The sequence below is a fragment of the Symsagittifera roscoffensis genome, chromosome 9 (genome assembly GCF_963678635.1).
Source record: "Symsagittifera roscoffensis chromosome 9, txSymRosc1.1, whole genome shotgun sequence".
In the NCBI taxonomy this organism is placed as follows: Eukaryota; Metazoa; Xenacoelomorpha; order Acoela; family Convolutidae; genus Symsagittifera; species Symsagittifera roscoffensis.
Genome location: NC_087070.1, coordinates 53,566,559 through 53,710,737, shown reverse-complemented (window position 1 = coordinate 53,710,737; position 144,179 = coordinate 53,566,559). Strand labels below are relative to the sequence as shown.

Genomic DNA, 144,179 nt, shown 5'->3' with positions numbered 1-144,179 from the left:
TAAGCTTTTGTAAAGCTTTCTTAGGCTCACCTTTTTGGTTTGAAATTAGACCAAAAATCAAAAATTTCAAACTGGTTTTTCTCGACGCTGAGAAAAGTTTTTCTCGACGCATCAATTTTGGGCCTTATAACCGTAACCCTTCTTCTTCGTAACTCAACCGTACTCTCTTTTATACTGCGTCGATAGATTTTCTCGAAAAAAACTGTCTTGGGACGTCATAATGAGCTAAAGATGGTCTTTTAATTTTAGTCCGGTGGTTTAGTTTGTGAAATGATGAAAATTTTTCAGGTGAATATTGTGTACTTACATCAAAAACATAAAATGAAAAAAGTCAAATAAAGCGAACATCCTTGCATACATTTGTCGCAATTGGCATATGTTCATTTTGAGGAAACCACAAAAATAACGACAGTTGCCAATGTTGAATTGGCATCGAAAGCAAATTTACACAGTTTTAACTAAGACTGCATTTCTTGAACAGCTAGACATCAATTCGGCCGAAAATTCTGTTGTAAAGGTAGAAGGCCAGCCATCAAACCTTTTGAAACTCTAAGTTCTCAGTTACCCAAACACAAGCGTATAGGAAACTGAATTCAGCATCCGACTACGCAATTGAAATCGTGTATCCCGATATAATATAATTTGAAACGTTTTAAGCCAAGTAAACAAAACACTTGAGAAAAATGTTTGAAAAAGACCAAATCAAAATTGGTAATCTTACAGCAATATTTAAAATCAATTTTGAATATAGAGGTGCTTCAACATGCCTGCATGCTCAAAAGTATCAGTTAGGGAAGAGGATAAAAAAGATTAAGTGATTCAAAGTTACTGTAAAAAGCTAACTTGCAAATGTTTACGTGTCATAATGATAACGAGGACAAAATAAGTTGATGTCTGTTTTGCATATGTCGCGCTAACATTTAACTCTTTTCCGACTTTCGAAGACACTGACGTAATCACTGTCGAAGGCTTTTTTTTTCTCCAGAGGAATTTCAATTTTTAGTTGTTTATTTTTGCGTTATTTAATTTACCATCTGGGATAATCAAAACTCGAAATGATTAAGTTAAAATGGATTAAATTTGGGACTGGTTGGCCGCAAAAATTTGAATGGGGATTAATTATCGCGCCATACATTTATTATCAGGCCGGGTTTAGGATAATAAGCCGAAGGGACTTCAAGCCAAAATTAAAACTTTCCAAGCACCTCAAAACACTTTTTTATCATCTGTAAAACGTTGTTTTTCAAAAATTTTGGCAAGTTTAGTCCATAATAAACGTTATTCATGACAATGCACCACTTGCGATTGGCATCCGTAACTAACATCAGCAGGTTTTTGAAATGCATAAATTATAAACATGAAAAATGCCTTCAACCATGTTTTACTTTTCAACTTTCCGAAACATCATTTGGAGGCTTAAATTTTATGAAAACGCCAAGTACTTGTGAAGAAAGATCATGAAATTCAGAAATTTTTCAAAAAAGTTTTCAAGTTAATCATATTTCACGAGTTTACGAGGAACTATTCGGCTTGAAGTCCCTAATTATACGATTCGGCTTGATGTCCGGCACCCATTTCGTCCTATCAAAGTTGAAGCGGCAAATCTCAGTCATTGTTCCGACTTTCGATACGAAAGTAACGGAATATTTGTGCTCGGGGTGATTTTTTTTTTCTTCAGACTTTTTAACTAGTCATTTTTGACGGAATTTTTTTATATCATTCAAAAGGTATTGTTGTCCTGAGCTGAAATTTGAAAAGATATTTCACCTGTGATCATTTTTCGTAAAGTTATGGGGGTTTAAAGATTGCCATTTTGGCCAACTTGGGACAATTAACGCGCGATATATTTCGCGCTATTAACGCGTAAGCGGAGAGTTAATCCGTCTTAAAATCGTTCCAAATTGGTTAAAAGAAGCTGATTTGCCATAATTGATTGGTTACAAGGAGCTAAATCTATCTTTTTGTACTTTAAATGGCGTGTGGGGGGATGATTTTCAAAAAAAAATTCAAATTAAAAAAAAAAATTTATAAAATTTTATTACATTTAATTTTTTAATGTTATTACTGCTCCATAAAACCTTAAAAGGCAGTCGGAACATTCAGGGCTTGTTGATAAAAAAAAACTGTTTCGTGCGTTAGCCTCAACACTTAAGCTCAAAAACAATTAAGCTCTTTTTTCATACAACTAAATAATTTTTAAAATGAAACGAAAACTAATATACATGCCATATACCAGACCAACCGCCATTTTTTTGCAAAAAATGAGCTAGAAAACTGATTTGAACAAAACATAAATGAACAAAAAAAACACTGCACTGTCCTCCTCAATTATATTCTAACATGTTCATTACATACAATTAAGGCAACACCGATATAACTTACAAAAACTCTGATTTCGCTTTTTGTTCCGACTTTCGATACGAAAGTAACGGAATATTTGTGCTCGGGATGGGTTTTTTTTTCTTCAGACAAATTTCGACTTTTTAACTAGCCATTTTTTACGGAATTTTTTTATATCATTCGAAAGCCATTGTTGTTCTGAGCTTAAATTTGAAAAGATATTTCACCTGTGATCATTTTTCGTAAAGTTATGAGGGTTTAAAGATTGCCATTTTGGCCAATTTGGGACAATTAACGCGCGATATAACTCGCGCTATTAACGCGTAAGCGGAGATTTAATCCGTCTTATAAATCGTTCCAAATTGGTTGAACGAAGCTTATTCGCCATAATTGATTTGTTACAAGGAACGAAATCCATCTTTTTGTACTTTATATGGCGTGTGGGGGGATGATTTTCATTAAAAAAAAATTCAAATTTTAGAAGAAAAAAATTTTCATTTTATTTTATTTCATTAAATTTTTTATGTTTTTACTGCTGCTCCATAAACCTTAAAAGGCAGTCGGAACTTTCAGGGCTTCGCCCTGATACGAGAAGTCTTGTTCTCTTTTGTCTTCCAAGCGCAATCTCCATATATATATTTTTTTCATGTATTTGTTAGTAAAAGAAGCGTATTAATGTTCATTCCGCAACCTTCAATACTCCAGATAGATGTGGGAGCATTTGTCAGTTGAACTGAACTGAATATAGCTATAATTTTAAATGAAGCCAACAGACAGTCGAAAAAGAGTCATAAACGTAAAGAAACAAAAAAAGGGACTTTTTATTGAAAAAACCTAATTATCGAACTACAAAGTCTTTAATGTTAAATTTTTAAAAACTTTAAAAATACATGGCTGTAAGGCTCTTTTGATTTTCAAGACGAAATTTTTTGTGATACTTTTTGATAAAATTAAGCAATTTTGAGAAAAATGTATCAATAGAAAAGATTTCTATACTGCTGGGAAATCCACTTTTGAGGCTTTTACACTTTTTTCGTGGTTTTCACATTTTTTTCTGTTCAATAGCAGAGTTTGCAAGGAAAAAAATAAAGTGATTTTTATAAAAAAAAATCAAACTTCAAACCGGGAAAAAGTGTATTTTAGTGTGAACAAACTTTTAAATAAATTTCTGACAAAAAAAAAACAAACAAAAAAAGATTAATCGGACCAAAATAACATCCTCCTACCCTCCCCCCAAAGCCGTTTGGGGGGAAGATGTTAACAAGTTCTAAGATAGAAGTTTTCAGTCAATCAGAATTGAGCGTTTCACATGCAGCGCTTACCACTTGGCAAAATGATTGCGAATTAAATGCTGGGTGGAAGATCTTAACTTGGTCTCTGAAAGTAACCTCGTTGTTACATATTAAAGAATGATAAGATGTAAGAAAATCAACTTGAGTTTAACTAAACACCGTCGCCAATGGCAGAACGTCATGGTTACGCTAACTTTAGCAATGATCTTGGCAATGAAATTTAATTACCTGATAACATAATATAAGTACATCATACATAGTCTCCACTACACTCCCCCTTTCGATAAATTTAACGCAATTTACTATGTTAAACATTTTTTTGCATCAAACTTATCGAATTCTAAAGTTCCGTTAGATTTTGTATCATTAGTGCCCGTGGTACTATAAGGCAAACCTAATTCCCGTTATCTTCTCCCTTCTGAGGAAAACTTTACAAATTTTCGTGCTCCTCAAGAATTTGCCGTTGGTTTTCTTCCGTCATGTTGATAGCAGACAGTTCGCCGGCGATGACGAGCTCATCATTTGCTTTTGGGTCACTAGAATTGCCACTGATATTGGCCCATTCCGATGTTCCAAAAACAACATCCCCTGGTTCCTCCGGTTGGGCCTTCTTGATAGCTTCGCTTTCAATCGCCTCTAGCTGCTGGATTTTAACAAATGGTTGTATTAATACTGATCGGAATATATGTTTGGACTTGCAACTCGAGCTCACCGCAAAATCGGCGTGAAGACACCTGAACTCGAAGCTATACGGTTCAATAGCTTGTGGCCTGTTTTGTCTATTGCCTCGAGCGTTCTTCGAATTTCCGATTGTACTGTATCCAATAGTTTTCCCACCGCCGGATTGTTGCGATTATTTCGAACTCGACCCTCTAGTCCTTGGTACAAATCATGCACTCGAAATCCATCAATTGTATTTTTTTGCATGTCCAGTACAAGCTTGTCCAGTACAACGGCAAAATGGCCACAGATTTGTTTGTCCAACCCTAACCGTCTTGTTTGGCCGACTTGAATGAAGTCCTCTCCCTAATAGAAACTGCAATATGTATCTTCTGCGTTCCGTTTCTTTGGGCTGAGAGTTTTCTTCTGGGTAACATCTTGACCCCCTGGCACCTGCTGCTCAAACTCTCATTTTTGCGACCCTCCTCTGGGTTCATTGAACGTTTTTGTATCCAAAGGTGCGGGTGCTGCCTCTGGCAGCTCGTTTTGCTCATCGTCCCAATCGTTTTGCGTGAATACTACACTTAATGTTTATTAACAAACCGCTGTTAGGCTGATATCGCACTTGCGGAGAATCGTTTGCCAAGGAATTTAGGTAGATAACGATCTCTTAACGGCCGAGTGTTTTGTCGAAGTATCGGTTTTACTGTCCTAATTGGATTGCTTGCGTTAGGAACATCGGACTCTTGGGCCTTTGGCGGAATAAAAGACGATTCAACTTTGACAACCTTCGACATTTTCGTTGTTGTCTCCATCTGATTTTCCCTCAGGATACGAATCAACTTTTCCATTAATTCAGTGTCCCTGTGTTGACCGACGGGAGCTCTAATAACTTTTATTTTTTACTTCTAATACACATTTCAGCGATGGGTTAAGCTACAAATCCCGACCTTTGGTCGACTCTAATTGCCCTCGTTATTGCATCTAAGGCAATACAATTTTCCAGAAACTCTTGGATCATTTTAGTGGTAGTTCATGTCGTTATCTGAACGGACAAAACTCTCGAGAACTCATGATACAAGTTAATAGACACTTATTCGCGCCCACATCGCGGGCAGTGGGGCGAGAAAATCGAGTTGTTTTTCTTGATTGGGTTCATCCAATATAACTAATCTTGTTTTATCGTTATCAGGAAGGATTGGTTTTTATTTCTTACCGGACTTGATATATTCGGCGCAATTGGCTGCCGTAACTGTATCTGACTATTCATGTGTGGCCACCAGAAAAAATCGCTTGACACGCCTCGCAGTTTAAATATTCCCAAATGTTCTTTGTGAAGTCGCATCATAATGGGAGCTCGGAACTTTCGAGAAATAATGTGCCAATAAAAGTATGTAAATTATCTACATGTGCAAAGAAAAGACCTACGTTTTTATTATCAGCAAAAATGTTGCAATTAAAAATCTCATGCGCCTTAGTAAGTACTGCAATAAACTCGTCATCAAAAAATTCGGGCCAATCAAACAAAAGAGAAATTTCAGCCATGGGCTGTTCAAATGAATTAAGGCCATGCACGTTAATTAAAGGAATTTCAAGGGCCTACCGCTCTTCACTAGGAACTGAATTCGTATTTACCTCTGAAGATTTTTCTGCCATCTTTAAGGGATTTAATAACTGACAATTGCGGCAGAGTTCAGTTCTCTTGTGATTTGCAACACTAACTCTGATCAAATGACAGTTTCGAAACATGAGATTTAGTTTCATTGCAGCACAATCATTCCGACGACGTTATTCTTGTTCTGGTTTTGTTCTGGCTCATAAAGACAGTTAACCGCGTTAATTTGCGCTAACAGGAATGTTTTGTCCAAGTCTGACATTTTCGGAGCTGTAACCGATCGGATGCCGAGACAAGTAATCTACGGGTCACATATTCTTCCCTTGAATGAGATGTCTTTCATATTCAAATGGCAATAAACGATCGACCCATCTTACTAATCGAGTTTGTGTAGTTTTTGAAATTTTCTCCTCTGACAAACACAAAAACAATGCGTTATTGTCGATTATGATTTTAAATGGGGCACCGAACAAATAATTTGGATAGTGAGTTTTTGCCCAAACGACAGCTAACAATTCCCAATTTAGCAGCTATTAGAGAAACTTTTCTGGATCTCATCAAAAAATCAGGTTTTGAATGGCGGGATACACAGAGTACAGCGTTTGTTAAATTGAAGGAAATTGTTATCGATTTTGTTCGCAATCATCGTTTTGATTTGAATAAAATTACTAGAGTGAAAGGTGGCTCATCAAAACAGCACCTGGGGCGTCCCTGTGGGAAAACAGTGTCCTAAACATCGAGATTTTTAAATTTGAGTTTTCTCATTTTGTATTTAAATGCGAAAAAAAATTGATTTTGTCGTCCAGGTACAGGTCCACCCGGCAAATGGCCTAGCATTGAATCCATAAACCTTTGTAAATCAATAGTCATCTCACATAAAACATAAAGCCCCGTGTTCAAGCGATGTGTCCTTGTTTTTGTACCACCGAAAATGCTGAAAATGCACTGCCAACTACTTTTCTCACTCAACGGCATTTGCGAAGGTGCGTATTTCAAATCAATGTTCGAGAACCAAATTGGGTCAGACGTATTACCACTATTCACTAGTCCGACGTTGTCCACTCGTTCATTCACGTTTGGCATTTGATACCGATTCCGGTATATCCAATTTTAGCGTTCCGTCGCAGTTAGCTGTAACAACCTGTGGTAAGATAAAGCAATCCTCGGTACATTTTCCCAATTTTTCAATATTTCCTTATTTCAACAAATTTTCGGTTGTTGCTTCAACCTTCGGAACCCGTTTTCTTTTTATGTGGACCGGCCGTAACGGTTTATGGAAGTTTCTCCTGACTTCGCAATTTTTGAATTTCGAATTTTTGTTTGTCAAAACACGTTTGGTGTACTTACGTTGTACTGGGGAATTTTTAACGTCTGCAGTACTCTCCGACCCACTAGCGTCGTTTACTGCTCGCCTCACTGACATCTGTCCAACTTCAAAGCCAACTTCAATGTAAGATACTGTTTCTTCTTTGTCCGCCCTCGGTAATATATAGTTCTGCACCCTTGGTGATCCAACCTTCAGATTCGAAATCCAGAAAAATTTTTCCAATGATCTTTATAACGTCAATCGTCGCACTATAAAATTTGTTTGGTACAGTGTGGGATAAAGCAGCGAATAAAAACAGGAAATTATCAGATGTCAAAAAGGGGAATAGCCAAGGGCGCACAGAGTTTCAGATAGATTGTGCCATCCAAGTTTCCTTCATCTCATAAAAGAAGTTACACGAGCTAAAGATAAGAGATATATTTTAAGCAATAAAATCAGGACCAGGTGAGGGTCCTGATTTTACTGCTGAAAAAATATCTCTTATCTTTAGCTCGTGTAACTTCTTTTGTGAGATGAAGCAAACTTGGATGGCAAAATCTATCTGAAACTCTGTGCGCCCTTGGCTATTCCCCTTTTTGACATCCAATGACTTCCTGTTTTTATTCGCTGCTTTATCCCACACTGACATTTGTACCATCGACATGGTTCACTGAAGTGTGTTTCAAGAAGTGTCCTCGACCTCCGCAACTGTTACAAATAATGTTTCGAGCTGGACAATTTTTTCGATGATTGGGGTTCAGTCATGTCCCACAATTAAGACATTTAACTCCACGTTGACCCTTCATTTCGTTCACTGGCTCTCTTTTAACTTAACCAGTTTGTTGACCATTTGTCGAGTTTTGCCAACTTTGATTGAGCCTGTTCCTGTTTTTGTTTTTGGTAGGGTTCGACTAATTCGTTTGTATAACACCAAGCCTCTATCCCTCACCACTGAAAAGTGTTAAGTGTCCGCTGGTGTGGGTGTTTCCATATACAATTGTTTGCGGATATCCTCGTTTCTCATATAAATTATTAATACATCTCGCAAAATGGATTCATCCTTCGCACCAAAATCACACCCTCGGGTAAAATCGCTCAACGCTCCAAATAATTGTTAATTTTTTTCTGCTTTTCTTGTCTCTACTAAACAGTATGAATTGCCGGTTTGTAACATTTGGCTCTCTATAGAATGTATCTACTATTTGCTTCCACAATTCAGTGAAGTCGTTGTTCAAAATCTTCTGTCACGGATGTTTCTGATAGAAATACCTTTGCCAGTGTTTTCCCAGGGACAGGAACAGTTTTGATTTCAGACTCTTATCGGCTTCATCCCGGGTTCTTAGTTTGAGAAGACGTTTTTCCTCCTCTGTTCGACGGTTTTCTTCGTCTCTCCACGCTGCAATAGCTGCGTTTTTCCAGCCTTCCCTTTCATTACGTGCCACGTTATCTTCATTTCCAGCTGGCTCTTCCAGCGTCGGGTAGACATTTTCTGGGAGAATATTTTTTGCCATTAGAGTCTCTACATCTATCTCATCTTTTACGATTACTTCCAATTGGAACCGTTGGACCCAATCTTACCACGGTACTAGGGGTTCCTGCGATAAATTGTGCCAAAAAAAATCTAAGCCGCGGTAGCTCGATTCCGTTTGCGACTGCGCCATGTGGAAGTAACCTTGTTGTTACATGTTAAAGTATGATAAGACGCAAGAGAGTCAACTTGAATTTAACTAAACACCATCTCCAATGGTGGTACGTGATTGTTACACTAACTATAGCGATGACCTTGGCATTATTAATTTATTACGTAATAACATAATATAAGTACGTCTATCATACTCTCCACTGCATGGTCTATCTGGGGAGGAAGGGAGGAGGAGGAAGGAAGTTAACTTGATCTGAACCATCTTTATGCTCACTACGTTAAAACTGTAATTTGGTACTGTTTTGCACAGAGAAGTTTTTTCTCAAGTTTCGAAGAGCCGGGGAAGCCCTAAAAAACCTAATAATTTTTGTTCCGATTCTTGACATTGGGGTCGTATTCGCTAAACAGCCCAAAATCAACATTTCGGATCTACACAACAATCTCAACCCATTCCAAGAATGGGGGGATTTTTATGTAGATCAAAATGGTCGATTTTTCGACCAATCAGAATACAGCAAACTTATGATTTTCAATAGAAAACTCAGTGCTTAATTACTGTATTTATATATAGGTTTCAGAAGTGGATTTAGAGAGGGGAGCGAACGCTCCCCCTTAGGTTTTCGACCCCCTGCCAACCCAAAGGGTCCCCTTTGGATAGTTAACTTTTCAAGAAATCCATTTTTGGCCGACCGACCTTAAAATGTTTCCTAAGGAGACTTCGGCGACAATATATACAGTCTATGGGGGGGGGCAAAAAAAACGTTTTTTTGTCAAAATTTTCCAAGAAGTGTCCAAAAACGGCTTTTTTTGACCGGTTTTTTTTTCAAAAAATTGCCTGAGAGGCAGAAAATTTGGCTAAAACAGCATCTGGATCTACTTAACAATCCCCCTCCCCTTTTTTAAGAAAGGGGGCAATTATTAAGTAGATTATTATAACGCATTTTCGACCAATCAGATTGCAGCAAAATTAGAAGTCTCAATACAAAGCTCTAGCGCTAATTTACTGCTTTGACTAATAGGGGTGGCAATTCTGAAGTAGGTACCAAAGGGAGGGCAATGGTTAAATAGATCCCAGCGTCTTTTTAGTGCTTTAGTAAAGCTTGGAAAATCAGTTTGTTCGACCTAAAAGTCATCAAAGCTCGAGAAAATCCGCCCCTGATAGGGTGGAGATTCTTGAGTAGGTGCCATAGGTAGGGGGGGGGGAGGGAGGGAGAGATCCAATATTTCTATATCTTGAGCTAAATTAAAGTGATTGATTTGGTTAGTTAGCCAATCGAACTGAAACAACACGGTTAGGCATTTCAATAATACAGTGCTGATTTAAATTAACCGGACAAAACGCGTTAATTTTGAAATTTAAAACGCATTTTTCTCAAATTGGGTTGATTTTAGGTGAAAACTTATCGAGACAAAACTTGTTTAGAATTTAAGCTGAATTAATATGGTGTAATTTGTTTTGTAAAATTCGGGTCCAAACTTTTACCCCAAAAATGGGTCATTTTGGCTTTTCTTAGTTAATCAAAAATTACGCCAAAAACACCCAGTCGATCACAGACATAATTATATCAAAGTGAGCCCCTTACGTTGCCCACAAACGTTAAGAAGGGTAGATTCTCCAAAACATTCTATAAGTTAATTTGTTTTTGTTTGATAGACAAAAAAGGTAACTTTTACTATATAAAATACCAGCTTTTTATTTACTAACAATTTTTAAACAATATGCAAATTTTTTTGGAGAAAATACCCTTCTTAAAGTTTGTTGGGCTACGTAAGGGGCTCACTTTGATATAATTATGTCTGTGATCGACTGGGTATTTTTGGCGTAATTTTTGATTAACTAAGAAAAGCCAAAATGACCCATTTTTGGTGTTAAATTTCGGAACCGAATTTCGCAAAACAAACTACACCATATTAATTCAGCTAAAATTCTAAGCAAGTTTTGTCTTGATAAGTTTTTACCTAAACTCAACTCAATTTGAGAAAAATGCGTTTTAAATTTCAAGTTTAACGCGTTTTGTCCCGGTTAATTTAAATCAGCACTGTAACTTCCAACAGTTACAAATATTAGGAGTGCGGTCTGTATTTAGACAACCGCGTATTCAGAACTGTATTAACCAATCAGAATCGAGACAAGGAAGAAATAGGAGTGCGGCCTGTATTTAGACAACCGCGTATCCATACTCGTCAGTAAGCAGACAAATGCCATATTAACCAATCAGAATCGAGGTGAGAAAACAAATTTACGAAATAAATAATTATTAATTATTCATTTCTTCCGTGTCTCAATTCTGATTGGTTAATACAGTATTTGTTTGTTATTGACGTGTCTGAATACGCGGTTGTCTAAATACTGCTATGTAACCGAAGAATTGAATGCCTGAATACGCATTGGCCCAAATACAGCTACGTAACCGAGCGGAACCGTATGGGAATTGATCGTTTAGCAGACCAATCTTTTAGCATAAAAAGTGAAAAATGAGTCTTTTAGCAGACCAACGTAATAAAGTGATGGATGATTGATTGACAGTCTCAAAAAGACGTTTAGTCTGGGGCCAAGCTTCCCCAATTAGGACAATTATCTCATAATTTGCCAACAAAACTATCAAATTTAGAGGGGGCTATTCTCATGCGCGAAGGATCGAGTGGGCGAAAAAACTTAGGGCCAAGGACCGAAGATAAATAAAGCCGACAATCAATTTTTAAACAAAAGCAATCGCCATTCAATTAAAATGAAAATAAATGAAGTAAAAGTTTGCTTCCTTCGTTACGAAACCCTTGATATACCAAATTTTGTCCTAATTTTGCGGCGGTCAAGGATAATTTAAAAATTTTACATTCTTCTGCCGTTTTTATAATCGGCCAATATCAATACTCCAGTCCCCCGAAATGTTAACTTTCTTTCCAAATTTTAGATTATTGAAATCTGTTTGGCTGATTTTCATTTTCGCGCATTCGGACTTTCGCGTATGAGGGATTCCACCAACCTTAGAAACCCAACAGTCTAAATTAGCGGCAAAACAAAGATTTACGCGCACAATAGCACTCGTGTTGAATTGAAGCGCAGCGGAGCAAGCGGTTGCTAATCGCCAATGCCGCGTTTGAAGTTAGCTATCACACTTTATAATTGTTCTGAGTCTGCTAAAAAAAACCGGTCCGCTAAAATCCCTAGCACCCCCAAATGGGTGCCGGACATCAAGCCGACGGGACTTCAAGCCGAATCGTAAAATTAGGGACTTCAAGCCGAATAGTTCCTTATAAACTCGTGAAATATGATTAATTTGAAAACTTTTGTGAAGACTTTCTGAATTTCATGATCTTTCTTCACAAGTTATTGGCATTTTCGTAAAATTTAAGCCTCCAAATGATGTTTCGGAAAGTTGAAAAGTAAAACATGGTTGAAGGCATTTTTCATGTTTATAATTTATGCATTTCAATAACCGGCTGATGTTATTAACGGATGCCAATCACAAGTGGTGCATTGTCATGAATAACCTTTATTATGTACTAAGCTTGCCAAAATTTTTGAAAAATAACGTTTTACAGATGATAAAATAGTGTTTTGAGGTACTTGTAAAGTTTTAATTTCGGCTTGAAGTCCCGTCGGCTTGATGTCCTAGACCCCCCCCCCCCCCCCCACCCCCAAATATTAGAAGAAGCAACACTGGAACTTTGTCAAATAGCTAATTTTAATTCACGTGACGCGTGAATTTTCATGTGGGCAAGAAAACTTTAGTAAAATGGTTCCAATAACCAACGTTCTAGATTTTCGGTCATCTTGGCTGGTAATTTTGTCTGCTCCGTCTCGTTTTGGTTGGGATTAAATAAAATTAAAATACACAACGCATCAATAATGTTGAACGGCTGGTTTATATCTGGACAGTTCTGCAACTATAAGCGGCAATTTATGCCTAAGCGACAATTTTGTGTGACGATTAGCATGGAATAATGTCTATAATTAAATGCTGTTTCGAACGAATAAAATTCACCTTAATTTTCAACTTCGGTTTAAAATTCAAATATAAATTTTCAATTTCGCTTGGTTAAGCAAACGGGAAACTCGTGCACGCTTTTCAAAATTGTAAGTTTGATGCAACAAACTAGCAGTAGCAAGCAATTTGTTTTTACATGGAATCTTTTAATCAGAACAATTTCTGAAATAATTTTTGCTGAGCGTGTGAAGTGATCCCGTGATCTTCCTAGTACCAGCCAGGGTGGCCTCTAAAGTGTTTCGAGTTGATAAAAAAAACATAAAAAAGTTTTAAACGCTGAAAACTCTTCTTAAGTATGCATAAAATCAAAATGTTGAAAATTTCTGGCTATTCGTCCAATGCTCTAAATATAAGGCAAGTTTTGATATGTTTTTGTCCCTGTCAATGTGAACGAATCTCATCAACGGAAAAACTCGAGACAAGGGCCTTGTAAGTTTAAAGGAAAGGTCAGCCAATTCGATAAGATAACCACTCTGGAGAGCACACCACTACTTTGATTTTAGTTTACCTGAACTCAAAAATGTGAGTGTCAAAACTTCTTGTTCAATACTTAGTATTACAAAACCTAAGTATTGATTAAAACCTAAGTATTGTTCTCTACTGAATTTACAAAGAAGAAAAACAAAATTTTGACTCTTTTTATTTGATATTATCAACCGAAAAATCATTGTTTTTGTCAAACAATCAATTACTAGAAAATATTTAAGACCAATTAAAGAGTAGTCACAACATTCAGTGCTTCGGCCTAATTTTCGAGCATTCTTGTAATTTTTTTATATCAAAACTTAAGCATAAAAACACGTAGAACAACTGTTCAGGATAATTTGACCCACGTGTCGAAAAGTCTTCAAAACATTACTGAGGCAGCAATGAAATTTTCAGTCGATAACGTAACAGAACGAAAAACTTTTGGGCGGAAAATGTTGAAATACTTGATTGGTCATATTCTAGACATGGTTGTTTGGAACCGAAATAATCGAATTAGAATTAAAAATGTTTTTTCGAGAAGAAAACGAAACAATATTGACTTATTTTTTAAACTTTTCAGTTGACATCTGAATTACACGGTTTTACAAAATATGGTGATTTTGACTTATCATACTTACATGGAAAATATATGATAAGCGTTTTTTTTGTTTTCAAACATCAACACCTACAGTGTTAAAAATTGGTGCCCAAATGAAGCTTCCGAGCAAAAACATCCTATTGGATTCTGGACACCCAAAACTGCTCTTTTTCAACGGAAAACCCAAAGTTTTAATTTTAGAGTGTGGATGAATATAGCCTATATTGAATATGAAAATCTAAATAATTAATCTTAAAAAATTCGCGCAAAATGCAGGGAAGCTGTTCTGCTGTTCAGAGGAAGTTCTATCAGGAAAACATTTGCAACTCAATGATGCTACTTTGCAGATGATAATTGCTCAGAATAACAGGAATGTTTTCGAAATATGGATATGCTTACAAAAAACATATGTGAGACTCGGACAACTCAAAGTATTTCGCTTCGACAAAAATTTCTAGAAGTCAGAAAAAACGGTGTATTCGTGATAGAATTAATAAAAAAAGAAGGACAACATTGTGTTTAACTCAAATCTGCGGACAAAAAGATTAGCGCCAACCTGAGAAATGCCATTTTCCTTTGAAATTTTGTGCCATGATTTCGACTCATTTATAGCTGCAATTCAGTTCCAGAAGATATTGCACCTACAACTGAAGGAGCGACTTATCGACGGATCATTTGGTTGGAGCTCAAACGGAAAATGTAAGAGTTCTGCTTCGATTGAGATTCCATAGATTCCTTGACATGGCAGAGGACGATACACAGGGGGAACTGGATAGGGAAACAAAAACTTTTGTACAATACGAAATGTGGCCGTACAAATTACGCAGCATACAGGTGCTATGAAAAGTAGCATGTTAAGAAGCCAAATACGAGCAACAATCAAGGCGGTATCTCCTCCGGATTTGCTTGAACAGAAATTCTAAGTTTCAGTCGATGAATAAGGCAACAGACTGTGGATGCATAAACCTTATCTTTCCCAACAAATTGATGTTCAGGGCGCATTCTGTGCTGGAAGGGGACTTAAGTGCGATGGATATTACTTACGAAGACGATACACAACAGAGTGTACCTGGAATAAAGAAAACTTCGAATCATGCAGTGAAAATATGGTTATTTCCGCTTAAATGTCAACCCAGAAAATTAGGTAGGATTCAGAATGTAAGATGTCTACGTCAAATTTAATTATAACCCTTTATTGGGGAAACAACTAAATTTGAACTAATTCAGTGTTTTTCTGGAATCCTTGCATAGAAACAAATATGCACTATCTTTTTTGATGATTATTTAAGATACGCTGCGGTATTTCTTGTGGCATCTAATTGCAATTCGCTTCAAAAATTTCAAGATATTTTTTTTTGAAAATCGTGGTCCAATTATGATACATTTTTGGATTTACCTTGAGGTTTAATAATCGCATGGAGTATAATTCAGAAAAATTTCAAAGCATTTGCAAGAAAAAAGTTTTGCACGGTAATTTACTTTTCCTTGTTCTGCTCATCAAAATGTTATAACCGAGCGTTATTGGCAAACAATTTTTGAAATTCAGGGATTCTTGTTTACGTAAGAGCTTAAAGTTACCAGATTCTTTATGGGTAATGGCAGTTTATACTGTTGTATGCCCAAGGAATTATGTATTCAAATCTGTTTTTATGGTCAATATTTTCGGGAAGCAACCCAGCATTCATCATCTAAAAGTTTTTGCATGCCTATTTTATCAAATTGTGAAACCTACCAGCGCACAATTTTTGGTTATGACGGTTCAAGTTCCGACAGCTCGAAAGAGTTTTTACCCTAATATTCTAATCATCCAAAATCAGAAAGCAAGCTGAAATAGGGAAAATGAGGAAACTTGAACTACTTTGATATTTTACATTTCTCTGACTATTAGGACCAATAGAGTTATTCAAAAACCAGCATGGGGCTGGGATTACGATATTTCTGTTGCTGAAAACTATAACTTTGCAATTGCTGCAAGCGTCAATGGCGATGTTCATATCAATCTTGATGAAGCAGTTTTGTCAACTCATGTTGAAAAATGGCAGGCTGCTTAACAAAATGAAGTTCCAAATCTTGTAGAAAAAAAGAAAGGAATTTATTGTTTTCAACTCATGGAAAACCAATAGAAGATGTCAAAAAAATTTGAAAAAAAAGGAAAAGTAATGATTGAAATGAACGCTTTAATACGTTTTCGGGCTAAAAGATTTATCCAACTTTATGGTCAAATTTATACTGATAATATTTCATCTACACTTAGTATGACAGTTATTTGCTCATTGGTTGCAGTTGCAGCACAACATGTTCTAAGAACGCGACAAACTGTTGCCAAAACAGTTTTTTGAAATCTACTCCAAATGAAGAAAGTTTTACTTAGCAACGTCGTGGTTTTGTGTCCGGTAAATGTTTTGTATGCAAGCTGAAAAACGTATTAACGTTTTAAAACAAGTGAATTGAGCTTGGAAATAGTTTTTAACAGAAATTTCATTGGAAGCTTCAAGAATGAGTTTCAATTCTGTGTATGATGATGATAAGATAATTTTTTGATGTTGACTAAAAATCTGTACAACCATTGCTTACCAATCTTGTTAAATGGATTTGCATTGAGGATGAAAACGTTCCTGAATGTTTTATGTATGAGAATTAGCGTAAAGGACAAACGTCTAAAAAGTTTTCAAAAAAGTTATGTCAAAAGTTTAGTCAAAAGTTTGCAAACCGGATGATGAGCCTGCGGTTACACCTGAAAAAGCAAAAGCCTAACTGATCATTCTTTTTGCAGCAGTTAGTGGGGTCAACTGATAAACAAATTTCAGTATCATCATTTACATTAGAATCAGAAATCATGGCTCCATCGGCCATGGCTCAGGAGGTTTTGATATCGAAATATGCATTGGAGAGGCTAAGCTATATTACTACTATCCCTATATTGAAGCAATCTGTGAAAATCTTGGAGCAATCTGGGTGGCTCACAAAACAGCTTTGCTATGGACATCAAAGTAAACGTTTTCGTTATCGAATTCACGCAGGTAAGATGACCTACAGTATCTTTCTGCTGCGGTTATGGTTGCGAATATTTTGGCAAAAGGACTTCCACAAGCTTGTTTGGCGCAGATATGCAAATCTTTCTTTAAAAATGTTCTTTGAGGGGGATTGTTGAAATTTTCTTATGTCATTGGTCTACTTCTAGAGATGGTTGTTCAGAGCCGAAAAATCTAATCGAAATTATAAACAGAATATTTGCGAAAAGAGTGAAACAAAAAATATTTATGAACTTTAACATTTAAAATTACATATAACAAAACGCTGTTAAGCAAAGATATTGATTTTGGCTTTATGCACTTATATCGAAAATGAAGGATAAGACATGTTTCGGATTTTAAAACATCGAGACCTACTATTATATTTAAAGAAAGTAAAATTTTTTGATTCGTTTGATGCTAATCGAAGCTAATATGATGATCTCCTCAATCTCATCACTCTAATTGACTAAAAATTTGATTTTCGATATGAAAAGTGTAAGTTCCTATAAGTGTTTATAACACCTATACTATAATTTACTTATAAACACCTATAATATAAATTACTTAAAATTGACGCACATGCTAATATGCTGGTCTCCTAATTCTTATCACTTGAAAGGACTAAAAATTTTGGTTTTCGATATCAAAAGTGTAAAATCTTATAGGTACAAGTGTTCTTAACACCAATAAAGTAATTTACTTTCTTAAGCCTTAATATTATTCTGATTAGTTAAGCCAACATCATTATTATAAATAGTCGAATCGATTTCTATCTTTACTGTCTCTAATGGCCATGATTCAGCGACTCAATGTCCATACTTGAATGTGTGAGACCAGGGACAGATATAAGATTTTCTCTAGGAGGGGTGGGTTTTCAAATTTTTTTCCAAATTTTGTTGATGTTTTTTGGGTCGATCGAATTGGTTTTCCGAGCTCTCTCAAAGCACTAAAAAGTCCCTGTTCGCAGGCAAAATGTAAAAAAAAACAGGCCAATTAGGCGTTTTTATGCATTTTTTGGAAAATTTCGACCAAAAAAATTGCGTTTTTTCGGCGCGCGCTTCCCCCTTAAAATGAGTACATATTGGCGCCGAAGGCGACTTTAGACATTTTTATGTTCCGTCAGTCAAAATTGGATATCTGAAAATAGTTCAAAGGAGGGACCTTTTGGGTTGGTAAGGGGTGGATTCTGAAGGCAGGAAGCGTCCGCCCCCGCCCCCTCCCCCCTAAATCCACCCCTGTGTGAGACTCTCTATGGAATGTTTCGCGGAGCTAAAGAGCAGTTGAACGACTTCAAACTTGCTTTAAAATAGTTAGCTAAGAAGTCTTGGACCAATTGAACATACGTAACCGTTTGTTTAACTTTTGTAATGGACATTGATTTTGACTTTATTACATCTATGAAGCACCACCGTTAAATTTAGTAGTTCTAGGTAAACATAAAAAATCGAAAAAGTCAATGTCAACATTTTGGCATTTTTTTCCGACTTTCGAAGAAAGTGACTGAATATTTGCGCTCAGGTGTTTTTTTTTCGCGGAAGCGTTGATTTAATTGCTCTTAGAAATCGTTCAAAATTGGTTGAAGCAGGCTATTTGCCATAATTGGTACGTTACTATATAGGAGCGAAATCTATCACTGTGTATTCAACTTTTTTTTTTTGAAAAATTCATCCTGTATTTAAAGAAGCACTGCTTCATAGAATTTAAAAGGCAGTCGGAACTTTCAGGGCTTCGCCTTGTACGGGCGGTTTTTTTGTATTTAAAACCAACTATAGAAAAAAATGTAAAAACTCAGACACACAGATTTAACTTTGAAAAGCGATCTTTCAATTTCGACAAATTTTGCTTAAGAGTCCAATGTTTTGGAGAATCCTTTATGTTGAGATATGAATTCTGCCTGAATAAAGCGAAATTTTCTGTCGGAAAAAGCGCAAATTTTCGAAATGTTCCAATTGCTCTCTTTAGATAATTTCGTCTGTGGGATCTTTTGGTGCCTATTGTAAGTTGTGCATTCAGGCAAAACGTGGCCTGTTAAAATAACTGCCAAGCAATCTCCGCCACCAAGAAGTCTCCTCCTCTTGGCTTCCATTTCCGTTGTTGCAAATCCAGAGCTGATCAGCACAAATAACATTTTTCTTGAACCACTTGAAGCTCAAGTAGTCGCCAGGGTTCTCGTATGGTATCGGGGGGCTCCAATGATTTCCAACCTCGAAACAATTTCAAATAGACATCGAGAAATTATCCAATTCATTCCTTGTCTTTTTAAAGAAAAAGGAAAAAGTGAGTGTTTTTTGTTTCATTATTTTACTGCACAATCTCGTGGAAAAGGTGGCGGAGGAGGGAGGATTTACGGTATTAGGGGAGAATAATTTCATCAACCATTTATTTTAGGTCCAACAATCATAAATTATTCGCTTTCTTGAAACGCCAAAAGACCAAATTAGACAATGATTTCTGCTCTCAGGCAAATTTTGCAAACTTGAGCTAAGCGTGCCATTTTTGTGCACTTTCTGGAAGCTTTACACCAACAAATTACGTTTTAATACCGCGCGCTCCTCTCTCAAAATGAGTAGTATAAATCAACGCCCAAGGCAGTTTTTGAAAAATTATAGAATTGGTTGACCAAAAATATATTTTACTTAATGGGGGAAGTGGGTGTTCTAATATATTCTAAAGCACTAAAAAGACCATGTTTTGGTCAAATTTTCTGCGCCGCAGGCACAATTTAAAAAAAAACAGGCCAAAAAACGCGTTTCTAGGCACTTTTTACAATTTTTTTGAAAAAAAAAGCGTTTTATTGGCGCGCGCTCCCCTCTTAAGCTTAGTATATATTGGCGTCAAATTATAATTTAGAAAAATTTGTGTCAGTTAGCCAAAAATGGATATCTCAAAATAGTAGAAAGGGGGAATATTTGGGTCGGCAGGGGTCGAATTCATGAAAGACCGTCCGCCATCCCCCCCTTAAATCCGCCCCTGAATATATTACTAAGCGCCTTTCCCAAACCCTCCTCCCCATCTCTACACTAACCTCCTGTCTCTGCTTTAACTTCAACTAACACAAATATTGCTCCATTTTTCTTTTTTTTCGCCTTAATGTGAGAAAACATCCATGTCTACTTGAAACACATTCACTTTGAGTTGATAAGGAGCTCCAACTCGTTCATTTTGTAATAAGCCATATCTCTCATTTGTTCGTTTTAAACTACCAACACCAAAACCAAGTTTGACTATTATGTTGACTTCACATTGCGGCAAGTAATAAGCTATCAAATAATTCAGATGCTTATTTTCTTCACTGTAATCGGTTAATTTATCAAAATACTCTTGTGGTGTCAATAATGCATTTTTGAAACCCAGCGTGAAATAACTGCAGTACTGGCTGATTGCACCAACTTCTACTGAATAGAAGTTGTGTCGTTCACAGTTGGGTTCAAATATTGTCATACATTCTTGACGAGCGAATCTTTTAATCCGGGTTTATTTCATCCCAGAAAGACCAAATTCGCGACAATTTTTTTTCCAATTAACCTCTTTTAAGCTGCGCAAATTGACTGGTTTTCACGCTTCTTTCTGAATCAAATTGAAAACCTAAAAATTTTCCTGAGTTTTGTACATTTAAATGTTTTCTTTCAGATAGATCTATATTGAATTTCTGATTAGCTCACATAATTTTTGGGCATTTGGTCTTTCTGGAATGAGAGATGACTCCCTTTTAATCGTGTATAGTTGTGTAATGGCAGGGTCGTTCCTTCTCCATACATCGTGTATTGGTATTGCAAACCCTGGATTCGAGGGTTCCTCTTCACCCAAAACAAACGAATGCAGGCAGTAGTAGGGACTATATCCGGTTAAATTCAAACAAGCAAACTTTATTTTTCAGACATTCAAAGGAAAGAGGGTTATTTATCTTTTAGAGGGCTTCTAATTCTGCGTTTTATTTGTCTCCTTATATCAAAACATGGCTACAAGAGCCAGTTTTTTTAGTCCTGGTTTGTTTCACGATTGATTGTTGTAAAGAAATTACAAAGTTTTGATTACAGTGACTTTTGATTAACAAATGTTCGGAAAGGTGGTTGTTATGACAACATACTCCCGAGGCGCCGAACTCTCCGAAAAAGTTGCGAAAGTTCATCGCGTGGAAGAAAAACTTCAATAAGCCCAGTGTTGGGGCAGTTGTACCAAACGTTCCCTAAAGCGTTCAAACTATGTTGTTCGATCTCTTCCTGGATATTCTTTCACCACACGTTTAATCGATTGAACTATTCAAGGCGAGAAGTTTTTTTTGAAAACCCACACTATGTCTCCGACCTTCAGTGACAACTTTATTTCATTCCTTTTGAGATAGAGGTGGTGCTTCATGAGTGAAGGTAGCTACTCCATCTTTAACCGTTTCAGCAGGTTACATATCATCGATTGAATTTGAACGTCATTATTTAGTGTACGTTATCTGTCATTTTCTTGATAGTCGCATACATTGTCAAAGCTGCCAAACGTTGCGAACTCAGTATCATTGCTGCTTTGGTAAGTATTGCCTGAAAAATATCAAAAACTAGCTTTCATGATCTAAGAATGTTGAGGATTGTTCTCTAGCTAGTCAGAATCAAGCGTTGTCAAATTCCACCGAACTGAGGGTTGTGTGGGTGATAGGATTTTTTTGGTCATAGCTCGATTGAGCATCCTCCTTTATCAACCATTCAAAGGGCGTCTTTTAAATTTCCATGAAACCTTTTTCGGTTACATTAATAATTGTTTTAGAGTCAAAGGCCTAGCTGTAAGACAATTTTTTGCAATGATCGGCAAATAAGTGGCCAGATCTGCATCGTTTTGAACTGAACGGTTCGCGTTGGAATGGTAAAAAAACCACATGATAAAACCAAATAAGAAAAAAATATATTTTTGTTGGAGTCTTGCTCGAGTGGCAAGGGTGCCGTGATTGGCTGGATGTTGCCCGCTTTATATCGTCAAGGCTTACAGTAGTGATGTCTAACTGAGCAAAGAGCTGATTGTGTCTCAATGATGAGGTAGCGCTGTTTCATAAAGGATTTGCAAGTTCCTATCCTTGATGCATGCAAACTAGTTGTGCAAGGTGTAGTTGCCATGTCGCAGTGTCGTTTTTGGATGAGCTGCTCTAGATACAGTGTCGTTTTTTGGATCAGCTAACGTGATTCAGTTTCCAGTGCTGGTTCAACTTCAAATTTTTTGCTGAGCCTAACTTTTCGATCCGTTCTAGATATGGATTGAGTTGAACTAAAGTGTTCGATTTTGCGCTATCGCTTCTGTTGCAGATGTTTGATAGTTCCTCTGAGCGTTTTTTGCTGCGATTTTATGTATAAGAAATTCTGTGCAGATACTGTAACTTCTACGGTAGATAAATGTGGTTTTTCAGTTCTTTCTTTGTCGCTGAAAGCGCTGATATCCAGATAAGCAAAGAGTTGTTCGTATGCCAATGATGTGGTATCACTGTTGAAAACTGATTTGACAATTCCTTATCCTGGATGCATGCAAAATGGGTGTGCATGGTGTAGATACAGTGTCGTTTTTGGATGAGTTGCTCTAGATACAGTGTCGTTTTTTGGATGAACTGATGTGATTCATTTTGCCTTGTTGGTGCCACTTTAAAATAAGGGCGGGACCTAAATTTTTCTATCCGTCTAAATACGGATTGAGCTGAAATAATGTGTTTGATTTTGAGCCATCGTCTCTGACTCAGATGTTTGATAGTTCCACTGAACAATGTTTGCTGCGCTATTATGATTAAGATTTTCTGTGCAGGTTCTATGTCTCCTACGGTAGTTAAATATGTCTTTCAGTTCTCTGTTTGTTGTTTTAATCTGTGTCATATGTCCGCGATTACTTTGTTTTTGACATTATCAGCAGTTCTCATTTTAGTCGGTATGTGGTATCAAGTATGTGGTGTCAACTGGTGTCAAGCCATCTACACACTTTGAATTTTTTCTTGCTTGTTTTGAGTTAAGTCAAGCAATTACAATTTGACTGTAGATTTGTATGTCTGGGCAAAGTTAAGCTGACGTGGTGATTTAGCAAAACTGGCTATTCAAACTTCATTCGTTGCTGCTTCAAGCTAAAAGTTAGAAACCTTCAGCTGCTTGATTGTAGTCAGTTTGCTCCTGTTCAGAAGAAAATGAATTATCAATTAGTTTTCCGGGTAATGTTTGACCCTTATGCAAGCAAAGCAAATGACGACAATCTTTTCAAAAAATATCCCAAAATGTATCAATTGTAACGTTACCAGTATAATATGTTGGTAAGATTCAGCGGATATGGGTGGAGATCCTTTGTATTATTAAAAAAATACTCTGTCCGGTCTCCACCCTATTTATCATTATATGCAATAGATTTTACCGATACAGCAAAGTTTGAGATTGTAATTATTTCTGTGTATTTTTTCAAAAAACATTACAATTTGAGTTGTTAACTTAATCCCACTACTGCAGCGTCTACACTTTTACTTCAAAGTTTTCCACAAAATTAGATGTTTTTTATGTTTTCTATCTCATTCAATTTCTTGCTTAAGGTAAAAATAACTTTTTGGTTAGTTTGTTATTAAATTTTAACTTCACGCTTACTGGTCTTAAATCCTCTACTAATTATTTTTCGATTTCATTGTCTCATCCAATAGCTTTTGACGTTGTGTCATGGGTCCATATCCATAGTCATTCAAAGTTTGTTTGCTCAGTCGTTTACTGCTAAACTTGTACTTTTAAGTTTCACTATCGTAACAGCATTAATTTACAGCAGATGCACAACAATTTGGTGCATCTGATTTTCTCCTTGAACTACTTTGGTTCTCCCGTCATGTTTTTTGTTGTTTTTTGTACTTGGAGCAGCAAGAAAAAGAAAAAAGGGGTTTATCAGATCTGCTCTGAAACTGCCTTAGCAATCCCTGATCTTGTTTTCGGTTCAGTTTGCTCGCCTTCTGGGAATGTTTAATTTTTCTCCTCTTAAAGCCGAACTAAAAGAATTTGTGACGTTTCGAGCTCTTTGATTCTGCTAAACTCGCAAAGTTTATCGAAAAAACTATACTGTAGTTTCAATATTCTCAACTTGGCGTACTGTAGTATAAGGAATCCTACTATTATCAATTATCAAAATTCTACTGTAGATTTAACAAGCTCTACTTCATTTAAGTCTGTAGCTATGTTTTTGAGTCTTTTGCAGAACTGGCTAATGATAGCTTTAAGTGTTGTTTCGTCATCAAAACACCGTGTCATTGTATGTTTTGATTTGTTGTTTATTAGATAACCATTAGACTTGTTGCTTAGAAATTCATCATTTCAGCTACCAAACTAGATACCAGATTCTCATCACCAGTTCAATTAGCATCAGCAACAGACTGGAGAAAACTGTGAAGTAATTCACGTCAAATGTTCTGTACAAATCGATTGTTTTTTACACTTCAGTATCCTACAATCAAATAAGACCCGAGGAGTGGCATTCAGTTGGTTAAATTAAAACTCGATATAATCATTCACCGGGGTTGTTTAAAAAACTCTTCTCTAAAGCTAAATTTTTTTCCGCACATCCTTTGTGGTGACATAAGTTTTTAAAATTGAATGGCAAAATAGAGGAATCTGCTTCTAGTTTGTCTGGAACACTAAGATCGCATTGAACGTAACTACATTTTGTTTCTTCTCTAATGTTTTGCGAAGTGAATTGAGAGAAACAAGTGAATTATGCCTACGTTGTTTTAAATTGATCCCACTAACTTCACTCCAACAATTTTTCAATAGAATGGGTTTTTTGCATGCATTTTTTTGAACGTAATCCAATTTTCTTGTTTGATTCCTCAGTTGATATCTTCATCAGGAACGCTAGATCTGCATACATGAAAACGACTGAAAAGGAAAGTTTAGCCCATGGCTGCAAAATTCTACAGTGGTTGCAATAATCATCAAGATTGACGCAACAAAAGAGGTCATGTTGTTTAGTAGCGTTCATTTTCGCATTCAAGTTTGGTTGCTTGAAAATATGACATGATAGTTTTTTCAAAAAGTACGAACTCAATTTTGACTTTCCTTGATTTTCTGTGTTGCTTCATTGTAGTCCAACCTTGTATACAATCCTGTGGGCATATCCTGATGCATTGAATAAGGATAAAGTTGTCTGGCATCAACTCCCATCAACTGATTTTCACAAATTGTTTTGTTTTTCGATTACGAGTCTGGTTTGCTACTGTTTTCCTGGTGAGAACAATTTTTGCAAGTTACTATCACTCGAGAAGAAGGGTTAATTTTTGTAATCAGTTGATGCGTGCAGAGAAATATTTGATAGATTTGATAGTGAGCAGCCAAGTCTTAACATGTTTGAGCAGCCAAGTTTGTTCAATTTTGTTCATCCTGACAAAATTCAGTCATTTTCTGCTTGGCTTCAAGGGTAGGAGCGACACTTTTCATTGAATTGGTTTTTCATGAAACGTTTGTTACGAACAGATGTGAGTTTCAGATCGAAGAAAAGGTTTTTTAGCTCAAAAAATTTTACTACAAAATTGGATTTTTTATCAAAAGGCTGATCGTTTAATTTTCTAAGGATGATAAAAATTGTTCGAGGAGCATTTTGTATTCAAAAAATGATTTTTTTTGTGGTGATTAGAAACTTCAAAATATTCGAGCAGGCAAAAAACTTATTCGAAAACTTTTTAAGTATTTTTTAAATTTCACTCGAAAACTGACTAACAACTATTTTTCATTTTCTCAAATTACGAAATTTTAGAACAAGCAGCTTTTTACGAGAGGTCAACCATTTCAGATTGAAGAACAAGAAATTGGATGAGTGCGCTCTCTTACCACGGTACTTTTCAGGTTTTCTCATTCCACATCATCCAACTCGGATTTATAACAGAGCCCACAAAGGCGCTCGCTCTGTTCTCAATTCCACAGACACCTTTTCTACAATTGTTCAAGGCTTTTTTTACAAGAATCCAAGGACAAGATATGCCTATACAAAACGCAGGCATTATTTTCACTGTGTATGGAACCCAATGACAAATAGAAACCATTTAAGAACATTATTTAAAGTTTATACTTAGTTGTCATCCGATTCCAATTTTTTGATATTTCGTGGAATTATTTTAAATTTTGGTGGATCTCAATGACAATGTCGGGGGAAGCTAAGCCTTTACCAAAGTGCTCGAGCTCGGCGACGCAAAACAATCATTTTTCTACGCTGCTATTTTAGAGGCCAAAAAACTAAAAATGATATCTCTTCCGGCGGAATATAGGAAAAAGTCAACAAAAATTTCTGAAATTTTGTTTTGCGCTGTTATAGTTATTGCTGGATGCTTTCTAATAAACCTGAATGTAGCGCATTCTGATTAGGCGAGTAACTTTCTAGACCATGTCCACCCCCTTGTACTTGTCAGTATATTCTGTTGTTTTGTCAAAAGAAAGCATTTATCCTTCAGAAAGTTTGTCTGAAATATGACCTGGACAGCTTGCAACTCGACCATAGAACATTGTAGGGCGTCTCAACTGGTATAATAAACATAGTCGCAGACCAAGGTGAACTGATTGTGTTGTTGAAAACTGTATCTTCTAAACCAGACGTTACATTGCTAATAAAAATCTGGTGGAATAAAAAAACTCGAATCAAGAAAGATCTGGCAGTGTCAAATCTACAGGATAAAATGAACTTCATAATTGCTATTGATTTGAACAAATAAACTCTAAGCAAACTGAACCAATAGATCAAGGCGATGAATATTGTTCAGTTAAAAAAACAAAGACTGCTCGTATATCAACTCAAAGCACTGAATGTTCTGACTTCAATTTAAAATTGTGGTTGAAAACTTGACCAAAAAATCTTTCTTTTTTTTCTACAATTTATCACTTCAGATGCTAATGGAAACTACAAAACAATCTACTAAGCATCCCGTTTTCTAATATTAAAAACAAAGGACAATTTTTCCGACTTTCGCCTTAATTGTTCCGACTTTCGTAAAGAAAAAAACGGAATATTTGTGCTCGGGGTGGTTTTTTCTTCAGACAAATTTCGACTTTTTACCTAGCCATTTATGACGGAATTTTTAAATATCAATCGAAAGCTATTGTTGTCCTGAGCTTAAATTTGAAAACATTTTTCGTAAATTTATGGAGGTTTAAAGATAGCCATTCTGGCCAATTTGGGACAATTAACGCGCGATATATTTCGCGCTATTAACGTGTGAGCGAAGATTTAATCCGTCTGAAAAATTGGTCCAAATTGGTTGAAAGAAGCTTATTTCCCATAATTGATTTGTTAAAAGGAGCGAAACCTAGCTGTTTGTACTTTAAATGGCGTGTAGGGTGATGATTTTCACAAAAAACCTCCAGTTTTATTTTAAAAATTTCAATTTTATTTTCTTACATTTAATAATAAATGTAAATGCATTTTATAACATTTACATTTACATTTACATTTAAAAACTGCTCTTAATGTTATTTAGACCTCCATTAGACCTTAAAAGGCACACAGATTATTCAGTGCTTCACCTTGGTACAAGCAGTCTTGTTTTCAATATGGAATGCCTTCATCCGCCGCTAACGCGTGCTGTAGGAACGCAAAGTATCACGTGTTAATTATACCAAACTAGCCATTTTCGAACCCTCATAATTCGTCAAGACACGATCACAGGAAAGCTATTTTTTAAGTTTGAGCTCTTGACGCTAATATTTTTCCTATGGCATAGAAAAGGTTTTCGTCAAAAATGTTCAGTTATAAAGTCGATGACTGATTGCACACTAAAAAGAACCACCCCAAGCATAAATATTCCACACTTTCTTCGAAAAAAGGAAAAATAACGTTTTGAATAATGTAAAAATTCATTCACATTTGAATTTCCTAATGAATCAGTTTTTTGTTGTTGTGGCAGCTTGATGAACGTTGGCTTTTTTGGCTTTTCATAGAAGCTTACCTAAATGACGACGGTCCCTATGAGAATTTCCTAGCTGCATTCAATGTTTTGAAGAAAAAGCAAGCGGAAAACTTAATATCGGTGTCTTTAAGAATTCAGAGTTTTGCTCAAGTTTTTGAAATAAAAGGGTAAATAGGATGATTGCATTTTTAAGAGTATGCGTTTTCAATCCTTTTTTCTAAGCAAACAAAAGCGGTTAAAAGAGAACGGCATTTTGTAAGCATCCAGGGTAGAGATCATTTTTTCCAAAAAAAATGAGAATAAAAATTATGAGGTTGGCATAATGAGTATTTTTCAGAAACCAGGTTTGCATTCATAATTTCCGAAAAAAATGAGGAACTACATTTTTCAAGAGTCTATACAATCAGTTACATACAATTTTCCATGAAGAAAAAAGATAGAAAAAGAGGCCTGAATCTTTCAAAAAATCAGGGTGGAATTAAGTTTTTGACGGTAGAAAAAAAAATCACTTAAAATAACAAAGTCCGTGGCTTGCCGACCAGAACTGAGAGATCCACCATTACTTCACCTCGTAGCCCAATAAACTAATAAAAAATTATCTTTTGTATATATCACAAGACCATGAATTTTTTAGCCTACGGCTTTTAATGAAACTCTGTCAAAAGTTCTGGGAGTTTCAAAAGCCCATTTGAAGTTAAACAATAATCTGCTGTTGAAGTTTTCATTACCGTAAAGAACTCGCTTCAGAATGAAAAATTTAGGCTGAATAATTAGGACAGGGGCGGGTCTAGGATTTTCTCGAAAAAATAGGACAAAAAAAGCGTTTTTAGCATTTTTTGGAAAATTTTGACCAAAAACTGTTCATTTTTTTGGCGCGCGCTCCCTTCTTAAAATAAGTATATTTGGCTCCAAAGTAGTCTTTAGAAAATTTTAAATGTCAGTTAGCCAAAAATGGATTTCTCAAAATAGTATATAGGGGGGACTATTTGGGTCGGCAGTGGTCGAATTCATGAAAGGGCCGTACCCCCCCCCGTTGATCCGCTACTAAATAAGGCTGTTGTTTTCTAACATTTAGTGCATTAAACATTTTTTCAGTAAAGAGGACTCGCTTCGAACGCAAAAAGTTTTATTTTCAGTTTTTTTTGCCAGGAATTTTTTGAAAGAAATTTCATTTCAAAATAATGGTTTTTATGAAAATTTGTAATAATTATTTTTCATTTTTTGCGCTTCTGTTATGAGCTTTGGATTCTTGGTTCATCTTGTCCGCACACTATAAGCAGTGACGTAAGGTAAAAACTGTAGCTATATTTGAGTTAGAACCGAGGAAGACTTTACTTGGATAAATCTATTCAACTCTCCCTTTATTGTTCCGCCTTTCGAAGAAAACGGAATATTCATGCTGGGTGTGCTTTTTTATTCTGTCAATTTTCGCCGATCTAAATAATAGTTTCAACTAATATTTTCAAAAGTTCAATTTTCAAATTTAAAAAGATATTTTACCTCCGATTATTTTCTGTAAAGATCTGGGGGTTTGAAAATTGCTTTGAAGAGTTTATTCTTAAAAAATGGAGCATAACGCAAATTATTTATGCGTGACAAGTTATCCGGCATGAAAAATTTTTTCCAAATTGAATTGAGGCTAGCTAATTGGTCGTATTATTTTCGCATGACTCAAAACTTCAAGTTTTAATATTGTCCAAAATGTATAGATTTTCAAGATTTTCTTTTCCCAAAATTTATTCGATATAAAATAAGGGACAGTTGGAACATTTTGGGCTTTGGCCTGATTTAAGAGCAGCCTTGTTCAGTAAAAACATAAAGTTTGTACGTTATAGCTCCCAGTAAAGATCCAAAACTGGTAATTTGATAATTGATAGTTGATGAATTGGTACGTTTTTTTTGTTAGACATTGATTCTTGTAGATTGCTCGTATCATGGCAAAGCCCTCAATGATCCTACTCGACTGCTTTTTAGGGTCTATTGAGCAGTAACAACATGAAAAAGTTAAAGATTATAAAATTAAACGAAAAAAAATTTACAACTTGACAAATGTGAGAATCATGCCCCCACATGCCATATAAAGTACACAGATAGATAAATCAATTATAGAAATTAAGTTTCCTTCAACCAATTTGGAACAATTTCTCAGACGGATTGAATTTCCGCTTACACCTTAATAGCGCTAAATATATCGCGCGTTAGTTGTCAGACATTGGTCAAATTGGCAATCCTTAAACCCCCGCAACCCACGAAAAATGATCACAGGTAAAATATCTTTTCAAGTTTAAGCTCAAGACAGCAAAAGCTTTGGAATGATATAAAAATTTTTGTCAAAAATGGCTAGTTAAAAAGCCGAAATTTGTCTGAAGAAGAAAATCTAACTCGAGCACATATATTACGTTACTTTCGTTATGTAAGTCGGAACAATAACGATGAAAACTATCAAAAGAGATCCACTGCTACTATTTTACAGTTAAACCATTATTTTAGTGACAAGTCATGGTTTTAAAATTTTTCAGCAATATACTAGCTATCAAAACGAAACGAGATGCACCGATAACGCTTGATTCACTAGCTTCCATTTTTCCCATCTCTTGCTCTTTTCTTGCACAACGGTTCCACAAGGTAAAAACTATACAACATCTCTTCTACACGATAGATTTTTTACTAATAATTTGGTGCATTTGCTCCAAAAAGTTAAATAGGTTTTTCATTAGTTCTAATCTGTGTTAAAAATTTCAGTTAGTTTCCAACCGAAATTTAATTTTAGCACTCATTGTTTTTTTGCTCAATAATGACAAGACGATGCCTGAGAATATGCGTTTCAATATGAGCATTTCAAGGCTGGAATCCCCCTTACATGTTAGCTGTTATAGACCCACTCAATAAAAAATGTCTACTACAATGGCTAGGATTTGAGTATTAGGGATTTATTGATAAGGAGCTTTTTTCATTAATTTTTCACGTTTTCTTTGAGTATGAATGCGTCAATTGATTTTGAGTACTTTTTAAATTAGGTGAAAATATCTGTGTCCTATTTTTGCTGAACCAATTAGGAGGAGTAGAGTAGCAATAGGGATAAATTAATAGTGGTACTAGCAGTTGGGAGTTCTCATTTTGCTTGCAAAAACAGTTTTCCAAACTGAAAATTTTATCAATAATGTGAAAGAGGTACAGATTTAGGGGGGGGGGGGAAGGGGATTTTTCTAAAGGCGCCTTTGGCGCCTATATATACTAATTTTGAGGGAGGAGCGCGCGCCGAAAAAACGCGATTTTTCGGTCAAGATTTTCCAAAATTTGGCCAAAACAGGGACTAAACCGTGGTTAGGGAGAGCTCGAAAAATCAATTCGGTCGACCTAAAAAAGGTCGACAAAATTTTCGAAAACTAGTTGCAGAGGAAACGTAGAAATCATTTGATCCATTTTTTGGTCTTTTGTCCGTAATTATAACTTCAAACTGAAATAACTTTGATATCATGTTATGCACAGGATGGATATCTATCAAAATGCAATCAAATAAACCATTGTGGTTCAGTTGCTGAGAACTGGTTTCTCTATTTATTTGTTTTTGCTCGGGCGTTTCGAGAGGTCAGCAAGATACGCTATCAATTTAGGAAATCTAGTTCAATTTCCTATTTCTGTTGTTCTTACATGTGAACTTCCGAAACATTTTGATATGATGGAATTATTTTATTTGGATGAATCAGAATTCGCACCTACAACACTGAAAACTTACTTGCGAATGATTAAACTTGAATTGTTAGTAGACTTTAGGTTTTTTTGGAGAATATGTGGATGTAAATTTTGAAAAAAAAAAATATTTTTGTTTTTTTTTTTTCACTAAAAAACTCTGACTCAAGTGGATCTTTCTTTAACACAAAATTAGATGCCACAAAAAATTTAAGTTGGGCTGTGCAATACTCACACCCAAAAAGTCGCATCCATGCGGATAGTAATTCAGAACAAGCATTTAAAACTTGCCTTTAAAACGTGCCTCACAGCATTGAAAATTGTATTTTTTTGTGTATCACCTACACAGGGCAAATAATATAAATGTTCATATCACGTCAAACTTTTGAAGGTTACGACTGTCTTTTAACGTGTCTTGATCTCTTCAATGATTTTAATTTTTTCTCAAACCATGATTTGGATAAATTTGCGTACCCCAGCTCCGTTTGGAATAATTTCTGAGTTTGATTATATTGCGACTTCTGAAAAGAAAAAGTAAACATTACATTGCCGCATATAAAATTAGTGTGCTATGCTAAAATGTAATTCCGCATCATCAGTATTTTTTGAAAAAAAAAAACAATTGGAATAGTTATCAATTTAATCCTCAGGATAGCATAACTAACAAAACTGCTCGTATCAGGGCAAAGCCCTGAATGTTCCGACTGCTTTTTAAGGTCTATTAAGCAGTAGTAGCATGAAACAATTGAAATGTAATAAAAAATAATTTAAAAAAAACAAGAGATATTTTTTTATGAAAATAATCATGTTTTCATCAGCACGTCACATAAAGTACAAAAGATTAGTTTTCGCTCCTTGTAACAAATCAATTATGGCGTACAAGCTTCTTTCAATCAATTTGGAACAGTTTCAGCATACGCGTTAATAGCCCCAAATTGGCCAAAATGGCAATCTTTAAACCCCGGTATTGTTTAGAAAAACGATCACAGGTGAAATATCTTTTCAACTTTAAGCTCAGGACAACAATACCCTTAGACAAAAACTTCTTCAAAATGACTGAAGTTAAAAATTCGAAATTTGTCAGAAGAAAAAAACCCACACCGAGCACAAATATTCCGTTACTTTCGGATCGAAAGTCGGAACAATAACCTCTCACAAATGCTTAAATTATGGGTAGAAAAACTCATATAACTGCCAATCTGATATGATTCGTCTATTATTGAAAATCTGAATATAACAAAACTGCTTGCATATCAGGTCAAAACTCGGATTGTTCCGACTGCATTTCAAAGCTTTTTAAAAAACTTGCTTGAAAATTGATAAAATAGTCGGGGAAAAAAAGAAAATTTTTCTTTCCGTTTTTCATCAATTCATCCCGCGCACATTATGTAAAATACAAAGATATGTACTCAGCGACTCGTTTATTGAAAAAATGAGCAAGTGATCTGCCTCAATTCAAATTGGAACAATCTATGCCGCTGCTGACGCGTCGAGTGATATAGGAACCGAACGCATTATATCCCGTGTTAATTATCCATAATTGGCCAAACAGGCAAATTTCAAGATCCCATAACTTTTATAAAAAATCAGCATTTTTGAGCAATTCATCATCTGTTCCCTGATTGATAATCCTATTTTTGATAGAAAACAATTGAGGGCTACGCGTATAATTTAAATTGACAAAATGCCTTAAAAACTAACTTATTGAAATTAATCTTATCCGTTTTTCACATAATTTCTCAAACACCAATTGAAAAATATGGTTTTCTGGAGCTCAAATGTAAATAGATATTTTATTATTTTGAGAATTATACTTCAAATTGGGATGACTAACTTAAATTCGTTCTATAAAAATTTAAGCAGCAAAAAATGCTCTTTAAAAATAGATCAATTTTGGTGTTTTGCATAAATTGTGGGGGAATTGAATTAAGAAATGAGAAGTATGAAGAAATATTCAAAACTGTCTTAATATTTTGAACAATTTAAATATTTTGAAGTCAAAAAGCGTGTGATTGAAGATAGAAGAACATTCAAGGCTTTGCCCTAATTTTCAAGCAGTCTTGTTTTTGATACTTTCGTTCTTTATATGAAAATGCTGAAACAAAAATCAAGACCGATTTTTTTTTAATTTATGGTATAGAAATTGTTTTTTTTTAAATATAAAAGGTATCAAAGTTAGTTAAAAGATGGATTTGTGTTGTCTCCCCACAGCAGATTCCACCACCATGAAAAGTATCCTGCATTAACTTTTGGGCTCTCTCCGCAAATCCACGGATTCTCAGCACACATGACGTTTTTCTTGAACCATTTGAATGTAATGTAGTCTCCAGGATTAGTGTAGGGTATTTTGGGGGTCCAATGACGCCCAACCTTAGACACGCAAATCGAACAGACTTCTTTTGTCAATTCATCACTGCATATTCATTGGCTCGTCGAAAAAAAATCAGTGAAACTATTCAAGAGTAAAAAGTCAAAATGTGTTGCATAATGTTGCAATCATTGATAGCTTTTATTTTTAAAGGGGCGTATTTGGACAATATGGAAAATGGAAACATTTTTAGCAATTATCTCAAAAATTCGTAAGCATTAAATCTACTGGATTTTAAAACAAGGACAACTCGAAACATTTACAGTTTTGTTCAATAAAAACCTAAAATTTGCTTCAAAATCAAACCCCTCAAGCCTTCCACCTTCCCTTAATCTATTGACTGATAGCAAAAACATATCCACATTTATCAATGAAGTCTGCTTGAATTATGTTGTTGACCTGCAATTGGTATGGTGCACCAATCAGTTGAGCAGTTGACGCTACTTGATTGGTGTCCCGTTTCAAATCGCCAACGCCAAACCCAACTTTGATAATAATATTGACATGGCATGCTGATGAGAAATAGGCCGAAATGTAGTTTAGAGTTTTGTTTTCTTCGCTGTAATCGGTTAATTTATCCAGATATTCTTTCGGAGTTAGTAGTGCGTTTTTGAACCCGAGAATGAAGTAGTTGTTATATTGGTCGATTAAATCTTCTTCATCATAAGTAAAAAGTGAATGCGTTTGATAAATAGGAGAGAAAAGTTTGACGCATTCTAAATGAACAAAATGTTGCATTGCGTATAGTTTATATACACTAGAATCTGCAAAATCCCATCCGCCTTGGCTGTTAAAAAAGAATGCAGGGTTTGAACTCTCAGTGTGCCCGGAAATAAATGAATGCAAGCAGTAATAAGAACTTGTAATAAAAATAGTTAGTTAAGGCCAAACAGATAGTGATAGTTTTTTTAAAACCCCAGAACTCCCAAAAAGTTTTCAACAATAATTTTTTTAAGTAATAGAGGTAATTTTTATAAATTGATGCATTGTGGCAGACACAGATAGTAGGTTTTTACGAAGAAACGTCAAAATTGTTTCGAACTTCCATTGAATATCTTGTAAACTTGAATAAACTCGACAGATTCATATATATGCTTAACTGTTAAATTAATTCTTTACAGGGATGGCGGGTGTTTACTAGGTACTATAGGATGGGCATGGGAAGCTTGTTTAAAAATACTCTTTTTTGAAGTAGTTTTTTTTCTGGGAATATCACTATGTCTGTTTTTGATTTAACCTTATTGTTTTACAGTTAGACCATAAGAAGTTGTGCGGAGACTCCACTGGAATCACAAATATAGTGGACGACCATGAAGTTTCGACGGTCGTATTGAACACAATATCTTCGGAATTAATTGCCTTTACATCTTCACAAAAAAGCTGAAATAAAAAGAAGAATTGAAATATATAATTCGAAAGTTTTAGAGGTAGCTTCATAGTTCAATAACTAAAAACAAAGTTATTTTTAATTTCAAGAGAAACCATTCAACAAACAATCAATCTCAGTTTGTTTACTTATTCAGAAATTCAGTAAGCTCATTACGATTTGTTCATTAGGTAAATTTGCTTAGAAGTTTCTGACGGCCGCCCTTGAAAACAGATATCTTTTCATGTTCATAAAGTAACACTAAATCTTGATTTTTGCTGATATTGTTTTTCACAGTAAAGGAATAACTTTTAACACAAACCGTTATATAGCGAAAAAACCTTTGTGCAAAAAGCCTTTACATACCCGCAACGAGCGCCCATGGATCATAATCGATTATATTGTCATAATATTGTCAGCATCTATAAGATGACAAAATAATCGATTATAATCCATTAAAAATGGATTATAAAACTAATTTTTTTTTGTCAATATAATCCATTATAATCGATTATAATCCATTAAAAATGAATTATAATCCTAATAATTTTTATGCCAAAAAAATCTATTATAAACGATTATAATCAATTATAATGGATTTTTTTGAGGGGTTATTCATGAAATTTACAATTTTGTTCAAAATTATCTCATTTCCTGTTTCGTATTGCCCGTTTACCCCCCGCCCTCCCCCTTCCCCCCCTCCCCCCACCCTCAACGCTTTTTTTGACTGTTTTTTTTTTCAAAAATTTGCCTGCGGCGCAGAAAATTTTGCCGAAATAGGGGCAAAACAATGCTTTGGGAGAGCTCAAAAAATCAATTTGTTCGACCTAAAAAAAAGGTCGTCAAAATTTTCGATTTCTTTTTGAAAACCCGCCCCCCCCCCCCCTCGAGAAAATCCTAGATCCGCCCCTGATTATAATCAATTATAATGGATTATAATGGATTTTCATTTCAAAATAATCAATTATAATGCATTATATTGGCAAAAATAATCGATTTCAGTGACAAAAATAATGGATTTTAATGGATTAGAATGGATTATATTTGTTCAAAAATAATCGATTATGATGGCAATATAATCGATTTTGTGGTTTGAATTTTACATCTGTAGTGGATTATATTGGATTATTTTTGTCTCGGGAATCCATTATAATCGATTAGAATCCATGGGCGCTCGGTGCGGGTAGCGAGTTAGTAACACGAGTGATTGTATTTAAAAGAAAAAAAATAAGGATCTCCTAAACTATCCCCCTTTTTGCAGAAAGGGAGAAATTCGTTATTTTGTACAAAATCCCCATTTCTTAACCGTTGAGCTAGTTAAGGCTTTCTTTATAGGTACCAAAGGGGGGGAAATAGTTGAATAGATCCAAAGTTTATAGTTTTGCGATAATTTGCACACTGGCTCAGAGCTTTGATTTGTTTTTTTTTCTTTCTCGAAACAGCGTCACATCTCTACTTTAGAGAGCGGTGGTGAAGTTTCTGGACTCTCAGTTTTCATCTTTCAGTCGTAAGGTCGGTGGTTCGAGGCTCACCAAGATCCGTGATTGGTACCTTAAGGTAAGAAAACAACTCGCCGTCCAGAAAATTCACCAAAACTGCTGGTAGTTTTTAAGCCGCTGTTATCCATTGAGAGATGAGCTGGTCATTTTTGGTCCTTGCCGGCTCGGAAAAACATCTTAGGCAGGAACAATAGGCAGGAACAATTCAAAAATAGGCAGGAACAATTCATAAAATAGCAAAACACCTTATTAGTGTTCTGGAAGAAATTATTCAGTTTTAAAACACCCGGAATCTTCCGCTGCTGCTTCCACAGCATAATACCTAATTAGTGTTTTGGGAAAAACTTTCCAGTTGTTAAATGCCCGGAATCTTCCGCTGCTTCGATTTTCACCGAAGAGAGCGCAGATGGAGAAGTTGTGATGAGAACTAAACTTGTCTTCTGGTTTATCTTAAGAATATAATTTAAAACTTATCATTTGGTCTCGGAATCAGTTTAAAACAAGTATTTTATATCCAACTATATTCCATGATAATAATCACTGTGTAATATTTAGAATTAGCCAATCATGATCCATTTCTAAAACGTATGACAATTTGTAAAGTTGAAACTATTTATAGTTTCAGCCAGAGAAGAAACAATTCAACTTAGAAAGCAGTTGCTCTTCCTATCGTCTAACTTTGCAAGAATACCAGTATATTCTGGATCTATTGAGACTAGGACATTTAAGAGTAAGTTTAGAACTTATCCGGCCAAAAAAGTAGACAGCGTGACGAACAGACGGTGTACCTTAACCACAATTCTTTTATGGTAAGGCCATCCCGGATCTAAACACATCTGATGTGACCAAACAAGTCTCGAGCAGACCTACACTAACTTGGGTTTAGAAAAAATGTAGATTTAGCGAAAGGCAAAAACAAAACCTAGACCAAGATAAATCAACCGTAATTAGAATTAGCTTATATAAGTCTCAATAAGTCTAATCGAGCCGAGCCAATTCAAAAGACGAAAGCAGGTCACAAAAACGACAAAAGCCAAATACCTGCATCGCAAGGTAAAAAAAGCAGACCACGACAACTAAAAAAAATAGTTGAAACTATTTGTGCAGTATCTTTTCATAATATTATAAAGTTGTCACAAATTGAGCCGTAAAATTGACTTAATAAGCCGTATAATTTTAGTACTACCAAAACTTAATCTTATACTATAACAACTTGTTGAAGAGCAAAACTATATCTACCTCAAAACTATAAATCCACAATAACTTTCATAAATGTTTTTCTTCAAAATATAATCTCAAAAAAACAAAAGTATGATTAGTAAAGGAATTTATTGATTAGTTCATAAAAACTTGATGAAATCTTGAATCTCGAGAATTATCTCTCTTTTTGTGTTTCTTCGCCTAAAGCAATCAAAACTTTTAAACAACTAACTTATTTTCAAAACAAAGTCATCAAGACCTTCCTTGGATCTTAACCATTTGTTACCCGTTAATTTATGTTTAAAATTTTTCATCAAAGCTTGTCCTTGTTTGGAAATTTTAATTAAAAATTTTATTTAATCAGATCGCCAAGGTTTCCCTTGGATCTATAAATCCTAAATTTTAGAACTTTGATTCTAAAATGTTTATTCTTTAAATAATTTTATTTTAGTTTTCGATCCTCAAGGTTTTCCTAGGAATAATTCCAAAAATCAAACCCACCTCCTAATCTGAAGTGTCAAACGACCTCAACATCGATTCACTCTCCAGCTTTTACGAACCATCCAGTACTAACTGCATTGTATCTTACAACACTAACCCTCAAAATTAGGCTAAGCAGTGCAGAATTCGGTTACTCATCCTTCACTTGAATCCTACCTCTCAAATTAACCCAGGACTGGAACAGATCTTAGAACTAGCAGGTACTAAATTAGTATCTAACTATCTACTTGTGTTTTCAGTATACCCGAACCTTGTGGATTGATTTACTATTCTCCAACCCTCGATCTCAAGTGGATCCCCATTTAAGTAAGGTTGAGAATATTGAAAAGTAAAAACGTCAAATTCGTTTGAGAGCAGAGATAAACCATTCTTTTGAGTTGTTACGCTCTCTCCTCAACCCGTCTTGCCAGGAAAAAAAAACGACCCGAGGATTAGGATAACTTTGCAGAAAGAGGAAGAACTAAAAGTTTACGAAATAAAAAATAACAACTGGTTTTGCATCAATCATTCTTACACTTATGTCAAGAGATAATTTGGAAAAAAAAGAAGTTTTTGTTTTACAAAGTTGCTTAATTCAAGATATTAGACAAGAATTTATTATAAAACAAACAGAGGATAGGATACATCAGGTAATAAAAATTTTAACAAACCCAATTTTCAAGAACCGAAACCCAGTTTCTAAATCCGACGCAACAACTATACTCACCTCGAAAACCTCCGAGATTTGCAAAAGGATAAAAAGAAATTAATAATTTAAACTGAAATTAACGGATAACAAATGGTTAAGATCCAAGGAAGGTCTTGATGACTTTGTTTTGAAAATATGTTAGTTGTTTAATGAAATCTTCGCATAAATAAAAAGTTAAATCTACGAAAATAAATATAAAAGTCTTAGAGAAAAAAAACATTATTCTGACACTTCAACAAATTCAATAAGACACCAATAAAAGAAAATACAGATATCAAAACAGAAAATATACTATCCTGTTTCCCATTAAGCATAATTCTAGTAGCATTTTACATAGGACCTTTAAACTATTAGAGGACGTATTGGATCAAAAAAACCTTTGACAGTTGTACAAAAAACTACTAATTCCCATATGCGCCAATATGGATAAAAAACTTTTAAATGACTGTCTCACCTGTCAATTCAAAGAACTTTTTTCACAGCAAAGACAAATTTTTTAAAAAAACAAGACTTTAAAATACAAAGTTAAAATTTATTCAATCATTCGATACAAAAGGCTCTATTACTCCCTCTTCTGAAGGAAATTCATACATCATGGTATTAATGGACGCATTTACACTTTATGTAGCACGAAAAAACGAGTACCACATTTTAGCGCAATAGTTGTCTTTATTAACGAAATTTTCACATTAAGTCAATGATATAACATTAAAGATAAACACAGAACCTGACCAATGGACTAATGGACTAGTCGGAGGCATAGACCGCTCTCAAAATTTTTACGAGTTATAATTAACAAAATGATAAAAAATACTCTGAAAGGGCAAAAGATCTGAAATCATTCCCACTCGCATATAGTTCTTAAAAAATCACACCTTTTGCATTGTCTTCCTATGAAATGGTTTTTAATCAAAAGCTGCGAAAACCAATATTGTTTACAGGCATTGAAAATTAAACAAGGACAATGCCAACATTCAAAGACTTTATTTGTTATAGTTTACCTCTTTCATCATCAACAAATTTTGAACTGAGCTTCCGGTACCCACATAATGGATTCTAAATAGCAATAAAAACTCAACCAAGTCAACCAAAAAATAGCAAAAAGGATGTTACAAAGACAAAATTTTAAATTTCAAATCAATTCATGTTTTACACCCGCTTCAGATCTAAAAAAAGAACCTTTGTTTCTCTCCCAAATTTCACAAAACACAAAGTCATATCGAAAAATCGAAAAAATTACAATCTTCAAAATCAGGACATTATTGATTTATTATCAAACCGACAGACTTAACAAATTGACCTAAATAAAAAAGAACTTGCAACAAAGAAATAGCCTTTTACCTTATCACCCCATACGCACTCCGAGAACTTACACAGTTATATTCTTTGACTGGACTCCAAATTGTCAAAACAACATCAAAAAAATCAATGATCACAAAATACCTGAAAACTCAAAAAATTTTGATTATGTACATTTCTGTCTACTCTAAATACAGCTGGTTTCTCTCACTTTTGAATAGCCATTGTTTTTATGGATAATTTTCGTTTCCAGACAAAAATTTAAGTGAACTTTGATAAACACATTTCCCAATTTCATACAAGGTTTTGATTTTTCCATGTTCGGGCTTGGTTTTTATTTTTACAGGATTAAAAGGTTCGAGGTGGTTAAGATATAGTTTTTTGTCAATAATTGCCTGATCAATTGGATCCAAATGATTTAGAGTCTCCGAAATTAGCCTTCGTTGGAGGTCGCAGTTCTCATGTTAAAAATGAATAGGTCTCTTATCCCATCATGATCTATGTTTTTTCCGATTTCGCACTCTTGCTAAATCCGATAATGCCCCACCAAATTGGTCGTAAGACTCTCCATCTTTTTGTTTCCTACTCGTCAGTTTGTTTTGTTCGAAGGTGATATTAGCTGGTTTCACGAATGCCGATTCTAGTAGACCGAAAAATTCTATAAAAGAGACCGATAAGTCTTTCACCCCAGAGTGTTTATGTGAGACGACTCTTTTTCCCTCAGCTCTTCAGGCTAAATATAAAATTTATCACACTTCTTTGTCTGTTTCAATTTTTGTCATGCCAATTCTTGGTTTCTGGCCTCCCTCTCTTTTCTCTGTGTTTTATTTTCTGAATCTTCGGCGCCTTCTAGACTTGGTATTTCTGAATTGTTATTTCTGTTTCAAATTGTCAATATCTACGTTCTCTTTGGCAAAAACTGCCCCCTGGAAATGATCTATCTAATTCGCCCATTAAGTGGGGGAGGAGGAGGGGGTTTCTACTGCATGATTTGGCCGAAAGGCAGTTTTCCCGCAGTTTTGAATCAGTTGACTGCGTCATAATAAATAGAGTTCAAATGCCACTGGTATACTTAAGATTAACTAAATTGAAGTTAAAAGAATGAAATAGAATAAATTGAATTGAAGCTGTCTTTTCTCAATAGAAAAAGAAAAGTGCCGCGAAGTCCAATGGACTTCGAATAGACACGAACTAACAAGTATCTAATTAAGAGATAATGGTCAAATTAAGAGAAATAAAACACAAATCACAACAGTTTTTATGGAGTACAATTTTTTTGGTTTCGTGTGATTTGCAAAAAATTTCTATATGCAGGTTTAGCTAGACTGCATAGACCTCTATGAACCCCCAAAAAATTCGCCCCGCCCCAAAAAAATATGCACTTGAGGAGAGCATGGAAGTGCTAATTTTAATCTTCTCTCAAATAAAATGTATGACAAGTTGTTTTCAATGCACTTGTAAAGTAAAATAAAGGATCAACATTAAGCTACATCAAATTAAATTAACCTATAAAAATAAACTTTCTCGAAAACAAAACTGGACTTGTGATCGAATGAAATTTCCCCAGTGTTCTCATGCGTAATAATGCTCAACTAAACATATAAACCATCATTCGACACAGAAAATAAATACTTTAAGAAATTGTTCTCAGGCTAGTATACCAGTAGTGCTCGTTTTAAAACCGCTTTTACAACCACTAAACATTAGCCTGAGAGATAGTCATGAAACCTTCTGGTCCGTTTTCAGACTTTCCATTAGAACAGAAGCTGATCTACGGACCATAAATTGTTTTTTTTTTGGCACACCCCAATTAAAATTACTATACATAGTGGCGCTAAAACAGGCACTCTTAGAAAACTTTTAGGGCTTGTCTACCAAAAATGATGTCGTGTGCTAATACCAGAAGGGGAGCTTGGGTGGGCAAGGGGTCGAGCCCTTGAGAAGGGAGGTAGGCGTCCGCCTCAATCCGCTTCTGATTAGACATCATTTCTAAATCAGAGAAACAAGCAGCTGCAACCAATGAAAAAATTGTGAGAATAGTTAAACCAAAACTTATACTAAACTGCTCATCAAATGGGCACACTGCATTTTAAAACATATTCAAACTATCTTTTTGATTTACTTAAATGTTTCCACAGAGCCGTTTTGCTGAGAATTAAAGATTAAAATTTTTGATAATAATTGCTATTGAAATGTTGAAATGTTCATCTTAATCTCCATTACAGAGGATCCTCTCTTATCTCTGGCTCATCATCAATTTCGGCATCCGTGGAACCCGGAATTCTGAAGGAAGAGTGACCACCGTACTCGGCCAAAATCAATTTTCGAAGCTGAATCTGAACTTTTTCCGCCTGCAAATTTTCGGCATTTCCAGTGGGCATTCGATTTATGTTTATCCGTTCGACATTCAAGTTTTTCGAAGCTACAGTTGCAAAGATTCGATTTTGATGAGTTGATGCTACGGGCTAAATTTAAGCAGATATACTCTGCCGTACTTTTTGTTATTTTCAGCTTGCTATTTTATGATGAAATTCTTGTCAGTAAATCATTTTCCCTAATTTTTAAGACCAACTTGGTTTCTAATTTCTTAAAAAAGTTATATGCTGCACCCGAATTGTGAGCTACATTGAGGAAGTAACAAATTTTTCATTCAATATTTCCTTAAACTTTTACACTTTTCGAATCTTACTCCTACCTAAGGTTTGTACTTGTTTTGTAGGCATTTTTTGTAATAGATTATTTTGAGTATTTTGTATCTAGTATATCGCTTTTCCTCAATGTCACCCTTGGATGATTGTCTGTTCGGTTGCTGTCTGCTATTCGCACTATTGCCCATTGCAGCATTATTTCGGTAAATTCTTCTTGGGTGCTAAGAAGTCGAGACAACAGGCACTTGAGTATACGGGAATATGAAAAAAAAATCACATTTTTTAACTCTTTAAAAAAGCAATTAAATGGATGTCATAAATAAGTACTGAATAAAAAGTAAGATTCCTCCGCCCCCCCCCCCCCCACCCCTCAAATCCGCTACAGTGGAACTGGCTATCCTTTGGCACAAGCAGGGGTAAAATGCACACCGATTAGTGTTTTCCACTTCAACAGATTTTTTTCGTAACAATTAAATTAAAAATTTCAAATAACTGTTTTACTCTATTCTTTTTTTAACTTTACACTCAATTACCTGTCTTCTCAAATCCTGTCTTCTCAAATATTTTGCTCTGATGCTTCTGAACAGCAATAAAAACAGTTCTTTCAGTGCTCCTCGGAACTCAGAACTTTGACAGACGAACAACGCAAACACTATAATCATATTGAAACTAGTCGACACAAGAAACAAGTCCGTAAGCAAAGTTTGCATCAGAATCAGAATTTCAGGCTCTACTCTCAAATCAGATAGTGAAGTTTGTGAAGTTTTATGGTAATGTTTTTAATTTTCGCGGACTCTCAGAAAATGTGAAAAAATTAAGGAAAAAACATGTTAAAGAAGCTTTATGGTTGAAAAGTGTACAGTTTGAAAAAATATTCTACTTCAAAAAAAGGAAAACTCTCTGCCGCCCTCTTTATTGGGGGCATCTCAGTAACTTGATATTCAAAACTAGCCTGATAAGATAAGTCTCACAACTTGTAAAGACCCTCCAAGTAGACAGAGGTTTTCCCTCTTTGGTTTTTATCCTTGTGTGCAAAATTTTGTATTTATCCTTGTATTTTAAAATTGCTAGCATATTTTGAATTTTTGCACAATAAGTTTAAATTTTTCAAAAAAAAATCATTGAAATAGGTTTCGAAATTGTTTTGAAATGGTCTTGATTACAACTTTTTCGTAGGTTTCAAGTTATTGGAAGTTTTCACTATCAGATAATTGATCAGTTTTTACCCAAAGCCTCGGCCCAAATCAGTCCAAGACCAGCAAAAAATCTGGTACCCAGTATGATATAAGATATGAAGGAAACAGCGATGAAGCTGACATTGCAAATCAGAACGCCAGATGTCAAGTTGAGCTCAGTTTTGGCTTCGATTTCATTCAAGTGGTTCATATCCAGAAGTGATTTGACCATAGCCCTGAATCAAAAGTTACAAATAATAGTCATATGAAACTCAACTAGCTAACTTCACTTAGCTAGATTCTCACGTATAATTTTCATCTTGAGTTTGATTTTAGTCTAAAAATAGTCATTCTTTGTTGGAAGCCATAGCAAAGCACCCTTTGGGTCAGAAAAATGTAACTCAGGTTCACGTTGAGCAAATTTTGGACGTTTTTGGACAAAAAAAGTTTTTTCAAGCACGCGCTGTATGGAATGTAAAAGCGCTTGAAAAAATTTAAAAGTTGCTTGATCAAAAAAAATTCTGAAGGGATTTTTTGATTGTTCGGGGGGGGGGGGGGTCGTATAACTGAAAGAGGGTGTAATCTTCTCCCAAATCTGTTACAGGGCGAAGTGTTTCTTCTCTACAAAAAGAGCTGCTACTCAAAAGTAGTTCGTTTTCCATACACAAGCTGCTGTTGAATTTTGGCCCGAAAAGTAACCAAAAAAAAATTTAAAAAACCGAATGTATAAAATTTCTAAGTACCTGCGATTTTTCACAATGATGAGACTGATAACTGTGGTAACAAGCAATAGTGCAGCAAAATAAACCGCTCCAACCAGCGCTGGTAATCGTTTCCAAACTTCCCGAGTTTCTTGATCTTTTGCTTCGCATGCATCGTTTTTCCTGTCGTAAGCTGCACGAAAAACCATCGACGAGCAAAGGATTATCGCTAGACCATAGTTTGCGATTGTCACTAGAACGGAAAGCCTAGGATTGAATTTTTTGAAGTTCATAGATTAGTTTGATAATTTTCAATTAAATACATTAGTGTTCCGAGTTTCAAAGAAGAAATATTTGTGCTCGAGTGGTTTTTTCATCAAGAAAAATCTTGAATAGATTTAGTAGAAGCTCTCGAATCAAAGCAGAACCTTGAATGATCCGACTGCCTTTTAACGGCCAAAGTTAAAATTTAAAGTTTTGGTTTTTTCATTTGTTAATAACATTTCCATATATTTACAAAACTTGCAAACTGAGTTGTGTTCTTAGGTCTAACTCATAGAGTAATTTCAGATAGGGTACACCGTCTGCTCGTCACGCTATCTTAATTTCGTGCAACTTCTTAGTCTAATAATACCGATCTTAATCTTACTCTTATATCTCTTAGTCTCAATCGATCTAGAGTATACTGGTTTTGTTACGAGTCGGTCTCTTGGAGAAAGCAACTAAGTTGTAAGTTAAATTCAAATCTCTCTGGTGCTGAAATTACAAGTAATTTCAGCACTTACAAATAAGTGGGTTGTTAGTTTGATGGAGTGTGATTGGTTAGTCTTTAATATTTTATAGGGATAAAATATCTAAATTATAACCAATAATAAATTATAGTTTGGATCTGGTTCCAAAATGGATAATTTTACGTTTTTAACGACTTTGAATTAAAATTTGATTAAAACGTTTTTTCAAGTAATAGCATTAAGTTTTGTGGCTTACAGCAGCTCTGTTGCTCCCAGTTTGGATCTGTTTTTTTTTTGTTTCAATTACTTTCAGCTCTTTCCGGGTTGTTTTTGCATTTCATGGACCAACAGTTAAGAACTGATTCTTAAAAAAGAACGCTTGAAAATTTTAGCGTGATTATTATAGAAAGTGTAACTTTGATGAGACAAAAAACTCACCAATTAACTTTCTGCAGCTGAAAAATGAAGAAACTTGCACAACTAAAAATGTTAAAGAGAGCATTCAAAAACCCTTTTGCATTGAAAATTCACGATGTTCAAATACTGTTTTTTAAAGCACACACGGTTAAAATTACACAAGACAATGATAAGAAAAAGTTGCACTATACACCCCCAAAAAGATGAATCTAACCCACAGACAAACAATTCCAGGCGAAACCATATTCAAGGCTCTTCAAGTTGTGCTGCGACAAAAAAAAATTTCGAAGAAGATTTTTTTTCAAAGAAGAAGCAATCAAACATAGATAGAAAACGAAGCTGACCAGCGAGATTCGGTTTTTTTGGCCCCAAACACTAAGTCCATAGTTTAAGAAAAAGTATCAATTTAAGGAGAATTTTAAGTAGTCCATATTTTTTTGGTGGGTGAAAGTTCTATTCAAATAAAAGGTCCTTGATTTGAAAATAAGAGCGTCTCTCCACAAAGTAACTCAATCTGGAATGTGGAAAGATGATAAAAACTGACTATGCTTAGACAGGTCTGATGGCATTTCATAGATCCTCTGCGTATCGCAGAAACCACAATTAACTGAAGTTCTTCTTACCTATTACAGGGTATCGCAAGTTGTACATCAAATTGTTACGGTACCAGACAAACTTTTTCAGAGTTAGGTATCGATCGACTGTCATTATGCACATCTCACTTTGAGCAGCGGCAACCCCAGCTAAACCAAACCATAGAACAATTTTGCACGCAACGTCAGATTTTCGGAAGTGAAGAACCCTGAAAAATTCATTCTGCAATAAACATAAATTAATTTAAAAACACCTTTATAGGTAATAGTATAATAATGAAAAAAACTTTATAGCAAAAGGGGAGAAAAGTGATATCATAAATTTGATCTTCGTAAAATGTTCAGGGGTTAATCCAGGATGTTATTTCGTGAAAGGCTTCTCTATAACTTCTGAGAAATTTATCAATTTACTTTTCAAGCTCGCGCAAATTATCAAAAGTTCTAACATAACCTAATTTTATCAACAGCGCCAACGGCATTTTTTGAAAAGAAAAACAAAGTCCAAAAATGACGTTTTAGGGCAACTTAAGGAACGTTTTGACCAAACATTTTTTTTTCAAGCCGACATATCAGCGAAACAAAAATGAGCAGAGTATGTAAGCCAGCCAAAGGTTAGGACAATGGGATTGAAGTGTGCATGATTTTCTAAATTGTTGTTAAATAATTGTTTTTTAGTGTTTTTTGCAAAGCTCAGTAATTTTGGCTGATATACATGGCACCTGAATTGACTTAGGGTTTGATTATATAGCTCTCTAAAAACGCTCAAAATTTTATCTCTAATTAGAAAAGTTCAAAAAAGAAAAAGGTATTGAATGAAAACCATTGTTATTCAGAAAAAAAAATAAAGAGTATTTTGAAATAAAATTGAAAAAAAAAGAAAATTATCAATTGTCAAAAAATTGTGAAAGGAAAAAAAATGAAAAACCAATTGTAAAAATCAGCGTCAGGGTACCTTAGAAAAACGCAATATTACATTTTGGGGTGGTTTCTTTATGTAAACCTTTTAAGTTTTTAGCTAACTGTTTTTGACGGGTTGTATAACAATATCGAAGTTATCGATGTGCTGAGCTCACATGCAAATGTATATTTCAACTATGATCATCTGTACTGAAAATAAAGGTGTTGAAAACGGCCATTTTGGCTAAATTGAAACAATTTAAGTGCAAAAACTTCCAGTTTTCTGTTATTGCGGAACAAATGCGGCAAAATATTCCAGCTCAAAAACTGACCCTTTCTCTTTCCCTCACCAGAGTTTCCAGGTGAAGTTTTTTTCAGATTGTGAGATTGATTCGAATATTGATATACGTACTAATGAAGGCGTGAAAACAACATTGGCTCTTTCCCGGGTCGAGGTCCCAGACTTATGTCCAGACTTTTAGGGTCGAGTCCGATCCAGATTTAGACCCAAATTGCATAGTCGCGCCCAGAGTTTGAGTCTGGAAAGTCTGGACACGAGTCGCGACGTGGGCCGTGAAAGTCTGGACTTGTCAAAATTTGGTCGCGAAATTCTGGACATGGGTCGCGAAAGTTGGGACATACCAAATTCTGGTCGCGAAAGTCTGGACATGGGTCGCGAAAGTCTGTGTCCAGACTTTCGTGACCCATGTCCAGACTTTCGCGACCCATGTTCAGACTTTCGCGGCCAAATTTTGGTATGTCCGGGCTTTTGCGACCAAACTTTGGTATGTCCAGACTTTCGCAGCCCACGGTGCTACTCATATCCAGACTTTCCAGACTCAAACTCTCGGCACGACTATGCAATTTGGTTCTGAACCCGGATGCGGCGCTACCCTTGGCGCGACTCATGTCCAGACTTTTCACACCTTATGTCCAGACTTTGCAGACTCAAACTCTTGGCGCGACTATGCAATTTGGGTCTAAATCCGGATGCGGCGCGACCCTTGGCGCGACTCAAGTCCAGACTTTCAGACCTTATATCCAGACTTTGCGGACTCAATCTCTCGGCGCGACTATGCAATTTGGGTCTAAATCCGGATGCGGCGCGACGCTTGGCGCGACTCATGTCCAGACTTTCCAGAACTTATTTCCAGACTTTGCAGACTCAATCTCTCGGCGCGACTATGCAATTTGGGTCTAAATCCGGATGCAGCGCGATCCTTGGCGCGACTGATGTCCAGACTTTCCAGACCTTATGTCCAGACTTTGCAGACTCTAACTCTTGACGCGACTATGCAATTTGGGTCTAAATCCGGAAGCGGCGTGACCCTTGGCGCGACTCATGTCCAGACCTGCCAGACCTTATGTCCAGACTTTGCAGACTCAATTTCTCGGCGCGACTATGCAATTTGGGTCTAAATCCGGATGCGGCGCGACGCTTGGCGCGACTCATGTCCAGGCTTTCCAGAACTTATTTCCAGACTTTGCAGACTCAATCTCTCGGCGCGACTATGCAATTTGGGTCTAAATCCGGATGCAGCGCGACCCTTGGCGCGATTGATGTCCAGACTTTCCAGACCTTATGTCCAGACTTTGCAGACTCAAACTCTTGACGCGACTATGCAATTTGGGTCTAAATCCGGATGCGGCATAACCCTTGGCGCGACTCATGTCCAGACCTGCCAGACCTTATGTCCAGACTTTGCAGACTCAAACTGTTGGCGCGACTATGCAATTTGGGTCTAAATCTGGATGCGGCGTGACTCTTGGCTCGACTCATGTCCAGACCTGCCAGACCTTTTGTCCAGACTTTGCAGACTCAATCTGTCGGCGCAACTACCGCATTTGGGTCTAAATCCGGATGCGGCGCGTCCAGATTTATTTCCAGACTTTGCAGACTCAAACTTTTGGCGCGATTATGCAATTTGGGTATGAATCCGGATGCGGCGCGACTCTTGGCGCGACTCATGTCCAGACTTTCCAAACTTTATGCCCTGACTTTCCAGACTCAAACTTGAAAATTTTACCAGGTTTTTTTTGAAAATCTGCGAATTGCGAGCGCTTCAAAACAAAACATTCAAGATGTAAGAATAACATTCAAGATGAAATTCAATTTCATGATCAAAAAATGACTCAGGAAAACCACTCTGTCTCCAATCTGAAATGGAAATCCCCGCCGTATCCATCTCGGTCGCGAGGAACTAATTCTTGGTCGCGCCGTCTCCGCCTCGGTCCGAAAAGTGGCGCCGTCTCCGCTATGGCTTGGAAAACCGTGCCGTCTACAACCTGGCCTGAAAAATCGCGCCGTGTCCCTCTCGGTCTCCAGGAAGTGTTTCTTGGTCGCGCCGTCGCCATCCTTGTCTGGAAAATTGCGCCGTCTCCACTCTAATTGCGAAAGCCCCGCCGCATCCGCTGCGATTGCGAAGAATTTGTTTCTTGGTCGCGCTGTCTCCGCCTTGGTCTGGAAAATTGCGCCGAATCCGCCTTGGTCTGAAAATCATGCCGTCTCTACCCTGGTCTGGAAAGTCGCACCTTATCCACCTCAGTTGCGAGGATTATAATCTTGGTCGCGCCGTCTCCGCCTCAGTCTGAATAGTCGCGTCGTCTCCGTCTTGGTCTGAAAAGTTGCGCTGTCTCCGCCTTGGTCGCGAGGAATTGATTTTTGGTCGGGCCATCTCCGCGTCGGTCTGGAAAGTCGCGCCGTTTCGGCCTTAGTCTATAAAATCTCGCCGTATGCGCCTTGGTCTAGGCCGTCTCCACTCTGATTGCTAAAGTCGACATCCACTACGGTCGCGAAGAATTGTTTCTTAGTCGCGCCGTCTCCGCCTTGGTCTGAAAAGTCGCGCCGTCACCGCCTTGGTCTGGGAAGTCGCGCCGTCTCCGCCTTGGTTTGAAAAGTTGCGATGTCTCCGCCTCGGTCTGGAAAGTCGCGCCGTGAGTCTGGACATACCAAATATGAGTTGCGATGTTTCGGTCGCACCACCTCCGCTTCGATCGCGTAAGTCGCGACGGATCATCATGGTCGCGGAAGTCTGGAAAGGCCAGATTTTGATCGCCAAAGTCTGGAAATGCCTAATATTGGTATTAAAAGTCTGGACATGCCAAAATTTTGTCGCGAAAGTCTGGACATGCGTCTGGGACCTCGACCCGGGTTATGTTTAACTTGTTTGAACCACTCGTTGCAGCATAAAAATGATTCGCTTGTCTGGGTGAGCTGAAAACAAAGCAGCCCAGAAAAAGTTTAAAACTTGTTTGTGGCATGGCAAATGACCCAAATAACGTTCTAACTAGTTGCAAAATGTGAATTTGTTTTATTCGATTTCAATTGTTGTTTTCAATTGAAAGAAAGTGAACTGATCTCATAACATAAATTTTAGTCACTTCAATTTAAAAAAAAGGAACAAAAACAAAGCTCCCGCAAAAAAATCAATAGATAAATAGGTGAGGTTTTTCAAAAAAGTTAAATCACAGATAAAATGGGGGTATGTGTACAAACGCAAAAAATGTATATTCACTTTGCTGCTAATAAATTTAAAAACGCACAAAAAATTTTCAAAACATTATTCAGAACAACGCAAGCAATCATCTACAGAAGTGGAAAATAACATGAAGAGTAGAAAATATACATTAACGTATGTTGTGCATATATTTCTTACCATCTCATTGTTGACTTGTTTCAGGATTTCGCGCTAATGAAAGACTAAAAGACTTTTTATCCATCAGAGTTTCTATTTCTCAATTCATTTAAATCCAGCGTGTACGGTAAATTTATCAATTTTAAAGTGAAAATTACTCCAAAAAAAAATATTTTCTAGCTTCAAAAATGTTGGCAAATTTCGTGATAAGTTTGTACACTAAAGGTCAAAATTAAGCGCAATTTCAAGTTTTTATTCTCTCAGTTGCATGATTTCAATGTCCAATTTGGACAACATTATTTCGATTTTCAGCAAAATGTTGCAATTAATTCTGTTCACAAGTGTATCACAATCTTTTAAATTGGAACCATGAAAAATCAATACATCAGATTGCAAAAAAACTACATTTTTGAACGTACCTTGACATACGAGTTTTGTTCCGACTATGTTCGAAGAAAATGACGGAATATTTGTGTTCGCGGCGGTTTTTGATCTCCAGACAAATTTCTTGTTTTTCTAACTGGAAATTTTTGACGGGATTTTTTATATATTTCAAAAATTGTTGTTGTTTTGAGTTCAAATTAAAAAATATTTCATTTGTGTTCACTTTTTGTAAAATCATGAGGGTTTAAACGATTGAAAGAGGTACCAAAAATTGATAAACCATTCAAAATTAACCAAATTTTGATCGTTTAGCTTTTACGTTGTTGCTTTTTAAAATTGATTACACTAAAAAAAATTTAGAAAACTTTGTTGTTGCTTTCTTAGTTGTTAACTTGTAGTTGTTCCTTTTAGTTAGTGATTTTCAATTGTTGCTTTTCAGTTGTTGCTTTCTTAGTTGTTATTTTGTAGCTGTTCCTTTTAGTTAGTGATTTTCAATTGTTGCTTTTTAGTTATTGCTTTTTAAAATTGATTACAATTCGACAATATTTTTCTAAACAAATGACTCTACAACGCTTTATTGCTTCAAATAAAATCAGCAGTGTTCATATGTGTCTTGTTTCAAAAGTACTGCTTGCAGCTACTTTTTCCAAAATTTCCAAAGTTTATCTAGCCTATCTTAAGTACCTTAATTTTTTACCACGGTGATACCCTAACGTTATTTTGTTCTGGACTTGAGTTAAAAAATTACAATACCTATAACTTACCTTGAGTCACTTAAAATATATTTATGTCATTTCTTGATAGAGTATTCAATGCCAAATGATTAGAAAAACAAAGTTATATTTTTAATAACCTTGATGATTTAAGTTCGAGATAGGACCACTTTTTGCATTCCTGTGAACAAAGTTCAATTGTATGAAGCCCGAAACTGCTTGCGTTTTCTAAATACTTCATTTTAGGGGAACAAATTTGAAGACCACAATTTTTATTTGGCATTACGAGAAACTGTGCATTCTGTGCATTGTATGCGGATTCCGCAACAGGCCCAAATCAGATTCGTCGCGGAATCCGCAACATTAGCTACTTTTCTTTGATCTTCTTTGCTGTTTTGGATTCCACAAACAAATACCTAAAACACTGTACCGTTCAAAATTGCTCCAAAAATAGGCAAATTTGCAGAATCCGCAATCATATTTGCGGAATCCAGAACAGTTTGTGGAATCCACACACAAATAACGATACATGTGTATAGTTGAATTGAGCTGTTGCGGAATCCGCAACTGTAAGTGGAATCCGCAAACTGTAAGCGGAATCCGCATTTTTTTTTGCGGATTCTGTTTATATATGTGTGTGTAGTAGCTTTTAAAACTATATCATTTAATTACTACGTTGATCAGCTACCAGTTGGAATGCCTGAATTTCAATTCCTGTCAAACACCCAACTTTGACCTCAATTTCTGACAAACATACGCAACTTCGATCTCATCTCAATTCCCGTCAAATATACCCAGCTTCAATCTTACTTCCTACAAAGGTTAACTTCGATCTCAATTCCTGTCATCAATCTCAATTCCTGTAATTTTATTCATCAGTTCATTTCAAGCCATTCAAAAAAATAAAAGTTTTAATTTAGCCATTTTAAAATATTTTCAAAATGCGAAAGCAAAACGTAGTTTAATAAACCTCTAAATCTTAATTACTGAATCCCAAAAATTGACCTAATTCGGCGATATGTCAACCCAAAACTGAATTAACCCAATCACCGAATTAACCCACTGAATTTATTCCGTGTTGTGTTTCCAAAACTATGATCCCAAAAACTGCTCGCAAATACTAAAGTGTGACATCCATCGATTTAGTTGACCAATGTCTTAAGATTTGTACGTGGATTCCGCTGACAATGGTTAAGTTCTTGCTTTTAAATTCCGCAAGTGCATATGCAAGCTCAGTAATAAACAAATTTCTGAATTCCTTTACAGCTTGCGGATTCCGCTTACAAATTTTGCGGATTCCACCTACATTTGCGGATTCCACTTACATTTTGCGGAATCCACTTACAGTTGCGGAATCCAGAACAACTAGCTATATTTGCTTGTTGCGGAATGCGCAACAAATTAAATGTGCTGACAAGTGCATATGCAAGTTCAGTAATAAACAAATTTCTGAATTCCTTTACAGTTTGCGGATTCCGCTTACAAATTTTGCGGATTCGACCTACATTTGCGGATTCCACTTACATTTTGCGGAATCCACTTACAGTTGCGGAATCCAGAACAACTAGCTATATTTGCTTGTTGCGGAATCCGCAACAAATTAAATGTGCTGACAAAATTTACGTTACAAGTATATGTACGCGGAATCCACGTAAATCTTGTAAGTGGAATCCACTTACATTTTGCTTTAAATACTTGTCTCTGGAATCCAGGAACATACAGACACAAAATTGTGCGCCTATCCAATGCACAGTTTGGCCTCGTAATAGTTGATTTTTTTTTTTCAAAATTCGACCGCACAGTTCCAATCCAAGAAATTAATTAGAAAATTTTTGCAGAATTCAAGTTGAGTGAACTCCAAAAACTGTTGAAAATAAAAAGTTTTTTTTTCATACGCACCCCGCCAGAGCTACTGCTTGAAGAACGTCGGAAGCAGCGACAAGAATCATGAACAACCTCGAAGTCCTGTTTACTTTGGTCCATATAACCGTTAAAATAATTAACACGTTGCATAACATTGCGATTGAACATGCAGTGGGAAAAATGATACGTTCGACTGTTGAAATTGCAGCCCTGAGTTGGTCTTCTGGGAAGTGTTGAACAGAATCAAGAGATGACATTTTTACTCAAAAAAAGTAATTTTTAAACTTTTTTATTAAATTTGTTACATAGCCGTAAGAAAAAGCAATAATCAACGAAATAAATCTTAGAAGAGCTCAAGTCAAGTTTAAATGGGAAATTAACGCTCCATGATACTTCGTTTTTTTGTGCAATGCTTCCGGGAAAAAACTCGAACATTTGAAAAAACTATTGATGATTTTTCAATGGTTTTGATCGCACTGACGCAATATTTTAGTCTGCCATAAAAAAATGTTAATGATAACAATTTATTTCTTTCGATATATAGTTTGTGCAGGATTTTGACTTGCATTTGTCGAAAGATTTTTAGGTAGGAGAGTTTTTAACAATGACACAAAATGCGTATGTTTTTAAACGAACATGACCCGACAAAAGTGCAATCTGAAAGAAAAAAAATATTTATTTTTCAAGATAGAAACAATCTGATAGAATTTGAGTTATTTGGCTAATGAATAGTGAAAAAAAAATCGCGCAGAAGTAAACAAAAGCTATCCAAAAACTAGTTTAGGGAAATCTTATTTACAAAATTGATGAACTTTAAAGATAATTGATGCAACTAGGAAAGTTGACAAAAGATTAATATGGATGATTGACGAGAAAAAAACGACAAAAAACTTACAAATAACGGTCCACTAAAATTTGACGTATTTACCAAACAAAGAATTCACCCGAGACCACAATAAAAACTTTCTAGAAAACAATTATGGAAAGTGTTCACAGAATTGGGAATTTTAAAAGAAAACTGACAATTAGCAAAGTTACAGAAAACAAACTGAAGAATGAACAAAAAAAAGTAATCACAAAAACCTGAAATTAAATGTATTGTAAAAATTTGAGTTATTTACTTATGAGTTCGATGAATAGCTGAGCAAAAGCTAACAAAAGTTTTTGAAAAATTCAATTAGATAACTGGGAATTTAAAAAAAGTGATGCAATCAGCAAAAATTTTTAAAAAATTGGACAATGAATGCTAAACAGTTGAAAACAAAAGGGATTATAAAACCAACAATTTTTGAGCAAAAACCCGTTGAACCACAAAAAAATTCATTAAAAAAACTGAAAAATTTCAAAAAAATGTTTTTTCCTAAAAAAACTCATACGCATAGGAAACCTGTCTTGCTCATCCAGCAAAGCACTAAGGTTTCCTTAAGCCGATTAAGTATAAACCGAAAAAATGTTTAAGCCGACTCAACAAAAAACCAAAAGAATTTTTACCGAACCAGAGTTGGTAAATTTAAAACCAACGTAAAAACAAATATTGATAAGAACGGAAATTTGAATAGCAAACATGCGCAAAAATATCCGCCCAATTACGAAAGTGCATATTGGAAAAAGGTTCATTGACAAATTGTTTACAAATTGTTTAAAATGATTTGAGGGACAATCTCTATACAAGATTAAAACTATGTTCCGAATTAATAACGCTTGCTAATCGCGATTAGTGCACATTATTGAATGGAGCAGAGTAAAACTTAAGTTCCGCTAAGAACTAACTACATGCTTCAATGAGGTTTAAAAAAGAATCAAAGCTGCGCCTTCAAAAATATTCTGTGCTACGCCACTAAGCCTACAAAAATAAACAGTAGGACGAAATCTCGAAAAGCAAAAAATTTCCAGTTTGAAAACAATTGAGGTAGCAACTGGATTCTATCCGCAGTTTTGTGTCATCTAAAGCAGGTTACTTCTTCGCCACATCCGCTGGGTGTTTGGTTGATTGACTTTGCGTTTATTAGGAAATAAGATGAAAAATCTGCGAAACCTTGTGATTAAAGTTGTTTACGGGGAAAAAGTCTATTACTTGGTTGCAACGCCTTGCTTATCGCAAAAACCTTGAAGTTTGACTAATGAAACTTTTTTGAATAGGTGACTTTTTTTACAAATGATTTTTAATTTGTTTCAAAAAATAAGTATTTTGATCAACTTTGCTCCGCTTAACCAAAAAATTGCTCGTAAAATCATATTATATTTTGTCCTATTTTGGCAGCAAAACTTTTTATTCCCAATTAAATAAACGTACAATTGAAAAAATGTCAATAAAGGCAAACAATCCGAAAAAAGTTTGATTTCTTAAAAACTTTCTACTTTCAATTGTCAAAAAAATGGAGACAAATTTTTTCGATTTTTCGTTTTGGTAATTTGCCTTCCTTTTCGTTTTCGCGAAAAAAACTGGAACTGAACTTAACATAAGATCAGTGAACCGCACAATTTCAAATTTGAAATGAACAAAATTTTATAATTTTTTTTTGAAAAAGTCAACACGATCTACATGTGTTTTCATGACGTTCAGTGGCTCTTAAACATGCAGAAATAAATCAAGTTTAACCTTTTTTTTGCAAATGCTTAATTCTCCTTCATTTGAGCGACTTGCTCCTCCCACTCATGCGCATTTATGGTTTCGACTCACTTATTTGTGTGCGCCTGCCCAGTGACGTGTGTAGGTCTGGGTGGAATTCGGAGACAAGTCTTCAAATATGTTAAAACATTTTCGGAACGATCAAAGAGAACGAAAGTACAAAAGAAGAAGAAAGAGCGAGTCCTTGTTGCAAAATCACAATTGCTGACAATTCACAACATACACAGTTTGGCATCGTAATACTTTCGGAGAATGTGATAAGGAATATTTGAGTCCGCGTTGTTTTTCTGTAGCGTTGAGTTTCCCCTTTTTGACTAACACTGTTTTACACCCAGGAATATACTAGTGTCTAGATCCAGAATTTTAATCAAAAAAATTCATTTGACATTTTTTGTTGTAAAATAATAGGTTTTTGATTAAAGCCAAACTGGCATAATTAGTTCACTTAAAAACTTATTTTTACGCGTAGCGTAAGCGTAAAAAATCAATCAAAAATGAGTGAAAGCAATCAATATAATTAAGGATTTGCTAATATTTATACTAAAGTTAAACTTATGACTTCCTATTTAACACTGCGTGTGAGGTAGAAATTTCAAAATATATATATATATATATATATATGTATTTATGCAAACTTGCAGTTGTTTTAATTTTAAGAAATTTTTTGGGATGGATGAAGTTCTTAATTTGAAAATTTAATCCGTAGTCGCTTTCTCGGAGCAAAGAAAAATTTATTTTAAAGTTTGTTTGAGCATTATAAAAAATAAAAAATAAACGTGATAAAGTACATTCTGGTGACAACTCTTTTGAACTTTTGTATAACGCAAAAAAAAATTAAGATTAACATTTTCTTTTCGACTTTTAGGTTTCAAAATCGAAAATAAATTTTCAAAGTTTTTATGTTTTTTGAATAATTTTTATTCTATTTGATAGAAGTTGTTTTTTATAAGTGAATCAAATATAAAAGAGTTTCGGTACTTTAATGAAACATTTTGGCATCTTTATCATGCAGACACAAAAAAACTGGAAAATTTTATGGCGAATTGAAGTTAGTACCTTATTCCTCACTTCCTTAGTTGCCTACATTTGGCTTTTATGTGGTGTTTTGAAGTCGGACCATGCATAAAACTGGTCCCTAAATCCTTTTTAACTTAGAAAAAAATTGTTGTATACAACTTCTAATACTTTTTAATTATTTGTTAATTTTAAAAAGTCTAGTTTAATTTTGCGCAAATTCAAAGCTCAATAAGCTCGATTTTTCATTTACTTTCAAAAACAACAACGAAAAAAATATTTCCCGCAAACTTCCAAAACTATTGTTTTCTTCAGAAAAAACTTGGCTATTTGAGTTCTAATTTTTTTTTTCAGTTGATTTTAAAAAATTTGCGTCTAAAGTTTTTTAACAACAAATATAAACGTGTTTTTTGGCAAGTAAATCAAGTATCAATCCAGCTATTTTTGCCCAACTGTTGATCAAGTTTTTTCAGCCAGTTTTGATCAAGTTGTAAGCAATTTTATCTATTTTTTCAAGGCAACCAAGTTTTGAAGAAAAAACTGAACATGTTTTAAAATTTATGAGGTAATTAAAAACTGTGTGAAAAAAACTTAGCTTACCTGAAGAAGTTAAAGTATTGGCAGATTTAATTCTTGTCTCTGTTTTTGAAGCACAATGTGTTAAAACTGGTAATTAGTAATTAGTTGAAAACTTTGAAAACATTCCAAAAACAAATCGGTGAAAATCATCAACAAAAAAACATTCAAGTATATAAACCAAAATCATTTTTTTTAAAATTAAAGACATAAATTTTGCGCAAAAAACTTGACTATTAAAAAAAAAATGTTTTTAAAATGGTGATTTGATTCGGTAAGATATATTAAAAGTTATCAAGACTGCTCGTTTTAGGTTGAAAACATGGTCTGTCCATTAGTTTTGATAAAAAAATTTTCAGAGTATTGTTTTTTGTTTTCAATTCTATCCCCCACATGCTGTCTGCCACTGTATTCAAAAGAACTTAAACTTCAATATGGGGAAACAAAGTTTTTCTTAAAGTAGTTGTTTCTATCCAGTCCCCTCGTCTTAAATAAATAAACAACAATTTTACCACCAATATTGCTGTGCGGATTTTTCGGACTGTAATTTTAAAGAAAATAAAAATCTCAATTTTGAAAAAAAGGATGTGAAGTGTGTCAGAAATTTTCAAACTTTTCCTAATTTTTCCGACTTTCGAAGAAAGTAAGGAATATACATGCTTTGGTGTTTTTTTATTCGCACAAACTTTAGAAATTTTTTTATTCAAGGGATCGATCCATGGGTTTTCGTGGTTCCAGAGGGAGCGCGCTCACCAGCACTACACTATCTTGGTTTATGAATGCTCTGAAACGCTCAGTAATAGACTAACGTGACTAAACGAGCGCTGTGACTTTTTTATGCTGCAAATTAGTTTAACGCGCATCAAAAAAGTAGTTCCATATTCAAAAATGGTCTAATGGTTTTTAAAATTCATAGTTTGTTTACATTTCGTTAACAAGTAAAAGTATTCGTAACCAGTTTTTTAATGAAAAGTCGAAAAATTTAGGCCTTTGCCTTAGGAGCAGTTTTTTTTGTGAAGCAAAAATAAAAAATGGAGTAAAAAAAAATCAAATAGTTTTACTAGGTACTTCGCAAACAAAAAGATTCAACTTGGATTAACGATAGGATTGCACGAAATTCAGATGTACACCAGATCGTTATATTGAATCCAGTTTAGTCTCAAAAAACACCGATAACAAAATTTCTGTCACCTTTCAAATTTAGAGCAAAGAAAAAAAAGTGGCGTGCAAGATAATGTTCAAAACACAATCTCTATTTTCTGAAATTTTTACTACTTGCAAAGACACAAAAGTTTCAGTTAGTTTTTGGTGGAAAAGAGATCAAATCTATCCTACCAACGCTATAGTACAAAATAAATTAAATCTCATCCAGTAACGAGTTATCTGGACCAATTATCTTGCCTCACTTCGGAGACAAAATATTTCGCTTCCGCCGCTTGCGCTATTAGTTAGAGGATTTTCACAACGCATTAAGTATTCTCAATTGGCAATTGCCGAACCCCCGTATTTTACAATTAAAAGTTTCAGAATATCGATTTAATTTTAAGCTCAGCGTGAAGCGTCCAAAGTTCTTAATCAAGTAGAAATTTGTCCGCCGAAAAAGCCACCCCGAGCACAGACAACAACTTACCGGTGAATAGCTGCATTTTTACATTGAAATAACTTTAAAAAAAATAATTATTCGGGGCCCAAAATTGGGCTGAAAAGCAATTAAATTAAACATAGCCAGTTGTAAAAAAAAAGTTATTTGTTTCATTGCATTCATTGCAATGAAGTAAAACAATACCTGACTAGACTTTTTTGAAGTTCTTGTGAATTGAAAAGTTTTGACACTGTGACAAAAAAAACTCAATTTCAAAACACTGGATCATTGCGTATTTTTTTTCCAGCTGAGATATCTGAACATGCTAATCCACTTTCGAAACTAAATCTCAATCCCGTTGTATCTAACATTTTTACTTTTGTCGTTCGATGGTGCAGATTGCCCTCCTTTTAACAAAGGAAATGAACTGAGTCAGATTTTTAAAAATCCAGTTTGAGCGTGAACAACTTTTATAGGACTTTGTACTAGAAAAAATAGCCAACAGAAAATTCGAAACGTGGTTTAAGAACATGTAAACCGAAAAAACGTAGTTAGAAAAATCGCAACATTTTGAACTTTCGAAATGTAGGGAATCTTAAAATTAAAGATCACTTTTCAAAATATTGATCATTTTTTTCCCAGCCGTGTTTGCTTTCGTAATTGGAGAGTAAAATCTGCCTTCATTTTAGCAAATGATCTTGAATTGAACTCAAAAAATGTAAACATAAGTGTATAAATGCATTAATATGTATTACTTTTTTCTCGCATTTTTCGCTTTCGTAATTGGAGTGAAATTCGCCTACCTTTTAGCTTATGAACTTAAATTAAACTCAGAAACTTTCATGTGTCACGTCGAATTTGTTTCTGCAGTGAATCGGCAGTGAACGTAGTAGTCCTGTCGTTTAGCACACTGCAAGCTGTACAGTGCGCACTGAAACATAACATTGGTTAGTCAATAAAAGTAAGGCCCGTTGACAAAAGTGAAAACCTCGGCCCGGCCCGTTGAGGCCCACGGGCGGCCCGGCTCGTTGACAAGTATGTCAGAAAGTGCATATATACCCCTGTTCAAGTACACTCATAAATGCATTAAAATTGAATGGAGATATTTGAGCGTTTAAGACTTTCCTTAAAAACAAAAAATCATCAAGACCTATTTGTGAAAATCGCTTCGCTCTTTTACATTTAAAAAAAATCATCACGACCTATTTAAAAGCTTTCACTGCGTTAATTAACACTTAAAAACCTGATTCTACTTTTTTTGATCAAAAAAGCCACGCAAAATGTTTACTCAAGCCATAAATCCACACGTATAGTTTTATTCTCAAGCACAAAGTAGTCTCAGCACGGTGGCCAGTCAATAAGCAGAATGGGTCCAAGAGCAGAAAAATATCAGCTTTTATTAGCTAATCTGTAAATTAATTATCAGAAATGTCAATAATACCAAAGCAATTAACAATTTATGCATAATTTGAGTAATTTAATCCAGAACTTTTAAAAAGATTTAATCAAAAAACTTAATGAAATTATTCAATTCATGCATAATTTTTTCGTTTTCTTAGCAGTTTTTGACGATTCTAATAATTGTTTTTATCAATTAGCCCGTATAAACCAATATAAGTCAAAAATTTTCAGTTTTTCTGCTCTTGGACCCATTCTGCACTTGGACTATTCTGCTTATTGCTCCGCCTCCTCTCAGCACTAAGCAGTCTTATTGATCGAAAAGTCTTTTTTACTAAAACTCAAAGTTCGATTATAAATATAAGTCTATTGCATAGTAAAATATCGAAACGGTGATTCAAGACATGAACAAGTTCTTGACGTTATCACAAATCAAATATTTTGAACAAAATCAAATAATATTTCATGAAATCAACGAGCAAAGTAACATTAAAACACTGAGCAATAAATACAAACAGAATTAAACATCGTATTTTTCTTTGAGAAATTACAAATGATAAATAAAATAATAGCCGATCTGAGCTGGGGGTACTCAAAGTATTGCTATTTGCTTGATTTTATTAAATTTTTGGCAAGAGCAGAAACTGCCGTAAATTACAACGCAGTGAATCAAATTTAAAACATGATTGTTTTATGCTAAAATATGGTATGCAAAATTAGAAGTTTTAAACGAACAATGCGAATGAAGTTTAAAAATGATAGACATACGACTCTCCAGAAGTTTCAAGGAAGACTGAAGATTTTTCTACATTAACTTAGAAGTGAGCGACTGCCGTTTCTTCGTTATAAGCGTATCCATTATGGGCATTCAACATTCTATCTACTCCGGTATTAGTCGAATTCATAAATCCGTTCTCAACATTCATTCCATTTAGAGGCAAATTTTGCATAGAAAACTGGAAGCTCTGTGCTCCAGTATTCGCCAGGCGGCCATTGGTGATCACACTTTGCGTGTTGTTTCTGGTCATAGAGTTTGTATGACTCAGGGCCGGTTGGTAAACTGGGTTGTTGAAATCGTAATCTAGTCCCGACAAGGAACTGTTGCGACCATAGTTACTGGAGAACTCAGCAGAAATAGGCAAGCTTTGTTGCATCTGAGACTGCTGTCTCAACCCCCCTGGATGATGATTCGGAGGGTTTCCGACGCTCACATTTCGGCTCATATCCTGGTACCCGACACTACTCGCAATAGAGTACCTCGGATGATGCTGGAATCCATCCGAAGGTATTTGCTGCATGTTTCCGTATACGGTGTTGTGTACTTCAGGGTACAAAATGGGTCCTGCACTGCTGACTTGGGGTACACTCGTTTGTTGAATACCTTGCACAGAACCATTAGCTTGTGAGACAAGGTTAGCTTGCGGTAACCCATGAATCGCTTGCTGCTCGTTAGCATTGCTGGTCACCACATTTAGCATCTTAGAACAGTCGGCAGTCGGGTTTTCATTCGCAATCGGCTGCTGGTTCTGGACAGCTTGTTGCGTTGCAAGACTGCTTGTTGATACTACTTTGGGCAAATGAGCGTAATCATAGTTGATTTTCTCGTAGTTATCATCCTGATCTTCATATACACTAGCTTGAGTGCAATGAAACGGCCGGTGGTGCGATCCATCGTTTTCCTGCTTCACCAAAACAGGCACTGTTTCACTCCAACTTTCGCAGAAATCCGTACTGGGTGCTGGCATTTTGAGTCCACTTGGTGTCAAAATACAAGCCCCTTGTCGGCTGCTAATAGGAGAAACATTAGACACCGGGCAAATCGAAGGAGGAGGCATCGGGAATGTTCCCCCATTTTGCTGCCCCTGATGATTCGGGTTGATTTGGGCACTTGATGAGGGTGGTTGGTTCGCGAAAATAGGAGTCGACGCATTCATCTGATTTGGGACTGTTTCGTGGAAATATCGCCCAGAAGATGGATCTTGAGTCAGAACCACAGTTTGACATTGAGCTCCGTTATTTGGGGGAGAAATCATAAATGCGTGTTGGGTCTTGGCCATCACACCGGGCGACCCTCCGTTGGGATTCTGGATCCCATTTAGATGGTGCGGGTTCACGAAATTAGGGTTAACGTGCAAATTGGGGTGCTGGGCAAAGGGTATTCTGCCGTCTTGGTTTTGATGAAGCATGAACAAATTGGAAGGATTGACAATTCCCATATGGATGGGTTTTCCAGAGGGGTCAACAAGACCATTTTGAGGCATGACAGGGACGAATTCGCCCGGACGTTTCTTGGGTGCATTTTTGGAGTTGCGCACTTTCGCTTGTTTGCGGTTGTTCTTATTGCGCTGGCTGGGCATGTCTGGAAGCGCGAGAATCGGCATCACGTTCTAAACCAGATGCAAATTTAGAAATCCATGTTAATTAGCTAATTGAAATAACGGATATGTTCAAGGCATGTTCAAATTACTTTAAGCTTAGCTTTCAACTGTAGAATCTTGATGCTTCCTTGCATATGCGGAAATGAAATGACTTTGATTTTTTCAACGACCACAATTTCCAAGTCAGAAGTAGCAAAAAATAGAGATGTACCGGATTCCGGCAAATCCGGCAATTTTGGGATGTCAATCCGGATCCGAAATCCGGTAAAAAGTAACCGGATTTTACCGGATTTGTTTCGCCTAAAATTTGTTGAATTCTCAGTAAAAAAATAAGTTTGCAACTGTTTTTATTCAAGCTGTTACACAGAAATTTTACTCAATGTATAAATTATTGAAGAAGTAAAAAGTTATCATGAATCAAAACAAGCTGTTCGGAAAATTCTGGTAGAAGACGGTTTCTTCTGTCCGAGTTGACCAACCCCGACACACTGAACACTCTTTCGCTTCGTACAGATGACGGAGGTGCTGCTAAAAATTACTGAGCAAATTTCTTCAATTTTGGGAATTTTTTATTGTCCTTTCAGTATTCTAGTGGATCTGCGGACCGCGGTAGTTTTGCTTCTCCCAAATACTGCTCAAGCTCATTCTGATCTGTATTGCGTGAACTGCTTGCGGATTCTGTTTTTTCTTCCAAAAAATCCCACATGGATTTTTTCGCCGGCACAACTTCGTCGTCGTCAGATTGGGTAACTTGAGTGTCAACTATTCTAGAGTTAATTGTGAGTTTTGCATCACTCAGCATACCATCTCCAATAAATGATGATTTGAACCTCGGGTCCAAAATAGTCGCAGTTACGTACTTCGTATCCAGCGTGTAAGGAACAAAACGGGTGTCCAATGCTTCCAAGAGAGACTCTTTTATTGTTTTAATCCCTTTGTCATCTGCTGCCATCAATGTACGACGAAGTACATTGTAAGCTGGAATGACAATTGAAGTCGAACTGTCGTCTGATGACATTTCACGAGTTAACTGCTCACAAGGTTGTAACAGGTCAATAACTTTTTCAATCATGCTCCAATTTTGGGCTGTAAAGTGAGGTATGTCATGATCGGCAGCGTATTGCACTAAGACGGCTTTCTGCTCAAAAATTCTTTGCAACATGTAAAATGTTGAGTTCCATCGTGTTTGAATATCCTGGATAAGTTTCTTCACTGGTACACCAAGTTGTTGTTGTAACTCTGCAAACCGGGCTGAAGCTGTTGGCGAATGACTAAAATGCCCGACAATTTTCCGGCAGTTTTTCAAAATGTCATTGAAAAATCGCTGAGTGAGTAAACCGTCGTTGATGAAAAGTTGCTTTATTTCAACAGCTGCACTCAAATTACTGACAAACAATTAAATGAAATCCGGAATCCGGTTCTTTTTTTACCGGATGCAATCCGGATCCGGTAAATTTCGATCCGGTCACACCTCTAGCAAAAAAGAAGGTATTCCAAGCCAGACGTGGAAAAGGCGAAGTAAACGAAATACGGACAGCGATATATAGACCACAATAACAATCTTGATAAGCCCAGGCTGATTCGATTTTGTTGGTAATTATGCCGACGGGGGAGGGTACGGGATTTGAATAAGTTTTTTTACCAGACCAAATCAGATACCACAAAAAACGTTGCTGAAAATCGCATTGTTGATGCGCGTATCACACAGCAATCGCATTCTATTATAATCACTTTTATAGTCAATGTCATTTTGTCAACATCGAAGATTTTGATACTTTCAATAGGCCAAAAAAAATGCTTTCAGGTCAATTGAATTTATGTTGACGTGTGAAATAGCGTGAAAAAGTGGTTTGGGACGTGTTAACCTTAAATATACGTATGATTACCTGTATGTAGTGCAGCATGTCGCCGCCTGTTCCCCCTGCAGCTGTAGCCATACTGTGTGCCATGTCCGCCACAGTCTGTTTGTCCCTGTTCTGCACCATCCTGTCTGCCCCCAACTCCAACAACTTCACCACACACTCCACACATCCCTCTCTCACTGCGTGCATCAAAGGAGTGCACTCCTATATACATAAAACAGTGCACAAAGTGAACAAAACAAAACGAACATGAATCAAGGTAACAAGAATCAAGTGACCTAGAATTTTATGAACATAGCTAGCCAACACAGTCAATGAAAGCAAGTTAATTGAACAAACCCTAACTTTCGAATTTCCAAGAACGAAATAACTGGCCTTAAAGCTCTTTGAATTTCTAGAAACTTTTTGAATTTATGGTTGACACTTTCCCAATAAAATAAAGCCAATTTGAGAAAACTATATCAACTGATAAAATTTTTATTTCGCTGGAAAATCTGATTATTAAATTCCACATTCGAAATTAGAAGTCGATCAAGGTTTCTTCGTGACCTGTACGCTTTCGCTCTTCAATAGTGGGTTTAACCTTCCTTTTAACAAAGAACATGAACTTAACTTTTAACAAAATCAGAAGTCAAACCACGGAAAATTAAATTTGAGTCTGAATAAATTTAAAAACTTCTGAGAAAAAAAAACGAAAAAAAAAAATCATCCCGACCTAAATAAGAGTCTGAAACACGTTAGTCGACTCTAAATAAGCCTCCTCGCTCACTTTATTTGCTCGATATCACACCAAACATTTTTTAAAAAAATCTTAAAGCTGCTATTGGGATCAATTGAGCAATCTCTCTCCCCCCCCCCATTCTCGCGCGTGAATGGGGGGGGGGGGGGGGAGAGAGATTGCTCAATTGCTATAATGGAACAATATCAAAGCTCAAAAATTACATTGAAAAAAGAATCAAAACTAAGGCAACTTGGGTCGCATAAAGCGCCTTTTTTCTGTCCTAAATGGAAAAAAGCAATTTTAATATGCTGCCGAAAACAGTTTTTGATATTCAGATATAAGGCTAGAGCACCAAACCTGGTAAGTCGCTTTGCTCGATGAGGCCATGTTCGCACAAACAAAAATTTGCAAAAAAAAAAGTTTCGAAAAAAAAATCGATTTTTTTCTTTTTCAAATTTTTCTCGAAACTCGTATAAAATAAACTTCACTCGGTCAATGGATTGCGTGCTACGAATACATTAACCATGTACTTGCGTTTGCTGCCGTCGTTTTGTAGCGTTTTACCGTTTTGCTGTGGGGGGGGGGGGAGATAGCTCAATTGGTCATTACGGGGGGAGATTGCTCAATTGATCCTGCTATTGGAATCGTGAGCATAGCACGTTCTCTGAGAACCACTTCTATCATCCGTGCCCGTAGCTAGAGGTTCAGACTAAATTATCAGACCAGAAATAGTGCCTTTAGGTCTCAATGAACAGTTACACGACAGCAGTTCTCATCTCAGCTCAACCCGCAAAAGAGGTGGTCGATCACCTAGCGCGTCGAATTTCATTACAGTACGGGCAGTTTTAATCTTTTGACAAAAATGACAGTGGGGGGAAAGATAATCAGAAAATGGGCTCTTTTCCAGTTTCTCACCCCCGTAAGATTACACAAAATTAAGCTGTTCAAAAATTGTTCACACGGTACTTTGCATGAAAGTAATGTTGTAAAAATTTGTTCACCTGTTCACACTGGCACGTTCTAATGCAGTTTATAAAAAGTGATAAAACATACGTGATTTGAAATAGATTTTCTTATACTGAGTTTCAGGAAAAAGTAAAGGGGAGCCAGAAATTGATCAGACATACCTCGGCGTCCTGTGCGTCTCTGTCGGCCTTGGCATTGACCAGAATTAACACGGCCTCTGCATTGCCCACTTGTGCCGCCCAATGCAACGCAGTCCTTCCTCTTTTGTCGGCTGAAAACAAACAACTTATTAATTCTTCAAGATAGGGTCAAACAGATAGATCAAACAACCAAGTATGTGGGAGTGAAATCGAACTTTGGAAATTGACTAGATTTGAAGACTTCGCCTGAAAAAATTCCCCGCCTGCAATTATTGTTCATGCTGTCTAATTGTCATGAAAACTTGTATATTGGTTACTTACCCAATTGAAAGCGCATTTTTACCAGGGTTGGCAAAATGTAAGTTAAAAACAAAAATAACAAACTAACTGTTATTTATCGAAAAAAAAACATGTTATTTTTGTTAAATTGTTAATTAAATTAACATATCAACAAGAGTTAGGTTTCTTGAACAGAAACGTCAACTTTCCGGCTTTCTCAACACCGAGTTGAGCACGAAGCTTCCCATACGTCAGGTGAGATTTTTCGCTCTGTAGTTTGTCAAGTGAAACCGCAATTGGTTTGAAATTTTTTTTTCATCCGTTCGGGATTCGCTACAATCGTTTCGGAACAATCATGCATTATAGTTGCGTTGTGTTTTTCTAAGAATTACTCATATTTCTAAGAAATAGCTAACATCACTGTTAGAAATTATAAATAACACTAAGTTAAATTCAATGTTAAATAACAGTGTTAAAAAACATGCCAACCCTGATTTTTACGTCATATGAAACTACATAAAATCAATGATTCCACCGCAAAACTTTTATCTGGCGGCGTGCTTAAAATTGATGCATATCTCGCGGGCAAAACGGAAACTATATTTGAATAAGAATTTTGCTGCTTGATTTGCCCGCTGAAAATTGTTGTTTGATGTTAACAGACTCTTTTTACACAAGTTCTACTTTTCGACCAGACAGATATTATGTGAAGTGATAAATGGGATACCTAGGTTGACGTCGGCGCCTGCGTCTATGAGTCGTCTGAGGATGATGGAGGAATGGATGTGTTTGACTGCTGCCATGAGCGAAGTGGACCCATCTGTCTGCTGCTGATTGATCATCTCACGCGTGCTCACCCTATCAACCCAAACACTCACATCACTTCAGACAAATTAACAAATTACTACGAAGAGACCTAACTATTAGTGAAAACACTATTTAAGTAATTGCACTCTATGGTACCTAAAAAAGAAACTTCACACCCAAAAAATACTAATTCATCAATTAAGAATATGTTTCTGTACCTAAAAGTGAATTTCAATGTCGGAGGGGGAAGTAGTTTAAAAGATCTCTATTTCATTTCAATTGGGTAGGCTCGACGGAAAAAGTTCTGTCTTTGGATCGAATACTGTACCTGATCTTTTCAATACTTTCTTTGAAACTGACCTTAGCTCACTTTCGTTAAATTCTTGGAACCAGAAAAACAATTCACAATTGCAAATTCGTTCAACTCAATTTGAAATAAGAGTTCACGCTGAAAATGAATCAAGTGACTCACCGACAAACGAGGTCGAATACTCTCTCATCGGCCGTGGCGGTGGCTGTCATGACGGCGTTTCGGTTGTTCAGGTCCCCTATGGCCAGGTCGATGGAGGGGGAGCGGAGGAGGATCTGGACTGACTCGGCGTCACACAATAGTATCGCCTGATGCAACACTGTCTCGTCTAAACAGGCGCCAGAAAAATAACACATGACATGCTCAAGAGGAAACATGATTCACAATTCAACAAAGCCAGACGACAGTTGGAACAAACCTTACTCAACTCGGGTATCAGAGCAAAAAATGACAATTATATTTTGAAACTTATCAGCTTCTCAATTAATGAGAATAAATTACATCATATTAGCGCTATTCTTATAACAGGAATTTTATGATTAACACTTTTTTCAGAAAAAAATAATAGTCTATGTACTTTTATGATAAATCAAATTGACACTAAATTGAAAATTAATATTTTTGGCAACTTTCAATTTATTTAACTTGAAGCTCAAAACTTTAGATCCGCTTAAAAGTACAATTGGAGAGAAAGCTTTTTAAATCAAAAACTGCTGCAACAAAAAGTGCGAAAAAAAACTTTCAAAAACAACAAAAAACTCTACCTCATGAAAAGAAATCTATTTTGCTCACTGACGCATAAATGGTAACTGGTATCTATACTCACGTCTCGAGAGTGTTTGAGTGTTCATGTCGTATCCCCCCTGTACCAGACTGAGCAGGGTCTGTCTCCTCACTTCGGGGTCCCTGTTCTTCAAAACTAGCATGGCAGAGGTAGTATTATCCGCACCAGCCACCAACACCTGAAACACACATCGAACATATATAAATAGAAACATAGCCAACAGACAGTTGGAAAAGAGTAAAGGAACGCAAGGAAACAGAAAACAAACACTGAAAACACTGAGTTTCGAGTTTCAAAAAAAAACCTGTGAACTTAAAGCACTTTGAACTTCAAGAGCAATATTTGATTGAAACCTTTTGATAATTAAAATTAACTCCATTTGAGAAAACGAGATTTTCTGAAAATTAATATCCATTTTTGAAGTTAAGAGGTCCGATCACGTTTTTCGTGGCTTTTGCTGCTCGATAGTGAAGTCTGCCTTCCTTTTACACAGATCCGAAGCAGCGCTTCGCGAACGAAAGCGCGAAAACGACAAAAATTAGCTGTAAAAATGAAATGAGAAAAGGTACGAATAAACCTTAAAAACTTTTGCTGTGGCAGATGTAAACCTAAGACCAGGAAAATTGGAGTCCCTTGTCCTCGCATCTGCACCACGGGCCCATGAAAAATTCCAATAAAACAGCTACATATGCTAACAAGACTGCTCGTAGCAGGGCAAAGCCCTGAATGTTCCGACTGCCTTTTAAGGTTTATGGAGCAGTAATAACATTTAAAAAAATTAAATGAAATAAAACAAAATGAAAAAAAAAAAATTCTAAAATTTTAAATTTTTTATGAAAATCATCCCCCCACACGCCATATAAAGTACAAAGGGATAGAATTCGCTCCTTGTAACAAATCAATTATGGCAAGTAAGCTAAGCTAAGCTAAGCAACCAATTTGGAATTATTTCTAAGAGGGATTAACTCTCCGCTTACGCGTTAATAGCGCGAAATATATATCGCGCATTAATTGGCCCAAATTGGCCAAAATGGCACTTTAACCCCCATAACTTTACGAAAAATGGTCACAGGCGAAATATCTTTTCAAATTTGAGCTCAGGACAACAATACCTTTTGAATGATAAAAAAAATTCCGTCAAAAATGGCTAGTTAAAAAGTCGAAATTTGTCTGAAGAAAAAAAAAACCCACCCCGAGCACAAATATTCCGTTACTTTCGTATCGAAAGTCGGAACAATAAATCGCAATGCTATTCAGCAAAAATGACAACAACAATATGAACTTAAGTCACACTACTTTTTCGCGCAAGGAACTATAAAGCCCCGAACTGAGTATAAATTATGCATTTCAAAAATCTGGCGAAACAAATTGTGTTAGAAAATTTCTGAACTTGAGTTGTTTTATTCTTCCGACTTTCGTAACGAAAGTAACGGAATAATTGTGCTCGGGGTGGGTTTTTTTTCTTCAGAAAAATTTCGACTTTTTAACTAGCCATTTTTGACGAATTTTTTTAAATCATTCAAAAGGTATTGTTGTCCTGAGCTTAAATTTGAAAAGATATTTCACCTGTGATCATTTTCCGTAAAGTTATGAGGGTTTAAAGATTGCCATTTTGGCCAATTTGAGACAATTAACGCGCGATATATTTCGCGCTATTAACGCGTGAGCGGAGAGTTAATCTGCCTTAGAAATCGTTCCAAATTGGTTGAAAGAAACTATTCGTCATAATTGATTTGTTACAAGGAGCGAAATCTATCCTTTTGTTCTCATATGGCGTGTGGGGTGATGATTCTCACAAAAAATCTCAATTTTTTTTAAAAAAAATTTCATATTATTTTATTACAGTTATTTTTTTAAATGTTATTACTGCTCCATAAACCTTAAAAGTCAGTCGGAACATTCAGAACGAAAAATGATCACAGAAGAAATATCTTTTCAAATTTAAGCTCAGGACAACAATACCGTTTGAATGATAAAAAAATCCGTAAAAATGGCTAGTTTAAAAGTCGAAATTTGTCTGAAGAAAAAAACCCACCCCGAGCACATATTCCGTTACTTTCGTATCGAAAGCCGGAACAATAAATGTTTTTTTTTAGATGTTTATATAACCTCAGTAAACATTATTTTTCTGGAAACTTTCTGCGCTACTTGCAAGTAAGCGTCTGCTGACGTTTATTTTTATTTTCAATTTCTTGTAACAAAATGTTCCAAAACTCGATAAAAAGCATTATGAAACTTTACTGTAAGCAAGTATTAGATTAGATATACCTTCGCATTTGTTGTTGCACCATTGACGTTATTGTTGTTGTTTTTGAATGCGGCCAGGTGGTCCTGATTGCCCACTGCTCCCTCTTTGTTCACGAAGGTGGGAGAGAGACTGTCCCCACACTGTCTGTGCCTCTTACTCGCATTGCCTAATTCTGAGTACTCACTCCCCCCGTAGTAGTCACCCTCTGTGCCCTCTGTCATGGAACTTAAAACATGCCAGAGTTCAATACTAAGCTGTTTTTCCATTGCACTAAGCTGCTTTTTCTTTAAATTTATCTAAAGGGATAATTCAGTGTAAATGGCCGCGGGGGGGGGGGGGGGGGGGGTTAATTATCTAAATAATCGTCACCTTTTAATGTTCACAAATTGGCTCCCCGTGCATTAAATGATATCACTGCAATTTCAACACAAAGCCGAAGAAGCGCTTCGCATACACTAGCAAGAAGAAGATAAAAGCAGCTCTAGAGTTCTAAAAAGTGCAATAAGAAAAAGTAAAAATAACCTTCGAATTAGTTAGGTTCGAGTCCGAGACGTCGCCGAGTTTTTACTATGCTACGACCTAGAAATTTGGAGTCTCACGCACTAATCACTCAGCCACGGACGCTTAATAAATCACAAACACTAGCCACAAATAAAGCCGAGAACAGATGCTATGCAATTTCCAATATTACAGATCGTGATTATATTCGTGAACACTTTTATTTGCGAGTTAGATTAGAAAAAAAAGAAGGTTCGTTCTAAAACACTAGCTGCTCGTAAACACAATAACCTAGCTAAAATAGATAACTTCGATCGAACTATGAGTTTTGACGATTCCGTTGACTAAATCTTTTGGCATATCGTCAAAACAACATCCTTCAAGAGCGTTAAATAAGTTTTTGCTAGTTCCAGCAATAACAGTCCCATAAAGAAGACGAAGGAATTGCTGAGGAGATTCTTAAAGGTCACCTGTTCTGAAATTTCTTGGATTTTACTTACCCCATTTCGTAGTTTCCGGCCGGGTCATCACGGCGTCGCTTGCGACCGAAGTTACCCTTGATTATCTCGAGCCATCCAGCGGGGTAGAACGTCTTTTTCACCACCGTCTTCGTTCCCCTCGAACCCTTGATCACCAAAACTACCAGCAAGGCGATCACAAACAAAGAGGCCAAACCCACTCCTATGACCGTAACTGTACTCGTGCCTTGGCTCTCTTTATCCACGAACGGTGAACGAGTTGTCGATTCCGAAGTTCTAGTCTCTATGCACTCATAGTAACCTAGTCTGTCGACGCATTGAAAGCTTCGATTTACCACCACTCCTCCGACGAAATGGGTTCGATTCCCGCACGGGTCCACCTCACATTCATTTCTCACGTCGATGTCACAAAAGTCGCCGCCAACTCCACCGTCGCACTCACAATAGGAAAAGTAGCCTGAAATGTTTGCAGCGATAAAACTAAAACTTTCGCTCAACCTTTTTTTCGTTCACGTATGGAGAATTTCATAAATGTACAACTATCAAGATAAACGTTTTCGACTGCAATGAAATGGTAAAATAATTTAGAACCTCCAATTTAGTATAAAAATCTGTTTTCAGATTTTGAAAAAGAAATGATAAGGTACGTTTCTCGCTAAAAATAGAAAGTAAATTGACGAATATTTCACAATAAAGCATCATCATTGCGCGTTGCGTAAGTAAAACAGCCCATTGTTCAGGATTCAATTTGAAAATAATTGAGACAGTTTAAGAATACCACTATTTTAAGTTTAAAATATCAAACTTGTTTGTTTTAATATTTCAATTTATACATGAACGTTTCAGAAGAGGCGGAGCTAGGCATTGAAACCGACTTCAAATCAAAGAATCGTAAATTCGACATCCTCGGGATAAAATTTGTCAAAATTTCATTTATAGATCAAGATAATTCTTTTCATCTCCATAATTTTGACAATTTGCCAGTTAAACAATCCGAAGTTGTTTGCAGACCGTTCCACAAAAGACGATGCAAATTTGAAGAACCTATCCATCGTCTGTAACTTACTCCATTCCTACGTCATATAACTAACTTCTTTTACGAGAATTAAGAGTTGACGAAGCTAGACCACATTCTGAAAACATTTTGAGGAAGGAAATATACCCCAAGATAGCTTCAAATTTAAAAGCATACACTTCGTTGACTTTTTAATCGAATATCCAACGCAATTTGTCGGTCAAAAATTGCTGCTCGGCTTATCGGTCGAACATATTCAAACATCTTGACCCAGGAAAAAAATCTCCGCGCAAACCAACTTGACATGTCGAGTGAAATTTTGCAGAATTATTAACAAGGCTTTTAAAGAAAACTCCTCCGCGGGATTCGAACCATCGACCTCTTTAAACACCAAAATAAGATACTTGAAGCTTTGCAATATTACATAAGCTTCTTTTTAAAAGAATGATAAAAGTTTCTCTATTTACAAATATTTGCGCTTGGTTTAAGTAAGGCACAGTTAATGATGCAAATCTATAATAACCCTCTTGTCATAATCCCTTGAAACTAAACTGAAACAATGAAAACAAAGTGGGGGAATAGTACTGACGATTGTGGTATTTGGGAGTGTCAAGTGGTTCCATCATGCAGGTGCCTGGTCCCTGACACACGTGGTTATGGTCGCACATCTCCAGACATGAACAGTCCTTACAGCCATAACCAGTCGGACATGCGCAGCGAAAGTCTGAAATGAATTCAGATCAGTCAACTAAGTTCACACCCATAACAATTTTTTAAAGGAAATCGACCTCCTTTTGATGATTTGGTATCAAATCGTTCAATAAATCAACGTGCTTATCTATAAAAATAGAATAAAGACTATTCAAATTGTTCACTTCAAGAATTTCAAGTTATAAACATTTGAAAAAAATCTTCCGTAAAATCTAACAGACGCCAGTTTAACCAATAAACAGCAACTAGAAACTAATAGAAAAATGTTTTCGAAATTCTGTAACTAGCTACTTTTTTTTTGGGGGGGGAGGGGTTGTGTCTATATTTAGGCAGGTGAGTGTGCATAACATCAAGCGAATTCATTGTTTGATAAGAGTCAGGAACAAAAAACTTCAGGCCAAACGAGATTTGAATGTACAAGAAAACATCAATCAAACTTCTACAAACCGTCTCCAGCTAAAGCAGTGCACAACCCATTGTTCTTGCACGTGTCTTTATTCAAACACACGTCATTTGTCTCGTTGCAGAACTTCCCCTTGAATCCGTCTTTGCATCTACACTCAGAAGTGTCTGCAATCCACGACTCATTGGCTACACTTTTAACGCAGTCTAGAGTCCCCAAGGGGTCACATTGGGCCAATTTTGGGTCACACAAGTTCAAAGCAGCAGAACAGTCGCTGAAAGAAAGTTCGTTCAGCATAATTGGATAAAATGTATGTTTTTGTTGTTCTCAGGACCAGGGACGAATCCAAGATATTTGGTTGGAGGGGAAAGGCGCATTTTTAAACCTTAGGAAAATCTACTTTTTTGAAGTATCCAAAATGACTTGAAAAGCTTGCCCAAAATATCAAAGAGGGCTTATTTGTGAAAAAAATCTGCGCTACCGGAGAAAATTTGAAAAAATATAAAACAAAAAGTTCATTTGATCTGATTCGATTCCGTTCGAATCTTTAAAAGCAAAATAAAGTCGGACATCATCAATAAATAATCCTTAAATAACAAACACTTACTAATCCCCCTTCTTTCCAACTGCGCAGTGACATTTGGACCCCAAGGCAGTCATGTTACAAGTAGATCCATATGCCCCCCGTCGCCCATGCCCACACCTCTCATTCGGACACCACTCGCTTGTCTGGACCTCAGGAGCTGAGAGATCCAGGGCACATTCCGGTTCCAAAGGGGCAGCCAGAGATAGGCAGAGGAAAAGTGAGTTGATGGGGTTCTTTTCAGCTAGTGGGCTGCATTTTAGGTCTTTGTTTTGAGGACATCGCGGGGTGATCTGGTCGCATTTGGCCCCCAAGAAGCCATCGAAACATTCGCACCTAAAATATATCGTCACATTTTAGGCAAGATTTAACTGACCTTTTTAGATTTATTTTTAATAGAGCTTTAATAGATTAAACAGAATTTTGAAATAAAACCAGTAAAACATATACAAAAGTTTTTGGGATTCTCAATATGCTACGCAAAAATCATGTTAGGGGGCAACGAATAAGGAAAATAGAGCGGATATTTCAGCACATTCTACTGCTTTGAATCTTCAAAAGCGCGAATTAAATTCATGACGAACCTGTAGCTGTCTTTGTCGTTCACACACATTCCATATTTGCACACGCTCGCCCCTTCGATGCTGCAAAAATCATCAACTCTTTCGCAAAACTGTCCACTGAAACCTTCGGGACACTTGCACTCAAAACCGAATTCGTCTTCAGCTAAATCACCATCGGCTTTAAATTTATCGACACAAGTGCCACCGTTATTGCATATTTTGCTGCCTGATATTTGTGAGTAGAGTTTACACGTGTATAAGGACCGGTCTTCCACGTCTGGCTTGGAGCAATCATGTCCAGTCATGCCCTGGTGGCATTTGCACTTCAACTGTCCAGGGGATTCCACGATACAGGATCCTCTATGCCTGCAAAAGCTGTCCGGACATGTTTGCTCAACAATCTAAACAGAAGCACCTGTCAGAAGAAAAAATAACACAAAAAATTCATTTAATCAGTAAATTCTTGAAACTGTCCAAAAAACTCCTGCGAGCTCAAATGCTATTAGTGGCTATCTAAAGAGACGAAATTACACAGAGTAACAGAACAGTCCTTTCAAGAGCGATTACAGGAAACCCAGGAGAGGTTTATAGCAAATTTTTCCTCAGATACATTTTAACCCTTGATTATTTCTAGATTAATACAACTTGATTAATATTCTATCCTTGTTGAAAAAACAAAAACAAATTGATTGAAATGTTATTGGATGCTCTGTACTTCGATTTGATTACGCAGCAAATTACCTCGCATCGTTCTCCAGTGAAACCTTCGCGGCAATGACATTGCACACCAAAAACAAAAACGTCAGTTTCATTGACCACTCGTGACCTCGAGCCCACGTGACCAGCTCCATTCACAGGTAGAGGGGTACAATATCCCTCATTTTCACACACATAAACATCTAGGACACCATTTTGTAGAATGACATCTGACTCCCCGTAAACAATTTGTTTACTCAAACAGGGGTTCACGGCATACTGGCATCTACTGCCGTAGAAACCCGGTTTACAAAAACAGTCAACCACAAACTCTCCGTTTTGCAGTTCCGATTTACATTTTTGAGTAGTTTGTTTTGCGCAATACGAGAAGCTGAACTTTGACTGTTCCCAAGTTGTGTTGCAGGGATCCAATAGTTTCTCGCAATTCTTCCCTTCGAAACCAAACTCGCATTTACACTCGTAGCTGTTAAGTCGATCGATACATTGACCTCCGTTGACGCAAGGATTTGACGTCTCGATTCTGGATCCATTCTCTGCTTTTATTTCGTGAATTTGTTCACACTCGTTTATTTCGTCCGAGCAGTCGTGTCCTTGGAAGCCAGGCAGACAAACGCAGAAGTACTGATCCACGCCATTAAGACACTCGGCGCCGTTTTTACAAGGGTCTAAAAAACTAGTATTTGAAAAACTATCATTTAAAAGACTACGTATCACGTATCAGCGCGAGGTTTAGATTGATTCTTATAACCGATTGAAATTAAATTTGGCGAATCTACTCAATTCTGTTATTTTGATCAACGAAATTTGTATAAGAAAAACTTTGTTCGGAGCGCCTCTGATTCCAACAGCAAAATTACTTTTTTTTTGAATTATGCAATAGTGGCATAGAGCTCGAACAAGTTCAAGTTGCGACAATGAGAAATCAATGCTAGTTCCATTGCGGCTTTAAAATAAGAAAAATAACTCCAGGGATGAAATGAACGGATTTTTTTAATCTTTCTGCAATTTTTCTACAACTGCTATAGATTCACCGTTTAAGTTTTGACAAAAATGGATGAAACTGTTGTTTAGAATATAGCCGGATAAAAAACCGTAAAGGGTTTCAAGGCGTTGTTTGGCCAGTTAATTAGAGAGCGTCAGAGAAGTGTTCTTAATGCCAAAAACAGCAGAAGCACGTACATTAAAGTACTTCGGACTTAAAGTAATCATAGGAAATCTAAGGCACTGGGCATGGCCCTCATAAAAGCTTCAATTCACAAAAAAAAGTAATACAAAAACTACTCAATTACAAAATAACAACTAATTCAAATTTTGGCATTTTAATTTTAAAAAGTAGCTAAATTTTCAGTCAACTTCTGCCAGAGAGCTTAAATTTTTAGCTCTTTCCTTCTGAAGTGAAACCTATATGCGGGTCTAGCTTAGATCCTTAGTTTTCCAACAATAAAGTTAAGTCCAAAATTTGAAAATGTTTTGGCTGTTTATCGGGATTTTTCGGCACTAAGAACACCTCTCTGACGCCCTCCAGTTAAATGGCCAAATAACGCCTTGAAAACTTTTTACGGCATTTTAATAAGCTATATTTAGAAAATAGTTTCATCCATTAAGTCAGAAACGAGGAGAAAAAATTGTTTTTTCTTTCATCGCAAGAAAATTAAAAGTTGTAACTTCTATGACACATGACTGTAGTTAAAACTAGATTTTATTCAAGTAAAATCAGTTCAATTAACAAAAATTTAGACAAAAGCGTCAACTTCCTTTTTTTACAGCCATAAAAATAACTTGGAACCTGATCTAAACTATATTTTATGATTGGATAAATTAAATGTTTTACCAATGTAAAGTATTTAATATTAACCAATCATGATCCATCTAACTAACAACCCACTTATTTGTAAGTGCTGAAGTTACTTGTAATTTCAGCACCAGAGAGATTTGAATTTAACTTAGAAATTAGTTGGACTCTCCCGAGCACTTCAGCAGCCGCAATAAACCAGTATACCCTAGATCTATTGAGCCTAGCAGAGACTAGTTAAACAACCTGAGACTAGATAGTATAAGAGTAAGATTAGGATCGGTATTAGACTAAGAAGTTGCACGAATCTATCCGGCCGAAAATAAGATAGCGTGACGAGCAGACGGTGTACCCTATCCGAAATTACTCTATGAGTTATACACCCCAGTCATAACTCATCTGGTGCGACCATAAGTCTCGAACAAGACCTTACTAGATTAGAATTAACCAAAATTAGATTAGAAATTAGACAAAAACATTTACAAAATGTTATACGACAATAATTTAATTGAAATGTCTCTCCGACTCAATAGATCAGAGCCAATATTCCGAACCATAATAGAACTACCCGGAATTGGAAGAAGACATCGAACCAAAGACGACATACGACAAAGTAGAAACTTGCCGTATAGTTATATGATAGTTCGGCAAAAGCCAGAACAAACTTTTATATTTCGAATACTACTTGCAATGAATTTAGATTTCCATTTGCAAACATAAAACCTTGAAGTAAATCTTCAAAATCATTTCAGGCGCTAAACAAATTAATATTATACAATAACGATTGATAAAAAGATCTAAGATCGTTTTCCTAAAACTCTGCAGTATTATACAAAACATGTTTGAAGAATATTTATTGGAAAATAAAAATAAAAATTAGTAGCATGACAATAAATGGTTAGTAATCATAAATCATCCTGTTGTTCCAGCTTCATCACCTAAAACATAACAGCAATCATAAACCCACTAATATCATCAAAACACTAAATCTTTCCTTTACACAAATTTAAAACTTTATTAAAATTTAAAGTCACTTAATTTAAAATCAGATCATCAAGGCTTATCCTTGGATCTTAAATCATTTTCTACTTAATTAAATTTTAAATTTGATCATCAAGGCTTATCCTTGGATCAAACAGAACAACTTTGTTCTCCCCCACCCACTTAATTAGTGTCTAACGACCTCAAACGTCGATTCACTACCCAACCCTTTCTAAAAACCCAAGACTAATAGAAATTTTTAAACAAAACTAATCATTCAAATTAGGATAAACAGTGAAGAACTTCGGTTATTCATCCTTCACTTGACCCCTCCTCTTACCAGACCCAGGATAAATCTTAGACTTAGTAAGTTTAAAATAGTATCTAACGAACTACTCGCGTTCTAATTATACCTGAACCTTGTGGATCGATTTACTATTCTCCAACCCTTGAACACAATCACTACCCCTAAGTAAGATTAAGTAAGTTAACACCTTAGCTTATACTAGTCACGAGAAAGTAAAAATCATTCTTCGGAATCGATATACTTTTCTCTCCAACCCTGAACAATTAGACCCAGGTTAAGCTAACCAAAAAATCGTAAGAACTAACAGTTTAAGTCAATAGAAATCATTTAACAACCTTTTGCATCCGTCATTCTAAACCTTATGTCATTTAAAAACCTAGGAAATAAACAAACAATCATTTTACACAATTGTGAAATAGATAACAAAAAATACGACCTTGTAATCACACCTCATACACAAACAGTTGGATACATTCGAACAAAACGACAAACACTAAAGAGAAAAATAATAACTAAACAAAGACAAATAACACGAAAAAGATTTTCAAAAAATCGAAACGCATTTTCAGAATCAGAAACCAACAGTTTAGACGAACTTTACAAATTAAAAGAATCAATAGATAAAAATTACCCACAACACGATCAATTATATTTTTCTGACTCAGAAACAACTTCAAATTCATCACAAAGAGGAAAAAGAAGAATAAAAAAGCAGTATAAACACAAACCAGTACATTTATACAATTGGAATCAACCAATTCGACACATTAATAATTATATATTAACAGTCATCGAACGAAAAAATGAGTTCAACGCACACCCCAGGTGACGAAACTCCAGATGATGATGAAATCTTTCCTTTTATAGTAGATGCAGATACTGATAGAGGACAACACATATTTTGTCAAAATTTACTCATAAATTTATTTGAACCCGGAATCAGTCCATGTAAAACAGAGTTCCCCGATGTAAAAATCAAAAGACAAATCATAGATCACTATCTAAAAGATATATGCAACATAACACAACAGTATGGAATCTACTCTATAGAATTCACTTCCCCAAACCATAATAATAGAACATATACTATTCAAACAGACGACCTTGATTTAGAATTTTCAAAAGTTTTTTCAGAATATATAAAAAGCATCCAATACCATAACTCACAAAGAGCAAACTCCATTTTCACCAATGAAGTTTTCGCACTAATATATAGTTATATTTCGATATTAGAAAATGAACTCCCATTAACAAATGTCTCACCGACAGAAACATCTAAACATTTAAGAGTACGACATGAAATCACACTACTCTCTAGTTATTTAAACATCATTAAAGAAAATTTCACGAAAAACGACGTTTCACAACATACCAAACACGATTTACAAAAAATTTTAGCATGGTTCATAATAGATTATTTCACACACAATATTGATTTAATTGCACAAGCAAGAAAAAATTTTAGACCCCAAAATTCGAACGATGATACCGCTATCACAGAACAATCAGATTATGTTTGGGACCCCGAATGGTCTCATCCAGCATTTATAAGCTTCCCACAATCAATCTCAAGTCAAGCAATAAGTACAATATCTTACATAAGAGATTATGTAAGAGTAATACCATTAACAATTGATGCAACACCATTAAACTATAATACATTTTTACCCGATACACAAAATAATAGTTTAAACTCTACAGTCATACACAATGAAAACCTCAATGGAACTAGGAATCTTACTCAACAAGATATCCAGACACCATCACACTTCATAAATGAAGAAATTGTACACACAACAACTACACAACAAAGTATTTCACCAATACGCCCAAATTTAACAACACCAAGAAATACAAATCCTTCACAAACACAGGTAACCTTACAATCAACCGTTAAACCTTCGGTTGCCCCTAAATATTCACATATGGATTACCAAACATACAAACCCATGACAATACCATCAAAAACACGCAAAACATTCACTAGAAACAACTTTGCAGACCATAATTATAATTATACACATCCATCAAAAACAAATTATCAACCACAAAGGAATTTTAATCAATATACAAAACCTCGAAACTGGGATAACCCAACGGCCCAATATAATTCCACAAATTTTCAACCAAATCCTCCACAGGATCGCAGTGGAAATTACCCATTTTTTCAACAAAATAAAAATAAAAAACAAACATCTTATCAAATGGATTATTTATCCTCAGATGAAGATTTCTTACAACCAGATATATTTGCACCAAATACTCAAGAATATCGTAGACAAGGAATACAGAAAACACGTACAAATCATAGAAATTTTTCTCCACAATCAATAGATGCACAATATCAACAACCAATTCAACAACAAAATCCAATTAATACACAATCTTTTCAACCAATTCAACAACAAAATCCAATGACTACACACTCGTATCAACCATCACAAATGCAAAATGAAATACCACTCCCGTATTATCTTCAACAACATGAAATAACAAGAAACCAACTTTCAAATTTTTCTCAAATGCCAAATGCAGCTGAATCATTACAAATGACAATGAATCCATACCTTATGGGTGGATCATCAATAACATCAAACAAACCTTTAATGGTTTTCACAGGAACAGACCCTGAATACTCTGTAGAAGATTACTTAAATGCAGTAACAGCAAATTTGATTTTAAATATAGGACCTGAACCAATTAATACGCCACTACATCAAAACTGGATACATCGACGCACAGCGTTGATACAAACAACCTTAGATGGCGCAGCCCAAAAATGGTTTTCAGTACTACCTCAAGAAATAAAATCAAACTGGAAAAGATTTACACAAGAATTTTCAAAAATGTTTGACTCCGAAAGAAACAAACAACAACAAAGAGTTTTATGTAATGAAATTCGCAGATTACCAAACGAAACCATCAAACAAATAGCAGTAAGAATCGAAACACTAGTTCGAAAAGCATATTCACTAAATACACACGACTATAAAAACACTAAGATGACAGAAATCTTAATGATGACCTTAACACCACAATTAAGGAAAATAGCAATAAAAAAGAGAGCATCCCATCCTTCTTCAATTCGAGAACCCGATTTAGATTTTAGAAAACTAGTAGACAAACTAGAACAAGCAGAAATCACGATGAAACTAGAAGAAACGGAGAATTTGAAATTACAATACGTTAACAAAATTGAAACGACTCCCACTAATATTAATAATATACAAGAATCAGAAACAGATCTCGTTGAAAAAATCACTGAAATACTCAATATTTACGAAAAGAACCCGAACTTTAAAGGCAAACCATCTTTCAAGAAATGGTGTAATTATTGCCGACGATACGGACATAGTATTTCCGAATGTAGACAAAAACAGCAAGATAGTCAAAATAAACCTCAAAAATACAAAGAACCAAATAAATCATTTTATCAATACATGAAAAAAGATCAAAATCTACCAAACAAAAATGTATACAGCAACAACAGTTCAGGAAAACCACTCCCGAACAATACAAGCTATACAAGAAATCAATCTCCATATAACTCAAGTTATAGAGGAAGATCACCAGAACGAAGAAACACGTATAATTCATCACAAAATCACTACAATAGACCGAATAGTCGAAATAACTACTCCAGATCAAATTCAAATACACAACGATTTGTTTCTAGATCTAATTCCCAATCAAGAAATAACAACTATCCAAACAACCAATCACGAAATTCATCATACAATAGGAATAGAAACTACTCCTATAATAGAAATAGAAGTTATTCAAACAATCGAAATCAGAATTACCCGAACAATCGATCAAGGAATAACTCATATAATAGATCGAACTATAACAGACAAAACAATAATTACCAAAACAGATCGCGAAATAATTCACAAAATCGACACCCAAGTTATAATAATCGTTATAAAAATTATTCCCAATCACCACACCGGAATAATAATCACTACAATAACTCTAATAATCGTCATAGAAGTAGTACACCTAAACATCAAAGACAAATCAATCAAGTACAAGCTAACCCAGAAACAACATCAGACCCCCCAGGTATTGATGACACAGTAACTGATACGTTACAACTTAATCAAATAAACTGTACATCATCAGATTCAGAAAGTGATACTGAAAACACTCTTGCTATCAATATGATAAAAGTCGAAAATGACTATGAATCTGTCATATATGAACAACCCTTTCCATCACACATATATGAAAATCAATCAGAATTTCTTCAAAATCATTACACTACACCCATAAATTCCACACCAACGACGCAAGAAACAAACGAGATTAACACTACAGATCAAACCAATAAAAATACCAAAACAAAATGCTTGAATACAAACCACATTTATCAAAATATACAAAAAGAACAACCCAAAGAAAAAATTTGGACAATACCATTTCTATTAGAAAGCCCAAGAAATAAAGAATTTCAACCACCAGACCTTGAAATAGATTTTTTAATTGATTCAGGAGCAGAATCAAACATAATAAACATTCCCACATGGAATGAAATAAAAACTTTACACCCAAAGCTAACACCTCTTGAAACCTCCAGTAAGTTAGCGACAGCACAAGGATCAACATTGATAAACTACGGAAAAATCCAATTATTTCTCCTCCCTACCAGAACAATGGAGCAAAGCAAACTTCTAAACAAGCCATTTAAACAAATATTCCATATTACTGATATTAAATATAACATCATTGGTATACCATTTATTTCAAAGTATATACCAACAATTAACATACTAAATAGTAAAATATTAATCAAAGATAAATATACAAAAACAAAAGAAACATCATTAACATTTTTTCAAAGATTAAATAAACAACCACCATTCTTTTCAAAATTTTATCCGATATTTAATCAACAAAGAAAACACCTGAAACCACTATCAGGAAACATCTATAATTTTTCAATAAAACAAGTTCATCAATATGATAAAGAACAAAACAAACAAAAATTTTATATGTCAGATTTTGAATTCAAACCTATTCATAAATTTTTCAAAATTACAATCTCTTCAATAAAATATTTGAAAAATTCGAATTCAGATATTATTTCCTTACATGTTTATAACAACACACCTTACCAAGTAACATTACCTTTAGGACTTTTAGGATATTGTGAAACTAACGCTACAATATCACCAATACACGAAAAAGCCTATCGCGTAAATAATATACTCCAATTACTAGATATTTGCCAATCTACAATTCTTAATGAAGAATTATCTATAAATAATATAATAAGTAACGAAAACAGAAATACGGATTATTTCACAAAAACTCCATATTTCAAACCTACATTCAACATCAGTAACTACACAGAGGACCAACAGAAATTTTTAACAATGTTTAATTTCCAACATTCACAAATAACACAAGACGAATTCGAAAAATTAGCCAAACAGCTAATTAAATATTCATCAGTCTATGCAACATCAAAATTCGATGTTGGCAAAATCAGTTCATCACTACATCTCCCATTAAAACCAGACGCAGTTTTCAAAAAACAAAGAGCAAGTAAAGTACCAATTCACTTACATGATAAAGTAAACAGATTACTCGATATTTTAGAACAGTACAATATTATATCACCAGTTAATAAAGAAGAACAACCAAAAGGCAACACATTCATCAACCCCGTTATCATTCTAGCTAAAGGAGAATCATTAAAAATCGTTCTCGATGCTAGATACCTCAATTCACTCATAGATGAATCAAAATGTAATTGGCCCATTGAACCAATACAAGTTATTTTAACAAAAATAAACGGCAAATACTTCACAACCGCCGACATGAATAGTGCATACAATCAAATGCCACTAGATGAACAATCACGACGTTTAACACAATTTGTTATCGGAAACCAACAATATGAATTCAACCGCTTATTCTATGGAATATCCATAGGACCAGCAGCATTTTCAGCCTTTATGAGCAAAATTTTTAGACCACTAATACTCAAGAAAAACGCAATCACCTATTTAGACGATGTTTTTATGCAATCACAATCAAAAGACGAAATGTTCAAAGTTTTAGAAACATATCACCAAATACTTCAGAATGAAAATCTGAAGGCCGCCCCCGATAAATCACATTTCTTTTTGACAAGAGTTAAATTCTTAGGACATAACATAGAAAGAAAAACAATCACTCCACTGAAATCACGCATTGACGCTATTCAAAAACTTCAACCACCAACAAATAAAAAGAAAATCCAAGAGTTCCTTGGAATGTTAAACTTTTTAAGTAAATATGTTTATAAAATGCAATTATATCTACGACCATTTTACAACATCCTTAGACAACAAAATAATTTTGAATGGAATACAGAACATCAAACACGATTCGAAGAAATAAAGAAACTTTTAACTGAACAAATTTCAAACACAATTCCAGACCCTGATCAACCATTTTATGCAATGTGCGATGCTTCGAACTTTGGCATCGGCGCAGCATTATTACAATCACATAATGGTACAAATAAAATGAACCTAATATCAGCAAATTCTCGATTATTCACTCAAGCAGAGCTACGACTCTCAACTCTAATGAGAGAATGTACAGCCATAATATATACACTTACAGAATATGAATTTCTGATACTTGGATCAAAACATCCCACAGTTTTATTCACAGACCACAAACCAATCATCTTTCTTTTTACACAGAAATCTAACCCAAACCACCGAGTTTACAGATTTCAACTAATTCTAATGAAGTTTCCAAACTTACATATAGTTTGGACTGCAGGAAAAAATCTTGCATTACCAGACACCTTAAGTCGAAATACACCACCTGAATTACTTACACGAAAAACAACAGTTGAAATACCCAAAAACATAAAATTCTACCTTGCAGAAAACGAAACATCACCTCGATTAGAATGCAAATATGCAGTTAAAACTGATATTGAACAATCACAAATAAATAATTTACAACATTTCCCACTTTATTTAGATTGTCAAAATAATCATTATGAAGTTGACCTACTTGGAACATCAACTTTTAAACCAATTCCATATTCTCAATGGATAAAAAATAACACCCAACAAAAACGAACAAAACAACACCTACCTAAAAAAGACCATTTTCCACTAATTGAAAAAGAAGATTTAACTGATAAAATAAATTTATCAGGACCACAAACAAATGATTCAAAATACACAATAAATCAAGTTTTTGACCTTCACGACCCACTTGATACAATACCCTTATCTAAATTCGAAGTTGAAAACATTTTTCTCCCCCCAACAGATACGATTACAATTTCAACACTGAAACAATATCAAAACCTTGACCCGATAATTCGACAACTAAAATCATGGCACAAATATAAAACTAAACCTATCAAAGCAGATTCAACCATTCTAGGAAACAAAACACTCCTCCGATACTTTCGCAAATTTAACAACACAACAATCAATGAAACTACAGACCTTTTAGAATACAATTTAAACGAATCCACAGTTCCCTGTCTCCCTATAAGTATGATTCTTATAGCTTTTAATATTTCACATACACAAAATATTAAAGGACACTCTGGATCAGAAAAAACATATTCAAATTTTATACAAAATTTTTACTTCCCAAATGCACCAATTTGGATAAAAGTACTATGCAATGATTGTATAGTATGTCAGCTAAATAAACCTTACCCAAATCAAAAACAAGTAGCACAAATACAAGATTTTAAAGGACAAAGTTTATACTTTAATCATCGTATCTCATTTGATACTAAAGGACCAATTTCACCCTCATCAGAAGGAAACTCCTACATTATGGTAATTGTTGACGCATTTACACATTATGTAGCACTTAATCCAGTACCACATTGTAACGCTTATTACGCATACACAACACTCTATGAACACTGGATAGCAAAATTTGGACTACCAGAAATTTTAGTTACAGACAATGGTACAGAATTCATAAATAATGAAATAATAACACTATGTCATTTATACAACATTAAACACAAACCACGTACATCTCATGCACCTTGGACAAACGGCTTAGTCGAAGGTATGAACCGTTCATTACAAGAATATCTTAGATGTATCATCAACGGAAATGATACAAAATATACCGAATGGTCAGCAGATGTAAAATTATTTCCCTTAGCATATAATTCACAAATTACGACAACTTTAGGAATGTCACCATACGAAATGGTTTTTAACCAAAAGCCACGCAAACCAATAATGTTTACAGCAAATTCTCATAAAAACGCACAAGGTTATTGTCAACCAAATAAAGACTCAATTTGTTATAACCTACCTTTACATACACACGATGAAGATCATTTTCATCACCCACAAATTCTTAAATTAGCCTCCGGTACACACACCGAATGGATTTTAAATAGAGATAAAAAACACAATGAAATTTATCAAAAAATAACAAAAAAGTTATTACAAAGACAAAATATTAATGAACAAATCAATTCACGTTTTACACCAGCTTCCGATTTAAAAATTGGAACATTTGTTTTAATACCTAATTTTAATACTCACAAAGGAATTTCTAAAAAATTACAACCCCTCCGAAAAGGACCCTATCAAATAATTGCAAAACCCACAGATGTCACATATAAAATTATCGACTCAAACAAAAAAGAAATCGTTCAACATCGAAACAACCTATTACCTTATTACCCAAAAGAATACGCACTCCGCGAATTAACTCAATTATATTCTTTCACAGGATTAAAAATCATTCAAAATGAACCACATCTAAAAAACACAGAACAAAATGATAACCCCACCGAAACTCAAAACACAAAACCAACCGCCACCAAAAACAATACACAAAATCATAAAGAATCTCCAAAACAAAGAAAAAATAGAAAAATGACAGAACAAATAATACCCCAAGAAGAAATAGACAAATCAGAACATAGAAAGACAACAAGACTCCGAAATCAACCACGTAAAAACTACAAAATGTTCATCCCCCAATCTAAAATATTAAAGAAAGTAGAATTTAAAAAGTAATTTTAACATTCTATACTTCACAATCTTGAAACCTCCGTAACATTTTTCATTTCCATTTTTCAAAATAACATGCTCACAAAGTACGCAATAATTCTAGTTCAAAATAGACCAATAGGATTCATCCAATCCGCCACTTTCTCTAACTCAAACTAAGATCAATTAGACGAATAATCTAGAACTCCAGGCACATCTTTAACTATAACTTTACAACCTCCAGGTCAAAAATAAGCAAACCACTCCAACTTGACAGCTAAAATAAATATCACCATAATACCGTACCCCTCCCTTATCTAATAACCCAAAGATCAACAATATTTCCCCAACTCAGACCACGAATACCCCCAAAACAAATTTGATAACTTAGCCTAAAGTCACAAAATGAAGATTTTAATTAGCCTAAAGTATAAAAATCTCACCATACCCCGGATCATTTGACAAACAAAAATAAAGAAAAAGACGACCTCCCAGTCACCATGAAAATTGCCCCCAACAATTTTTTACGAAACTCAACCCACTTGTCAAAAAACTAATAAATAATTCGACCACACTAGAAAATCGCCTCAAACAGCAAAAAAACATTCGACCAAGAGATCATTTCTTAAATGCTTTTCTCTCAAACAGTCGCTCAAATATTTATCAATTTTAAACATTTTTTTTCAATACTTCAAGCCTTTATAATATTTCTTTTTGATATCATTGAATCTTTTCTAATAATCATAATAATTTTTTGTAACATTTTTTTAATTTTCTACACAATAATTGAACTATTCCTCCAACTTTCCAAAACCCTTGAATATATCCACAGGTACGATTTTAACAACTTGTCTAAATGATACGAACAATTTTCAGTAGAACTGATATTTTTTTATTGTTTGTAATTTTCATAACATTTCTATTATCCCTCATTTTGACAATATGTAAATGTATAAAGAAAGCAATCATCACATTTGCCCTAGCAACAATTTTTCTAATTCTTTTTTTAGAAGAATATTATAATAAACATAAACCTTCCCACTAAAGTAACAATTTAAAAATCCATCAAAAATTGCTACCCAACAGTCACAGAATCAGTCTTCACCGACATCATCCCAAGATAATCCAACACCACCTTCAACTACTCAAAACCCTCAAACATCTACACGAATTTCTTTTCAAGACAATCCATACACTTTTGAAGAACGGCACGCTCGTTTATCTGAACCACTAGAACCAGTTCAACGACAAGCATCCCTAAGTGAACCAACATATAATCTTTACCCAACACTACCACAAGAACTAAGTAGAATACGAAACCTTAGTCAAAACCAAAACACAGCAGAAATAAATAGACAAATTATACATCCTCGACGAAATAGAAATTTTCAAACTCCCCGAGTTCATTTTGATATACCTCAATCCCCAACACAAACCACTCCAGAAAACACCACTGGTATCACACCAGAAACTCCTACACTTTTTTCACAACGAAGCACTTCCAGTCTACCTTCAGACTACTTAGGTTCAACACCAACATCTGAACAGATACGTGAAAATCCCTTTAACCCCCCAAACCTAACATCACGACTACCATATTGGACTACAAATTCATTCACACAAGGTGAACCAAATTTAGTCAATGACCCCATAGATATTTCTACGGATACAACAACATCCTCATCACTACCAGAAACATTATCACTACCATCAACACCATCAATAAGTCAATTTTCACCACTACCCTTTAACTTAAATTTTCCAAATAATCTCGACGCCAGATATCGAGAACAAACATCTATAAATATTCCTTTAAGATTAGATTGGAATACATTCACAGCACCTCCACCATTATTTGGACAACATCAAGAAAGTAACCGCCTTCATAACTGGGCACTTAATAGATTACAATATCGCCAAGATATTCACAACGATATCCGTGATCACAATATTCAAATACTCCAACAAAACAGTTTACAATTAAAGTTTGAAATCACAGTTAAGTTAAATAATATTACCCAACATCCCTACCCATTAAATCCACCTAACATAACAGCTCAATCACTACCACCACCGTTTATAACTACTGAAGTAATATACAAATACGACAGATACACCAAAAACACAATTGGTTACATTACATTTTATAATCCATACTCAGGATTATCATACACATGTATATTCTAAAATTATTAATTTTTCTCCAAACCCTTTTCCTAATAACCTCAAATCAAAACATAAACCCTTCCCCTCGTACAGGACCACAAGATTTATTAGTAACACATTACGATTGCGAAGAAAATGAACAAAAAACACTACATAAATATGCAATCAATCAGGTATCACAATGTGAAACAGAACCACAAGCTATAGAAACCACAGATATAATAGCAACACTCTATTCAAAAGCCCGAGCTACAACAGTTACAGGTTATAAATTCACAGCAACATTTTCCGAAAAGAAAGTACATTGTTCACAAGTCTCGAACGGAAACAAAAACCGACTTGACCATGAATCATTCTACCAAAGTAATATAGAACGTCTTTTACATCTCAATCCCGACGATTGTAAAAATGAATTACTTAGACTAAACATCACACAAAATAAAAACTCCCAAAGAAAATTAGTTAATTTTCAAGTTTTTTCAGACTCTGTACATCAATCACAACTTGAAAGACACCAAGGACATATAAAACTAGACGAAAAATACCCGTATAACGGCGCACACGGACGATTAACCTATGACCTACACGATAAACATTGGATACCACACATTGGTATAAATAACCCATCAAACTGCAAAGCAGACACGAAAAATAAAGGATACCAAGAAATAATGTTTTTCGATTGGAAAATACAACTCGAAAAAATACAACTCACACGAGATTTATCTGATAATACAATGATCTATCAAGGAATCCGACTACCTTGTAAAAATGATCAAGGATATTGCGACCCTACAACAAGAACACAAGCAACAATTGTTTGGTTCCCCGAAGACACATGTACAACATTTCAAGTAGCAAAAATACACGCTCGTATGATAAAATTTCACGAAAAATATTTCATACAATCAATTCCATATGAACAAGTCCATCCATCACGCAAACTAAGTTCCGATTTTAGAAACATAGACAATATAGAAAATAAATTGACACGTTTTCAAATATATCAAGAAACAGAACTTGCATGTAAATACAGGAATCCACTTCACAGAACACAATACTCTGAAATATTAGTTGAATATGAAAAAGGATTCGACATGACCACTGGTAAAGTAAAAATCGACCCATACGCCACAGGTCATCCTCTAAACGAAGGAACATCCTATATACCAGTTAATTTTCAAAAAAGCAACGGACAACCTGGTGGACATCTAAAACCTTCTGACACCAGAAGCACACGCTTACAAGAATTATCACTAATGAATACTACATATTTTGGTAATATCCACTATGATATTCATTTGGATATGAAACTAGACTATACAATTAGCCGCATTTTTCAAGAAATGTCACTCTCCGAATTAGAAACACTACATCAACTATGCGAATTAGAACGAACACAAATACTACAATCACTTGCACTAGCAGTATTAAAAATACCCTACGCAGGATACTTATTATCAGGAAATAGATCAAATTTTTTAGACTACGAAGGAAACATTTTATGGTTTTATACTTGTACTAAAAAAGTATCACCACTATACGTTTTTGAAGATAAACGATGTTATAAAAGGATCCCTATCTTTTATAAGAATAAGGTACATTTCGTGGATACACTTTCACGAAGAACCTATTTCTGGGATACCGCAGTCCCATGTGGATCAGAAAATAGCCACAATGTAGTACAACTAAACCCTGATGAAAACAAATATTATCTTCTCACTCCATATCCCACATTAATGCAATCACTCAAAAAATTTTCACCAGAAAGCATTCGCGCTATTGCTCGAAACCCAAATATAGACTTACAATCAATAGGAATCTATTCAAAATCAGATATTCAACATCACATTAGAACACAACAATTCCAAGAATTATTAACACAAATGGACACTATACAAAGACAATCAATACAAAATTTACGCAAACTTGCAGAAACTGCAGGATTTGCCGATATCTACACGCAAGACTATAGCGGATATTTTAAAGACATTAAAGATTATATATATCTAAACGGCGAAAAATACCGTCCCCAAGATATATCACCAATTAACATTTTTAGCTTTGTTACACTCAAAAATGAGATCCTAGATTTTCTAGGATGGCCCTACTACATCTTAGAAAAATTGACTATTTTATACGCAATGTTTAACTTTATTGGATTTCTTTTCTCACTCTTAAAAGGAATCTACAATACATGTGCTATACACACACAAGTAAACAGACAAGCAAGCGTAGCACGCATACTTTTTGCAGGATTTTTTGGAATTTTTTCCACATCTATAAACAAAATTCTTTTAGACGCACAAATAAAAGAATATAACACAAAAATAACAACACAAAATACATACGACGAAGAACATAACAATGTCGACCCACAGCCAACGGCACCACAATTACCACCCCTACCAAATAACCATCCACTATCCCTAGTCCCACGAAATTTTAGAAATTTAGCAATCACACATAATCCAAACTTTAGACTCACCACATCACAAAGTCCCGTCCAACATATAATGACACATCAATCACAAGATGATAATACTTACGAACAAATTATTGAACAACCACATACCACCGCTTTTCAATCTCAAAATAATAATTTTTTTAGCCCACGATGAGCCGCCAACTTGGATCACTCCATCGATCAAATTCCCATCCAACCAACCTTACCTCTTCAATCCCAATAATACCACTTTTTGCTTTTCCGCCACCCGATTTTCCATCTAGCAATGTAACATCAGGCATGAATTCCGACACTAACTCACAAATTTCAGTTTTATACTCCATTTCACAGCTAAATAACCCGAATATTGAAACCCCCGACGAATTTGCCGACTCAGAACCATCTCCATCCAATAATTTTCATAACCCTTCTAATTTTTCTCAACCTCCTTTTCAACCCATATTGTCCAATAACCCTGACCCAATCACTCCGACACCCTCTTATGCTTCCCAAGTTACCCCAACCTACTCCTCATACCATTCTGACCAATCATCTCCAGACACCCCCCGAATCTCCCCAGAGCTAGACAATTTTATTACCCTCCAACAACAACCCTACCACCTTAACACCCCGACCATAAACCAAATCTCCTCCACTACAACTTCATCCAATCCCCCTACACCCTCTTCAAATTATACTGAATCATTAGCACCATCATCCACATCAACTGAATCCTCACTCAACACTAATAGAGCTTACCGCACTTTTAAAAGAAAGTTCCCCAACCATCCTTTCCCAGCAAAACCAGGAACAGCCCGTGAATACATCAACCACCCCCAGCATACTAACACTAGAGAATTTTTAGCTATCACTTTACCCTCATTTCCACAATACACCTTAAACACCCCTCATGACGCTAACGAAACACGCAACTTTGTAGACGAATACGTTTTAATGCCCACTCTCTCTTGGACCTCATACTATCATTTCACTAACCCTCTTTGCTTACCTTTAACCAACACATCCATCGATATAGACCGAAACAAAGACATGCTATATCGACTAACTACACCACTCACCGCTAGACAATTTACTTACGTAGGATATAAAAAATCACTAAAAATACACACTGCACCTAGAGCTAATGAATATACACTAGAATACTACGATCACAACATCATCAGAGCTAACCAAGATCAATTCTTAGACGATGATCGCTTCGCTAACCCACAAATCACCGAGAAATTTTTCATCAAGACACCATATGTATTTACACTAAACATCTTCGACCGAAAGTTTGATCACATTATTTCAGAAGCACTAACAAGCACACAAGCGTACGAAAGTTTTAAAGAACGCTTCCAAATCTTTTCACTAACCTTTCATTTCCTTGCACCACACGAAAGAGATTTACACTGCTCACACGATATTATGTTGCGAACTAAACAAACACATACATACAGTTACTATCGTTTCATCCAAAATCACTTTGACCTCCACACACCCTCTAGACAACCACACCATCGCTTTCAATTCATCAATTCAAAATACACTTCACCGTATTTCCTAAATTTCACATATTGTATTAAAGATACTAACCTTCATGGTATTCTTCGTAACTATGACCCCATAACCCAAATGTACATTTTCTGCCCCATCACCAAGACCTTCAACGCCGAAGAATCCCGACCCTTCCTTATCCCGCACGAGTTTGTACAGCCTATAGAAATCCCCATTTTAGAATTCATCCACAACACTAAATTTAACCACAAATTATATAACTTAATCCAAAACACACCTTATGAGTTTGCAGTAGGCACTGAAGAACTAACCACTATTAAGGCACTTCAATTGCTTTGGCCACTGCTTCAAACTAAAAATATCATCCGCATCTTAGCTAAACTACTAACAACTTCAGAACTAATTCACGATATCTTCCCCCACGGTTTTTTCCCCGACGACTAACAGGTAAGTATGAATTAAATGAATATAACTAACTAATTAAAATATTAAAAAACTCACCATTCTTTATTCATGTTTTCTTTAGATTTTTAGCCTTCATCTTCGATCATCTGAAAAATTCACAAAAGAAAAATAAAAAATAGCAAACTTCTTCAAAACTGTTTAAGACCCTTTTAACTTTTGCACCAACAATTAAATAAATATAATACCAATGCAGTAAATTAATTTATAAAATTTTCCCCCAAAGCAATAAATCTACATATGATGAAAATTTGTATCTTAAAATTCCCCCATTACTAGCAGTAAATTTCCAAATTCTATGCAGTAAATTAATAAAATGCAATTGCAGTACTAACCTTTTGATATTTTCTTTCATTCGCACAGAAATTCTATCCACACTCGCACAGCTCGCCCACGAAGAATTGTTTAAAATAATGAATTTCAGTTTCACGTTTTCACACTCAACAACTCTAACATACAATAACATGTTTCAAACTTTCCTTTAACCCGGTTGGAAAGGAATCATATACTAAACAAAACTAACCAACGCAGCTTACTACAAACCACAAATCATAGAATAACAGCATGACTTAGAAAAGGAAACCAACGGTACCCAAACCGGATTAACCCAGTTTAAAACTGGATAATTTATTCTTTTGAAGACTATTACAAAGTCTTAGAAAGAAATAATAAAACACAAAAAAGTCGAAAGACAAACCCATACCACAAACAATTTGCTTTTTGGAAAAAGTACATAACCAACAAGACATAAGTAAAACCACAATAAACCCAACATAAAACGTTGTCACATAACAGGACCCCTCACAAACACCGCATGAAATCATACTCCCACTCCTGGCCTAACCCACCAGGAAAGGACGTCCTGAGCATGCTCTATAGCCGGCCTAACCCACCGCGCTACATCCACGCTTTGTGACCACACCTTTATTTTTAATAAGAGCTACTCAAGGGTGAGTAACTCTTCAAAATAACCAAACTAAAACAAAAAGCTTTTGTGAAAACAACTAACTAAAATCATTATTAAAAAATATTAAACTAATAAAAGTTTTATAAAATGTAAAATCACATGATGCAATATATAGATCAGAATACAACACCAAGGACGAACATCAAAAGACAAGACGACCTCACTACACTCGAGAGAGAATGACCAACTACAATCGATATGCCGCTCACAATCACAACTCAAAGGATTTAGAGTACGACTTGACTTCGCAGAAAAGGACTTCATTGAACTAGACCAATGACCACCTCGATGTTCAAGTATACGTACAGATCCGAGTAACCAGGCATCCCCTCCATGCACAATCTCCACGCCATTCCCGAGCTAGATCAAACACAAAAGAAGTTCTCTCCGAAGAACAGAAAAACCTGACATAGCCAACCATTCTGAAACCAGAATTGATGCTGTTGCAGAGACTCAGTCGTTGTCACAAGAAGAACACAACGTCTTGTGTCCTCAATTCCAGATCCCTGGAACTTCCTTAACAAAAAGGAAACAAAAGAAAAATGATGTTCGCCAAATACCAACGTCCATCATCCATCCTTGAACTACAGAAGAACTGTTCTAAAAAACTCTGTAAAACCCGGATGGGTGGAACCTGATCTAAACTATATTTTATGATTGGATAAATTAAATGTTTTACCAATGTAAAGTATTTAATATTAACCAATCATGATCCATCTAACTAACAACCCACTTATTTGTAAGTGCTGAAGTTACTTGTAATTTCAGCACCAGAGAGATTTGAATTTAACTTAGAAATTAGTTGGACTCTCCCGAGCACTTCAGCAGCCGCAATAAACCAGTATACCCTAGATCTATTGAGCCTAGCAGAGACTAGTTAAACAACCTGAGACTAGATAGTATAAGAGTAAGATTAGGATCGGTATTAGACTAAGAAGTTGCACGAATCTATCCGGCCGAAAATAAGATAGCGTGACGAGCAGACGGTGTACCCTATCCGAAATTACTCTATGAGTTATACACCCCAGTCATAACTCAAACTTCTGTGTTGCGAAGATCTGCTCAGATGTGATGCAAAACTTCGCAACAACTTCGATACAACGCAAGCATATCATTGCAAGCTGGCAATCAGAAGGGCAGAAATCACAGCCAAAAAATTAAAACTACAAAAAATTTCAGACGTTTGTCTCGACTGATGAGCAGTCGAGACAAACGTATATGAAATTTTTCGTAGATTTAAATATACTTTTCAATTTAGTGATTTTCACCCTTCTTCTGATCTCCAGCATACGATGCTATGCTTGCACTGGAGATTTCAAACACAGAGACGAGCGGAGCTTCCCACCACTTGCTATACCACACAAGCTTACCATTTCAAGCTATTAAACAAATAAAAAAATGGAAAACCCAACTACAGAATTTTCAGTCTGGAATAATGTTCTATTTGAGAAAAAACGTCTAAAAATAAAGTCTGAAATAAAATTTATTAAGTCTTCAAAAACATTTATCTGGCGGTAACTAAGCCACAAAGAGCCACATTAACTCCAGCTGAGCCGAAAGCAAAAAAAAAATGCCGTTATGAAAAACTTCAAATTTCTGAAATTCATAAGTTTTAACCTTTGTAAACAAAAGAATAAAAATATATTTTTCCTTCAATCAATGCAAAATTTGGTCACTAAGCTGATAAGTTACTAAGCTGGTGTTTAAGATAAGTTCTTTCGGTAAAAAAGCCTAATTCCCGATTACAAGCAAGTCACCTGTTCTCGCAAGTAAAATAAAACTTTAGAAATGTGCAGCTATCTATAATTTTTGAACTCAAAATAGCAAAACTTACTGTTATCGCAGCTTCGGTAGTCATGATACTCCTCAATCTCACCGCACCGTTTTCCTGAAACACAATAAAAAACAATTCGAAAACTGAAATAGGCAGTTACGTCAACTTTACGCTGCGTACATTTTCCAGTGTGTGTAGAAGAAATACCCGAGTGTCAATAAATCTTATTAGAAGGCTAAGTGCTTATAATTTTGAAAAACTCTTTTTTTTTCAAGCAAATCTTTGTTTTCATTAGTTATCGAAACTTTGCACATCAGTATTAGAACGTCCAAATTTGAACCTTGTGGGCAGACGCATTTTCCGAAATGGGTGATTGGCTCTTCAATGCAGTCCTCGCCTCTTTTGCACAACGTGTTGCTGCTACATCGCTTGTCTTCCTCGCAGTAAGTTCCGTTGAAGCCTAAGAGACAATTAATTTTGACCAACAATGAAAGATATGGAAAACAAGAATCTTCGATTGGTCTAACAGTTGTACAGAATGCTCCCTTATTTATCTAAGTTGAAAAATAAAACACGGAAAGCTGCACTTCGCAAACGCATTTCAAGGCTTTTTGATTTTTCAAGTCATATTTTTGATGCTTATTTTCGTATTTTCTTGCATTTTAAGGCTTTTTGTCGGTCTTTACATGAAAGAAAATACGAAATTGAAATAAGAATCAAAATTATGACTTGAAAAATCAAATTCATACACGGAAGATCAAGTTTATCGCCTTCCTCTTCTCAGTCGAATAAGTTTATGACTACACCAAATATTCAAAGAATTTCACTGAAGCTTTAGTAATAAATACCAGGCAGCATTAATTTTTTTTGATGCTGTGCTGAATCCTCAACTAAGTTCCTCTGAGAAAGCTAAAACCACTGGGAATATTGATCCAGGCAGGGTGACCAGTATCAATGAACGCAAGGAAATGGAATAAATACTGAAATACTACACTCTGTGTTTTTCTTTGAAAAAACTTTGACCCTCGAACTTCGCAAAAATAACTGGCCTTAAAGCTCGGAACCAGTCGGAACCATGCGATCGCATAGTCGGAACCATGCGATAGGGCTTTCCACACACTATCTGATCTACTCTCTCACAAAAAATTTGATGTGAAAAAAATATCCAGATCCTCTTTTCTCGACATTCACAAAAATTTACCAATTTTGGAATCTAAATTTAGAATTGAAAAGCATTCATCAGGGAGCTTAGGAAATTAGACGACAAGCAAATTAGACGACCGCAAAGAAACGGAATTCATGGACAACCAGTATTTACTCAGTCAAAATTTAATTTAAGTCTAAACAAAATTCACGCAATTTGCACGCAAGTTATTGTCTAAATTGGACAACCGGTATTTACTCAGCAAAAAGATAATTGAAGTCTGTAAACAAGTTTCTCGCAATTTGCACGCAAGTTATTGTCTCAATTCCGTTATTTTCTGATCGTCTAGTTTCCCTTTGTTTAAGTTCCTTAACCCCATTTATCAGATACCCTAATCGATTCTGTGCACAATTTTTAAGCAACTGAAATTGCAGGAAGAAAACCGCGAAACATCAAAATTGAGCGTGAACAAATTTTAAGATATAACTAACAAATATAACTGTCTTCACTACATTCAGTGACTCTTGATGATGAACTTAAAATTTAATCAAGTCAAATCGTAACAAAAAAGTTTTCCCGAAAATTTACACGACTTAAATATGAGCTGCGATAGTTTTCGTAAAGTTGCAGGGGTTTAAAGATTGCCAATTTGGACAATTAACGCGCGATATATTTCGTAAATATCCTTTTAAATTTAAACTCGTCTGGAAGAAAAACCACCCGAACCAGGGTTGCATAAAAATTTGATGTATATTCTCGATTGATTTAAATCTGATTTTTATTATTTTACCTTGATTTTTTCGATTTTTATTGGGAACATTCTTGTTTCAAGAATCAATTAATTTACACAAAACTGCTGATTCAGCATCCGAAAGAAGAACCCAAGTTACCCGTATTTTTCTATTCCCAGTAAATTTCTGAGACTGGAATGGATAAATCCGAAAGTGCTGAAAAAATTTTCCAGTTAGAAGTATGCTATGAAGAGCGAAGTACGTAACCAATGTAAATACTGCAAGCTGGGTTGTATGTTTACCGTGGCACTCGGCAGGATAACACAAGGGTTGATTTTTTTGATTTTTATTCTACGATTAAAATCCGACTTAAATCATTGAATTAAATCAAGTTGATTTTAATCATGCAACCCTGACCCGAGCACCAATATTCCGTCACTTTCTTCGAAGGTCGGAACAACAAAAGGTATATATTTTCTAGGCATGCAATTTACCTGGTTCGCAAACACATTTTCCCAATTCCATGGTGTCTCTGGAGTCTCCAGTATTTTCCAGATCCATTTTATTAATGCATTTTCCACCATTTTGGCACGGAACGTCCGCGCAAACATCCCAAAACCTGTGACAGTACCTTCCCGCATACAATCCAGTACAAAGGCACTCCCAAGACCCTTCAGTGTTCACACACTTGTTTCCTTCTTCAATACACTCTAAAATCAGATCACATGCCAGTAATTAATAAGAGTTTGAAAACAAATTAGTCAAATCAATTCAGACGAACACGTGACAGAGTGAACTTAATTCACAATCACACTTGAAATAAATAAAGAAAAAACTGAAACTGAATTAAGAACTCAATACAAATGTAACTGAAATTGGCTTTTTCCTTCCCCCTCACCTCACGCAAACATGAATTTTATAGTCTAACGAGTGGTTTTACAAGGTTAATTATGAAGACCAAATATGTTTGTTATGGCCTAATCAGTCTGCATGTCAATTTTCAAGACAATCGGACAAAGTGAACAGTAATTTCAAATTGAAAAATTTGCAGGTGTGGGGGGGGGGAAGGAAAAAGAGCCCCGAAGTTCATTAATTATTAATTAGTTAATTAATTCAAATGGTCCCAATTTGAATATAGCAGACATATATCATCTGCCGAATTGAAATTGTTAATTTTTTTAGATTTTTTTTTCGAAAATCCTCCCCTTTGAGAAAATACTAGATCTGCCCTTAGATACATATATTGAGAAATTTAATTAAATTATTCTCTAAAAATGCAATCGAAATAGAGTTTCTGAAAATCGAAATAGGGTGGGGGGGTAGTGAACAAGATCCAGTATCTATAAAAAATGGATCTCATTAAAACAACAATACCCTTCTTGTCTAGCGAATTGAGGGAAGTCGGTACTAGGTTGAATACTCTTCAATGCTTAGCCATTGATTAAATTCATTATAGCTGTGGATTTTCGTTACTAAATATCACAAAGGGCAGGGGCGGACTTAAGATTTTCTCTCGCGGGGCTGGGCGGTTTTTCAAAACTTTTTGTAGACTTTTCATTTAGGCCGGCCAAATCGATTTTTGGAAAGCTCCGACAACAATATCAAGACCCTATTTTGACACGCTGACAAATTTGTTTAAAAAACAAATCCCCCTCCCCCCAAAATTAACAATGGGGATGGTAGGGTTGGGGATCTTTACAAAAATCAAACAGTTAAACATTCAATTATTGATCCATTTAGCTCAATATTATCCATTGGAACAGTTCTGCGGTCAGTAGTAAGCCAGTAGTTTCAAGTAATAAAAATCAACTCAAATCAAAAGCCTGCACTCTTCGATTACACATCATCCTTACGGTTAATAGTTCTATTTGTTTCTATGGCCTGCCGACACGCTACGTATACCGAGTACGTGTCGTAGTCTCCGTAGTCGAACTCGAAATTCAGACATAAGGCCCTCCAGTTGAAGGTCATGTTTAACCACTTGTGCGTGTTGTCGGGTGACTCAAGGTCAAACTGGTCGTAGAATGAGTCACGCAACACAGGCTGGTAAAATTCTGTTCGCGCCACAAAATGGGTTATCATCACTGCTTTTATTGGGCTTACAGATTTTTTCAACATATTAGCTTGAAACCTTATCCTCAAATGCTTGAAAAAACGTCACTTCAAACAATTGAACAACGTACATACTAAGCACAAGCTCTAAGAAACAGCTGAGGGTCTCCGAATCTCTTTAACTATATCCCCACTTTGTAAAAGGGGAAGATTCGTTACTAGGTTCAAAAACTCATATGCTTAACCATTCAATTATTTCTTTATAGGGGAAGGGAAAGATTCGTTACTAGGTGCCATAGGTGTGGGGTAGGGGGTGGGTGGGGAGATTAGTTAAAGAGATCCGGGTCCCCAAACAGCATTGCGTGTCTCTTTTGAAAAAATTTAAACTCAAATTTAAAAACTCACACCATTTACACCATTCCAAACCTCTTGCCGGCCGAATTTCTGAGCATGTAAATAATACACTTACGTGCTTTTGGTTTTTTATTTAGTCTCATATGGCCTGATTGATTATAAGAAATTAGAACATTTTTTCCACTGAATTTTAACAGAGCTATAAAATAAGCAGGTGAAAAGCAATTCATGAAGCTCACATAAAATTTTATGGCGACAGACAATGCCAACAAAACAAAACAATTTTATAAACTTTTGTCAGTACATATTTAGAATTTGAAAACTATTAAACTAATGGATTCCAAAGGGCACTTAGGATGAAAAGAAAATTTCTGTACACTTGCTTGTTTTCGAATCCTTGCACATTTTTTGCTCTGGTTTACTTTTACAATGATTTACATGAAGCAATGATCTCAGCAATTTGATGTCAATTCTGATCACAAAATACGCATTAAAATTGAATATATGCACCATTTTACTTAAAAAGCATCAAACTCACTTTTTGCAAACATGTATTCTTCACATTCGTTCACGTCTTGTTCACACCTTTCTCCTTTATATCCAGTGTTCATGCATTCGCATCGAAAGGAGGTGAAGTCATTGGTGTGAAAGCACATTCCCTTATGTTCACACACTGGCTCGTGCGTTTCCGGGTTCACACAGGGGTTCGGGAGATCACAGTTGTGACCTGTTAAAATTTCAATATGCTGGAAAAGTTCCAATGAAGTAAAAAAAAGCAATGAAATACTTTTCCTTGAGAAAAAAAAATTAATTTCGAGGTTCAAAGAACAAATAGCTCACCTTAAAGGGCTGAAACTCAAAATTACGTGTTGAAATGAAAAAAAAAGCGAATTTCTTCTGATGTTCCAATGAGCAGTTCTTGGTTAATGAATTTGATCAAATTCGTCAACAGAAATAAACAACAACTAATTCTACTGAATAAACATCAGGAATAGAGCTCGGTGCTTACCAATGAACAGATCCAGTCCAGTGGTTTCATTCTTTGGACAGGTGCAGCTGTACTTCATGGGACCCTCGTCGACACAAACTCCACCCGAGTTGCATGGGTCGGGGGAGCAGTCATCAAGGTCTATCTGACACACACTCCCTTGATAGCCTGCAACTCACAACAAAAACTCAAATGGGAGACGAATTCAAAGAAACAGGTGAATTCAACGAAACTGCTGAGAATTATTTATCGCCTTGCAAAAAAGGTGTGAACGGAACATTTTTTTCATCACTAATTAATCTTAACGTCGAAGCAAGAAGCCGATGGATAAACAATTTAATGGGAATTTTTAGCTATCACTCAGCAAAAAGCGTGATCGAAACAATCTGTTCTGTACAAATTGAAGAGAGTGCAGAACAGAATTTGCGCCTACAGAATGTTCCGATTACGTTTTTTGGTATAACTTCTAAAATTCTCAATTTCTTTGTATCCATCGGCTTCCGAAATGTTAAAAAGATGCTAAACTGCTAAAAGCAGCAGCAACATGACATCTAATAAACAGTAAATCCAAAATTAATGGAAAGTAAAGTGTTCTAATGTGAAATTAACAAACCCGTCATGCATTGGCAATCGAATCCATTTTTGATATTCTGACACGTCGCTCCATTAGTGCACATAGGTTCGCCTATTTCTAACGAGCATTCGTCTACGTCTTGCTCACAAAACGCACCTGAAAAAGTAAATAAGTTCCACTAAGGTGAAAAGTGAGTTCTTTTATGCTTTTCGATGGTGAGGTGCTGATTTAATAGTCCTGATTTGAATTATGCAAAAAATACCTGATTAACGTTAGAAAAAAGCAAAGAAGGCACGTTCCTTGATTTTTGAAAACAATCGCAGCATTCTGATCCAAAACCTTGCCCTGAAGTAGTTTTGATTTAATTTGGTTGATCAGAACTTACGAAAATCAGCTAGGACAATTTTTGGGCACATTAAATCATCATAACCGCCTAATATTAAATTAAAATATTAACGTCTGAAAATGTCTCAACTACTTTTAAAGTAGTTTAGAAATGTTATTAACTAATTTCAACACAAAACTAGGAAAGCCGGTTCCTGTGAACAGAATATTCCGATATTTTTTTTCAAACTAGTGTCGTATTTTCTGCGTGGTGTGCTAAAATAATCTAAGCGAAAAACTGGAACTTAGGAACATTCGTCAGTCATAGTAAAATAAGCAAATTGAACAACAGTCTTTGTAGAAAAATGACAAAAAAAAATTTTTTTGTTTTTTTTGCAGTACTCTTTTGAATTTTTAAGTCCCAAAAAACTGCAAAAAAAACTTTACTCAAGTAAAACTAAGTTTTCTTGCGGCCTAAATAACGCATAATTAAGCTATTCTAAGCCTGCTCGTCGCTCGCATCATTCGCTCCAGTTAAGAAAAAAACAAAAACTTCAAACCTCGTTACTGGAAGAACTCATCGGATTTTTTAAAGTTTCGATCAAATCACGACTGAAAGAAATTAACAATAATATATCACTCAAACCATTCTCATGAATATTTGCGTAACTGATTTTGCGTTAAAAACAAAAGAAGAACACACTAAAACACCCAAATACAAAGCCTCAACCCCATTTTTCAAAGGGTCGACACAACAACCGAAACAAGGATAGTCGGTTGCTGGGAAAATAGCACAGAATGTTACGGTCACAATAATTTTTCCAAACTGTTTAAAAAATCAAGGATAGCCGGTTGCTGTGCAAGTCGAACACGGTTTCGACCACAATAACAAAAAATTGAATTCAAAATTGCGAATAAAACACGAAATCAATTGGTTTTGTTTCTTATTCGCAGTGTGAAGAGAGGATCTGAACAAAACCCTAGATCTTAGGCACTCCGATGATTAATAGTGGTGGCTGATTTTGCGTAAATCACAAAAAGAATAAGAAAACAAGGATAGGCGGTTACTTTGTAAGTAGCACAGAATGTTCCGACCATAGTCTTAAAAAACAAAACAACGTTTTTTCAAATTATTGTCCTTTTTTGGCGTGGTGTGATCAAAAGAGCTGAACAAAAAATCTGGGAATTAGACCATACTCATTAAGCAAATTTAAAAACAATTTTTCTAGAAAAAATACTAGAAAGCAAGAAAAAAAAACAGAAAAAAATTTTCAAAATTTTCCAAGTGTTTGTAGTTTACTGAATTTTTGAAAATGTTGATTCAAAAAGGCGCTAGAATACTCAAATACTAACTTAACCCAATTAAAACTAAGTTTTTACGTTAAATTAAGCTATTGTAAGCTTTTAAGCATTTAAAATAAGACTGCTCGCTCGAAATAAGACTAAAAATCAAAAACTTCAAACCGGTTTTTCTTGACACTGGCAAGTTTTTTTGGAAATTTTTTAATGTGGTTCAAATCGCGACTGAAAGGGCTTTAATATGATATATCACTCAATCCAGTCCGATCATTTTTTTGTAGTACCAGATTTTGCGTGGAAAACAAAAAAAATAAAACACCCGAATACCAAGTTCTTCCACATTTTCACTGGTCGGAGCAATAACTAAAACACACCCCAATACCAAGTTTCTCCCATTTTCAATAGTCGGAAAAAATATTGATAGTTTGTTAGGTCGTGTTTGATCAACGCGTATTATAACTAACGAAGTCCTCTGATTCTTAAGCTATCGCCATGGCCTTTACGCTACTCTACTTTATTCGGTGGGCATAAAACGGCATAAACTACAATAGCATTAAAAATTATACAATAATTAAATTTATTGTGTTATCGAGCCAAAAAATATATATTGCCGAGAAGTCGAAAAATTACCGGTGAATTGTACTAACCATGAGAAAACACGACCAAAACAACAAAGTCATGCAGTATTGGCAAGTCATTGTCAAGTAGCGTCCGCTTGCTCCACTGAGTTTAGATTGGGCACGAGTTATATAAAGCGCGTAAATCAGAGTTTGCAGCGATTTAGTCGTTCGGCTATTCCAATGCGCGGCTGTTTGGAACTTACATAATTTAGAGTATGTTGCTATTTTTGGTTGAGAATCACGCAAACATGAGTCTCATATATTTAAGGCAGTTTTATCTTATGCCGTTTTTACGGCCCCCACTTTTTTCTCAATTATCGGACAGCAAAGAATAGCTCTGATAATGCGGATATAATTAGACAACGCTGTTTAGTTGACGTATAAACTGAGCGCTAAAACGTGCGACCTCTGGTGTAAAAAAAGCTGGACTGACCGAACAAAATTACGGATTTGGATTTTTTTTAAATACTCGAATTTTAGGTCTCTCAACAAACAATGGTACAAGTGTGATAGAGGGGTCCCTTTATTTTGGAAAGGTAGCCGAAAATGAAATTGCAGACTTCTTAGATTGCAGTTTGTGCCCCTCCACCCTAATTCCTCCGGTACAGTATATACCAGTATACCACCCCCAATCCACTAGAAGATTCTGCTCACCTGTGTATTCCTTGGGACAGGAGCACTTGGCACTTCCGTCCGAGGGGTCCAGTCCACATACTCCCCCATTTTGACACAAATGGTGCCCTCCACTGCCCCGGCAGTCGAACGGAGCAAATTGTTCACAGAAGTCGCCCTCAAAACCTAAAATCGTTTCATTCTCTTGATTTCTAAAAAACATTTTCCTTTTGTTTCAATTAGTTTCTTTTTCTGCAACTGAGTGTTTAAATCTCTGCAACTGAGATTTAAATTAAATGGAAAAAATTGCACAGAAAAAATTTTTTAGCCCAGCCAAACTCAATATCTCACGCAACTTTTTGTAAATAGTTTGGCACAACTTAGGCAGTATACCGTTTCAGTTTGAGCCTGCAACCGTTTTTTTTTGTTAAGAGATCCTTGACCTCTTTTTATAGCTGAAACATTTTCAACAAAGAAGTATTGTTGATTTGACCAATTTATGTACGATTTTCAATACGGAATTGAAATACAATTCTATTACATTTGGGTAAATCTAAGAAACGAATCATAGGAGAAACGAACTTAAAGATAATTTCCGCTGAGAGCTAAAGCTGTTTAACCATCCCGCAGCGGTACGACTCATTTCACGTGAACAAACCCAAACATAGAAAAACTACACCCGTCAATCATTGCATTTTATTCGAGTCATTTTAGTCCTGCAGTCCTGCGTTACATAAAAGTTCGAGTCATTTTGAGTTCAATCAAGCGCGGTTCGATCCCAAACGTAGCCCGCTTTTGTTTACTTGTTTACATTTGGTGAGATCGGAGTAGAAACATGGATTGAGCTCCATTTGAACAGGATTGAGGGGGGTTGATATAATCGCTCGGGGCAATTATTTGATTTCATTTCTCACACTAAAATTACACTTGATGCGGCGAGGCGAGACTTCAAGCGCTTCTAAACAACCCTCGATCGTTGGAACTCAAACGGCAGAAGGATCAGTTGGAAGAAAATGATCTGTTCAGCTTCCTTCGTTTCATCAAGATTTACAGACTAAGTTTCTTTTTCAGATCCTCAGTTGTTAAAGATTTTTTGAGCTTTTTCATTTGAACAAGGTGATTATAATCGCTGAGCCTCTCTTTTTACATTTCTGAAAAAGGTCCTCTGCTACAAAAAATTTACTTTCTAGATATCTAGAGGAGCACAAAATGTAAACAGAACAAAAAGAACGAAACAAGGCTATTAACTTAAAGTCTAGCTGAATGTAGTTAGCAATTGCTTCGGCTGAACGGAAACTCGGCTAAATAATCCATATTCAGAAGTATCTTGGCTGTGTAATAACAGTAGTCAGCTACTATTCGCGTAGAATATGCTTCTAGGTGGTATCTTGGTATGCGTTTGTTCAAAACAAAACAAGACGGCCACGTTTTTAGCCCCCGGAAAAAGAAGTCCATAACGATACCCAAAACCCAAGTTCTAAGGACAATTACATCGCCGCAAACTAATGTCATAGCTTGTTTGGTGTGCAATGGTTATTATTTCAATGAATGGGTGTTAAGTTATGTTTTCTCAAATCTGTCGGACAATTAACAAAACTAAACTTTGTCTGAGAAAACACAACAAGTTACCATATAACCATAATGAAATGGTACACTTTTTCAAATCTAATAGAAATATCGTTTGAATTCCATTTTCTCAGCATATTTTCTCATCCTTGGAAATAGTATGGTTAAGGTGCTTGCGCTCTGCTTTTAAATGCTTCTAGATTTTAGCGGTCTTTCAAGTTCATTATAGTTCATTGAAATCGGATCAAGTGAGCGATCTGGCCCTTAATAGTTTTCGCTCGTTCACTAGGCTGGCAGCATTTTTTGCCAATAATTAGACTTTGGAACTTCCATATTCAGTTCCTGCTTACATTTTCCATTTACTTTTAGAGGGGGGGATCGTTCACTAGGTTTTTTGGGTGGGTCATGGGGGTATTCGTGATTCGTTTCAACTACACTTGCATTTTTTTCCAGTGGAAAAGGAGAGCTTTAATAGAGTACCCACGATCCAGCCATTACCAAACACATTAAGGATTTATAAAAGAACATTTGACAAAGTTAAACCATGCGAAGGATTCATTTGTGAAAAACGGAGAACTATCGATGAAATAATGATTTCGGCCCGTGTAAACAATCTCCCCTTGAATATACCAAGTGAACAATCTCCACCCTGACAAATTCAAAGAGTAAAGCCTGCATGTACAATGCTCAAGTCTGAATATTACTTTCAACCAGGTAAACGATCTCCTCCCTAAATTGAAAAAGGGGGAGATTGTTCACTTGGTCCATGATTTCTAGCAATTTGATTTCGCTAAGCTTAAGAAATGGCTCTTTTCCAGTACCCCCCTTTCATTTTTTTACATGCAAAGTGCCGTGTGAACAATTTTTGAGCCGCCTAATTTTGTAAGTTTACCAGGGGGTAAATGTCAGCCAATATATACTAACTTTGAGGGGGAGCGCGCGCCAAAAAAACGCGATTTTTTGGTCAAAATTATTCAAAAAGTGCCCAAAAACGGCTTTTTTGACTGTTTTTTCAAAAATTTGCCTGCGGCGCACTAAATTTAGCCAATATAGGGGCAAAACAGAACTTTGGAAGAGCTCGAAAAATCAATTTGGTCAACCTAAAAAAAAAAAAAAAAGGTCGTCAAAATTTTGGAAAATTTTTTGAAAATCCGCCCCCCCCTCGAGAAAATCCTAGATCCGCCCCTGAGGGGGTGGGAAACTGGAAAAGAGCCTAAGAAATTACAACAAGACTGCTCGTATCAGGGCAAAGTCCTGAATGTTCCGACTGTCTTTTAAGGTATATGGAGCAGTAAAAACATGAAAAAATGTTTTAAAAAAATGAATTTTTTTTTCAAAATTGAGATTTTTTGTGAAATTCATCCCCCCACACGCCATATTAAGTACAAAGTGATAGATATCGCTCCTTGTAACCAATAAATTATGACAAATAAGCTTCCTTGAACTAATTTGGAACGATTTCTACAACGGATCAAATCTCCGCTTACTCGTTAATTGCGCAAAATTTATCGCGCGTTAATTGTCTCAAATTGGCCAAAATGGCAACCTTAAAACCCTCATAACTTTACGAAAAATGATCACAGGGGAAGTATCTTTTCAAATTTAAGCTCAAGACAACAATAGTTTTCGAATGATATAAAAAAATTCCGTCAAAAATGGTTAGTTAAAAAGTCGAAATTTGTCTGAAGAAAAAACCCAACCCGAGCACAAATATTCCGTTACTTTCGTATCGAAAGTCGGAACAACAACAAGGCTCCCCTTCATTGCTTTCTTGTGACTGAGAGGAGAATGAAAAACAAAAAAACTCGTCCTAAAATCGGCCCATGTATCTTTCAAATCCCACCCCCCCCCCCACCAAAAAAAAACAAACAAATAAAAGAGAAGTAATAAAATGGCAAAAAACTCCCCACCCCAAAACCAATTTAGGGAAGTATAATCGCTCGAATGCTCCCAAATCGTTTTTTTTAAAGAATCAGCTAAAACTCTGGAACTTGCATCATTACAGTTGTACGTCGAATATTTTTTATATTATAATGAAAAAGGTCTAAATCACTAGAAAATTTCCCCGCTGTGACGACTAAGCCAACAAAACATAAAATACCCAACACTAGATAGACATTATTGTTGAGTTGTTAATGCCAGGCAGTTTTTGGATTATTGTCTTTTGAGAAATCGAGTTTTCTTTGAATTTGAAGAGCTCCTTAAAACTTCATAATTATGATGGTTTTTTAAGCGTTTCGACGGTGTTGGCAAACATTTATAATACTTTACAACCATGAAATGAAACTGAGTCGACATCTGAAACTCCCAAGAGTAAATATCAACCTGAAACACTTTCTCTCATCTTAGTTTTGGGCCATTAATCTCTTCGTGTTTATATTTATCCTTCCAAACTGAAATTGCCTGTAAGTGCATTCACAGCCCAGGCCGAACATTTGCTTTCTCTTCAGGGCAAATTTGTTCATATCAACTTATGAAAACATCTCCCAAGATAAGTTTGAATAAGGAGTCTCCAAGTCAAAACTATAAAGAAACAGCTGCAGCTTTCTTAATCATCACTATAAATTATCCCACACCACGCTAATCTTCAATTAAACCTGATTTTAAAACAACACCGGTAGACGAACAAAGTCCTAAAATCCTAAGTGTCCCACACAAATTATAGATGGTTTAAATAAAAAACATGCTGCTTCAAAAACGTTTTGTGAAACAGAAGTTAAGTTTTACCTCATTACTTGAAGAAAATAACTCCATTTTAGTGCAAATTAGAAAAGCATTCAGGGTTGCGGGAGAGCGCTTTAAAATCCACATAAGTTCAAACGTTCGAAAACTCCAAGGTGGCCTCTTAAGTGTTTTAATTTGATTAAAAAAAAAGGTTTTAAACATTTAAATTTCTTCGAAAATAAGTATAAAATCAAAATGTTGAATATTTTTGGCTATTCGTCTAATGCTGTCAAATAGAAGCCAAGTTTTGACATATTTTTGTCCCTATCGGTGTGAACGAATTTCATCAACGAAAAACTCGGGAAAAGAGCCTTAAGTTTAAAGGTCAGCCAAATTGATTTTAATAACACCTGTTGGTTTAAAAGTTCTTAGCAAGTTGTGAATCTTATTAAAACGAGGAGTATATAAAGCAAAAGGAGGCCGAAAAGTATATGTAAAACATCAAAAAAATATATTGAAAAAGAACAAGTGTTTTAAAACCCTTTTAAATTGTTTTAAAACACCCTAGTTTTAACATCGCCACACTGGAAAACTCCCTTTTGAAAATACTTTACCCTTTTTCAATGTTCAGAATAAAGTGCGCAATATGTATGGAAAGTATGTGCGCAAATGAGCATCCATCCTTACCAGGTTTGCAGTCACATTTCTGTTCATGCTCTCCCGTGACAGTGCACTGAGCCCCATTTCTGCACAGATGTGTTTTGCAGGGTCTGAACTGCTCCTCGCAAAACTGACCAAACCAGCCTGTCTCGCACTCACACCTGGACAAAAGATAAACATGTGTTAAAGACATAAGAGTGAAGCAAACCTGAGCCAACAAGCCAAGTGTGCACGAAACGCAAGCTCAAACCTATTAAACAATTGTTTATCAAAAAACTCGAAAAATCGAGACAAGTCTCGAAGACAAAATTACATGACCACATAGCTTTTATAAACACTAGTCACCAACTTTTTCCGTTACAGAGCGATTTACATTTAAAAACGAAAACTCTTCCGAATTGCTTTCAATAAGGATTATGGTCGTACAGCAAATCAAACTTGAAACGCAGAACTGTATCATAGGTTAAGCATAAACAAGACTGCTCGTATCAGGACAACGCCCTAAATTTTCTGACTGTTCATAAACTGGTCTCGAATAGTTTTTGGTTCATAAAATATTGACAAAATATGAATTTTTAGCTGAATATTAAGAATCGTGTTTGGAATTAATAAGACCAATTAACCTGCCTCAATTGAATTTGGAACGATTTTGTGGTGGTCACGTTAGCCTATTACTGAGGGTTTCGCAGGTTCTTTAAATCAGGATAGTTTAGTGGTGAGAGCGACCCTTCTGGAACCACGATGATGCAAGGATCGATTCCCAGAGGAAATAATTTGAGAACTAGTCGGAACAACTGTGAGCCATCTATTTTGTATACGTGATCTACTTTAATTTTGCAGCCCTAGATAATTGAAAAACACTATTTGAATCAGGTTAACATCCTCCCCGACCCCCCCCCCCCCCCCCACAATAGACCAGGCTAAGATCCTCCACCCCAAATGCACCGTTAAAATCCTCCACCCTAGCGTTCAACTCAAATTAAATTTGCTAAGCGCTCTAAAATGCTTTTTTTTCTTTTTTTGATTGACTGAAAATTCGAACTCCGAACTTAGTTAACATCCTTCCCTCTAAGCGGCTTTGGGGTCGAGGATGTGAAATTGGTCTTAAGTTTTCATGGGACCTATCTTTGACCAGACCAACGTGAAATTATTGATACACAATTGACTGACAAGCATATGCGCTTAATCTAGAGTTGAGCTTCACTAATTTAGATAATTAGCTCACGTTTTGTCAAAAAAACTATCGTTTTCAAAATCAGAAAAATTTTCTAAGTGAAATAGTCGCCAATATTGACTCACGCACAATCTATCAGGGTTTCTTGCTCCTGATAATGCCACAATCGAAGTTAGCATTCTGATTTGTTATTTGTTTTTAGTCTGGTAAAAAATTGGTCTGCTAAAAACCAGTCTGCTAAAAAACCTAGCACCTAGTTTTATCAACCATTGGTTCAGTTCAGCAAAATATCAGAGAAAATGTTACTTTTCACTTTCATTTCTACCCTGTGATAGAACTATACGCTTCTCTGAAATCTGCTCTATATTCTTACCATATTATTTTGATACCAAACGGATATGGCACTTAATTAACCTATGGGAGGCTTGGGGCAAAAAATAGGGTTTCAATCAGGGAATAAACTCGTTTTTGCTATTTTCAAGTAAAAATGATATCTTTACTGCAAAAAATATTAAAGCGTAAATGTACACAATCAGATCCATAACTGGAACTTTCGACTAAAATCTATCAATGAATTTACAACTGAAATAACGTTAATACGAAATATCACTAATATTAACAAATTTTTGTTAAATGTTTTTTGTGGTACCTAATTTTGCGAGGAAAAAATAGTCAACAAATGTTTTTGAAGTACCTAATTTAGCGAGGAAAAAATAGTTAACAAATATTTTTTGAGGTACCTAATTTAGCGAGGAAAAAATAGTTAACAAAGGTTTTTTGAGGTACCTAATTTAGCGAGGAAAAAATAGTTAACAAATGTTTTTGTGGTACATAATTTTGCAAGGACAAAACTTAATATCCGCCAGAAGAAAACTTTACTTCCTACTTCGTAGTCGGAATAATGAAAACATACATATTTAGAAAAGAAAAATACTAAGCTTTAGTTATTTATGTTCACGTAACTCGACATCCAGATAATTAATTCTGGTTCACTCGATACAATATAGATTTAATTTACCAATAGTATTTTTTAAACGCAATTTTTTGACAACTTATATGTTACAAGGGCTATTCCCAATTTTTTTTGAATATATATTTTTGCGCTCTTCATCTTAAAAAAGTGAATTCAGTCTGAGCCTAGTCAATACTAGTAATTTTCTAAGAACGGATTAGTAGCGAAAACAATTGGTGGCTGTATATTCGTAATAAATAAACTGTTTTTTTTGGTCATGACTTAGAAATTGCTCAAAATGCCATTATTCATTTGAAAAAATTGCCTTCAATGCTGAAAATCTTGTTTCACACAGATGCGAATTTGCACTTCGCAAACACAAGCAAACATGACCAATAACGCTACTGGGAAAAACTGAATGAGTAAAAATTTGAAAAGTGACGCACGCCAATTATGAGTCTACATAATTGTAAAGTGACGCATTAGCAATACCAGTCAATTTGAAAAAAAAATACCAACTAACATGCCTCAATTTATAGAGCGGACGCATTTTAGCTAGTATACGAAAAAGCTCATTAAAAACATTCGACCCTGACCAGGTTCGAACCCCCTGCAGATCCATGATACCTTGAAGCTAAAATGCTATTTAAAATAAATTAGTCTGTGGTAATATCCTAAGCATTGGCTGTACGTAACAACTGGTTATTGATCAAAATGAACAATATTTGCGAATTAGGTTGGAAAAAAAAGAGAGTTCATACTATAACACAAGCGTTGCTTGTGTAAATAAACTTTTGTTATACGCCACCGTTTTCATAACGATTATTATCACATAGCTGCTATAATATTACGTTATAACATAGAAATGTCATAGGACATAATTTCAATACATAAAATTGAAACCAACCTCCAAGTTTTATCGCTGGAGTCACTTTTGCAGCTGCCGTGTCCGCCGCAAATGTCGAAATGTTGTTCACAGACATCCAGTTTCTTTTCACATTTTGCTCCTTTGAATCCATCTTCGCATGTACATTTAGCTTGTCCTCTTTCCTCGTAACAAACGCCTGAGTTGTTACAGGATTCTTTTGTACAGACATCTTCAACAGAAACGATCTTGTCGCAAAGTTTTCCTATCGTTCCTGGAAAACATATACATTTGGGTGATCCATCTGAAAGCTGGTAGCATCTTTCAACATGGTTGCATTGGTTTTTCTGTGATTCAGTACACGGATTGAAGCTTTCACAATGGTCGCCGAAAGTTCCGTCGTTGCAAGTGCATTCTGGGTAAGCGGCTAAAGTATAGCCGGTGACTTCTAGGGAGGGTGGGTAGGACGTTGATTCGTCGGGGATGTTAACGAGAACCATTTGACATGCTGCCTGATGGTGACAGTAGGACTTGTTGCGATAGCAGCTGTCCTCGAATTGACACAAAGGTCCAAAGAAACCGGCCGAACATCTAAAAATTTCAAAGTCATTTTTCAAACTCAATTGAATCTTTATTACATCAGATTTAAAAAATGTAATGTAATTTTCTGTGAACGCGCTTGCGATTCAAAAAAATTTCACAGACGAATTATTTAGATGGTTGATTAACCCTAACTTTTATTGATAAGAACGGTCAAAAAATTAACGGTCAAAATCCATTCAAATATTATTACAGTAGAAAAACCCTTAATTTTTCGTTAGACTTATTTTTAATTTCTGTTGGAAAATATTCAAAAGTGACTCCATTTGCCAATGTTCCTACCCTACAGAAGAATGTTGAAGTTCATTATCCGACCGGACGGAACGTATTCTTAATTTACAGGCCGACGCCTCCTCAATTATAACCGGAAACGCCCCTTAAATTGCTCTGATTGAATCGATTAATCCATCGGAAATATGTGGCTTTTCCTCTATTTCTGCATAATTGATGAACATTATTATGTTCACTAATTTCACGCTATTTAGCTGACTTTTTAAGTTCGTAGTTTAACAACACACAAGAAGAGTCAAGAATCCGCCCGCGGTCCGTCCCTTGCAAGACTTTTTTATACTTGTCGCTGTCATTTATTTCTCTGGTAAATAACTCAAACTTTTGTTAAGTAATTTCCCCTAGGGGGACCAAAACAATTACTTGGTTTGTGTGGGTTTCTAATCAAAGTAAACAAAATTGTTGTTAGTGAGAATTAACTTGATTAAATATTAACGAGATTAGTCTGTAAAGCACAAATCGAGCTTCGAAAAAATTGTTTTGATACAATTAACTTTTTAAAAAACAGACCCAATGGCTAGGCTACAAAACAAGTGTTGACCTGCTTGATCGAAACTAAAAATCAGCTCAGAGGCCAGAGCTACAGTCAAGAAATCAACTGCACATGTTATTGCATTCATGTCGCAAGAAAGTCAGTATCTCGGTTTTGGTGCAAGTAGCTTAGAAAAAGCACAGTTTTAAAAATAGAAACAACAAAAGACGGTTGCTGTGCAAATTTTACAGAATGATGCGACCATATTAATATCTTTGTAAAAAACAATTCAAAACAAAAAAAAATCGGAAAGTTTTATTTTCGGATTTTGTTAGGGTAGGGGAGGGGAGGGGGCGTTTCTAAAAACTCTAGGTGCTAGTTACGTGCATCTCTGACTAGCAAGGATATTAAGTTGCCGTGGGCATAGAAACTCTCCCGACCCTGATGGATGAAATAAAACCTTTTTTCACATCATTTTCGAAATTTTCCATATTTTCTGTTGATTTTATTCACTAGAAAACATCCAACGAGAAATAATTATAACTGAAATTTAAAAAAAATCAGCTAAACCAAATTGGGCGCCATCAAAAATTAGCTTACCTTATCAAAGTTCACGAAATTTGGTCAGCAAATAGGAAAATCTCGGAACATGAAACTCATAGGGTACTTAATATGATATCAAAATTGAGCAAAAGCAAAAAAGAAACGTGGTTTGAAAATTAAGATTTTCTTGTTAGTCAGCTTTTTATAAATTCCTTAAATCGCTGTAAAATATATGCCGTTAATTGAACCAAAACAGGTCTAAAACTGATAGAAAACAAAAAAAACTACATACACTTGTTTCATTTCAACCTGCGAAACTTAAAAATTTCAATAAGGGCGGATCTAGGATTTTATCATACATGAAGTTTTTGACTCAAAACAAATTTTTTGGCCATCTAAGCCTAGCTTATCACCCGAATATTATAAGAAGCATTTTAACTGTGATAGAAAATTTGAACTGTGTTTGAAAATTTCATTCACAGTTCAAAATTTCTATCACAGTTCAAATCTTTCTTTTTATCATCAGGTGATAAGTGAGGCTTATATGGTAAATTTAATTTGGAATAAAAAAGTATGATAAATTGAGTGAAAGCTATTTTATTGCAAATTTTAAGCAATTAACATTTTTGTTTATATTAATTTTTTCACAAACTATATCGTTATATAGTTTAAAAAAATAGCATGAAATAAATTCAGCAACGTAACCCAGTTTTATGAAATGATTCAAATCCATTTTACCACTAATGAATCTATATCAAAACACTTAAAACAATTTAGGCAGCTGAAAATTTTGAAGTCAAGTGTTCTATTCCAAAAAGCACCAGTTTTGGCTATATAAAAAAATCAGATTTTATTGTTCCGACTTTCAAAGAAATTGACAGAATATTTGTACTCAGGGTCGGTTTTTTTCTCCAGGATTTTGACGTTACTTTTAGATCATACTAAAAATATTGTTACCCTGAGGTCAAATCGAAGAAGATAATTCACTTGAGATCATTTTTCATTAAGTTATGGGGGTTTAAACATTGCCCATTGAGGACAATTAACGAGCGATATTTTTCGTGCTTCTAACTCGTAACGAAAATATAATTCCTCATAAAAATAGTTTCAAACTGAACTGAGGTATGCTATGCAAAATATATTGCTTTTTACTTTAAAAAGCGTGTGGTGGATGATTCTCAAAAAAATCAAACTTAAATTTTTTTCTTTGTTGAAATTTTAAAATTTTTTCATGAAATATTACTCCATATACCTTAAAAGGCAATTGGAACATTCCGGGCTTTGCTTTTTCAGGGGATCGCAGTCGGAACATTCAACCTTGCTAATTTTGTGTGGTTTTGTGCTTGTTTTAGATTAACAATCCTGATTATTGATACACATAAAAAATACATAAATAGTAACGATTTCAACGAGAGGTGTAGAAATAATCTAATCGTTTTACTTTAAGGAAAAGAAAAGCATACATTTTGTGTAAAAATTTGGTACTACTATGATCGGCTGGTCCCTAAAAAAAAGCTTTTATGATAAACAGGATCTGCACATAGTAATTTGACAACTAATTTGTATATAAATTACTCATTTCAATCTCGCAAAATGATTTCAATTAGAAAAATTTTAGATTTAAATTTGTAGTTACTATCGTTGAAATCAAGCAAAATGCTCATTTAACTTAACTTACAAATTAAAAGCCATAATTGCGATACTTACCTATATTCAAAACTCATTTTTGGCAAATTTTTCAAAATAATTTTTAAATTAAAATGATGAAACTGAGGTTATACGAACTCAGTAAATATGAAGCGTTTGAAAACATTTTGGGACATGTTTCTTAAAGACGGTGGCAATCAATAAGCAAAATGGTCTAAGAGCAGAAAAACAGAAATATCAACTTTTATAAACTAATCGGTAAATTAATTATCAGAAATGTCAATAGTACCAACGCAACGAACATTAAATGCATAATTTGAGTAATTTAATCAAGAATTTAAAAAAATTGAATAAAATAATGAAATTAGACAATTCGTGCATAAATTATTCGTTTTCTTGGAATTTTTTACGATTCTATTAATTGTTTTATCAATTAGCCCGTATAAACCAATATAAGTCAACATTTTTCTGTTTTTCAGCTCTTGGACACATTCTGCACTTGGACCATTCTGCTTATTGCTACGCCTCCCTTAAGACCATCTTATAAATGTTAAACAATTTGAGAGCTCTAGGTGCCTATTCTCAATGGACCTGGTTAATTTTAAGGAACCAGCCTATCATAATAGCACCAAATATTTCGTTCTTTTATTGAGCAGCATTTACTCGCCCCTTTCTATTTTGTTTACAAAAACTAACAGGGTTGAGATAAAAAAAAAACGATTTTTACGCAAAAACTCTTACCGGCCTTTTGCAAATAATAAATTAATTGACAGGTTCTAATGTTTTCAAAGCTTGTTAATCTAGTCTGATCTGGTGCTGCTTTGAACAAATTGAACCCGTAATCACCAGTCTTTTAGAGCAAATGATTCACGTTAAAAATTTATTTAGAAATACTGAGATTTTTTGTACTCTGGTCTGTGTTGAGTTAGTTAGGACCAGCGGTGGAACTTTTCAGTAATTTTTGCAATCAAATTGACATTGATTTTAGAAGCTTATGTATGAATATTAACGGGCATTGTGTTTGGGTAAAGTCACTGGCTGGTGATGGGCAAGATAATGGGCCATGTTGGCTTAATGGTGTTCTCCTTCAGCTTAACTGGTGACTTTTCGAGACTCCGTCATGGACTTCGCTACTGACGCTACTCAGTTTTCTAATTGAATACTTCAGTGAAACAAGGATAGCCGGTTACTGTGCAAGTAGCACAGAATGTTCCGACCATAGTCTTAAAAAATAAGAAAACTGATATTTCGAACGGGTTTTTCTCGACAAAGAAATTTTTCTCAAAATTTTTTCATGTCGTTCGAATCACGACTGAAAGATCTGGAATATGATATATCACTCAACTCAACCCAATGATTATTCCTGTTTGATAAAAACAGATATTATGAAAATGTATGGGATCGGGTTTTTTTAATTATTTTTTTAAAATTTATTTTATTTATTGGACGCTTTGGAAATTTTTTTTTACTTTTTCAAAAATAAGTCCTCCCATGGGGAAAGTTTTTGATAATTATTGTAAAGTCGAGGTACCCTTGACATGTAAAAAGGCTGACGAAGCATTCAAGGCGTTGGTCGCGTAATACGAGCAACTTTGTGTTATCTTCGAATCTGCTGTATAATTTTTGGTACCTGAAAGTTAGTCTTTGTTTTGTGAAATAGATCTTTTCCTTTGGCTGAATACAAATTTTTTCACAGCTTATCAGGCCTTGTTTTTAGCATGAGCCCTGTTTGATATGTCTATCTTCTTTAATCCTAAAGTTTTTGATATTGAAAACCAACCAACCCCCCCCCCCCCCACAATTCTGGTTGCCAAAATTTTTCCAAAGGGTCCCCCTTAGCTATAACTTTATGCTATCCATTTTTCGCTGAACATCCTCATAATTGTTCTAAAAGCGCCTTTGGCGCCAACACGACTAATTTTTCTCAAAATAGGGTCCTTATACTACTTAAGAATTGCTCGGAAAATCAAATTGGTCTTAAAAAAAAGGTCGGCCAATTTTACGAAACCCCCCCTCTAGAAAAATTTCAGAGCACGGCCACTGAACCCTACTATTGTAATTTTACCCCAATTTAAATTCCCAGTGCTGAAAACACCTCTACACTTCAATTCTCAAAATAACGAAATCAAATTTTGTTTTTCGCCTTTCATAATCAATTGTCAATCTTCTGACCAAAACCTTAGCTCTTTTTTAAGACTACTTACTCGCAAACTTTGTGAGCTGGCGCATCTTTAGAGTTCCTTTCCCGTTCCTGGTCGACAACAAAGCACAGTCCGTTTCCATTGCAGTGTACAGGCGAACATGAGGCTAGAAAAAACACCAGTTGGTAATTTATTGTTTTTTTTAAACTTTTTTTGTTTATGCAGGATTGTTTGATTGGAAATGTGTATTTTAGTATGTGTATCTGAACAACTGTGTAGCTCTGATTATATTCAATGATAGTCAATAAAACGCAGGGAAAAGTTTATTTTGGCTATCCGGGAAATGTACTCGTCCAAAAATTATCAAAGGTCCAATATTCGAAAATTCACCCGAAACTAAAAATTTTTCGTTATTCAGACGTTTCGGCCCTCTACCGGCCAAAACGAGAGTAAAAATTGGTTATTTCTGAGTTAAAATGTATTCTTCAAAAAAAACCATATAGACGAATTAAGTGCAAACTATCCTTCAATTTCGAATTGATTCAACTTAACTATGGCAAAACTATTGGACCACTAAACTATGGCATGATTAGCTTTCGAAAACTCCAAAAGTGACTTACCAAGATAATTGGCTGATTTGTTAGCTATGGGCGTATACTCGGGCAGATAATTCAGATGTCTCTTTAGAACCCAATCCGGAACATCCTCAAGATCCTTTTCTTTGTCTCCAGAAACACCGCCGATCCCGACAACCACGATTAAGCCCAGTAACATGAGTTTCATTATCGAAGTGCGTAATTTTATGACTTTTTTCATTTTTCGTTTGTTAAAAACCCAACGCTCAGAATGAAGTTTTTACAGAGGTTGAAAAACTTCACTTTATTTGAAAGTTTTTCGCGGAATGCTGATTTTAAATTTGAATGATCTTTCAATTTGACATAAAGATGTCTCCAAATTGCATTTGTGTGGCGATATGCGATGTTGACTTTCTGTATAGTTTTTTTGGCGTGTGACCTTGAATATTGATGTTAGAAAAATCCAGGGACCAAACTGGCTAATTTAACGCTCTCGATTCGTCGAATTTGTTCATATAGTAATGTAGAAAATAGGGTTGAGCTCAATTTCTGGGTAAAAATTGGCAAATGTTATTTAATGAAACGGATTTCAAAATTCGAACCCTTGCTTGTAAAAAAATTGATAAGTAGAAATGCTATTTCAAATTTGCCAAAAAACAATAATTGACTCTCCGATTAAGTTATAAATGAGTTGTACAAATTAACACAAAGAAACTGTGTAATTCAATGGTTTTTGAGAAATTTGTTATAAAGAGATAGTTTACAGAGATAAGAGTTTGAAATATCGGCCAATCAGAATTGAGAAATTAGGAACCTGACTCTGATTGCTGCTAACAAATCCCTCGAATGTCAGGCCACCGAGTTAAACTAATTTTTCTTGGAGATTTTTTGATTTGAACCTTGTTACTTATTGATTTTCTTTCGGCCCAATCATCTGAAAACTGTTTGAGGAACCTTTTTGCGACCTAACACCAACGGCTCCGCCTCGAATTCTTCTGGTTTGGACAAAATATATTTAGAGACAAAGGGCTGCTATTATGTTATCTTACAACAGCTCAGAGAGCATAGAAATTTCTCGTAACTTTTCGAAAGTTTATCAATAAATTAACCATTTTTCAACTATCAAATTAACACAGCAAACGAAATTGGAAAACAATCACGCAAAATGGTCAAATGGTATTTTGATTAAGCTGTAACTTCGTAAAAATTAACAAAACAATAATAAATATAGTATCAAATAATTACAAATAAATGAATTTAATTTCACTTAACGAACCCGCACGCAGAATTACACGCAGCTCATAAAAGGACTGAAATTGCAATCCATAGCTGATAAAAATTCAATCATTAGCACACGCAATATACTTAGCATGGAATGAATGGTTAATTTCACGTGAGATAATTTGTGAAAAGTAATAACTAATAATGGAATATATATTATCTAAGAATTGAGCATGTATTAACAAAATGGGCTAAAATACTGCTCAATAAAAATATATCATTCTATTGTAGGAAATGGGTACGGCTCTCAATTGAAATTCCGTCCCTTGCAATAATACTGAAAGTTTTTAAGACCCACTCTTAAAACTGCTAACTAAACTTTACACGGCCAAAGGGTCCCCTTAAGCAATATTTTGCGACATCCATTTTGGTCGACGAATCCTAAAAGTGTACTAAAGGCGCCTCAGGTGCCAATATGCACAAAACGTGAGAATTTCAAGAATTATTATAGTCAGTAGCGGATTGGGGGGGTTCAGGGAGGGTGGAACCTATCTCATGGATTCGACCCCCTCGCAATCCAAAGAGTCCCCACTTTGATTATTGCACCACATCTATTTTTAGCTCTTCGACCTTAAGATTTTTCTAGAGGCCAAAAAATAATTTTTTGGCCTGTTTTTGACACTTCCTCTGAGGTGCAAATTGAATCTCAAAAAAGGGGTCTTGATAGTGTTTTTGCTTTGAGAGAGATCAGAAACTGAATTTGGTCGAACAAATTAGAAAAAATCTTGATAAATGTTTTTTTTGAGAAAACCGACCTTCTCCACCCGCGAAAATCCCAGATCCGCTTTTGAAGCTTTTTTTTTCAGGGTCCCCATTTTGTACTATTTTGAGATATCCGTTTTGGCTGACTGACCCTGAAGTTTTTCTAAAGCGCCTTCGGCGCTAAAATATACCAATGTTTGGGGAGCGCGCGCCAAAAAAAACATGAGCGCGTGCCGTCAAATTTTCCCAAAAAGTGTCTAAAAATGCCTTTTTTAAACTATTTTTTCAAACATTTGCCTGCAGGGCAGAAAATTTGGTAAAAATGGGTTCTTTCTGGTGTTTTGGGAGAGTTCGGGAAATCAATTTGGTGGACCTAAATGAAAAATTCGATAAAATTTTTGAACATTAAAAAAAAAAATCCGTTTCTCCCTTCAGAAAATCTTAGCTCCGCCCCTGTGACAGACAGTTGTTTTCAAAGTGGCTGGATATTTTTTTTCAAGAAACCGTAGAGTGGGCGGGGTACGCGAAAGGGATTTGTTTCCTTTTTATTGCCTAATCTGCTGTTTCTAGAAATGAGAAATGGCGACCAGAATAGATTTTAATTTCGTCATCATAACGCTTGAATATAGCAAAAGAATTTGAAATACAAATCAAAATCAGTTCTTATGTGGAAAACACGGAAAAATTTTTGCAAAGCAATTTTGCATCCGATAATGGATAGCCTTATACATTTGTTCAAATTTTTGTTTGAAAACCAAAAAACCTGACCAATGCGAGCTTCGAACCTGTGACCATTTTGGTGCGACTAAATTGCTCTTACTTTAAAGCAGTTATATGATTTTACTCTTCTCTAAAGCAAGCCTTTCGAGACTGCGTAGTGCATGGCGTTTCAAGGTGCTTGATTTTCACGAGAATTTCAGAGATTTTCAACGGTTTTGGCCTTATACAAGATATGCACTCAACTTCAGTAGTTTTAAGGGCTGACCTCAACCTAGCATGCAAAATTGATGACGAATAAAAATATTCCACAAACTGAAGATCATGCATTCGGTACCCGAGCTGAGGTGCTCACATTATGTTTTGACCGTCTCGACGAAAAGTTGGTATGTTTCGACCGTGCTCGACGCAAGAAAAATATATTTCGACCGTGTTCGACCGAAAAAATTGTGCTCGGCCGTGCTCGACCCAAGCGAGATATGTTTTGATAGTCTCGAGCGAACTCGGATACGTTTCGACTTTCAAACAACATTCATTATCCAAATTTAAACGTTATACTTTATGCTTTTGCATCATTTGATTTTTTGTCAGAATGAAAAGCAATGATTAAAGTTATTTGCAATTTAAATAATTCGTAGAAATGAACTATTTTTGAGCTATTTTTTTCCATCTTTTGCAATACTCGTTTGCAATTTGATTTAAAAGGTTAAAAAATATATGTTGATATTTGAAACAAATTTTTTTTTTGGACAATGGGTGTTTTTCGAAGGCGCTCGACCGTGCTCGAGGTGTGTTTCGTATCTGTGCTCGACCCAAAACCCTGTCTCAAATGTACCTTTGCGGTCAAGCACTGTCAGTGTACGCGACTTTGAAAATCGAAACATAAAGTCTGCACCTCGATCCTGGTAACGACTTTCAATGTTATTGGATAACTATTTTTGAAAATTGGTCTCGGAGCGACGTTGAAACGAACGATAGATCTGACCCAACCATTAGTTCTAGAAATCGGAGTATAAAGAAAAGTGACTTCTGTTTCTGAGATTCAGCTGAGAACGGATCTAATTGAGACATTGAGAAACTTCTATTCGACCACTGCATGATTTTTTGGCCATATATTTTGTTCTAAAATGACAATATTTCGAAATAAGAATCAGCAAGTGTCTGGTTCGGCAATTTGTCCTCCCGCCATTATAAAAAATCGCAAAAAGCGTTGATTCCAATCCAACAATGAAAGTGCACAAAGAAGCCTCCAATATTTGCAGATACTAAACACTTGTGCTCTCAGAATTGAATTGACACGAACAAAAGTTTTTGTAGCTCATCATGACAAAAGAAATTTTTTTTTAAAGATTCTGTTGGTGAAAATTGTGGCACTCTTACCAATCATTAACTTCTTACGGTTTTACAACGGGTGATGCGGAATATGCCTTTTGCGGTCCAACAAATTTCTGAGTCGTGAGGTCGTGACAGGATTTTAAAAAAGTTACGTAATAACCGTTCTTACGTTTCTAAAGACAAGACTCGGGGCAAGGCAACAATGCCGAAGTACAACAGTGCCAAAAAAGAAAGCATTTGAACAGTACCAAAAAAAAGAAAAAAAACACTTTAGAAAGCTTGAATTACCGTTTATAACAGATTATACATGTTTTCCAATAATATCTTTGTTTCGATTTTTCGATGCTTATGATCGCTTCAATGTCTATAATTGCTGCTGTTTTTTTTCTGATATTTTCTTAACTTTATGTGGAATTTTTCCAGTATGAAAATATTTCATTGCAAACTTCGACATTTTTCTTCTTGCTTCAGTTTTCGAATCAAAGCTCAAAAACTTGGCTGGAATCGACCTATTTTTTGTTTCATACATTATGCCCACTTTCAAAACTGTTTGTGTTGGTGAGTGAAGCTGGTCTTTCATACAAGTTCCGCCTATTGTAATGCATATTGTCCATTGAGCCAAGTTTTTTCAACACACTCAAAAAAAATTTGAAATTCCGTAGTTAATTACCAGCGAAATAGGTTTTTTCCGGTCACGATAGGTTCCAGTGTAGTTTGTTCTCACCGAGCTGAAAGGCAAAAAAAACAAGGCAATTTAAATAATCGCTGCATTCTTTTGCGAAGTTTTTGTTTTTGCCGATACTCAATTGGTAGATCAAAGTTTTGAACTTTTTTGAAAACAGTTTGACAGCAATGGAAAAGACAACCCAAATGCTGAGCTTCGGGGAAAAATTCGCAAACTGCTGCGGTAAAGCCTTTTTGGCAATCAGTAAGAAAAACTAAAGGTAGATTTGGTTCCAATTTTTCACTTTTCAGTACGAGAACACTCACAAAAAATTTGTAAGGTTCTTTTGACTTGTTTGAAAGGAAAGCAAAAACCAAGGAAATTTTTTGGTGTTTCAAAAAAACGTAAAAACTTGAATGATTGACTCTGGCAATGTTTTCAAAGTTCCATCGACCAAAATTGTATCGCAATACGCAAGCTTTTTTAAAGTTGCCATGACAACTGGCCCAAATTCTACCTTATTTTTTGAGACAAAATTGATTTCCATCTTTGATTCCGACTTAGAAAAAAAGTGATTTTGGCCCCTCAAATTGGAAAAAAATTTCATCTGACCCTCTTTGCGGCATCCCAGATAGCTGTTTTTTATGATCAAAACATATACAATTTGGAATATTCTAAAAAAATTTTGTCAGTTTTGGAATTTTTTTTTGTACACACTTAATTATTTTGAACATATTTCTGGAGAGCTAATTTCTGACAACTAACAAAATTTTTTGGCAAAATTCTGCAGATTTTATGCGTTCGCTGAATAGCTGTGAATAGCTGGAATATTAGTAACTTTGCTCAAATTGTTATCAAGGGTGGTTGTTGCCACAATTTTTCTCTACGCAAATGTAAATATTTTTTTTCATTGTTTTGTTTTTTTTTCTGTAGCGGTAGCCCGTAATTTTGAAGTTTTGGGAACCAGCCCTTTTTGAAGGCAAAATTATGAATAGGAAAAGTGCGGCAATCACCGATTGAAGGGCGATCAACAACAATCTTAAGTGACACTTTAATTTTTTGAGCAAGAAATTTTACAACTTAGACAATTTGGCACCAAATAACTGTTTAATTTGAAGCAGCAGACTTTTTGGCGCCAAAACAGGAGTGAAAGTCTTTGTTAGTTAGCACAGTAATTTCCTGCTCTTTCCTCCTTAGAAAATGGGTTATATTATTCTGAAATGATCCTACCTCTTTCGACACTGTTGAACGCCCCTCCCCAAAAAAACTCTCATACTGATCATTGGATTCTGAAATTTTTGTTATGTATTTGAGGGAGTTAAACTAAACTAACGTCGCCTAAATCTCCTTTAAGTGAAAGAATTTATCCTCAGAAAGAAAATTTTTAAACTAAAAAACTGGTATCATCATTACTTCGGAAGAACTGAGAGACTTCTGGGAACTTTTGTCACATGCGGTATGCAGATCAGCTAGTTCAAATGTTTGTTCTTATCTTCAAAATATCTTTCAAATGTAAATTCCAAAGCTTCATTTGGAGAAGGGCAACAACAAAAATTGTATTTTTTCTAAATCTATACGAACGTCTTGTTAGCTTTAAACGCATTTGATTCAAAATGATCAAGACGTTTGCATAGTTTCTTTCGTTATTTTATGATTTTAACGTTTTCAATTATACGTCCAAGTTTTCAGAATCAACGCTCTTTTCTTACTCTTTTACAAACGGAGAAACGTCAAATGTTTTTTTTTTTGAGGTGTCAGTTTCTACAATTTTTTCATTTTTAACAATCTATAAACTAAATTAGGATACTTACACTCAATATTTTTTGAAAAACATTTTTTTTACAGAAAAAATCATCAATGTTGCTTTTCAAGTACTGCTTTTTAGAGGGTTGGCGTTTTTGAATTGCCCTTTTTCAACAAATTTCAAGTCTAAAATTTTTGATTAGTTCGACTAACTCGAATTAGTCACAGAAAAAACAGCAATCTGACTCATAATTTTTGTTTTCTATAAAAAAAACTTTAAAAACAGAGGAAGCGTATTGCGACGACATTGAATTTGAAAAAAGGCCTATAATAAATCCAAAAAAAATATCAAGGTTTCAACTACGGACGAATCTAGGACTTTCTCGAAGGGTGATGATCTTCAAAAAGTTTTCTTTTGAAAATGCTTCAGAAATTTTTCTTTAGAAAATGCGGTTAATTTATTCGGAAACTTTTCTTCCTCTTTCGAAACTGTTGTTTTTTGGCACTGTTGAAAGCCCGCAAAACTCTCATACTGATCATTAAACTCTGACATTTTTGTTACGTTTTTGAAAGTGCTAAACGAATCTTACGTCGCCTAAAAGTCCCCAACGTGAAAAGATTTATCCTCAGAAAGAAAGCTTTTGAACTAAATAAATGATGACATCAGTACTGAGGAAAAACTGAGAGATTTCTTGGAACTTTAGTCACATGCGGTATGCAGATCAAGTTGTTCAAATGTTTGTCATTATCTTCAAATTTTCTTCAAATGTGGTTTCCTAAGCTTCATTTGGAAAAGGGCAACACGAACGTTTTGCGTTTCTGCTGAAATTACTCTAAAGTTTTTTTTAGCTTGAAGCACATTTGCTTAATTATCATTTAATCCTTCGCAGTTATCAACGGTATTTCAAACGTTTTAACTGGACTTACGGTGTTTTAGTCTACGGATTTGAACGTCCATTCGACTATGAGTGAACATTCTGAAGCGTCCCCAAGAAACAAAAGTGTTGCTCTTAGTCGCGCTCCTCAAACTCAAATAAATAAGAGTATGATTTCCATTTCATCAATGATTCTAACGACACTGAGACACAGGACTCAAAGCATGTTCAGTTTTCGGACGAATCTGAAGACAAAAAATCGAGCGATGAGAAGGCGGTTAACATGGTTTACACATTAACTTTAACTACATTTGCTTCAATATCATCTAAACGTTTGCATATTTTTTACGATATTTTGACGGTATTAACTGGATTTACGGTGTTTTAAGCTAAACATTTTAAAGTCAATGGTTTCAGAATCAACGCTCTTTTTCTTACTCTTTTTCAAACGGAGAAACGTCAAATGTAATTTTGAGGTGTCAGTTTCTACAAATGTTTTAATCTCAGACAATCTATAAAATAAATTGACATACCTACAATCAACCTTTTTTTTTAAAAGAAAAACTTTTTTATTGAAAATCATGAATGTTGCTTTTCAAGTATTGCTTTAGTGACGTGTTGGCGTTTTTTTTGAACGGCCCTTTTTTAACGAACTGGAAATCAAAGTTTATAATTAGTTCGACTAACTTGAATTAATCACAGAAACTACATCAATTTGACCCGTAGTTTTTAATTTCAATAAAACAACTTTTATAAGAGAGGAAGCGTATTGCAACGTTGAATTTTAAAATTGACCTAGAATCAATCCACAATTTGTGTCAAGGTATTAACAGGGGCGGTATCCCAGATTTTCTTGTGGGCATCCAAAATTTTGTCCTTTTTAGGTTGCGATGATTACGGTAAACATGTAATCCTACCAATGAAAGAAACGGCGGCTTCCGATGAGGTTTCGACGACATCCACTGAAATTGGATCGAGTTATGATTCTAATTCCTGTTTTCTTGGTGTCTCTGTACTGATTAAAAAAGTAAGTCTGATAAACCATGTTGACCATCTTCTCATCGCTCGATTTTTCATCTTCACATTCCTCTAAAATCTGAACAACCTCACAGATTTCATTTGGGTCCTGTGCCTCAGTGTCGTTAGAGTAATTGGTGTTTTGAAAATCAAACACTTGACTATTTGAGTTTGGGGAATGCGACGTCGAAAATGATGATACACTTTTGTTTATAAACGAATAAACGAATCCATTTGCACGCTGAGCTGCAGGGCTGAATTATCAACTGAGAAAGATACAGTCACTTTCGAGCATTTAATCAAAAACTTGGATGCAAAAGAATTCTTTTGGATCGAAGTTTTTGATTAAATGTTCCAAATCATGATCTGGATTTAATGCTCTTTTGCGAGCGTCTCAACCAAGTTTATTTATAGTGAAGGACATTCCAAGTTAAATGCAGCGGATGAAGTGACAGTTCTTGCACCTGGTGCGATTGATTCCGATAACGTTGAACTCCCTGGTGCCTGTTTTGCGGTTCAATTGTGCGTTGGAAGAACCTTTTACAACCTAATTGTTTTCCGAGCGCTTCCAGAGCACTAAAAATACAACAATTTCTGCGCCGTAGGCCATTTTTCGAGACAAAAAAAAAAACAAAACAAAAATTCCGTTTTTAGACGCTTTCTGGATAATTTTGATAAGAAAGCAGTTTTTGGTGGGTCTCAGTTTCAAATTGCTTAACACTGTAGACCTCCATTTTGAGCGGACACTGAATGCTACCCAGCTTGTTTATAGTGCCACGAACAAATATTCCTTCTAATACTTTTTCATTTGAATATTTGATAATTTTAAAAAACAAAAATAGTGTAAAAAAGTGTATTGCTCAAAACAAAAGTTTTCATTTCAACAAAAACAAAAAAAAAACAAATCAGAGGTATAAAGACATATCAGGTAGCATGATTCTTCTTCTCTTGTTTTAATTTAAACAGTCTTTCAGTTTAGCGATCGATTAAAAAACAATATGTCTACTAAAAAACATCTATGAAAAATTCCAAATCAACTTCATAGTTGTCTCTCAAATATTGTAAAAAACAACATAAACCTGATTCATTCAGATCGATGAAGTTTGATAGAGTTTTCATGTCAAATTTCTCCAAAACATTTAACTGTTTACACGTACAAACAGATTATCGTTTTTTTCTGTAATTTAAACTCAGTTGTTGCTTTGTTTATTTAGGACATAAGAAACGCGTCTCTTCTCTTGAAGAACGAATTACTAAAGTTTTCAATGAAGTTCCTACTGATGGTCATTTATATAGTGCAGGAAAATAATTGGGCCAAATAGTGATGCTAAAAGGACACAAGTTTCCACTGTTTTCACGTTTGACTGAACATTTTGATTCCAAATAAACTGTTTTTTTTTTCTACCAGAGAAGTTATACTTTAGGAATAAGTGAACTGGGCCCATTGAGCAATACATTTGGCTTTTTTAAAAAGCATTGCCTGATCAACTGTATCAAAGGCCATGGCCAGATCTAAAAACATACATTATACAGAGTTTTTTTTATAAGTTTGCCCCATAAAATAGTTTCTAAGGGATCCACTCTAGCATCAACTGTGGACCACTTGTTCTGGTAGTTGAATTGTTTCATTGATAAATTTTTAGTTTTGGTAATATAACTCACCAAATGTTTTTTGAACAATTTCTCAAGAAATTCATCGAAAATGAGAAGGAGAGACGTTGGTAGATACTTGCTACACACTAATCAATTGCCTTCTTTAGTAAAGGGACAAATTTGGAAATTTTCAGACTTGTTTAGGTATTAATTGTTAACCACAATTTTCTTGAAGATATGACTAAGTTTTGGGGAAACTACTGGTTTTAGAATTTGATCCTATTTTTTTGGTCCAAAACATCGATTTTTCAGCAATTTCTTTTCGACCGTAAAATTCAAAAAAAGACACTGTCCTTGAAACTGTTTTCATGTTCCGTTCGAAATTTCAGTCAGTTCATGTTCAATTGACACAAAAGAATGGCTGAGATCCTCAGCTTTCAAGGTATTTTTGTTCTTCTCATTTTCCAATTATTTGACTCAGCAAACTTTCTCAATGGTTTCAAATTTCTTTTTTTAGTTTGTTGTCTCTTCATTAAATATATTGGTAAGGTGATCTTTTTTTCTTGTTTGTTATCGGTTTTCTGATTTTCAGAGTTTGCTTTTTCACAGTATTCAACAAATCTTCGGTTTTCAAGTTTTAAAGATTTTCAAGTAATTTTCTTTTAAAAATGCAGTTTTTTATCACTTCTTTATCAATCCAAAAATATCTTATTTGAATGAACAGAAAAAAAATAAAATTCTCAATTACAAATTCATTTATAAAATCAAGTTCTGTTCTGGATGGAAAATTTGATTTTTGATCCAGGCCCCAATAAAACTATTTTTTGTTTTCATCATCTTTCAAAAAAAATACTTTTTCTAATTTTTTTCTTGGTGTTTTCAATTGTATTGCTTTTTAATTCCGCGTTTAGTTGATATGATCAGGCGTTGTGAGCCTTGATTATCTTATTGTTCGTTTCAATTTTATCGTAACAATCACAATTATTTGAAAAAATCAATTGACAATTATTTCTATTTTTCCAATAAATTGTGTCTGTTTAGACATTTTCTCACATATCGGCTGCGAATTGCATCATCTCCATTTACTTTTAATTTGTGTATTGATATTAAAAAAATTTATCAGATTCTTTAATTGATTAAGATTTTTTGTCTCTTCGCTCAAAATAAAAAACCAATAAGAAGAAAAAATAGAAAATAGGGTTTAAAAAAAACAATAATTATGATGAAAATGAAAACTAAAAATTTGGAGAGAAACCTTTTTTAATGAAAGGTTTGTTGATTATTCAGTTGTTGATTTAATTTCGCGACGTAATAATCAGTACGTCACACTTTACGGTCAAGATAATTATTTATCGAACTAAAAATCAAACAATAAGAGATTGGTTTAAAATTTATGAATGAGGTTAAATCACCATGCAGTTTTTGAACAGAAAAATAATTAAAACCAGTAATTTATACTGCAGTTTATTTAATTTTTTGCTTCCAGAACCGCCTTGCTTTTTGTTATCATGATTGGCTTTTTCCATAATTGTCTGTTCCGTAATTGGGTTCTTCAGCTATAGAGAAAAAATTGCAAAAAAGTGCTTTAAGTTATTCATACCTCAGTAGTGTATTTTGAACGAATTAACATTCATTGCCAGTTGATGTACTCGTTGACGACCATTTTCATGAGCAGTTTTTATGTTTCCTTTCGAGAAACAGGTTTCTGCAGGTAATATATAACATCGATACTTTTCACTGTGAATAATATCTTTTTTGTAGCTTCTCTTGGATCCCAGCATAGCACCACCACAGAATAATTTTTGGATAAAATAACCAAGTTCAGCTCATTGGCGTATTACTTTAATGCATTTTCAATTGGTGACAACCGCTCCATAATTGTTTGATTGATAAGATTTTTGTTTTTTTTTCCTCGTCAACTTTCCAGCTTTGAACACAGCATTTTCATTATCACAGAAGGCATAAAACCGTGCGGTAAATTACGTTTAGTGGGTGATTTATGCGTCCATATTCCTCAATGTCGAAGCCTTAATGTTTTTAGAAAAAGTTTCTGATTTCCTCGAACATTTTTTGGTCCCTGGTACCAAAAGGCGGGTTACTCAAAATCGCAGAGACTTTACTGGTGTATTTCTCTTGTTCACGCAATCTTTCATTCAGCTCTTCTTAAAATTCCATTGAAAAATCATACTGCTCCTTACTCGCATCCTCATTAGTCTGTACCCTTTCCGCAAGTTTCCGAATAGCTGTCGTGGTTTGCTCATCCTCCATCGTTTTAGTAGAATCACCAAATCTACAGTAGATTTATTCCGGGGATTCGTCTCCTCTAAGCACGCTTTCAATCTACTTAACGGCCGCAGAGTTTCTCCCCTTTATACCGTGTAATAGCGGGGTACACTAAGACATGATATTATCCACAATCCCGAAAGGGTTATGTTGGTGGTCAGACTAAATCGGCCGATCAAAGGATTACGCAACTTCCCCTTTATTTAGGCTCTTTTCGGCTCTCCTCTTGCGCTTCTAGCTAGTTCAGCAAAATGTGGGCATAATACGTAAATTCTCAATCGCAAAGGAAGTAAAAGCAATTTACAGTGCCCCTAATGAGCTAACTACTATTAGCAACTTCTATAACGAAGCCCGCGTTTCGTTCCGTTCAATCGCTTCGTTATCTCGCTAGTCGATTTTCGCTTGAAGCAATTCTAAACTCACGTACTATAGCAGCGCAACTCGCTCACACAATTAATTCAACCCGGAAATAAACTCGGGTTGAAACGCAACTCGCTCGAAAAAAGAGTTCAACCCGGTACTAAACTCGGGTTCCAATCAGCTCGCTCACACGACTAGTTCAACCTGGTACTAACCTCGGGTTCCAGCGCAACTCGCTCACTAGCAATAATTGTTTTCTACTCTGACTGAGAACCAACTACTATTAATAGTAGCTAACAACTGTTCTGTCTCTTAAGACTCTCCGGTACCCTCCAATTTCTTATCTTTTTTTTTACACTTTACTTTTAGTTAAGTCACGCCATTCCCCATCAGTCCTGACATCCGCTTAAATCACCCGTCCGCACATGCTTAAGGCTATATCCCTCCCCCTGTCAACTCTGCCACGTGCCAACTTCGGTTTCTTTTATCAATCTTTTCACGCTTATGAGATACCCGGTATGCGGTAGGTGTCACAATTTGATCAAGCAAACAAATGTCATACGATTCTAATCAGCAAATTCCTGACATCAGTGACTTCAGCCCTCGAGTTCAACTCAACCTGCAAACCATGCCATATTTACTCAGTGATCCTCCCAAGGTCTTTATTTTAATTATCCCATTAATGTTCCGACCTCCTAAGGGTAGGGGGAGACCCTTTTCATGGGTAGCTAATTCTTTCCAAGCATCTAAAATTTCGATCTGTACTCTATTCCAATCTCGACCTAGCTATCAGGGGAACGCAGTTCGTCTATTAGGGGTCAAACCGAACCAAAAAGTCGCCTCTGGGAAGCCAAGTAAATTCCCTGTTTGATCATACTATTTAAGATACTTAATTCTCATGCTACTGTCCTATTACTATCAGATTGTTCTGGGACTACTTTTTTTTAGTCTAGTTGAATTGCTATTAACAGATCATTCGCCAAGCTAAACTGAACCCAATGTTTACCATGTTCACTTTAAATTAACTCTACTACTCCAAGGTTGCCATGTAAAAGCTATATCTCTATCAGCTTCTGCTCTAGTTCCCAGTATATAAGTTTTCCTCCCAGCTTTTAGCAAGGTGACCCATTCTCAATTGCAGGGGAATACGCCACTTTCCGGTGTTAATCTTGGGGCTTTCCATGCAATTTTGGGGTCAAAACGCCCAAAGGTCAACTTAAGGTCACCCAGGGGTCAACCGGGGTCAAACTTCCATATTTGAGCTCAGAATTTCATGGGGGTCATAACTACCAAGTTCTATCCTTATCCAATTAATACTTCACAATTAATCTCATTTCTAAGGTCCATTATCACTTTTTGTTTCGCAAAAGGTCTATTGACACCGGAAGGAGTCGCCGGAGGGTTTTCCCTCACCAGGGGTCTTTTTCGGGTTTCGTATCTTATGTCCGTTGCCGCAATAAAATCAGTATGCCACCGTTGATTATTTTGCGTAAATTGCCTATTTCCGATCAAAGGGGGTGTTTTCTCAAGTGCTAATAGCTTCCGATCCAACCGCTGGATTTGGTTCAATGTATAATACATGATGTGTCTTGCCATTATCTATCATTCCTCTAAGTTTCAGCTCCCTGTGATCATTGGAGGCCGAGAAACGACTTCCGGAAGTTAGAAGTGGGTTTGTTTACTTAGGGCATAAAACCGAAAGTGGGGTTCCTAGGGGTCTGGGATTCTATACGTAAGCTTCCCTCAACTAGACCTACATTATACTAAAATTTTAGCCCAAAACCGCCGCTAGTTTCCGAGTTCTGATAGGGCGATTTACACTCCCGTGGACCATTATCACTTGCCCCCCAAGGGTCTGAGGGGTCCTGTTTTTCGTATGCTCGGGTCAAATCATCTCTAGTATCGCTCCTCTGAATTTCATAACATAAGCTTCCTTGGTTCTGATTTTTTTTGGCGGGGGGGGGGGTTGCCGATTTTGTCAAATTTTGTTTTCTGGCATAGGAGGGGCGATATCTTCTAAGATTGAACTATTTTGAACTCTTTGTTTGCTCTACTACTTAACTTAATGACGAATCAATCTTACGCTCAGGTTACTATAGCATGCAATACAGTAGAATCACCAATTCTACAGTGTTCAGCATTTCCTCCAATTTTCGATCAGATGGTTTTGGGGTAGAACTTTCCATCGTAGTAACATCCATACAATGTAGTCTGAAAATTCAATAAAATATTCTTTCCTAAATAGGTTTAAGTTTAAGCTTTTGTTCGACAACAGCGCATGAAAGTGAGCGCATTTAGTTCAAGGTATTAGAATGACGACCAACTTTCAGAATGCATTCTCATTTTCTGAACAATTTTACAGCTGCTTAATACAATTTTATCGCTGTTTAAAACAATTTTTGGGGCGGTTTATAATTTAGGCGGCCTAGAATGAAAATATTAGCAATCTTGAATGATTGTTTTACTTCAATGGCGGACAACAAAAAACAAAAAAAAAGTTTTTAGAAGTTTGGAAAAATTGTTTCATCTAGAAAAAAGCACGCGAAAAACTAGTTAGAAACTATCATTTTGAAAGAGTCAATCGACTTGGTTAGTAGTCCAGATCTAAAATCTTACTGCTTTGTTTCGACCGTTTGCACGTTTTCGGCCGTCTGAACACTTTTGCCTTAATGTAAAATTTATCATACTTTCGAAAAATTGGAATGATGTAAAAATTTTGGCTCAATGAATTGTCCGATTATTTCACCATCAATCTATGGGTTCTACGGGTCTGATGATGGAGGTTGGTATTTCGTCTGCTCAGAAAACTTTCGCCATTCAATAATATTTTGGACAATTGTATACCCTTTCGGACAACTCTCTTGTCTAATTTGCCTTAGTTTTGGATAAATTCCCCGTTAGGCTGATAAATCTATTGTGATTCATCCCTTGAAGTAAAAAAAAAGTTTTCATAGAACTGCTCAATACTTTTTGATTATTTCCAATAAACTGTGGGAATAAATATTTTGATGTTACTAGAATGAAGAAAAGAAAAACAAAATCGTTTTGGTTCTTTGCCAGTCCCTTTATTGTTTTTTAAAAAATTCATGTTATACAATTTTACAATGAGTTTTATCAACAAATTTTTTGATTCAGACATAATGTCAAATTTACTATCGACCCATTGGTTTAGCAGTTTTTATGGAGTGTAGAATTGAAAAAAAATACAAATCACTCACATCTCTCTTAATCTAGGACGCTTATCTACTTAGCTGGAAAACAAAGGGGGTAATTCAAATCTCTTTGTTACAGTAAGAGTTATAATCTTGTTAAAATACATTGTGAGTATACTAGTGAGGTTGGTTAGCCAACTCGGCAAACAGAAAAGTAAACAAAGCACAAAGCTCGGAAGTAATTAGCACTAAGGAAAAATACCCCTGGGACCGGAAGTTGGCAATTTGCGGAAAATAATGAGCGAGGGCATATTGATTTTATGGAATTAAAGTTTAGTAGACCCAAGCGCCGGAAAAAGACGTCTGGGGAACGAACCATCTCCGTTGGCTCTTTCCGGTTTTGATAGCCAATCTCCAGAAAAGGCGATAATGAGCCTTTGAAAAGTGATAACTCGGGGAGTATTAACCGGGTATGGATGGACTCGGCAGATGGGACCCCCATCCGGCTCTGAACTCATTGACCTCTGAACGACTTCTGGTGACCCGGGGTGACCCTCAATTGACCCTTGGAACTGTTACCCCCAGAATTGCTCGGAAATACATGAAAAAGCACCTAGCGACAGTGCTGATTCCCCATGAGTATTCTGGAGGAGACAAGAACTGAACTAACTTATGGGTGGGGGACTAGGAAAACCTAGATACGGAATCGGAAAGAGTTAAAAGAAAAACCTGTCCTTTATAAAAATTTTAAAGAATATTAGAATTAACAAGAAGGGACTTAGTAAATACTGGGGTCAGCCATAGCTTGACTAATGGACTGGGAGTAGATATTTGAAAGTGGTGCCGAAGTATTCTCATAATTATTGGAGCACTGGTGCCAAAGAAATGGGAGCTAATTCATCAGAGTAATATGGGGGGACAGGCTGTTTTATTAGCTTCTTCGGGGTTGTTTATTGGCTTGATCGGAGCCCAGGAGGGGGAACGGCTTTTCCCTAAGGGTTAGGTGATTGAAACTGGAATAGATCACAGGTCAGATTTTTTGGACTTCTATGAGTAGGGACTTGAGCGGATTCGTAAGTTCCTTACCTGTAGTGAGGGGGGGGGGGGCAAAAACAAGTGCGTGTTAAACCAAATAAAAACCTTGGGATTGCTGCCATTTAAACGCGAGCTTTAGCGGAGGTTCATTTGGATGTAAATTTCACTTGAAGGTATCTGAATAGCCACTAGGAGATTAGCCTTTAGAACTGGTCTACCTAAGAGAACCTTCAGGTTACAAGACGAACGTGAAATGCATCACAGTGAATGTCGGGACTTATATGGGAGAGGGAAATTTAATTATACCGGTGTACAAATAGACATACCTGTGGGGGGAATGGTACGCGGCTTTTAGAAGAGAGAAAAATTAACCAAAACCGAGAGAAGTTGGTAGTTCCGATCGTAAGTTTTGAGAGATTAACACTAGGTGCTTGTGTAGCCTGACTGTTAATCTGTTAATCTGGGTACGGGTCGAAGTTAATTTGAGAGATTGAATTCGTGGCATGCTTAAGAGACAACCGAGTTAGGAGAACCCATCTTAAAATGAACTGTGAGAGTTAACTTCTACGAGCTCTAGCAAATTGTTTTGTCATTACCTGATAATTCCATTACCTGTGTTGATTGCGGGCTATTTTTGTCCACGCTCGTTCGATTGACTTTAAGAAGAAGTGAGAGTAACAGCGAAAAGTGCAAGAGAGTTAGAGTTACGCGGGGCTAACAATTTTTATAGGAGATTATAACAGAACCACCACAAAAAATTTATAAGCGATTATCGAATAATCAGGGAACTCTTGGTTGAAGCAGCTTCCCCAAACTTACATGGAGACAGTGACAAAAATTGATAAGTACAAAGTTTGCGCAAAAAACTTGAGTATTTTAGCGGAGCCTTTTAATCCGAAGTCTTTTTAATTTTCAAACTCAGATCTATTTTAGGTCAAGGCCAAATTTCTAGACATAATTTCTTAAAGTTTTTAGAAAAATTTGAAGTCTAAAATTTTAATTTTTTCAAAATTATTTGCAAACCCATTCAAACCAATAAAATTTTACTACTTTTAGCAGGTCAAGTAATGCGTTCAGTACAAAATGAAATTTTTCAAAAACTCATATCTACCTTGAAAAATTTTAAAATTATTTTGCAGCCGAATGCATGATGTCAAAACATCAAAATGATCCAAGTTTGCATCACTTGAATCCTTATTTTTTTGCAAACTAGTAATAACCATCAAAACAGCTTTAAAAGTTTTAATGTTCGGGTATAAAAACACAAATATTTTGGATTGTTCAAGTTTACCTTGCTTAAATAAATGCCTCGAAAGTTATGCCTCGAAATGCCTCGAATTGCTTTTTGCAAACTTGTTCAAGCAATAACATAAATTGAAGTCCAATAAAGGTGCTGTTGACTTTAATTGACAATAAAAGATCAAAAAATTAATACGAAGAAAGACTGGCTAGCTGGCTTGTTTTTAACACGTGAGCAATTTTTTACATCATTTCTAACATAAAATTGCTGTATGAAAATTTTTCGAAAAAAAAATCCAGTTGTAAATTAATAAGGGGACAGCCAAAAAAGAAACCAAGCCGAGCTTCCCACCTGCGAGCTTGTGAAACAAGTGCTCTGCTCTTCTGGCTGAGCTACACTGCATAAGAAGTCTTGCATCTAAGTTTCTTTTTACCAGACTGCTCTACTGCTTTGACAATTCACTCATAATCTACGTGAAATTTAAAAATCTTGCGAATTTGTGAATTGACAAAATTATGTATGGAACATCAAAACAGCAAAGCAGCAGAGAAATTTTGGAGTGAATATTCCCTCCTATGCTAGGGTTTTCAAAACTTAAAAAAAATTCAATAATTAAAAACTCACCGATTTTGTACTTTTTGCCCATTTCTGTCATACCGCTACTGCAGTAGCAGTATTTATTATACGTATGCACAGCCAACCTCTGGTGTTAAATCATTATTTTATGGTACGCTCAAGGTCATACATAAGTGATGACACTGAGACTAAGTGAGAGATCAGAGTACTTAACAATGATCTATCTCTCAGTACATAAGAAAACAAAGAAAAGAGAAAATCTAAATTCAATATTCAGAATACAGTATTGAATTCCAACTTGTTTTCAATTTGATATCGCAACGCATATCACATGGCGCAGCCAGCAGGATTCGCAGCTCAAGACAACAGAACGGATATGGGAATCCCGGTATTTTGGGCATCAGCGAATCTAGACCCTCCGTGGCAATTTAAAATCTGGTTCGAACAATTTCTCATGGCGGTTACGGTCAAAGAAAATGTGAACCCAGAGATTATTTTGGAAGAACCAAAAGACATATTAGAGGAACCACCACCACGCCCGGAAACGCCCAGGGATGGGGAGAACGAAGATGCGAGGAACGCCAGAATTCTTAGAGATAAACTAGCTAGAGACAGAGTAGCATTGGAGAACGAAGAGAAAAGAACAAGAGGCCCACGAGTCGGACACAATGTCTTCTACAACGAAGTACAAAAGAAACTGGTGTCACGACTATTTCTATCTTTGGGCACTGAGGGAAAGAAAAGATTCCTACAAAAGAATCCGCACGCAGAAATATCGAAAATGACGTTCAGAGAAGTAACAGAGTTGGCAGAAGTCTCGTTTCAAAAAGTGAAATGTGTAACATACGAGAGATACAAGTTATTTACGAGAATGCAAGAACCTGGAGAATCTCTGGAATCATTCCACGCAGCGTTAACTGCTCAAGCAGCCCGATCAGAACTAGGAACATTGGAAAATGAAATAGTGCGAGACTTGTTCATCTCGAAGATGAAGAACATGACATTACAGGACACGTTGACATTCGAAACCCTGGATCCAGAGGAAGTTCTAAAAAGGGCTATAAAATTCGAACATAGCAAGTTAACCACAATGGCATTTCAAAAGACTAATGCTGCGGCGGCAGGAGGATCAAGTAGCAATTACACATCGGGTGTAAGAATAAAACAGGAACCTGTAATGGCAGTTCGAAATTTGGGGGGGAAAACCAAAACTCCAAATAGAAGAGAAAATAATAACAGACAGAATAATAACAAAAATCAAAACACGAAAACAAAACCATGTAATAGATGTGGAAGGACGTTTGAACAAGGACACTTAAAAAATTGTCCAGCGATGGGAAAGGACTGTAAAAACTGTGGTAAACCAAATCATTTCGCTAAAATGTGCAGATCACAACAAGTAAGTGAAGTTGCGGAAGATTCGGAAGAATCGATAGTGGAATGCGACCAGATCAGTGAAGGTGTTGGGTCCTGTAGTGAATTTGAAGTCATGTTGATACAAACTCAACAACCGGAAAATGAACGAGTTTCAAAATATGTGAAAGATCGAATAAATGAGATGAGAAAAGAAACAAACGGAAAAGTGGTTAGAGTTCAGAAAATAGACTCTATTCGAGATCCAACATTGAACCGCGTAAAGTCACTAAAGGCTATGGTACGAATAGATAACCAGATTATTCAGCTAACAGTGGATACTGGTAGTCCTGTTTCATTTCTTAACTGGGCAACGACGAAAGAAATCATGGAAAAATCAAACAAAGTGAGATTCATACCGTCTGACAAATTGAACTTACAAACAAAATTTGTGGACTACAACAAACAACCGATCAGTATCCTGGGAGCCCTAAAAACCAATCTGAGGTCAGCGGGCTGGGAAGTTAAGGGCGCAACCTTTCTGGTATCAGAGCGAAAAACTAGATGCATCATGGGATTAGACTTGCAAGGACAAGTGGGAATAGTGACTACACAAAGAACAGCGCCAAAAGAACTCACCAGGTTTGACGTGCTCATGTGCGAGCAGTCGGAAGGTTGGAAAGAAATATTTTTAAATAAATTTAAGAACTTATTCGAAAGGCAAGGCATTTCTAAAAACCACATCGTCAGTTCAAAATTCAAATACCCACTATGTCCGATACAAGAAAAGGGGAGAAGAATCCCATTTCATATACAAAATAAAGTCGAAAAAGAAATCGAGAAGTTATTGACAGAAGGTCATATAACAAAACTTGATAAGTGTACAAGTGATTGCTTTATCGCCCCGATTGTGATAACAGTAAAGAAGGACGACTCAATAAAATTGGCAATGGACGCGAAACCAATCAATAGACAATTGTTCAAAAACAAATACCAAATGCCAAATGTAGATGAACTTATTGATGGGGTAAGCCAGATTGTAACTGAAAACAAAAAGGGTACGCTATATTTTTCGGTGTTAGATTTGAAATATGCGTACAGTCAACTAAAATTAGCTGCGGATACAGCTAGGCAATGCAACTTTAACATTGTGGGCGGAAAAGCAACCGGAACTTACAGATTCTTGACAGGATTCTACGGACTAGCAGATATGCCAGCTGAATTTCAAAAGGCTATGGATAGAACCATCAATCACGCTAAAAACACGTTCTGTTTTCTGGATGACATACTTATTGTGTCAAAGGGAAGTGAAATCGAACGTGCCAATCTAGTAGAAGCAGTATTAAAGAAATTGGATGCGGAAAACTTGGCACTGAAACTATCAAAATGTGAATTTTTCAAACAAGAAGTGAATTGGTTGGGTCATCATCTCTCAGAAGAAGGGGTTAGACCGAAGATCACTAAAACGGAAGCGGTAGTAAACTTGAACCCGCCCAAATCCCTAAAACAACTAAGGTCATTTCTAGGAAGTATAAATCATTTAGCTAAATTTATACCTAACGTAGCAAGTCTGACAGAAAAATTAAGACCACTTCTTAAAGAAGAAAATCAAAAGAAAAAGTTAAAAAACATGAAACTACCGGTGAAAAAATTCGAGTGGGGGGATGTTCACACAGAAGCATATAATGCTATAAAAGGAGCTGTGGCGAATATTACGAAAGTGCATTATTACGATGCAAATCGTGAAACACGAGTTAAATGCGATGCTAGCCATGATGGACTAGGGTCCACTTTAGAACAACAAAATGATGAAGGGTTGTGGGTCCCAATTTCGTTCGCATCCCGATACCTAAATGCGCAAGAAAAAAAATATTCAACAAATGAGTTGGAATTATTGGCAGTTGTTTGGGCAGTAGATAGATATAAACACTACCTTCTGGGGAAACCATTTACCATCGCAACTGACCATAAAGCGCTTACAACAGCACTGGATGTTAATCAATCGAACAAGACCTACCAATCACGCCTAACCCGGTGGGTTGACCGGTTACTGCCGTATCAGTTCAACATAGTTCACATTCCGGGGAGGGACATGGGCATAGTTGATTATTTATCGCGTGATCCTTTCAATGATCCCTGGCCCGAATCAGAATTAGACGAAAAGTTTGTAGTAGCAACAATAAACTCTTTTCATGAAGCGTTCGACTGCTGGAACAGTAGGCTTAAAGATTCAAGGTCGCTCAACCGGAACGAAAACGTTCTAGAATGTTCTAGAAGGAATGTTAGGAAACAGTCATCAAGTAATGGTTGCTATAGCAACCAAAACGGTCAAAACCGAACAAAGCTCGACCGGAACGAGAGAAAACAATTTCCACGACTGCAAAAACAGCTGAACACAACAGTTCAACAGAAACAAATCACTCTTTTGTCAAATCAACCCAGCAAACAGTCAGTCTTAAATAATTGCAAAACGAAAAAACGACCAGTACCGAAAAAAATAGAAAAAACAGACTCAAGAATCGAGATGTCAGAAAATACAAACAGAACATACGACTGGTGGTCCAGCTCACCACAAGATTGGCGGAACGAGGAGCGTGAAGAAAGCCTAATGGACCCAAAGTGGAACCGATCATTTTCCATCAATAACGAACTCTCGGGAGAGGAGGAGATCACAGAGACAGTACAACGTACGAGAAAAATTATACGAGGAGGCAGAAAAAATAGGGACAGCTCAGACAGCGAAACACGTCAAGCACAACGAGTAAAATGGTCACTGGAACCGGAACAACAACGAATAGCGGACCGAAGACTGCTCTCATTCTGGCAGCTAATAGGCGGAGAAAACAATGTTCAGGAAAATCGAGAACTGGTGGCCGATACTCAAGAAGTCAGGGACAATGTGGAAGACGAATCAAGTCCAACATCGTCAAAACCGACCGCATCGACAGAACGAAAACTCAGTGAGGTGAATGTAGTAGAAGTCGACCTTACAACCACAGAAGAGGCGGAGAGTGAGGAGGAAGTATGCTCAATTCAACCGCCAAAGGGTCTAGGAAAATCAAGACTGCAAAAGCAGCAACAAGTAGAGACTCTGGACAACCTCGCAAAACTGTTCGACAAAAACGTACTAGCAGAACTGACCACAGAAGACACGTGGATGGACCGCCTCAG

At 35.6% G+C, this 144,179-nt stretch overlaps 1 protein-coding gene and 1 long non-coding RNA gene across 2 annotated transcripts; both read right to left on the bottom strand.

Annotated features, from left to right (window-relative positions):
- Window positions 1-44,368: 44,368 nt before the first annotated feature.
- LOC134853825 (uncharacterized) lies at window positions 44,369-45,645 on the bottom strand. Its single transcript, XR_010164372.1, has 3 exons — window positions 45,576-45,645; window positions 44,969-45,109; window positions 44,369-44,461 (listed from the first exon to the last, which is right to left on the bottom strand). It is a non-coding gene; the product is annotated as an uncharacterized LOC134853825 (long non-coding RNA).
- A 15,970-nt stretch (window positions 45,646-61,615) lies between these two features.
- LOC134853846 (neurogenic locus notch homolog protein 1-like) lies at window positions 61,616-122,422 on the bottom strand. The gene is made up of 24 exons (XM_063869789.1): window positions 121,128-122,422; window positions 120,571-120,673; window positions 114,859-115,407; window positions 111,853-111,986; window positions 106,978-107,121; window positions 104,120-104,236; window positions 103,528-103,674; window positions 103,057-103,245; window positions 100,607-100,822; window positions 98,578-98,697; window positions 98,298-98,351; window positions 76,847-77,487; window positions 76,127-76,506; window positions 75,567-75,878; window positions 75,004-75,233; window positions 74,435-74,569; window positions 72,852-73,287; window positions 71,874-72,078; window positions 69,648-69,783; window positions 68,984-69,149; window positions 68,432-68,562; window positions 67,447-67,556; window positions 65,623-65,802; window positions 61,616-63,745 (listed from the first exon to the last, which is right to left on the bottom strand). The coding sequence occupies exons 1-24, from the start codon at window positions 121,321-121,323 to the stop codon at window positions 62,174-62,176; spliced, it is 6,603 nt and encodes a 2,200-aa protein (XP_063725859.1). The 5' UTR covers window positions 121,324-122,422; the 3' UTR covers window positions 61,616-62,173.
- Window positions 122,423-144,179: the final 21,757 nt, after the last annotated feature.

Coding starts and splice junctions, on each gene's coding strand:
- LOC134853846 (XM_063869789.1), bottom strand. CDS start 121,323: ATGAAAAAAGTCATAAAATTACGCACTTCGATAATGAAACTCATGTTA. Junction 104,237..106,977: donor CTGTCCCAAGGAATACACAG/GTGAGCAGAATC, acceptor TTACTTTTTCAG/GTGCGTTTTGTGAGCAAGAC. Junction 67,557..68,431: donor AGGCGCCGACGTCAACCTAG/GTATCCCATTTA, acceptor GTTTGTTTTCAG/CCGACAAAAGAGGAAGGACT.